General features: G+C 39.1%; 5 protein-coding genes across 10 annotated transcripts in view; 3 read left to right on the top strand and 2 right to left on the bottom strand.

Moving 5' to 3' along the window:
- The first annotated feature begins 34,550 nt into the window (after window positions 1–34,550).
- DARS1 (aspartyl-tRNA synthetase 1) lies at window positions 34,551–76,729 on the top strand. Of its 2 annotated transcripts, XM_049809817.1 has the most exons (16): window positions 34,551–34,703; window positions 36,035–36,092; window positions 42,275–42,367; window positions 47,295–47,397; window positions 55,974–56,076; window positions 57,344–57,424; window positions 57,937–57,996; window positions 66,145–66,256; window positions 68,197–68,331; window positions 69,513–69,660; window positions 70,622–70,768; window positions 71,771–71,813; window positions 72,477–72,557; window positions 73,210–73,321; window positions 74,270–74,341; window positions 76,080–76,729. In XM_049809817.1, the coding sequence occupies exons 1-16, from the start codon at window positions 34,632–34,634 to the stop codon at window positions 76,169–76,171; spliced, it is 1,512 nt and encodes a 503-aa protein (XP_049665774.1). In that variant the 5' UTR covers window positions 34,551–34,631; the 3' UTR covers window positions 76,172–76,729. The 2 variants fall into 2 exon arrangements, with proteins under 2 accessions (XP_049665774.1, XP_049665781.1); XM_049809824.1 differs by lacking the exons at window positions 34,551–34,703; window positions 36,035–36,092; window positions 42,275–42,367; window positions 47,295–47,397 and adding exons at window positions 51,498–51,753; window positions 51,851–51,907.
- Window positions 76,730–80,514: 3,785 nt separating this feature from the next.
- Window positions 80,515–95,384, top strand: MCM6 (minichromosome maintenance complex component 6). Of its 2 annotated transcripts, XR_007507214.1 has the most exons (18): window positions 80,515–80,624; window positions 81,344–81,490; window positions 82,051–82,161; window positions 82,667–82,916; window positions 83,618–83,783; window positions 83,870–84,015; window positions 84,893–85,043; window positions 85,700–85,841; window positions 86,834–86,975; window positions 87,117–87,224; window positions 87,614–87,769; window positions 88,811–88,939; window positions 90,032–90,193; window positions 91,305–91,440; window positions 91,555–91,722; window positions 93,229–93,368; window positions 93,939–94,182; window positions 94,678–95,384. XR_007507214.1 is itself a non-coding variant. In XM_049809773.1 (17 exons), exons 1-17 carry the CDS (start codon window positions 80,515–80,517, stop codon window positions 94,050–94,052), a joined length of 2,478 nt encoding a protein of 825 aa, XP_049665730.1. In that variant the 3' UTR covers window positions 94,053–95,384. The 2 variants fall into 2 exon arrangements, 1 of the variants encoding a protein (XP_049665730.1); XM_049809773.1 differs by having other exon boundaries at window positions 93,939–95,384.
- Window positions 95,385–96,749: 1,365 nt separating this feature from the next.
- On the top strand, window positions 96,750–117,445 carry LCT (lactase). Its single transcript, XM_049809723.1, has 17 exons — window positions 96,750–97,410; window positions 99,317–99,396; window positions 100,655–100,738; window positions 101,702–101,804; window positions 102,443–102,521; window positions 103,309–103,996; window positions 104,385–105,030; window positions 106,333–107,892; window positions 108,229–108,497; window positions 108,952–109,242; window positions 110,352–110,550; window positions 111,295–111,497; window positions 111,876–111,985; window positions 113,903–114,037; window positions 115,124–115,347; window positions 116,253–116,489; window positions 117,237–117,445. Exons 1-17 carry the CDS (start codon window positions 96,750–96,752, stop codon window positions 117,443–117,445), a joined length of 5,778 nt encoding a protein of 1,925 aa, XP_049665680.1.
- A 945-nt stretch (window positions 117,446–118,390) lies between these two features.
- On the bottom strand, window positions 118,391–135,177 carry UBXN4 (UBX domain protein 4). 2 transcript variants are annotated; one of them, XM_049809793.1, is made up of 13 exons: window positions 135,043–135,177; window positions 127,994–128,096; window positions 127,096–127,124; window positions 126,125–126,243; window positions 125,376–125,538; window positions 124,820–124,922; window positions 123,156–123,210; window positions 122,838–123,002; window positions 121,915–122,042; window positions 120,801–120,903; window positions 120,319–120,450; window positions 119,778–119,986; window positions 118,391–119,027 (listed from the first exon to the last, which is right to left on the bottom strand). In XM_049809793.1, the coding sequence occupies exons 1-13, from the start codon at window positions 135,167–135,169 to the stop codon at window positions 118,889–118,891; spliced, it is 1,575 nt and encodes a 524-aa protein (XP_049665750.1). In that variant the 5' UTR covers window positions 135,170–135,177; the 3' UTR covers window positions 118,391–118,888. The 2 variants fall into 2 exon arrangements, with proteins under 2 accessions (XP_049665750.1, XP_049665760.1); XM_049809803.1 differs by having other exon boundaries at window positions 125,424–125,538.
- Window positions 135,178–141,866: 6,689 nt separating this feature from the next.
- The window catches only part of R3HDM1 (R3H domain containing 1), a 90,916-nt gene continuing 88,603 nt past the window's right edge, over window positions 141,867–144,179 (bottom strand). For 2 of the 3 annotated variants that reach the window (XM_049809738.1, XM_049809749.1), the window contains one exon: window positions 141,867–143,344. In XM_049809738.1, the coding sequence (XP_049665695.1) occupies window positions 142,977–143,344 (368 nt within the window). In that variant the 3' untranslated portion in view covers window positions 141,867–142,976. The remainder of the gene's footprint in view (window positions 143,345–144,179) is intronic. The other variant, XM_049809760.1, reaches the window with a different exon arrangement.

Raw genomic sequence — 144,179 nt, 5'->3', positions numbered from 1 at the left:
TATATAACAAAAAATAATTTTGCCTAACACTCCCTAGAAAGCAGAGCCTACTGCCTGTACAAAGATATTTATTTTTCTCAGCTAGATACAAAATGTAGTCTTTTATCAAGATAAGGGAAGGGTCACAGTTGATCTTCTAGTGAAAATGCAGAGCCTTCTCTCCACAATATTTTTTTTCCTCTAGAGATCCCTCAGTAGAGATCCACAGTTTTGATTTATGATTTAAGTTACAACCTTGCCATAGAAAAGGAGTAGTTCATAGGCAAGTATGCAAGGTCATAAATTATGCCCATTCTCACTACTGAAAAGGTATAATCTTCTTCCAAATAAGGCTGCGTATAGCAGTATATCCAAGGAAACTAGAGAAGTAGACATGTGCCAAAAGCATCAAATAGTGTTCTTTGCCTGAGTAGGGCCCATAGTGACATGCATGCAAAAGAACTCTTGCTTTTTCAAAAAGCAATCCTGAATAAAAACTCTTCTCATTCAAGATAGAGGCCTTAAGGAACATCCTGCATGTTAACAAACATCTTCAGATAATGCCTAGTTTGATGCTCATTTCCTACTTATTCACAGACTCTCTTAAATGGAGCTCTTTCACTTCTGCAGCTTAGCCTAAGGAAATCCTGCAAGAACAATGTGTGACTGAAATACACACAGGTTTCCCAAATGGTAGCAAGACCCATTGATGCTGCTTCAGATAGCACCAAGACAGCAAGTTATAATACAAGCTAAACAAGAAAGGGTCTTGTTTGTATAGGATTGATTTGGGTTCAAGCTTTTTTCCTTTCAATTTGTAGTATATTATGTAAAGTGTCCTTCAGTGAAGAAGATATTTAGCTGCCAAACTACATTACCTTTCCTCAAGTATTTCAGTAGACAGAATTTCAAAACCACCTATGCAATTGCTTACTCCCCAAATAAGCATTCCCATTTACTTTTCTTATTAAAGTAGCCTGGAATCTCCTTGCAGATGCTGAAGGTCTGGTAACAGAAAGAGAAGCCTTAAATACTCTATTTCTAAAATCAGATACCATGGCATTAACACAGTTTTATTAATTAAGGTTGATTTATTGCTGTAGAAGATGCCTGGTTTGATGCTCCTGGAGAATATACAATCTGTACACATTTACAGAAAAAATGCATTACTGAGGACATTACAACTTTCCTGGGACTACCTCTGTACACAAGGGAAAATCCTTAGGACCCCTAGATTATGCAGCTTTCCTGCTGAGTTTATCAACGGGGTATAAATGATTCCAGTATAGGGACATCTTTCAATTGTACAATAGATTTAGACCATTAATTTATTTCAAGACATTTAACACTTGATGGATGGCTTTGAACTATTTCCAAGACAGATTACTTTTGGATCTCAAAGAGAAATAGCTCTTTATCCCATTACAAAATTTCTGAGCCAAACAATCTTCCTCCTCTTTCTTTATTTCTATAGCATTATCTAGAGTCTTCTCCAGTCACAGTCTGGTTAAAGCTGTTGCTAGTACTTTTGCTAGTCAGAGCATCCCTAATGAGTTTTTATGCTATTGCTTTCCTTGTTTTCTTATTGCCCTTACTGCAGTTTCCTCAACAAAGAGGGCACACAATATTTTTGTATTCACAGCAGGTATTATGCATCACACAGCACTACATATGGGTTAGTGGATATACCTGATTATCTGTCTTCCCCAGAAGATCATATTGATCAGCCAAGCATCTAGATTACTTTTTCCATTTTATTTGTGAAAACACATTCTTTCTCTGTTCAGATGCTTAAATCCCATGGTTCTAGGAAAGTTGTATTTTGACTGAAAGAAAGACGGGAAACACAGTATGCCTAATATGTACACAAAAGAGACATAGCAAAATAAAATATATTAAATTAAAAAAAAAAAAAAGATTTATGACTTTAACTCTAGCCACAAAGGAATGAAAAATAGTAGTCCATCCAATAACTGATTTCAGGGCTTTTACATACAGGTAAATACTGTTATCAATTCAGATACAATATATAATTTAGAAGTAAAAGCAATGTATGGTGAAGATTATATGCATAAAATGGATCTTATTATAACTTTTTTCACTAAAATCATTAATAATCAAGCTTTTGAGACAGAACAGAATAGTCCAATAGTACCACTTTCCTGCAATCTTAAAAAAGAAAAGGCAGAACTAAGGTACACTATTTCTCTGTAGCAAATCTTATAATACCCAGTCATCCCAGTTACCATACCCTCACTCATCCTCTTAAACAGAAATTAAGAACTTTAGAGTAGAACTTTATTCAAACACCTGCTAAGATCAATGGAGACTCTCACTGGATTGATACGCTTTGGATCAGGACACTAGCGCAGGGTTTTTGCACACTGACTTTCTCCATTCTTTTCTACTGACATCACAGCTACCTAAGTAATTCTGATTAATTTTTGCATCAGATAGTTGGGGCTTTTCAGAAGAGCTACTGCAGTAGGCCCTGTGTGGTTAACTGATGCGCTGAGCAAATGTGATATATTGCAAAGTGAAGTATCAGGCTGGAAAGCTAAAACAATGAGTTACTCAGAAAACAGTTGGAATAAACCATGTTTGTTCTTTGTCTTTTTATACATAAAAATGCTTTTGAGCGTATTTGTTCAAATGTTAAAATGTATGCAACTATAAACTCGACTTCAAAATCCCACATCTCCAGTTACAAGCCAGTTATATTTACAAAAAGCAACACTCGTTTACCCATCAGGCACTTCTAAGCACATCTTTGGATGTTGTTGCTGCTGTTTTTTTATATAGTTGAGCTATTTGTCTTAACTAAAAAAAAGTAGCATCTGTATGTAATTTCCATGCTCACTTGGCACCACTACCTCCTTTTGATGACAGTCTGTACTGTTTCCCTTTCTTCTTCTAGTCACTCCAGCTGCAGGACCCAGATGTCAAACTCAGGAATGTATCTTTTCCCAGCAGTGATATCTGATTCTGTTGTTGGCACCTCTGCTGGTGGCTGTTCTGAAGCTGCCTGTGTGCAGCTTCGTAAGTTTAAACTGCAGACAGTGTTTTTTTATTTATGTGCTAAAACCTTTTCAGTTGCCTTAATTATGGGAACTGCATATTATATATTCATTAAATATACAAACATACAGATTCCATTATTTACTAACTGGTTTCATGGCAACTGTCATGCTTCTGTAACCAGAAACTAGGAGGCAAGAAGAAAGCTTCCAAAAGTGCTAATGAGACATCAAAAGTAGTTGCTTACTTTTAAGAATTGATCCAAATGAAGAAAAGGTAAATATAAAGCAATCAAAGGCTGAATGACAAGAGTAAAGAGTAAGGTAGAAAGGAAAAGGTGAAAAAAGAAATTTATTAAAAAGGAATGAACAGCAAAGAGATGAGGGGAGAATAAAATATGTTAGAACTGTCTAAAACCATTCTGCCACATGTCTCTAAAAAGTGAAGTTCTTTAAAAAAGAACAAAGGGAAAAATTTCTTTCTAATTAATACCTTCCTGTAATTTTCTCTTTTTCTTTCTCCTGGCTTCATGGTTTCCTCTTGGGAACTTTTTGCTGCAGTGTTTGATTCTCCATCACATAGACAAGAGATTTGTCTCTGAGGGACTTTGCTGTAGCTTACTCACATACAGTCACTGACTAGTTTGGAGTACTGAATGAACCAACCAGCTTGCATCCTCCCACAAGCACTGGATAGCACCTGTGTGCTTACTCTGCTGCAGTCCATGTGACAAATTAATTTTCCTGTCTACAGATCCTTTAAAGAAAGCACATTCCTCTCCCCCTGCCTTAATTCTCCTGTGTAAAAAACATGATTTTGAGCCAGCTTCTATCTTACACAAACAAATATTACCAGTTGCTTTACACTGATGCCCATATAGTCACAAGAACAGTTTATGAAGACAAAAGAGTGGCGTATTAACAAACTGCTTAGTCAAGAAACTAACCAGTGTTAGGCTAAAAGAGCTAATTAGCAGGCTAAGAGAAGGGAGGGTAATGATCCATTAATGAGCTAATGGAGTGGTAAGTGGTGAGTAACCCAGTCAGGTAGACAGACAGACTGGAAAGTTCAGATATAAGAAAATATTAACACTTAGCAACATTTGTACTATCTTGAAAACCCACCTGATTTCTATTTCAATAAATCTGTTGGATGTTGAACATTGAAGTGATCAACTGTATGTAATTCACATTTTACAAATTAAAGAACTATGACCAAAAGTTTAAAGATTCAAATAAAAAGAGAGAATTATCTTGAAATCCAGGAATGTAAAATGTTTACCAGGATTCAGCCATTTAATAGATTATATTTATTTTGCTGTTCAGTCTAGCAAGATGCCAACACTATGATTCCTATTCATCACTTATGCATTCCTTATTCATCACCTATGCATCACACTTATATGCATCACAGGTATGGAATGGACTCTATATGAGGAACAAAAATATACAGGAGTCTACAGGATCTAGACAGGTAGACAGAGACACCAATCAGTTTTTGCAGTACGAAGAAGATAAATAGATGAGAGAGTGTACAATTGAAGAAGATAGATGACAGAGTGTACAATCAGGCTGACACAAAACCTAGGAGGCATCAGCTTCAAGACCAACACAAGGAGGGTTGTTGTCCCTAAAAGTTTATAGGGATACAAAAAGTGATATCACAAAATTAATGGAAGAAAATCCAGCATAGACAATTAAATGCAAAGAGGCTATATCTGGCTTAAAAAGTTCCTGCTCTGAAAATCACTGGAGCCTGGGAGAGCATTTTGGGGAAATATCACTATATACTTACTGTCTTCTTATACTCTTTTCTGTACTCTGATGCTGGTCAGTGCCAAGACGACGAGTCACTGATTCAGATGAAGCTTTGGTCTGACCCAGTGAAGTTGTTCTTATGTTCAGTTTTTGGAATTTGAAAAGTCCCACTGAAATCAGCAGGATGTCTACATTCTCTTCACTACAGGTCTGAACACCCAGCATTTTGTAGGAACAATCAAGAGAAAAAGTAACTTACTAGAAGACAGAAAGGTATGGAAAGTGTATTGTACAATATTGTAACTCCAGAAACAGAGAGCTTCATGAAACCAGAGTATTCTTTTAAAGAGCTAAAAAAAAAGTTAGCAACGTAGAGACTGGGTTTGTGAGCTCGGTGAGGGAGGATGAAGCAATTTCGTGAGAAAGCACAGAAAGCAGGAAGACAGTTCTGCTTCAGATTTGGTACTAGATGGAAAGCTAATGCAGCTGAGACTGATGGCAGAACTGCATTCCTGTAGTGAGGCCGTGGCATGATTGCTGCCCTCCTACTTTGGACAATAGGAGTCAGGGGTTTTTTCTTTATTTGGACTGTCCAGATTCAGCAACTGTGTCTCATTTTCAGCACCAATAAGTTCAGCACCTCTAAAAGAAATGTCCAGATATGCACCCTTAATCACCAGCTATTTTTAAAAATGTATTCTCAATGATTTAGGAACATGCAAAAGCCTCAATTACAATAGTTATCACAGCTGAGACTAAAACATAGCTCCAGACTATGCGAGCACACAGTGTCCGTAGCTAACAGCATAGGGATGATGACAGGCAGACTATTCAACAAGACAGGGAACCCAGTATGAAAAGAGCAGTGTGAGAAGACAAATTCCAGTATTTTAGTCCTGAAGGTGAAAACAAAGAACATTAAGAGTACTGGCAAGACCAGAGATACAGAGACAGAAGACCTTTTACCCCAGGAGAAAATGTACTGCAGACTTCAGTCATGACAAGTACATTATACTTACCTTAAAAATATTTTACTTCAGCAGCATGAATATTTCTAATTATTCTTACAGTTCTTCATACAAACAAATTTATGGACATTAGGTGCTGTTTAGAGTTTGTGATCAAAGTGTTAGAAACAATCAGTTACACTTGTAAGTGTGAAAACTGAAAATGTTAGCATACAAATGGAAAAAAGAAAGCATGTCTTTAATTAGCTATTTTGCATACAAAATACCTTATCACAAGTAAGATTAGAGATAGCATACAAAGACAATGCATTTAGAAGTGCTAAGGACATTATCACATTCTTCCATTTACTATCATTTTTTAATACAGCAAGATTTTATAGAAGTGGGAGAAAGCAAAATTAAAAGAAGCTTGCCTATATGTAAGTAAGCAAGCCAACTTGTCTTTGAACTTGGCTTCCAGCACCTCTGCCCCCAGTAAGTGGAATTTGTTTCCTTCTACATCTACTGCCCAATTACTTCTTCAAACTGTTTCTGTAAATACCAGGTGTTTAAAACAGTGGAGGCCTTTTTTGTCTCCATAATACCAGGAGAACATGCTTGACCTAACGACAGCCTTCTACGCACACACAGGCACAAAAGCATAAACTGTACTCTCCATCCTTCAGTTGCTTTCAGCTCCAACATTTTAAAGGAGCTCTGAGAGATGACAACTTCTTGTCTGTTTAAACAAAAACGTGGCATTCAAAGTCTACAGCAGGAAGCAATCCCTCAGCTTTTCAAGATTATACTTTTGGAAGAAACTCAGGCAAAATAATCTTTTGACTTAACTGGCAATAATGATTTACTGTGAACAAAGAAGGAATTTAGAGAGATTTTGCTAGGATAAAAGGTTGAGTAGGAAGTAACATAGCTTAAATTTCTACCATTATTACTGGAAGAAGTAAAAGGTATAATTAATGTTATTATTCATAAAAAGAAGAAATCAACAAGCTTGCAGCTCAAACAGCTCTCCCTGAGAAGGCTGTAAACCCATTTTATTTTCACATTGGGAATCCACAACCAGAATATTAGGAATTTACAGGGATTACTTACAGGGATTACAGGAAGGCAGAACACAGACTGTTCATCTTTAGGAAGATGCATGGCAGAAAAAGCTGGCTAGCTAACCAACTCATGGAGATTCTCTCTATTTTTCAAATTTAGAATATCATCCATAATTATGTGGACCAGAGTCCTTGGCTGAGACTGGGACCTGACTAAACTCCATAGTGAGAACACAGCCCTCTGGGAATATATAGGTCTATCAGATATCCTTCGTAACAGCTGAAAGGAGTCTAGGTCCTACCAGAGAAGAACCAGCATGTGCTAAACCTAAGAACAATTGGCATACAACCTTCAGGTGCAGGTGGAGATGATGTGAAAGCAAGTCTGGAAACTAAGACAAGGTTTCACATGCCTCCTCTAAAAGCTGAAACAAATTCAGGGAGAGAACAGCTTTGGCGAACCCTAGCTTATTGTAATTACCTTGTTTGCGTTGTGCTTTATCTTCCAGATAACCATCAGGCATAGCTGAAAACATGAGAAACTTTTGCCTCAGCAGCTGGAATATGCATAACATGAAACCAGAAGACAGTCTGAGTCTGCCAAAGAAAGAGTGGCTTTTCTTTTAGGTCCTGAAGGGAAGGAGATCACTTTCAAGGTACCCACAAATCCTGGAAGAGGACTCAGAACTGCTCCACAGCTCTCATTTGTAATTCATCAGACTTCAGCAGCACATGTTGTACATTAATGTGCCTAGGATTCTTGAGAGGTAGAGTAGTCAAGGCAACCTGATATTGAACAAGCCAGATTCAACATCAGAACATTTACAGGCAGAGAAGAGGGGATCCCATGCTATTTTTGTATGTTGATGCAAAATGCATCAGTAGTAGTATCTGTTGTTACTATTATAACCCCTGGTAAAAAGGAGAAAAGTATTACAAATTTCAGAAACGTGTATGTAGACTGCTATCCTCAGGAGAGACTTTGTGTCATAAACTGTCCAAATGCCAGAGCCAAGAGAAATGTACACAACTGATGACCTAGACAGTGATTGAAGATAACAGAACATTCTCTTGCTAACACTGTGTGCTTTTTTCCACTACCTAATGAAAAATTTGACTCCTAGAGACTTTGTGTTCATCATGTCCACTGGAAGTGCACAGTTCAAAGTCATATTTATATGCTTGGAATGAAAACTTTCAAGGGAAGGGAATGGTTCCCAAAGCTAAGTAGGTCTTCTGTGACGTGAAAGAATAAGCCTCCACCTTTTGAAGGATAGATCCTAACATTTGGAATTGATTCCAGGCGCATAAGATCTGGTAGAAATAAAATCAAGATGGGTTGTTATGTATACATCATGCTCTGCACTTCAGAGGAGACTGTTACGTATTGACTGTGAGTCTTAATGAGTTAAGAAGTGCAAAATAGACTGTGGAGTTTGTAAAACATTTCGCCTGCCAGCTACCAAGATAAGGACAGAAAATAACTTAGTATTAGATAGTAAATAAGTTAGATTGAACTGCACAGTCCTGTACAAACAGTGATACTGGGCTGCAACAAAGTGAAGAAATTTCGTATGAAATGGATTATAATGTGGAAATAAGATTAAGAAAGAAAAGTGAGTTAACCCTTTGAAATAATGTTGTTATTACCATCATAGAATCATAGAATTGTTTAGGTTGGAAAAGACCTTTAAGATCATTGAGTCCAACCGTCAACCATGCCCACTAAACCATGTCCTGAAGTGCCTTGTCTACATGCTTTTTTAATACCTCCAGGGATGGTGACTCAACCACTTCCCTGGGCAGCCTGTTCCAATTTTTGGAAACCCTTTTTGTGAAGAAATTTTTCCTAATATCCAATCTAAACCTCCCCTAGTACAATTTGAGGCCATTTTCTCTTGTCTGATCACTTATTACTTGGGAGAAGAGACCAACAGCCACCTCGCTACAACCTCCTTTCAGGTAGCTGTAGAGAGTGATAAGGTCTCCCCTCAGCCTCCTTTTCTCCAGACTAAACAACCCTAGTTCTCTCAGCTGCTCCTCATAAGACTTGTGCTCCAGGCCCCTCACCAGCTTGGTCACCCTTCTCTGGACACGGTCCAGCACCTCAATGTCTTTCTTGTAGTGAGGTGCCCAAAACTGAACACAGGACTCGAGGTGCAGCCTCACCAGTGTCCATTACAGGGGAACGATCACTTCCCTGCTCCTGCTGGCCACACTATTTCTGATACAGGCCAGGATGCTGTTGGGCTTATCATCATAATCATCCTGAGCTTGAATTTGACAATTAAAGCATTCAACTAAAGTCTGAGATGGCTCCCTAACCTCTTTTGTTCTTTTGATACCAGAAAATAAATACTGTAAAACTCCTTTTCTCTGATATAAAAGAGAAGACAATCTGTGGCTTCTAGGTTAAATGAGCAGCTACTTTATTTGGAAGGCCTACTGTGAAGGCAACACCTGTGGAGTATACAGATTCAAGCAAATATAGTGGAAAAGCAGGCTATATTTTAAGTATCTTACATGAGATAGTGGAATAAGCCACAACATTTCAGGGTCAGACTATAAATGTATCCTTTCAAAATTCCATAAAGGTATTTTTTAGAATTTGAACTGTCATGGGATTGTGCTAGTAAAATCAGTTTGGCATGGGAAACTCTGAGTGGGTAGACCAAAATGGAGAAGGTAGAAAATGAAGTATTTTAGCACAAAAATACAATTTAAAAAATGGAAACAACCAGAAGTGCCTAAAAGGGAAACATCACTATCATAGCAAACAGAATAGGGACAAAAAAAACCCCAGTACTACTGTTTTTTTCTTTACTTTTTTTATTTTGCTCTTGGAAAAGATTACCCAAGCACTTTTTCCGCTGACAGTCAAGCACGATATAGTTAGACATAGTCAAGTAAATTTGATATGTGAAAATACAATGAAATTTTCTTCCTCTTTCAGCAACTTCTTCCAGCCAATTGAATACCCACATTGAGGAAGGAATACTGCATATTGCTAATATGCACAGATTTCAGGTCTGGGTGTCTATTTCAGTCACTAATTTAGAACTGTGAAGAGATTTACATTTCTCTAACTCCAAAACTGGACCTGTAATGCCACGTAATTCATCATGTCATTTGAGTTTTTGCAGTAGATAGTAAAAGGAGTAATTTTAGCTAAAAGCAGAACCAATAAGCTGATAATTTGTTATTCACAGCTTACAAATTTGTCAGTATACTAGCATTTTACAGAACAGAAATACAAAATTATTATATAAGTAATCATCAGCTGGTCAGTATTCAGCAAATGAAGGAATAAACTTTTTTATTATCAGTATTCAGAATTGAAGTCTTCTTGCAACATCTTTGTGACAATGGCCTTTTGCCAATGTTAGAGAAACAGTTCTTGTTGTTTCACAGTATCTTTAGGACCTAGTGCTGAGTTGCACTTGGCAAAATATACAATTCATAGAGAACTGAGAAAAATGAGTGCTTCTCAGCTTGAGAGAAATCTTAGTGAACATGACAGAATTTATAGTTTTAGCTAAATTAGCAGGTCAAATATAACGAGCTAAAAACATTATGGAAACCACAAACTGATTTATGTTCACTAAGATTTTTGTCTATAGTCTGTTCTCTAGCTGAGACTAAGTCAGGTTTTCTAGACTTTTTTGGCAACGAAAACGTCTGTAGGGCAGATGTCTGGTGGAAAGAGAAACAAAAGCAATGTGATAGAAGTAATCATGCCAGATGTCCAGAGCAAGCAATTATTCAAAATAAACTGAATCGATAGGAGATCCAAATCTTAAGGCACTGGTTACCCTTAGCCACATACACCCTAGTAATACTGACAGAGGTGAGACTGGTATGGATTTTAAAAGCAAAACCTACTATGTCAATCAGTAGCTTTCCTCTCATAAAAAGTATTTTAAAGCAATCCCTCGAAAGGTTGCTATTTTTCAGTGGCAGCTGACCAGAAAATATTTCTGCACAGAATTTTTCAGATTTTTCCTCAAAAGCTCAAACTCTTCTACTTAAGGAAAAAGTAATTTTATGCTCAAAATCCAATATTACGTAAGACAGTGTAGGAAAAAGAAATTAATCTTTCCTTACTGAAAATGCAGTGTTTAGGACTGTCAGTTGGTTTATTGTTTAGCTTAGTTTCTTGATGAGAACAAATGGAAATACAGGAAATTCCATTTAACCACAAGAAAAAAACATTTTTCACTGTGAAGGTGGTAACCAAATGGAACAGACTGCACAGGGAAGTTGTGGCGGTTCCATCCTTGGAGGTATTAAAAACCCAACTGGGCACAGCCCTGGGCAACCTGCTCTAGTTGACCCTGTTTTGAGCAGAGACTTCGGACTAGAAAATCTGCAGAGGTCCCTTTCAGCATCAATCATTCTGTGATTCTGTGAATGTTGAAAATACCAGTGTTTAGGAGTTCTCTTTAATTTCCATTTATTATCAGTTCTTTTTCAACAGCACCAAATATCTAAGTGTCATCTCCATACCTTGTTTGAAATTATGGTAGTTTTGATTTCCAGAGTTTTCTGTTTACTAGTTATGAAGCCATGCTGTTATTTTGATCTTATTATCCTCTAATCCGATTTACTTATACTCTCACAATCCTACCCTCTTCCTTCCTTTCCCTCCTCAAGTTTCCAGAGCACAGAAGTGTTCTAATTTATAATATCTTTAATCTGGAACGATCCCTTTCCTTCCAAATTGCTAAGACAATTTTTTTTTTTCACTAAACTTTTTGTAAAACTTTACTGCACATTTTATCGCAAGCACTTCTCTAAGTTATCCTTTAAAAAAACGCAGTTGCTTACAGAAGTGTATGTTTCACTGTTTAGAATCACAGATGATTAGTATATTTTATACCTTTTATAAAACTGCTGTTGGTAAGGAACTGGTAGTTCATGCATCACCTGATTCAGAAGAATCCAGTTTGTTCAGAAGTAATTTTTTAAACATGCACACAAAAATCTTAGCTGTCCATCCCTGAATATCTATTGTAAACTAAGTATATTCAATATGCAATGTTATGAGTCAATTAAATATACAACCCTTTTATTTTCACAGAAACACTTTTCACAGAAATGCTTAATGAATTAACACTACACAATTCTTACTGTCCTTACTTCCTGCTGATATTAGAAGTACTGAGCTACAAGAGGAATTGTCCTTTCAAATTATCTACTTGCATGCTTACATATTAAACCTTTTTTGCAGGTACAGGTGTGATTATAACATATAAATTTCTGGGTTTGCATATGCAAGTATTCTGTGTGCAAATGCTAGCATTCACAAATGATTACAAGCGCCACTTTGAAAACTAGTTTAGGTATTTGGTTCCTTGTTATGATACATATTGGCAAATCAGACCAATATTTGTCATTCTATGATATGATAATAAAAATTTATAGTATTAGTAATGTGACATCTAATTTATTAGAAAGAGATTTTCAGTGGGATTTTTGCAGTAACAAGTGACCAATGCTAATCATAAGTCTTGTCCTCTGCTTCACAGCAGAATTGTATTCTGTTTTGGTAGGACACTTCACAGGCAAAAAGAGAAGCTTTGTAAGCATCTACATTCATCATTACTAAAAATAAAATGTATACACTAACAAAGGAATTTAATAATCAACACTTGTTTGAGAATCATATTGTTACAGGAAACACTTCAGTAGGACTCCAACCATGTCTTCTTTTGAAATTTTATAAGATATCTTCCTTTGAAAGTATTTCAGAGAAATTTGTTAGGGAAGAAGAAGTATTGATAATACCAAACAATAAACTTTCTACGAAGTTCACATAACTGAGTCTTTAAAAAAATAGAGCATGTACCTTCCATATGATATGACAGTCACTGATATTTTTGGATGATGTTGTAAATGCAATCAAAGCATGTTTAGTTTCATTTTGATTTGTTAGAACTACAAAGGAAGAAGGAAGAAACAGCAATTTGCAAGGAGATTGAAAACAAGGCAATACAAATAGAAAAAAATAGTTACACTTAATGAGATTTGTTTTCATTGGAACTGCTGCTGGGTTTCACTTTCAAACTACAGAGTTATCTACTTTCATTTGATTAGAGACAATGCTATGCAATCTGTCTGAGTTGCTTTGATTCTCTCACCAAATAAAAGAACAAGTGCGTCACACTTAAAGAGAGAAAACATTCAATTTAAGGAAATGAAAGAACAAAGAAAGAACCTAGTTACTTTAAATACAAACGTGAAGACAATTGCATTAAAGATAGCAAATCACAGCCTGGCAAGGATGCTGGTGGAGAAATTCTGTTCTGACACAAACCCACAAGGAATTACTAAAATTCATACAATTACTTTGGAAAAGCATAGCTGTGGTTTTGTTTATACTAAACTCACTATCTCAATAGATTAGGTTTTTTCTTTTTAGTAGTTGCTTCTAAACTTGCCCTTTATTGTAGTTTTCCATCATCACCCTTCAGTCTCCCAGTGACTAATGACTTTTCCATCTCTCCTTGTGCCACAGCAGTGCTTGCCGCCTTTTTTCCTTCAAACTGTTTAACATAATTAAGTAATTTAAATTACCAAAGCAATTATTCCCAAATGGAATACAGCTTGACATTTGCTTCTTCTATTTCATGTCTCTCTCTATCTTGCATTCTCAAAAACTTATCAATTTCTCCAGCTGAAAACTGATATAATAAGATTTTGCCTCTTCCTACAAGCTTTGCCTTGCTTGTACTTCAATACTCTCATGACCATAGCTACAGCACTACTGCTGACTATGGATGTGCTTGTAACATCCATATGTTGCATCATGTTTTTACATCCTTAAACATGCATTCCTTCACCACCTAATTATTACCCATGTCTTAGAAAAACTTTCACCTCCAATTCAAGTCATACATACTACATATTATAAAAGAATAACAGTATTTATACTACAGTTACCTTGCTTTAAATATCTCAGTAAGCAATGACAAAATCTTAAGTACCCCTAGCTGGTTAGCCAGAATGCAAAAACTGTACAGACAGCATGTTCCCACTAGACTTCATGATTTAACACAGCTGCCCATTCAACCTAAATGAGGGAGTCAATTCTTGATCTGAAGAGGTTCCCAGGGTACACTATTATTCTTACCACGTATCTTAGATATGTACAGAAATAAAATTTAAGAACTTACTAGGACTTCAGAACAGGGTTCAAAATACCAGATATTAACTACAATTGGTATTTTCCCTGTGTGAAGACTACAAATTGTGACTTAAAACTGTATCAAGTTATCAAGGGTTCAGCCTTGGAGGATAAATGTTCAGCTGTAGACTACAGAAGCAGAGTCTTCAGGAACATTCTCTAGCAAACACTGTGGCCACAAATTTGGAATATATCTAATGGAATCTGATGGTAATTCAATGCAAGCTGCATCTAAGGATGTCTATCTCAAAGCATACCACTTCTAACTGGGATTGCATGGCATGTGGCACTACTATTGACTCTGCACTCTTTGCATATCAGAGTTCCCTCCCAGAAAGCACAGGAATCGCTTTGTGAAGCAGAATGGAGGCTAACTAGGAAAAAAAAAAAGTTCTTTACACATATGTATTATGTTTCTAGTAGCAGTGGTGCTGCAACTATGATAGTCTGTGTATATACATGATTTAAACTGTATAGGGATGGTTAATATTTTTACTAGACAAAACAATATATTCAGTAGTGCCTTTACTTCAGGCCTAAATAAAAGCTTATACCCCAGAAAGTCCAGCTGTTATTTCACTTAAGTAATTTGCCTAGTAAAAGATTTTACTTCTTCATACAAGCTTTGACTTACTTTATGATCTCTTATTTGCTGTTTCCAACTGTTGTAAATGAACAGAGTTCACGTTAAGTGTGTGGTTACTTTTAATGCACTAAAAGATAGGTTGTTGACTTCATCTTTTATTTCACTTTTGAATACATTATTTTTTACTGTACCTTTTGGTTTTTTAATGCTTGAATACTTCAAGCTCTTTTCTTTGCTACAAAGTAAGCCTACTGTCAGTAGTAACATGTTAATTCAAGTACATGTTTTAACAGGATTCCCAAGCCCTAATAACCATTACTTCCTGCATTCATAATAAAAACAGTGTGAGATTGCTATGTTCTCACATATCAAACAAAACTTCAGGACAGCCCCGCTAAATGATTTGCCAACATACAATTTGATATAGCATTAGCAATTTTCTAAGTCTTTCTCAATTGTCCACTTAGCTGTTTAGTACATACCAGGTTAAATGCTAATCAGCACTACTAAAGTGTTTGATTTAAATCACTTGTTCCATGTTTTGACATAAATTTGGTAATCTTAAAATAAGAGGTTGAATGATACAAAGTATTTTTTTAAACAGTTTGCCAAACCTTAACGTGTTTCTTTACAACAACATATGGTATAGTCATTATTTAAAGGCAGGTTCTCTGCCGTACACATCTTTCACTATAGGATTGAAACTAGGGACCCATCTGCTCATATCTATTAAACTCGCAATACAATTTCAAACATTTGCTGAACTGATGACACTTGCAAATATGGTAGGATTTTTATAACATAGGTGAATAACAGGAACATGATTTCACTTTAACCAAAATCATCTTAAAATGTTGTCAGAGAAAAGAAAAAACGGAATAAACAGCTGCAGTACTGAATCACGTTAAACACAATGACAGGGCTGTGTAATACAGGCTCCATGTTATAAAGCTTTCTTTTTTCCTTTAAACTAAGGAATGTGCAAATGGTAATCACACTAGTGCAACAGAAAAGTACTTTACAGCACACCCAAAAATGTGGAGGTGATCTCTTTTATTGGGGCAACTAGAAATATAAAAAAGAAGTCTTTGAGAAATTTTAATTTGTTTTATCAGAGCTTGTGAGCAGTAAAAAAGAAAATCAAAGGGTTGCCCTGTGTGGTGCCTCTTGGTAAAATAACCAGCTTTGAAGTTATTCTTTGGATAACACAAGACACTGGGTTAAGTAAGGGGCACCTCCTTAGGTTCTACTCCCATTTGACACGGCACTGCCAAACATATGTAAATTTTATACCAAATTAAATGTGAAAACATGTATTGTAATAAACAGCCCTATAAACATTATGTTTGTTCTCTAAACAACCATGCAGCTGAGAAAAAAAAACAGAGTAAAACAGAGGAGAGTAAAATCAAGGAAAACCTATGGGAAAAAAATTACAAAATGAAAGAAAAACTGAACCATTGATCCATCGATATTCTTACGCTGGCCACTCCCCAGTTGGAGTAATATATCACAGTTCAACTTATATCATCAGCTATGACAGCTTAGACAACAAAGGATCTGTACCTATATATAGAATAAATGAAATCAGATTTGTTCTTAATCTGATAGCCATCATATTTTAGCAGTTAATTATGTTCATCTAAAGAAACACATCCCAATTCACGGTAACTAAAATGCTCACTATGACTGAAAATCTGTTCATCTTTTACCTTATATGGTTTGTTTCATGTTAATTCACTGATTTTATTGTCTAACATGAGGAATAAAAAAGTAAAAATAGCAGGGGAAAGAAAAAGAAATAGAAACAAACAGAAGAAAAGATCAACAATAAAATGAGAAAAATACACAGCTCCTTACAGCAGCAGTATCTTGAGTACAGGATTACAAACATACATACAACCTCAGACTTACCTACAGAATTTTTAAATTGAGTATTTTGTACCTTGTACCACAGCTTTCTACAGCACAATTACCTCTCAATAAAAACCTGGATATACTGGAATGGCATCTTCAAAAAAGCTAAGGCCTTGTCTAAACTTGCTCATACAAATAAGATATAATATATGTACAAAGTAGAAAAATTACTTTAAAAGATTCCAAAAATCCAAACCCTCTATGTATGGACATTCTTATTCCAGAATAAAACCATCCAAGAGTGACAGTAGCAAGAAAATCCTTGGAAATTGTTTTAATAGAGTTAACAGTTTGTTTCCTGTATGTGTGAACCTTCTGAAAAAAAAGATCACAGCTCCTCCTACACTGTTCAGATAGCTCAATGAACACTACATATTTTTGTTCATTGTTCATTTGAAGGCACAGAACATTTGCAAAAGGTGTGACTTATTGATGTTGGTATGGTCATTATAGTTTCCTCTCAGTACTTCCATACAACCTCATTACTGGAATTAGCAAACTGTAGCTTTTGCTTGTCATATATTTATTATCACTTGACTCTATTTTATAATCACATTATTATTATTATTATCATTATTATTATATTAATTATATTAAATTAATTGAAAAATTCTGTCTCTTGATAGCAAATAACAGAAAAAATATATTGAAAATTAAGATTTACATTTCTGATAATATTTTGCCACTGGAATATGGTATAGTAGATTAAATACACTGTGGCTTTTCAGTAAAGTAGTCTCAGACAAGACAGCATGAAATTCTTCAAATTAATCTGGGTGATTTTTAAATGCTATGTAGGAATGATACCATGCCAAAATGAAGGCAAGCATAAGAGGGAGTCAATAAAGAAAAAAAATCTAGGTGTCAAATCTTATTTGTGGAATCTATGGAAACCTCATCAAAGTGAATGAGATTTGTATCAAAGGCATTTTTTGTCATGTCTGAGTGAAATTGAGTAAATGTGCTTGGAAATCTATGTCTGCATAAAACTAAATAGCTCAATGTGTGTCTGTATAAGTTAGACTAACAACTGACAACTCAGCCTTCAAATCAAGTACTCAAGCTGGCATTTCAGAGCTTAAAATATGTAACAGGATGATCAGAGAAGCTTTGTAAAAGGTGGAAAATTTCAGAATTGAACATAGGCTCTCAGCTTTGAATGTTGTCTCTAGACATCAAAGAAAAAAAACTACTGATGCATAAAAATATAGAGCAGTAAGTATTGCACCTAATCTACTGCAATAACTTTTCATTCATTTTGATAGTGCATAGGATTATCAAGACGGAGCAGGTCACTGAAGAATCATTTTGTACAATAAAGATCACACCAGAGCAGTAAAAATTTTAGGACACTTTCAGTCCTCAGCCACAGACCCTTCATCTTTTGAAAACATTCTGCTTGTTGAGTGAAGATTTTAATGAAAACAGTATTTCAGAACTTCCTTCCTTTGTGAGTATATGTCCTCACCTTAACCTTATTTTAACATTGTTTTTTGTGTGGGCGTTTATTGTATTGTAGAGTATGGCAAATCTGATAAGAGAAAAGCAAAGACTGAGCCCAGTCTTATTGTATCAGAATGGCTGAAATAATCACATATCCTGGAAAACCTGGGAATTTCTGATCCTACTTTCAGACATAGAATGGATACACAGTTTTTGATTACAGAAAATTCTCTTGCAGTCAAACACAAAGCTAAACTTCAGTTGTATTCTCTGATGAACAATCAACATGGCTCATTTCCTGGGCTTTGGGAGAAAAACTGTTTCTTGCACAACCCAGTGAACTGAGAATAATAGGAATGATATGCTTGATGACAGCAGCAACATAGAATCTAAAAAATACCCCAGAAGACTGCACTTTTGAATTAAAGTATGAATGTCATAGGGACAGCACATAGGATGTTTGATCCCAAAAGATTTTCTTCTTTCAGTGCCCTATAAGCTACAGCTGTAACTGTCACAACCACCCCCTACCTGGATAGTTAATTCTCCCCAGACATTCTGACTTGTTTCTGTAAAGATCACAACAGTTATTAAAAGACAATAAAAAACGTTTCCAAAGGTAACAAAATTATTTCCTTTATCTACATTTTATTTTATTATAGCTTCTTTTCATGCCTCATGATGCAAAAAAGTGTAATTGTCTGGGTTTGTTACCTCATAGGACAGATTTTTTCAGATATAGTAGAAATATTATTCCCAGTTCTTTGGGTATTTTTTGCAAAGAGAGTTTCCCTAATCTTTGCTTTCACCATAAATCATCAAATAGTTATGTAATTGAGAAAAGATACATGCTGCTTCCACCTGAGTCTGTTAGTATCATTCCTGAAATTCAAAAGTGGTTGGCTGCTGTAGAACAGTGGCCTTCACACAACAGGACAGTATGACAGCACATCCCTATTCTTGGAGGGTACATTCAATCCTTAACATCTCATCAGTCTCATGTACAATAACAACCGTCCAATTAATTTTAATATATTAAGCACATTCATACTACTTGCTAGACTCCTATACATAGCTAGAGAAAAAACAAAGAAGATTGAACAACTTAGTGTGAGCAGAGCTCCTGGCAGCATGAACCATAGAAATTTTTCATCTCAGAAAAATAATTCAAACTTTACAATGGATGCATCTGTCTGTAGGGACTTACAGCTCTTCTAGAGTTCTACAACGACCAGTCATATCGACATATATTTTCTTTAACCTTTAAATTTGAAAAAATAATCCTACCATCAATAGATTGCGGTTTGAAAGAGATTCCCTTTACAGGCAATCCTTTTCAAAATTATTCATAATATACTTTCCCGTGCTTCTGGTAACTGTCAAAAAATGTCTTCATATTAGATGGAACATTGGTCTGATTTAATACAGCATTTCCTGTTTGGATATTTAACTAATTTCAGTATTTTCTCCAGGGCTTGAGTTTTCACTAAGAAAGCATACTGCAATAGCCTCCAGTGAAGGCTGTTTCAGTGCTCATTTCCTGAATCTGATCTTGACTTCTGAGAGAATTAACCATTTAGTTCAGTGAGCTGCTAACTCCTAAAGTGGTTAAGATGTCCGCCCTCACAACTATTTACTTTGCAACTCTGACAATAGAATTTAGTTGGAATCATTTGAAAGCTTGTTCCATAAGAGCAAGGACTCCAAATTTCCAGACTGTTAATAACTGAAATTACTGATAAATATTTCTGCATGTAAAAATGAATACTCCATATTTATAAATGAGGGGGGAAAGAGACTTGGACAACAAACAATAAATTTAAGCTCCTTTGGAAACAGCAAGGCTTCTTAGGACTCAGCTCATTAGTTTTCCCTGGGAGACATGCAATTGAAATTCCGTGAGAGTTAAACACTTGACTCCCTTAGGTTCTTTAAAAACCCAGATGAAGTGATATTTAACTAATTCCCACACTAATAGAAATTAGTCATTTGGCACAACGATGAAATCTAGTTGTTGGTCGCTACAATAGATTCGGTCCCCAGCACAGCATTTAATGACGTCATTACCGGAGCTCACATGTCCTGTCCCGCTGGGCTAATAGCAGCCGAGTTTACTGGCCTGAAAGCCCAGTCACCTGGAGTGCGATACAAGGGAAGTGGTTCCACTGGAGGATGCCTCTCGTTACCTGCAGCAAGGCTGTGTACGTGCATTCAGCTTCCCACAAGCACTTTTTGCTTTTCAGAAGCATGCATATTCTACACATCAGAAGTAATATATTCTTTGGGCGTGACCATCCTCGCATGTTCTGTAAAACCAGTGAAATTGGATCCCTCTGTGACGTGTACGAAATAAAATTAGACATCTCTGGAAAGATTTACTCTTGAGCGGCAAGAGTTTTTCTCTCCCCTTTCCTAGTTTGTTTTCCCTCTTTCATTCTTCGTGTCCCGGCTTTGCTGCCAGAAATTTCTGAACTGGTGAGCTCACTCCTCTCCCCCCTCCTCCCTCCTTTCTTCCTTTCTCTCCGTCCCTCTGCCCGCCGGTGGGTTTCAATGGGCTCCTGCAGTTACTCAGGCGGACAGCATTCCGTTGCCGGGCAACTCCCTGAAAAGAAGCACATGCTGCCGCTGCACAGACAGAGCCTGCCCGTCTGCTCCAGTGATGCTGTGGCCTAATTTCTACCTCTCTTGTGTTAGATACAAAAGGGAACATCTCCAGAGTAGAGGGTTTGGGAGTACTGAATTATCCGCACTTTTTTTGTTTGTTTGTTTTTTCCCCGCTCTCCTGATAGGGTGCATCCCCTTCCATCTCAGGGCCCCCAGAAGTCATGCATGTCTAATCTGCATGCATGCGTTCGGGACTGTTCACTGGGCTTTGTAGAATACTGACAATTTTCTGTTAGCTTTTGGCTCAGTTAATAGTACTTATGGAGAGCTGTTAAGCTTTCCTGTAGCTCTCCCATACGGGCAGCTTTGCATGTAAATTCTCAAGGCCATTCATCTTTTCCTACCTGCCTCTATTGCCTGGGTGTTTGTTTTTTTTTTTAAAAAAGGCCTCTTTAGGAATGCGAGCATAGCCTTTCTTATTTTCCCTCCTTTCACTGTGCTTTCCTGAGAACAAAGAACAGTAAACTAAGAAATTCCTTTGGTTTTTCCACAGTCTGAAGAAAGATCACTGCTTTATCCATGGATTTAGTTTTGGACTGCCTAATCTTCTCAAAAGGCAGGCCCATACAGATTCAGATTTTGTGGTTTGAACTCAGCTCTGCAATCACAATCCTTCACTGTCTATTACAGACAGTATTATCATTAGGTAAAAACAGCAGTCAGAATAAGAAGCAAGTTTCCTTAGATTTATTGCTAGCTTTCCTAAATTTATTGTTAGCATGTTTTTAATATGAAGATTGCTTTTGTTAGTTGCCTTTTGTCAGTTCTGGTACCAACTCAGCAGCTCACTGAACCTGCAAGCAAACGTGAACCTCAGAGAGAAGCTGCGCTGCATTCAGCCTGACAGAGTCTAATATTGCTTTGGTGCTTTGGGTATTCCTCCAATCCCCCTCTCACTTCTGGACCACGTCTGAAGTCCCAGTCCTAATCTACAAATCCCTAATTCGGTTAGTGTGCATCTACTTTAAGGGCAGCCAAGAATCTTTATCCACTGATCCCTAGAGTAGGGACTACACTACAAATTTCTGCCAGTATAGCTATGTCAATGCAAACTGTGAAAAATGTATAACCTCCAGCTGACACCACCGCACTAGTAAATGCCTGGTTCAGCCTCGTTTATGCCATCAGGGCAGCACATTTGTCAGCTCAGTTTGTGCCTTCAGAAATGTGCTGTAATTAAACAGGCAAAAACCACAGTGGTATGGAAAAACATGGAAATAGCAGATGCCCTGTAACAGATAAGACCAGGGCCAGTATCTGTGGACCATTACAAGAAAGACTCTGTGAGAGACAGAGATCCAATATCTCTGTAGAAGAAAGGTCCCAGCCCAAATGTTCCAATTCTTCCCTATGGCACAGTACTTATGAGATTGCAGCCACTTTTCCTTCCATTGTCCTTTATGTGTATAGTGCTGTGGTTAAGATTCTGCCTATCTTTTTTGTTATCTTTTGCTTATCTCCTACACAAAGGATCAGAACTGTTCAGCTGTGTGGTAGCCATAGTTCTGCAACACTAAGTGCAAATGGAGTGGTGAAGTCTCATCCTTTTGGAGCAAAAGGATATTTCAGTCCCTGAGAGTTGTGAGGGCTAGGCAATCACCACATTATTTACAAAATGTTTTGAGGCCTTCTAGAAAGAAGGGTGCTATATAGAGGCAGAACAATAGTTAGCACTTGCATGAGTCACACATATACAGCTTTCAGTATTATACAACTCCTCAAACATCCTTCCTTCCCAAACACACTTTGTATAAGATGAAACATGTGGGACTTTTCTCCCTCAAAACCACAACTTAATAGCACTAAAGAAACAACAAAATGTCTTAACATTACATTAAAAATTCACACTCCCATTTGAAGTCAATCTAAAAGGGAAAATAAGGCCCCAGAACTGCTTGTGGCCATAGCAAAGCTAATGAAAAAAAAAATAATTAGGGGATCCCTTGACGAACAGGTAAAGAACTGAAGAATAACAGCACAAGCCAATTCATCATATGGATACCAATTTCTTACACGCTGTCCAGATGCAGTCTATGTGTTTCTCTACATATTTTCAGATCTTGCATCAATTCAAGATGATACTACAGCTTGGCCCACAGCCAGAAAGTGGCAAGTGAAATAATGTTCCAGTACTTGCACTGTGAACACACAGCTGGCTTCAAAGGGAAATGGACTAATCCTACTTCATTTCCCTTCTTCAGTATGTGTTTAAAGAGCTTTGGTGCGCTGAAGGAAATCGACCAGAATTCATTAGTTCCCTTCTGATTCAGCTCATTGCTGTTGGAAAGGGAAACGGGTCGGGATTGCAGGTTCCTACTCAATTTCCTTTTGAAGCAGACTTTAAGCCAATTCTGCTCTCAGTTGTACACACACAAATCTTCACTAATGATGCATATATTTGAATCCAATACCTCTCCAAGCTGGCTAAAACATATAAAGACTATGAAGGGAAGAAGAAATACTAAATAATAATTTTTAAAAAAAGATAATCTATTTGACTTTATACCATTGAGAATTTTTGCCTGAGAGCATTCCTGAGAAACAAACTCAGAAAATCAAGAGAGGAACTTCTAGAAAGAGACAGAGGAGAAAAGAGAGGGGGGAAAACCCAACTGAGACTTGGAAAAGATCACAGTGAAGGAAAAAAAGAAGAATAATTTTATAAATATATCATATACATTTTCTGCTATTTAATGGAAAATTACAGCAAACTAAACCACTGATTGTAATAGCTAAAGCAAATCCTAGGGACCATTTTGATCTTCTTTGGAGGTAGTTTTGGAAACGGAGTCATTAAGCTTAATCACTTGCTCTGGACAGAAAGTTTTTCTTCCTATCAGATCTTTCCATTTCTCTCTTCAGACCTCATGTCATATTTTTATGAGCCTTCCCAAGGTTACTGGAAGCAATAGGATTTCAAATTATTCCAGGCTATCTCCGGTTCAGATTAAGGCCACTGCTTTTGAGACAATAAGCCCAAACCAACACTCTTCCAAAGCAAACCTTCAGTTAACCACCTAAGCAGAAAGTGGCTTGTGACAAACAAAGCAGAACAGAAGAAAGCTACAGGGTTCATGATGGGACCATGGCTTCACTTGAATCAAATACGCACAACATGTAAAAATCACTTTTTGTAACTGTCATGAAGACAAAGAAGTATTATTGCTGTAATGAACTGTCTCTTAAGCTTGAACTGTGATACTTTAAATGGTGAACAGCCTTGTGAATTTGGTTTCCTTACTAATTACAAATCCATGAGATTGAAGCAGTATATTGCACAGAAAACACGTCCTGGAGTTGGAATCGACCAAAAACCCTTTAAAATAGCAACATCGTATCTGAGAAGACATACCTGATTCCAAACCCCTAAGTTTTAGAAAGTTTTATTGTCTGAAGTTGTAGAGGTGTCTGAGGAGCTCTATGTGACAACTTAAAAATTTGATTCCTTACCAGTTAGCTGCAGAAATATAGTACAGACGCAATTTATATCCTGCACTAATAGCTTCTCAGCACAGGAAAATGAAGAACAATTGGAGAGCAAGTAATGGCTCAGTGATTCTGTAGAACACTGTACCACCTGCAGAGTGAGTTAAACCAAGATTATTTTCCTTTGCTATTCAATATCAACCTCAGTTTACAGCTTTAACTTTTGTCACCAGACCATAATTTAAAATGTTATTCAACCTACTCTAGAAAAAGTTATATGACATTTATAACTTATAAAGGCTGAGAACTTCATACAGAAGCACTGGGATAGACACAGCAATAACATAGGTAATCAGTTCTCTTTGCATGCACAACTTATTTTCTCACTTCAAAGACAAAGGCTGAATGTCCTATCCCTCTTTAGTTGTAGTGAATGGATATTGTACAGGAAGAAATCAGTCATTACTTGTAGATAACATCACAAACAAATAAATACATGAAACAAAGGCATTTCACAGCTCAAACATTCAAAGTCAAAACTAGTTTATTAGGCATTTTTCTCATTTTTGTTTTTTAATGTACTTAGTTTCAAAGTACAAGACAGCAGATGATACAAAGGCAATTCTAGCTCAATCAGCTCAGTGAGTATAACTACATTTTTTTTAATCCTTTCTTGTTTGCTGCATTTATGTCTCTGTTATTATTATTCTTGTTTGCTACACTGATTACACAGAAGGTTTTTCTTTTGTATTCCCTTTGCAAAATCTGCATTCTTCCTACTGCTCGGTTTTGCTGTGTCTCATAAAGAACCATTTCCTTTTGTTCATGCTGTGCATTCGTAAGACTTAAACCTCACTTGATGTCACCTCAGAATTCAAATTTCCCTCCAATTTGAGACAAATTATTCTGGATAAAACTATATTCTAAATGTGTCCATGCCCTTAACAAAGATGAGAATTTTGTTTTTACTGTCAGAAGCATTTCAGCTTGCAAAACATATTCCAGCAAAACATTCCCTTGATTCCTAATGTAAAGAGTCATAGGTTGCTTTTCTGAAAATAAAAATGAAGTACAGAATAAGAAATGTAGTTCAATAACTTAACCAACCATGGAGCTAGAGTTACTATAAAATGGGAGTTAGTGTATGCGAGTAGAACTGGGCTCTTGAAGACATAACAGGAAAAGAAAACATCCTTTGATTTGCATCAGAGGTGTCTCTTAGACTTCAGATGGGAGGCAGTGAAGTACTGAGGGAGAGAGATTAAATACTGTGGCAAGAGGTAGAACATAGTGACAGAGGAACATCTACCCCTACTGCGGTTCTTTGACAGGTACCAAATGACCATGTTTGTCTGCAAGCAAGATTTAGTACACTGTGAAGACCAACACAGGCTGCCCAGTGGAGGAACGAAAGGGAAAGGAAAGTAATCAGGGAGACAGGAAATATCACGTCCTCCCACTATGCAGTGCGCATAGTGCAAACGCTTGTGCAGACCACCCTGGACAACAAAGGCACAGTATGTGTTTGAGCAACTCATCCTTCCACTTATGCACAAGTAGGAAAGGAGGGACAGGGATCATGGATGCCACATAACCTTACAGAACCTTGGTAATAGGTACTCTGACAATACATGATGGTTACTTCAAATTACAGACACAGATATACCACCTGTATTCATCAATCTTACCTCCTAGTCCCAAAATCTTTTTTGAACATCACAACCTAAGAAGAGTTAGATTTGATATCTACAAACTTATTCTCACTAAGAGGTTTAACCTATGACTTGTCAATATTATCCCATCTCCTTGATTCTTCAAATATAAAATATCACAAACCACTAGCAATTCCACATTCCCTCTAAACAATACAGCCTCCTAAGAATGAGGTTCAGAATTTTGACATTATGCAAAAAAAACATGTATTTCTCAACTCATTGACAAACATGCTTGCTCTAGCAATTGTGCCCAAACCAAGAAAAATGAGAGGATCTCCTTTAGCAGAAAGCCCAGTAGTTAAACTCTAAGAGAAAAGGGGATATACTAAAATCTTCCTCTTCTGTTCAACCTTGGATTAAGAAGCTGTTTATTTACCAGGGATTTAGGAAGACTACAAATAGAACCCAGCCTATTATTGTGCATTAAAAAGTGAGCTTTCTGTATAAGAATCCCCTCACTTGCTTCACTGTACCAGTTCGAAATATGTGATGTGTAGTTACTGAGAAATATGGAGAAATCAATCCACTACAACTACTAGAAAATGTTGTGTTTAACACTAACCGGTCCAGCTGGCTTCTTTGCTTTCTCAACAGCCTTCGTAGCTTCCTTGAGTTGTTTTCTAAGGTCTTCCTTTGGCTAGTCATGTTTACAGCACTAGGAGAGGAAGAAACAAAGCAGTTGTAAAGCTTGTTACGAAGTAGTTCATGTGCTATTAAAGGTGACCTTCCCACTTCCAGTTCTATTTGTTCTTCTTCCTCCCCGAAGTGGGTCAAATCTTTCAATTTAAAATCTGAGTACTCTTCAACAGTCAGGTCTCTCAGAAAAGCATTAACAGCTAAATCCTGAGCTGTCCTGATCTTCCGAAAAGCTAAGAGCCACAAGCTAAGAAAGCAACAAAGGATCACTCCATAGCAGTTTGAATCTACCAATATATTAGAATACAACACAACTCTAAGCAGCCTTCATACTAGATAAAGAAACTGTTAGTCACAGCAGTGCAGTAAGCATAGTGGTAGTCTCCAAATGCAGAAAATCCAAGATGCACATCTTCTCAGAATGATTCACACTATAGACAGACATGTCTTTGCAAACAGCTGTACCATACTGCTCTTTCTCAATCGTTCATCAGGCTACACTTCAGTGGCAATTGCTAACCCTTATCTATGTTGTCTGTTCATAAGACCATTTCCCATTGTGTTTCAGGTAAGGTCAGCCAGGTTAGATTAAACAAACAGCAGAGTTTTGCTAACCTGGATAACTTTGAAATGGACAGGGGTGCATTTATAGGAGTAGTTCAGTCTGAGGGTGTGGCTTTACATTGAATTTAATTTGGTGTAAATGTAGGTTACCACTGGTAAGTCACTGGTAGAAAAGACTATTGTCCCTGGCTTACTGGTAGATATTCATTAGGGAAAACTTGCAGATCCTCAGATTCTTCATCTACATGATCTTCTCTAATATTTTTTTCTGTAGCTTGATCCTTCAAGTGATAAAACCTTGCACCCAGTTCTTGAATCTAATGCTCAGCTTTGCTAACTCTTCTTCCTCCTCAAGAAAGGCAGCTGAGGTTTTGGCTTTGTGCTAAGTGTCTGTCTTAAATTGACAACCAAAAAAAAAAAGGGCACCCCAGTCTTTATTAGCTGAATAACTACAACAAAGGCAAAACCACTGCAAACCTAGATAATAGATACAGCAAATTGAAAGATGTAAATTTTAAGTATATTTCACAAGGTGTAACTTAGTTTCTTTCTTTTCATATCTTATTTTCCAGTTAGATGAGTTCAAGTCTACAGATCATAGAATCTGGAATGTAACTACAAAAATATGAAAAACTAATAGACAGAGCTTGACAGTCACATAGTTAAATCATATACAGCAGCCAAGCAAAGTTAACAGGAATGTCCTCAACAATCCAAAAAAAAAGGAGTAATCTATCAAGGTCTGAGAAACAGAATCTTCAGAAAAAAACCCCCAACCTGCTGTCAGGTAATGTATTTAGTCATTCTGAATGAACGAATGAACGCCAGTTAAAACAAAAACCTGTTCTCATGTAGATTTGCATTTTCATTTGTAAAAAGGAGATGGGCTATGCCAGGTTAATCACCCTGTTTATCTGTTTCTCTGGTACCCGCTGTGAACCATATGCTCATCATTTTATATCTTAAAGAAACAGCAAACTGTAGAGGGGAAACCCCCACAGTACAACAAAAACCTAAACTAGCAGTTCTGTACGCACTCCCCACAATTTTGAACACCATGAAGTTTATAAATGCCTACAAGTTTTGCTCAACAGACAAGAGGAGAGAGGAAGTACAGCACTGAAAAGTAGCTACAGTTTGCATAGTGTGCTGGTCATACTGGTGTCCCCAGAACAGTACTAGGCTGTAGGTATGCATATCATTTATTCACACTAGTTGCTCAGAGTTGAAAACTGGCATCATATTCTTCCTGTTCCCTCTAAAAGAAACTAGTAAACCACATTTCTAGAACTCAGGATTGCATCACATAAAAACATGACATGTTAGGTTTGCAAAGTGAGGTGTTCAAAATGAAGGCCCAGATCTTACAGGGATGTGATCAACTTGGCACTGTATGTCATCCCACTACCCGAAAATTAGAGGAACTTGAATTTCTAGGTATTTAGACTGTACTGAAAATCTCAGTTCAATTCTGTAGAAACTAAGTAACTTCAACCCCAAATGCTACATTTATCAATCTGTTCTGATCAAATTTATTATTTATACTATTTCTTACTGACATGTGGGAGCCATCCATAAAGGACCACCAATACAGACATTTAAATGATAAAAGCATGCTTTGATTTTTTCCCCAAAATGAAAATTACCATCTTTCTTTTGTCCAAAACTCAGGAAAAATGCCTATAAGCTGAGAACAAATACAAGAAAAAACCTCCCCAAATGAAATGTTAACAATTAAAAGAAACTTAGAAGAAAGAGTACAACCTTTATAACAGAACTTGCTGACTATCTTTGTCAAAATCCCCTATCAAATAAAATTTGATTTTTCTTATGATGGTGAAGGCAAAGGCTAAAGTCATACCTAATTCAAATCACACCACTCTTAGTGAGATGGAATTATCTCAGTTTACAGAAGGAGAGGTTTGAGCCTAACGGTGTTTGCCTGAAGCTCTCCGGTAGAAAAAAGCTTGCGCTATAATGACAGAGTGTGCAGAATGACCCATATTACCTTTTGGCTAAGTACTACTTTTAGAAAGCTTTAGTAGTTTATCATCACTATATGGTAATGATGACTTTTCTCAGACACAAAGAATTATGGTTTTTATCAATGGTTCATGCCAAATCCAAGTCCTTAAAAGAAATCAGCCCAAAGCAGGTGCACAGAGCTGTCAGACCTTGAAATTTGTTTTGAAACCAACCACCTGTTAGTGTAATTGTGTAGCTGTTTTTCCTGGCTTATGGGATTTTAGTTCAGCTGTTGTTCTCATGCTAACGCTTATTTCCTCTAGGAATCAGTCTGTCCATTTACACTAACCTACAAATTTCTATGTGACTATCTTCAGTGTAATTCAATGTATACATGCAGAACGTCTGGTGTAGCACCCTGAATCAGTAGCACACTTTGTTTACAAAATAGCTCATGATTGCTGTAGGAAAATGTCTGAAAAATAGTATTTAGCATCCTCTGTGTCATGTTTAATCATTGAGATGACTCGTCTCGGTTTCTTGCTTGTTTCAGACAGCAACAAAGAACATTTACTCTTAATGGATGATCTCAAAGATCAGATTTACTGTTGGTGCCTGACTCACATCTACTGATAACAAAGCACTGTGCCTGCCACTGAAATAAACTCTGAGTCAGGATTCCCACTAAAACCTTCTGTTTCTAAAGGTTTATAACTTCACCAGAAGCTGATTCTGGGTTAAAGGTTAGCAAAGATACTCTCAGTTCACAGGAACATTTACTCAAAAAAATCTGAAAGAAAAAAATCTGTATAAAAAATATCATCAGAAGGACAATGGCTTAAGATGCTTTTTCTAAATGAGAAATGGCATGTAAGAAACAACAATGCACTCGCGCTTAAGGGGCCAGTCAGAACTGCAGTCCCTTTATTCTCCAGATTGCTGTTTTCAGCACCCTTTGGACATAAGCCACCCCAGAAAAAGAACTGGACACTTGGGTGAGAACAATAGTTGAGCTGTTCATTAAATGTCTCCTGCAAGTCAGTCCCAATCACCCCGCAGCTCCACACTGCCCTCCAGGGAGGGCTATCAACAGAGTTATGATGTTTCCCTCAGTTTACCCCTGACAGGAGATAATTCCTTGGGAATGAACACATAAAGCGAGTAAGAAAAATGGAGCTGACATAAACATGAAAATATTAATAAAATATTTCATGACATAAAAACAGTAAAAGATAAATTATAAAGATTAAATATTCCATGTGCTTTTATTCGTGCACAGATAACTGCTATCCAAATGCCTTTTTCAAGCATCATATAAAGGAAACAATAAACAATTTATGGGTAATAGTTCATAAATATATGCAGTACTGTATGTCCAATGGGCATAGGTATTTCATTGTGTGAGACATGATTACTAGGTTTATACATGATATGAAATGTGAGTTGTTTGCAGCTATTTAAAATCATTTTGGGACACAATAAACTGTTGACAAGATATATCCTATTTAAATGTATTGCCCATCCCTGACTGTAGAGTCTGTTGTCTTGTGTTTATCAGAAGGAACACTTTTAAAATGCATTGAGAAACTCAATTGTTATCATTGTCTTAACTTAAAAAGACTACACCTTTGTATAGAGTTCTGTTAAAAGAAATCCTGCTGCTTATCATAAGCACGTACTTCCCCAAGGTTCCTGTTTTTTTAGAAGTTTTATTAATTGCAAATGTTGTTTACTAGAGGAAAACCGTGATTGAAGCTCTAAAACAAAGAGAATAGCTGTAACTTTAATCCTTTCAATAAGCCTTTGTTTCCCATTGACTAAAAACTTCCTAAAGGAAGTAGAGCTGCGAAAATCCAGGAAGGAATTAGATTTGCCAAATTCTGTTCCTACTTGGATTTAGATGCAAAGGCTTTGTTACTCATTGTACAAATGTTTGAATAAAAAAAGAATGATCAATTACAAAAATGCATTTTTGCCAAGGTTGAAATTTATTAATAGAAGAGCTTTCCCTATCACAGTATGCACACTATGAACTTACATAACTTAAAAAATAAATAATATATTCATGTTTTAGCTGCTGCCACATTTTTTTCAGTGGCGGTTTTTTTTTCTCTTTTTGTTACCTAAGGGGAACTTAGATATTGGCCTGACAATCATACAGGAACCTAGATAAGTAAATAAATATTGAAAGGAAAAATCAAATGCAAACTCTTACTTAAATTAAGCATGTTTTGCAGCATCCAAAATAAGAGAAATCGTCAAAAGCCCTTTTCATGACAAGTAATTGCACACTGGAAAGGGTACTATTGTGGCAATAAAGCTGAATTCCCTGAAGACCTTTCAGAGACACTACCAATTTGTTTTGTATTTTTTTCCACATGTTCCTTTTAACTCTGTACCACTTCATGCTCTCCAGGTTTTAACTAGCCAAACATGCAGAGACTAGTTAAATATATTCTCGCTTATCCATAGGACAGAGGTCCTTTTAAATTCTGATCCTAATATAACTTAAAGGCAATTGCTATTTCCTTCCCACCAACACGGTGTACATTTTAACTGTTCATTTCTTGATCAATAGTACACTGGAAGATTAAAGAATACTCGACCCACCATTTTTTAAAGTGCTGCATAAGGATAGATTATGGAAGGTGCTAACAACTTTCAACTTCTTATGGTTTCAGTGGGAGTGCTGTTTAGCATATTGCGGCACACAGTTCTTAAGTAAAATCAGCACCGTATTTTAACAAAAGTATGTCAAAGGTTTGGCCAAGCTTAGCTGGACCACTGAGTTGGAAAGGCTACACTGTGAGTTCCAGTAGCCAACAGCAGGCAATGAAATGCTGCAGATAACATCATATCCAGCCTGTGTACTGCTAGCTCAAACCATCCAGAAGAGAGGCTGACTGGGCGTGATCTTCAGCCTAAGCAGAACCAAATGGCTCTGGATTCCTAATGAGACATATTTATGACTCTGCTACGGAAACGCCCATATAACATTTGTAACACGAATACACATATGACCAAAGTTTGGAATAGCTTCCATTTAGGATATTACAGGTGCTAATGCCTAAGTTTCAAGGATATATTGGATATCATTATTCACAGTGACTTAAAACTTCCTTGAAGATTTTCCTGCATGTTAATAGAGATACATGGAATGTATCCCCAAAATGACTAAAAAGTGTTTTGATTAGATCAAATTATAACAGGAAAAAGAGAAGAGAAGAGAAGAGAAGAGAAGAGAAGAGAAGAGAAGAGAAGAGAGAAGAAAAAAACCCACAGATTTCTGTGTTCCACTTTTGATCACAACAGTTGACAACCCCCTCCTTCCCTTTAAGATGGAAAAGCCAGTTTTAATTTAAACTACAAACTGTTGACCAGGCCTCAGCTTGGCTTTGCAATTCACTATATGCCTGAGGGATAAATTATTTAGCATTAGCACATGGTATGTCATGTCTTGTTACTTAAGTGGAATATGGCTTCCATCCAGCTGTACCCCCGGGGCCCCCCGATTGGCTGCGGGTGATGTCATTTCCATTTGGTAATCTTCGGCAAAGGCCCAGGGGACTGTTGCTGGCCGCCTGGCAGGTCCCCCAGCCCCTCCGCCTCCCACCCAGGCCCAGCACCAGCTTTGCGCCTACTTATCACTCTAAGGTTCACTGCAGGTACTGCCCCAATTACATGATTCTCAATAACAGTGCAATGAAACAGAAGGTGCAGCAGATGAGCTACATCATCTGCACGTAGTTTTTGGTTTCTTAACGGAAGATTTGTAACAAATTTAGTGAGATGGGTATGGAAAAATAATCTTTTGCTGCGGGCCCAAATTAAATGGAGAATTTTGAGGGGTTTACTTAACCAAATATGAAATAATTTTTGTCAGTATTTCTTCCTAAAATTAATTAATTTTTCTATTTTCAGTGCATTGCGGGATTTTGTTCAAAAAACCTGTTTCTGCACTGCAAGACAAAGGGATTCTGGACAAATGACCTGAGAGCATGAACTCTGGAAAATGCTGCTTCTCAAAGTTTGGCAATGCAATAATCAGCTACAGTGCCCTTTAAATGACCATATTTTGTTTTCATTTAACACCTACATTATATTAAAAGGGTTTTTCCTTCAGGACCACCTTCAGGTTATGTGCCCCAGAGGAAATAATACTCATTAGGCTATTCACTATCGGAAGGCTCCCAGCATAAAAATAAGGGTTGGGTTGTTTTGATTGAATTTTGCAGCAAAGTCAGGGAAATGCCGAGAATTACAGAGCACTGTCGTACAGATGGTACTGTCTACTCCGTGGTGAGGCACAAAATTTGCATCTGTCTGCTAGTTAAGGTTCAGAAGTGGTTCTGCTCAGCCTTGTGTTGTAAGTGACAGGTAACAGAAAAGACACAACTGACATGCGGTAAGAAATTCACGTGATTTGTTACTGTTACATTAGCATTTAAGTACACTACACGAAACCCCACTATCAGAACTTTGTTTCTTTGTGGTGAGGAGGTATGAAAACTGACTGTGATTCTCATTCTCTGTTACTGGATCTTAATTCTCTGCAAGAGTGTTTTGCATGAGAAGAAAGGATTTTGTGTAAGCTATGCAGTCTTATGTTGAAGTGCATAATTCTCTAAGAGAGGCAGAAGGGGAACTTTGCAAGGGGATTCCCACGAGAAGAGATGCTGAACCAATGCAGTACAAAGTGCTGTAAAATAAACAACTGTGGGACAGGAAATGAAGAACTCTAATTGACACCGCAAGAGGGATTAGTTAGTCAAATGTGAAAATTCAAACTTCAGTTTAAATCAGAGCAGCTAACTCCTCATCCTGCACAAAATAAACAACTCTATGGCCATCAGATTCAACAGCTGCTCGCAATTTTGATTTCTGTCATTTGAAAGCTGGCACCTGCAGCAAGCCCCAGCCTCGATACTGTAGCATTGATTTAAGGACCCAGCTGGAGGGAAACACCTGGATTCACACTAATGTTCATTCTCCCTGAACTACCAGACCGACTTTGGGTTTTAGCTAACTAATAATAAACCGTGGGATTAGCAGGGGGACTGGAGACTAAACTGCTACCGAGGCAAGCCAAGTCTGCCGGCGAGACAGAACAAGAGTGCGCTTTGGTTCGGTTAACCAAGCTGAGCCGAGCACGTTAGCTGTTACCTCAGGCCGTAACGTGCCGGACCGCAGAGCAGGGTCAGCGAGGCCCAAACCCACCCGCTGCCCGGCCTCAGAGCCGCGGCCCAGACCAGCACACCTCCGCTACGGCACGGCAGCTTCCGCCTCGGCATCAGAGCGGGGCTGGAGGGGCCGAGCCCTCGCCAGGACGGCGGCACTTTTCATGAAAAACGACCGTTTCGGCTGCTGCTCGCCTTCTGAGGAGAGGAAGGGGCGGCAAATAGCCGCCTCCCTCTGCCGCAGGGCGGGAAGCCGCGGCTCCCTCAGACCTTGAGGCGGCTGCGGCGGGAGGCGCGCGCTGACAGGAGCCCGAGCTCGCCCCCGCCCCGCCCCGCCCCGCCCCGCCCCTGGCGCGCGAGCCGCCCGCCGCCGCCGCCGCCGCCGCCGCCGCCGCCGGGCGCAGCTGCCGAAGCTGGCGGCGCAGCTCTCGCGATAGGCGGGCCGGCCGGCCGGCCGGCGCGAGGAGAGCGTGCGGTGCTCTCGCGAGAGGAGGGCGCGCGGAAGCGGCGTGGCGCGTGGGGCCGAGCCGGGCCGAGCCGAGCCGAGCCTGGGCCGGGCGTTGAGGGGCCGCCCCGGCCGCAGCAGGATGCCGAGCGCCGCCGGCCGCGGCCAGGGCCAGGAGCGCCGCCCGGAGAACGAAGAGTCGTCGTCGGCCGATGTGGGTCTCCGCAGGGAGGGGCCGGGCGCGGCGTCGAGGCCGCCCGACTCGAGAGGGGGAAGGGGAAGGGGAAAAGGGGCAGGGTCCGGCCTAGCGCGGGGTTGGAGCCGCCCGAGGGGCCGGCGCTGAGGGGGCAGGCGGCGGCGGCGTCCCCCTGCGGGGGGTGGGGAGGCCGGGCCCGAGGAGGAGGAGGAGGTGGGGGGGGGTCTGGCCGGGCCCGAGGGCAGAGCTGCCTTTTGCTTTTGCCCTGCCCGACCACCTCCCCCTTTGCCGGGCCCGGTCGGTTCGAGATTCAGCTGAAAAGCTGTGCCCCTGTCCGGTCAGACAGCGTCTCCTGAGCCCCGCTGGATACCCGATCTCCGCCTGTGCGGGTGGAGGAGGCCCTGCTTGAGCGGTGAGAAACGGCACAGCCCTGCCCTGTCCCTGTGCCCTTTCCCCGTTGCATCCCCGACAGAAACGCTGCTCCACCGCAGGCCACTTCTGCAGGGGCACCGGTGGCTCCTGCTGGCCTGGCGGGTGTTTCTGTCTGGTACTTGAAGATCACGGATCGGTGCTGAAAAATCTGTGGGCCAGTATTTCTTCAAGAAGGGGGAAAAAAAAAAAAAAAAGAAGTACTAATAATGAGCATCACTTCATTTTGTTATAAAATCAATTTTGTTTGCTGTTGAAAGGCCGAAAATGCATCAGCAGAAAGGAATTCGGAGTACAGGTGGCTTCCGTAGAATTATGCGTGGGCCACGATTCATCAAAAGCAGAGAAACAAAGACACCCCCCCCCCCCCCCCCAATTAAAGCATTTAGAATGAACTTAGGTTCATATATTGACTAGCATAAAATAAATAAATCAAGGCTTTTTTTATTTGAGAATGAGTGGGCTTAGTTGGGAAACTAGAATTGTGATCTTTTTCATGAAAAGGCCGCAACCCGTTGTGTCCTACCTAACAGATTTTGTTAGCAGTCGGTCAAGCTTGCTTTGGCTGTCATAATGACATGCGATCTGCTGGATTTCTTAGTATGCCTGAATATGGGAAGGAAATACTTAGCAATGGATCTGGTTCTGTAGTACTCAAATATTTTTTCAGGAGTAGGCTCTTTATAGAGGTATTCACACTAACGTGCAGCAAATAACGATCCTAATGTGTGTTTGCTGTTTTTGGATTTTTTTTTCTTAGAGGGCACAATTATCTTCTTTCACTTGTGTATCTCTGAGAGTCTAAAACACAATTTCTTGACTTTATAGCTAATTGTTTTGTATCAACTCAGGTAACTAATGGTTTTGTTAATCTTTTTTGTGTATGCTGCTTTGATATATGTTTCTCACCTCCATTTTAGGATTATGCTAAGGAAAGATATGGAGTGTCATCAATGATACAATCACAAGAGAAACCAGGTCAGTTAAAAAATGAAAAAGGTTCTTTAAAAAGGTGGGGGGGGAGGGCAAAAAAAAAGAAAGAAAAAAGAAGTTATATACTTGATATCTTCAGTACTTGTTTGAGAAATCTTTTACAAAACTTTTTCATTCAAATCCTGCTGCCATTCTTTCCCTTTATTTGAATACATTTGGCACTTGTGAGGCTGTATTTGGAGCGCTGTGTCCAGTTTTGGGCTCTCCAGTGCAAGGATGACATTAACATTTTGGAGCCAGTCCAGTGGAGAGCTATCAGATTGCTCGGGGGACTGGAGCACATGATCTCTGAGGAGAGGCTGAGGGAGCTGGGCTTGTTCAGCCTGGAGAAGAGGAAGATGGGTGGTAATCTTATTGCTGTTTAAAGCTACATAATGGGAGGGTATAGAGAAGATAAAGCCACTGTTGAAGGTGTGTGGTAATTGGACAGGAGGTCATGGGCACAAGTCGCAACGCAGGAAATTCTGATTAGATAGAAGGAAAGAAAATAATGAGTGTGGATATTGGAGCTAGGTCCAGAGAGGTTATGGAATCTCAGTCTTTGCCCTTGCCTGGACCACGCCCTACACAGCTTGTCAGTTTTAGTTTCTGTCCATCACCAGGCTTGACTTTTTTTGGATTAATTTATTTATAATGTACTGAGTCCTGAGATGTCAGTTTTTTTTCTTTGTTTGGAGTAAGTTCTGCTATGGCTTGCTGCAGCATTGCTCTCATCTCTGAGTAGGATATCTGTCTGCTTATGCAGCCTTCATTACTCCTGCATGTGAGCACCAAATCCATTAAGATTATATATTAATATATATGGATTTTATCATTATTCACACCCCTGTGAATTCAGGAAATCCTCATTTTCTACTGATGGGGAGTTGAGATTCAGAAAGACTTGTCAGCTGGAGAACGATCTCCCAGGCCAGCATCCCAAGAAATACTAATCTTCATATTATTCAGTGAATGAAACGGGAACGAGGGAAGGTAATAGTCTGGCTTCTTGTAACTTCTTCATAGTGAAATGTAAAAAAGGAACATCATCTGTGATTGCGTGATTTTTTTCTCCTCTGAATGCTTGCTTTGGTTGAACTCCCTTAGGAAGGGGAATGTAGGGAAGAGGAGGAGCCACAAAAGCAATCATAGGTTGAAACCAAGTGAAGGGGAACATTATGTCAAGAATGTTACGGGACAAGAAAATCTCTAGAGACTGTATTAAGTCGTTATTGAATAAAATACACACTAGCTGTCAAAGAAAGGGAACTGAAGTTGAAATCACATTGTAAGCCCGCCCAACTGCTGGCTACTGTGGTCTCTCTCTTCCTGATGCTGGGTTTTCTACTGATCCATTTCAATATGCTGGTAATAACAACTTGTTTAGCCAGCTTAGCAAAGTGAAAGAAGTTGGCTAGGGGTCTGATGACTGCTGGAAGGGCCAGGAGCAGAGCCATACATAGTTAGGTGTAACCACATAACAATCCATAAATTGGTGTGCAGTCACAACCTAAAAGGTACGATATTAAGAAAAAGGTAACTTCTCCAAGTTAGCATCTGACTGGTTAACCTGCACTGCTGACTGTAGACTGAAAGATTGCCCTGTTGGATCTCCTCTCCCTGCAGTCTTCTGTGATGGCATTTGGCTCACAAGAGTTTCTGCAAGCTGTGTTTCCTCTGCCAGTTTCACACCCCATAGCAAACAACCGTGTGGGAGACCCAAACTGGCAGATTGAGATGGTGGATCAAATCCTGTTCTCATGGAGAAAGTCTACCCTGCCGACTGTCTCATACTCAAAAAGAAACACTCAGAAATACTATGAAAAAAAAATGTTGAGAAGGAAAAAAAAATGTTGAGAAGGAAAAAAAATGTTGAGAAGGAAAATGGCAAAAGCTGCAGGAAATTATATGAACAAGGCTGAGTGCTGTGTTTAGATCTGTTGTCCCCTTGACCCTTGATCCTTGTTTAAAAAAAAAAAGTCTCAGCCAGTGTATGGGCAGGATTGAGTAGGTTTTCCATTGGGCTTAAAATACAACCTACAACACTCCTGCTGTTCTGTTTTTCAGAAGGTTTTTAGGACACCAAAATTTGGTAACAATACAAGCCAAAATGCCTATAATAAAGTTCAAGATCATCCTAGTCCCTTCCTTGAGACTAATGCCCTCCTATTTCAAGATTCAGTAGCTCCTGCCAGGGAGAGCTCTTATCAAAGGACTCATGGGGGAGTGAAGTCATCACTCAGCATCAGTACTGTATACATGCTTTTCCCCAAAGTATTCTGCTTTCATTGAGTGTCTTGGAGGAACTACTGCTTGGGGCAGGGGGTGTCGGGGAAGCAGAAATGCAAGTGTTCCCATCTGTCTACTGTATTAATTTTTTTCTGGAGTCTGTGTGGGTACGTGCCATTTCTAAGTCAGAATAACGAATTGTGGTACAACATGCAGATCCACATACTATCTGGTAACTGGAGCCAACAGACAATACAGACAGCACAGACATGGGTAGGAGCTCAGCTGGATTTCTGCAGCATTGTTGTTTTTAGGCTAGCTGTAGTAGCTGCACTGTCCTGAGGACACTGGCTGGACGTGGGAAGTTAAAAAGCTTAGAATGATCAGAGCAAATTATTCTCCCAAGGGATAGTCTTATTGTCCTTTTGCTGTACTCATAGATTCTTGTTCTTCTGCAGGCAAATTAAAACTCTTTTCACATGTTCATAAAGTTGTTGCATAGATGCTCCACCTTGCTCTACTGATCTCACACACACCTCTGCCTTCATTCTTGGCCCGCTTTGGTCTTCTAATGTTGGCTGCCCTGGCTATCTGATGTTCTCACTTCCTGTTACATCATGTCTTTTAAGTCCTTCCTGCAAGCCTGAGGCTACGATTGCTAGTAAAACTTTGTTTGCCTTTCCCATTTTCTCCCTTCAGCCCCATTACTTTCATCTCCCCTCCCTGGAAGCTGCTTTCATCTTATACTGCTTTTGGCTTTCAGGTTTTTTTATTAAACTTCTCTTTTTCAAATTTATCTAACATTGTAAAGATGCTGGTACTTCACAGAGACAGCAGAAATATTGATCATACTGTTCAAAACTCCATGATGCAAGATAAATGAACTAAGTAAACAGGCTGATGTGACAGGCAGGGAATGGGGGTCTCGGGGTGGAAAAGTGATTTGGTCTTGTATAACCCACACAGCTCTTTGGGTTTTTATCGTCTCCTCCCGTGTTTAGAAGAGGTTAGAGTTCTGAGAGAAAGATAAGGATATTTAGTATGTTGAAAAGAAGAGATTGTGCTATACACAAAAGAAATGAAAAAATACAGTTTCCCCTTAAACATGATTCAAAATGGCATTGAAGGTGAGGTAGCATGAGTATTGAATTGGGGCTGGAAGTGTAATTTCAGACATACGAAGTGTTTTGTTTGAACTTTGTTTAAAATTTTTGATCCCTTGTCTTCACTGCAACTGTAGCATGGTTTAAAACCTTTTATTTTTGCATTACTTAATTGTCTGTAAGCGTTTATGTGGCAAGAAGACAGAAAAATGTAAGTATAGCTTCCATTTGTGAAAGAACAAGTAGGTGGTAGTCTGAAGAGGATGGTGGGAGGCCCTTAAAGGTGAGAGCAAGAAGCTTGATTTTTATCACGGAAGAGATAAAAAGAACTGAAAGGGATTCCAGGTGAAATGATACGTGAGAGTACAAAGGGAAGATTTGAGCTACAATATGTTGGTTGGATGAGAGAAAATGAGTGGCAAGTGATTGCTTACACTAACAAATGCAGACATTATCATGAACTACTGGCATTTTAGAAATGAGAGATGGACAAGACTAGATTGGGGAAGTGTTGAAGGAGGGAAACAGTGACATAACAGTTGTTACATCTAGCTCTTTTCAGGGGAGCACATTGACAGGACTAGAGGCAGTGGGCACAAACAGAAACACAGAAGGTTCCCTCTGAACATGGGGAAACATTTTTTCACTGTGAGGGTGACAGAGCACTGGCACAGGTTGCCCAGGGAGATTGTGGAGTCTCCCTCCATGGAGATATTAAAAAAAGTCAGAATGCGATCTTGGACAACTGGCTCTAGATGGCCCTGCTTCAGCAGGGTGTTGGACCAGATGACCTCCAGAAGTCCATTCCAACCTCAGTCATGCTGTGATTCTGTGATCTGCTGTTGGAAAAAATGACTTTATCGTGTCTCTTTTTGGATATTGTTTTATTATCCTTTTTATGAAAGGTGAAATAGTTTTTAATAATTCATACCATGTACAAATTTTTGTGTTAAAGTTGTCTTGTTTCGTGTTGATGAAACATGAACCGTTATGTATCCAAAAGACTTTTTAAAATATTTATCTAATGCAGATGGTTCCTGAAACACTAAGGATCCATAAAAAGGCTAACACCTCATTCTCTCTTTATGCTTGTGCCTGGAAAATGTTTTAAGTTTCTAACAATACAGTTTTAAGTTGACTGAAGTAATTTTAACTGTCTGAATATCAAACTCATAGAAATACTAAAGCTTATGGCTTGTGCTGGTTGCATGTTTCCTGTAGTACTATACTGATAAAGTTTGATCATCAGAAGTTGCTGGCAAGTGATAACATCTTTATTCCCCTTTCTCCCTTCCCCAGTGCATGCGTGTACATACATACATTATTAATATATTTGAGTCAATTTCCTATCGCATTTCTCTGTGCACTTTCATTCTGTTCTGCTTTTGATGTGTGTCTGTGAAGAAAAAAACTACGTTGCCATGAGAATAAGCTAATAAACATTTTCAACCCCCTAAAATTCCCAGTGCAGAATAATAGGCTTGCAGGGCAAGCTGTGACTGGTATTGAGACAGACGGAAGGAGTCCAGAACAGCAGATGGTAACCTGGGGTAGGCAAACTTTGGAAAAGTTCTGGCACGAAAAGTCTAGAGTGGAAGTGTCTTAGTAAATTTAATGTTATCTTGAAACAAGGGAGAAGCCTGTGATGAAAGGCAGAGAGAGTGAATTTGCTTGTGTTACGTAACATAGAATCATAGACTATCTCGAGTTAGAAGAGACCCATGAGGATGAATATCTCCCTTGAAGATTTTTTTGTCTAATAAGCAGTGTTTTTAACCACATACTAACTGTAAATGAGTAAGTGTAGCTGTTAGAACTGTTGAGGTTCTATGCAATGCTATGTATATCCTCGTAACTGATTTGTAGATACCACAAGAAATAAGCGTTTGAGACCGTGCAAAAATACATTTGGCCAAAAATCTACAGAAAAATGCAATTAACAAGTATATTTCAATAGTGGTATGCAGCCAGCATATTGGCAGTTCATAATGGTTGTATAAAAGTCCTGATTTATTTAAAAATATTTTCCTTGACATTTTTTATTTTTTCCTTTGCTATCCAAAATCTGTCCTTTCCAAACCATGCATTCCTATTCTTATTTAGCTTTCTTGGGTATGTAGAATTTGAAGGGTTCTTTTTGATGAATCCTGGCTCCTACAATGATAGTAGTCCAAGATCAGATTGTCAAGGAGATTCTCTCTTAAAATAAATTTTACTTGTTTTACATAGTAATACTCTTGTTGCTTCAAAATGCTATTGGTTTTATCAAAATAAATCTTCTTTTAATTTCTAATTCACATTTATTCCTGATTTCTTTCTCTATTTTAAGTAAAAATTATTTTACAGTGATATTCACCCTACTTATGTAGATACAGAGAGTCGTCATGTCATCTCTGAGCCTTTATTTTGCTGTGTTCAACATACCAACTTTCACGTTGCACAGGGGAGCAGGGCAGACATCCCTTAGCTAGCAGAAATTCAGACTAACAAGTGCAGGTAGTACAGTGCAGCGCAATGAAGTCCTATCAAAAATAGTGTAGTCATACTGGGTTCTGCCATCCGTGAACTACAGTAAGTCTTGCTTTTGTTTTAGTGCAGTTTGACCCTGCTATATGAGTCAGACAATAAGCTTGAACCAATTTAAAACTACTTGATCAAGTACAATTCACTGAGAAAGGAAATGGGATCTTGTGTGTTTTCAGTATATCTGTTATGCTGGAGATACAAAAAATAATGTTTTGGATTTATTATGAATTGTAGCAATGATGGAAAATGTATTTGGAGTTCAAGGTGAAAAATGTTTTGCTTCAAAAAAAACTAAACCGTTTTAAAATGTGTTTTTTTTCTGTAATTCAGATAGAGTCTTGATTCGAATAAAAGACTTGACAGTGGAGAAGGCTGATGAAGTGGTTTGGGTTCGTGGCAGAATTCATACAAGCAGAGCTAAAGGTGAGATGCCTCCAGGGTTTTTATTTTTATTTCCTCACATTGTTAGTATAACCTGAATGTTTATTTTGGCTTCATGACCTGTTAGTTATGTCTTGCATACAAGAAAACTTCGCCACCTGATTACTCAGTGTTCACTTTGACTGGTTATTTTCTATTTTTTCCACCTCTCTTTTCCCAAGAGGGGAAAAGGAAATCTTGTTTTCAGCTGAGTGGAAATTGGGTATTACTATTGAATTGTAGTAAAAGTGAATTTTGGTTTCATCATATTACTAAATAATGTGTGGACAATTGTAAATAATAGGAATTTTAAAGTACTATAGTCATTCTCCTTTGGGTGTTAACAGCTGTGAGATAAAACAGTTACAAGCTTCTGCTGTAAAATGTACTTTTATTATAAATGTATCAGTTGTCAGAAAGGCCATATTTATTCTGATGCATATGAATATTTTCACTATACCTTTTCTTTGTCAGGATACAAAAATCTGTGTTAAAATTTCAGAATGTTTACTTTCAGTTACCAGTATCTGACTATATCAGTTTGAACTAAAAATAAGAAACATCATCTTTCTCTAACAAGACAAAGGGAAAATCCTTTTATAGGTTCTCAGTAGTGTGGGCTGTCGTGCTTGGCTGTCTGACAGCCATATTTCTTCCCTGGAATCAAGAAGTTCTCTCCGGAGATCAGTTTGCCATATGCAAACTTAAATAGGCTTTGGCCTTTTCAGTTGACATCAGATGCTGACAACTGTTGTACTGGTTTCAGTTATGTTTGGCAGCTCTGTAGTGAGACATAAATACCTTGTCTTCCCCAGAGTTGAAAGAAAAGAGCATAAAGAAATTGTCTTCATGAATGAAAATTAACTGTAGTCTGAGAATTGGAAATAATGCAAATGAGGGGCAAGAATCCAGTACAGAATATTGTCACAGATACCAGATTAATTTCTCTTTTCGAGGCTTCATTTTCTTAAGAAATGTCCCTCTTAGTAAGTGTCTGTACTGCAGTCAGTTAAAATAAGGTACTGCGTGGAAATATATACATATAATGCACATTTTAATTTGTATTAGAATCTTTATATTTAGGAGGTCTTGTGATTTCTGCAGTAGTTCTGTAGTGTGGTCTTACATGGAAGTCTCTATTTTGCTAGTAGAGAAATTGTCAACCCCCAAAACTGTGAAAGCCTTGGTCATTACAGCTTGAAGTTGTTCAGACAGGAGACACTATCTAATTTAAATGTTACTATCAGTATAGAAATAAGAGTATCCTTATGGCTTTTTCTTTTGCAATTGTAGGAAGAATTCAGATTATTAACAGAATTCAGTATATTAAAGACAGGTGTCTGTGCAGACCATTAAAACAATGTGAAGTTCAATGGTGCTTTATTACTGTCTCTGTATTGCATTTATATACAATATCTTGTATGATGTATGCATTTACTTCAGTTAGAGTAACATATATATAACATGGCAATATTAGCTTACAAGAAGCAGTTTGTCATCCTTCACCTTTGACCTCAGGAAACACTATTGTTTTTCATGAAATAACAGTGCGTATTTTCAAAACTCTGTAACACAACCTGAACAATGAAAGCAAAAGGAGTTGATTATGGGCATGAAGTGTCCTCAGTTTATTGATTGTGCTTCTTGTTCCCTCTTGGTCTGACAACACAGAACAATTCTGATGTTCAGGGAATGGTGCTAGGGATTGTCATATACTTGTTTACTTAAGCCTCGGGGGAAAGAATCTTACAAGAAAAGTAAATGTTGAAGAGTAAAAAGTAATATTAGCCTTTCCCACACACATCGTGGTGCTATTCCTACCATTATGGAAATGAAAGTCTTGCGGGAAACAGGAAAATCTTAACAGAAAAATAGCTTTAGTTTTTATCAGAAGCTCGAATTTGACTCCTAAATAACCAACATATCCTTTATTTAACCCTGTCTAGTTATGACCAATAAACCAGAAAAAAAGAATGTGAACAACTGCAGAATCCAGCTGTCTCGTATAGCAAGCCACTCGTGAAGTCTGATGGAAATTAACTGAAGGATGTGTAAAGAATGGGGTGTTGGGAATTTCTGTGGGTTGTACCAAATTAAAGTGCTTGGGGCCCCGTGGTTTTTATCATAGATTGAATAAATATTATTTCTGGCCTTATTTTAAAGCCAGCCTAAGCTACTGATCACGTTTGTCATTGAAGAGCAGTTGGGAAATCAGTCTGGGTTCTGCCAGGCAGCTGGAAATTGCGCAGTATGTTAGAGCTGAACTTTTTATGAATGCAAAGATTTATAAAACATCAAAATAGTATGTCTGAAAACAAGAGTACCACCAAGAGCAATTTAAATACTGGACCAGATTTTATAATAAACCACATAAAGTTTTCTCTTTGCTGGCAGATGTCTGTACCTAGCAATGTATTAATTTATATGACCAAATATTTTTTACTCTTTATACAAATTCCTTCCTTACATCCTTTTCTCTCATAAGGTCTTGTGTCATTTGGTACTTACACCCAAGAAAGGAAATGGATTCCTGTTTCGTTTTATGTGCTTACTTTTGAGGGGATTCTGTGTGGTGTCTTCTCTTGTTTGTTCAGTGACTAAAACTTTTCATCTTTTTAGGCATTCTTGTGGGACACAGTATTGGTTTGTTTTATAGAAACTTAGATTAGTTTACTGTTGGATGTGAGTAAAGTGGGTCTTACACTTTTCACTTAAATACCATGTAAATATTTTGAAACACATGGAGAACATCCCACAACCCCAATTTTTTTCTCGCTCTGATGCTTCCTTTTTTCTGTCTCTTGATCTGGAAAGGCATCTAATCATGAATTAGATTTGATTATGGCTTGTGTTTTTGAGACTTTCTTTTACATGCCTTCAACTCTTTTGGGAAAAGTTCTGTTTCTTCCTACAATCTTTGTAACTGTGATATTTTAACTATTCCTATCACTGAGGTTTGTTTGATCACTTATCTTCTGTGTGATTAGAAATGTTATATTCTACAAAACATCCTCTTTCCTCATGAAACAACTACTGTTACTCATGACAAAAAAGATTTGAGTCCTTTTATAATGCAGATATTGATCAGATTCCTAGTGTTTGGCATTAAGTACAACTGCCAAACTTTTGCTTCTGATTAGTATGATAGCAGGTCCCTCCATTTATTTCACTATCTTCTTAAATATTTACTAGTTGAGTGACATTGAAGCTGTCTTCAGCTGTGTATTTTTTTGTTTGAACACATGATACATCATTGCTGAAACTTCGATCATATTTTGCTAAATTATTTGTGACTGAAATCATGGAAGCAAATACTATTTTCTAGGAAATACTGTATCAAACCACATTGTAAGTAAGAAATATTGAGGTGTCAAAGATGTGAGATACGCCTAGCTTATCCAAAGAAATTTAGCATATTGTGCCCTATGGAAAAATTGTACTTGTTGGATCTAAACCACAGGCATGTATAATACTGAAGGCTCTGTTTAATTTCTGAAGCCTGTACTTTTCTCAGTTAAATCTGTGGCTTAATGTTTGCCTGCAAGAAATACTTACATCCACACCATATTAGCTTCTTTACTTAGATATTGCAGCCTCTGGAATACAGAAATAGTTGTACTCTGTTTTCTGAAAATATGGAATTAATTTTGTTGCATTTCTGAAATCACAATCATAGGACAAGATTAGTTATTTCCAGTAATTATAATTTTTAATATTTTTACTAGTTTTATATGTTTTCTTTTATTTCCATCAGATTCTGTGTCAAATGTTCTGCATTTATCTTCTGATACTGTTTAAATTATCTGCAGCTATTTGTCAGGAATGGTAATCTACATAATTACAAATGAAAATTGCAGTGGGCTTTTTAGTGTCAGTGTTCAAGTTATATATATGTTGATTTTAATGTTTTATAGTCTAAGTCAGCAATAACTGGGAAATAGCTACCTATAACAAAGCTTGTGGCTTCTTCCTTTTCTCAACATTTTGATGGAAATGCTATGAGTCAGAACTTGTAATTAAAATGATGTTGATGCATTTTATCAGATACTGGCATAGCAATGAAATGTTTGTTGTTAATTTCTCTCTCTGAGGAAGAAGCATTTAAAATCACGGTATTTCCTTAAATCTGAGTTAAGGAGTAAATGACTATTAGAGATGTGAGGAAAAATATGAAATTATTGTAACTGTCAGCTAACAGATTAGAACAAGCTTTGTTGACTTGGAAATACCCATTTTAAAAGTCAACAAAGTGCATTATGTTCTTTGTAAATTATTATTAAATTTTTATTAACTAATTTTTCCCTAAGCTGCTCATGAGTAAATTGCTCTTACAGGAATTTTTTACTTGGGTCTTTTAGGTTCTTGTCATTCACCAGAATCAATACTCCTTTTGTTCCCCTTCATTCTGAATGTGTGGTGTATTATAGAATGAACATTGTTGGTTTAGTCCCTGTGGTGCAAAATTAAGCTTATTTCTCTCAGAGCAGCTTTGTAAAGTGGACTCCACAGCTTTAATTTGAGAAGATGAGAAAAAACTTTTAAAATAATGTAGACTTGAAGTAGTTTTGAGCAAAGCAACAAGGAAAAGTACGATTTACTTGTTGCAGTTGAAGAACAATAGATATTTTAAAAAAGTTTTTGTTTTGTCTAGATATTATCTTGAAACGCTTATTGTTATTTTTAGAAAATGTTCATTCATAGCTGTAAGGCAGGATTATTTGATTTATCTCAATGTTCGGTGTGTGTATGTGCAGAGCTGACTAGTTCGATGTAGCTATTTGGGGGTGGGGGGATGGAGAGGGAGGGAGACACAGATACCCACCCTTAAAAGCTCAGTTTAGTATTAAAGTAGTAAAGCATTTTTTCTCATTCACAAAGACCTCGAGTAACTTGTCCTTAATACACCTGCGTTGTTTTCCTTTGTATTCAGGGAAGCAGTGTTTCTTAGTCCTGCGTCAGCAGCAGTTTAATATCCAGGCTCTTGTGGCTGTGGGACAGCATGCAAGCAAGCAGATGGTAAAGTTTGCTGCCAAGTAAGTAAGCAATTATATCCTGTTGTCAGAGTAAACAATGGTGGGAACCAGGACTCCCAGGGGTTGGGACCATTTTCACACATTAACATCAATGCTTCGTTTGTTTTAAAATGTAGTTATTTAAATTGTCAGCTCACTATTGCGTTGAATACATTACACTGACAAAAGATAAAATAGAGAACAGGCTTGAAATTCATTCTGAACTGCTGAAGCAGCATTCTCTCGCCATAGACAACCTACATTTACTTTCAAGCTGGCTAACAAAAAGTCTGGCAAGCTGAGCTTAGTGGGCCACTTCATTTTGTGTGTGGTGTTTGTGTATGTCTGCACATGTTCGGGTTTTTTTTCCACAACATGTGCGGTGTAGTAATACGTTTTATAGCTAGAACTGATGTGAAGAAGTTCCATATTGCAAGTGGCTTACTGAGTTGAAGAAATTAAGAGTAGCTTCTGTCCACTGAATTAATCTTATTTATACCTTATGTTTGGCATTAGAATGTTTAATGAGGGATTTAAGTTAATTTTTAAATATTTGGGGGGAGGGTAATGGTTGGACTTGCCAATGAAACAAGTGTTTGTTGCAGTAATTTAAATTCAGTTACTTGGTTTGTTTTGTTCTTAAAGATAAAAAATTACCCTCCCCTGCTACTTGCCTCAAGATTGTGCTTTTGGGTTGTCCAGTACTAAATATGCTTGCATGACAAAGGTGTTTTTATAGTAGAGCTTTTAATCATGTATATCTGCTTGTCCACAAATAGAAATGAGGATCAATTTGGTGCAATAATATGTTTAACATGTGGCACTTGAGTTGCTTCTGTGTAGTTCTTGGCACTACTCTCATGCTTGGGAAGGGAGCCCCCACTAATTAGCTGCAAAAGTGCTACAGCCTTCAACCTTCAATATGTCAGGGAGAGGAGGGATTCATTATAGTATAGACTTCCAGAAGCCAAGTTAAGAAGGTTAGGATAATGCTTCTGCTGATGAGGTTCAAGGCAACGGGAAAACAGAACCAGCAGTGTTTGTTGTTTGGCGGTGCTTAGTGTTGGCAGTGCCAGTGTGAAGCATGCTGTTTACAGGTGTTTATGAGCCAAAGTGAAGTGTTCTGTTTCTTTGTGAGATAGTTTGTTCTCTCCAGCGCTTAGAATATTTCGAAAGAATTAAGTGTATAATCTCCTTGTTCCCCGATTCATCTCCCTCTAACCTACCAACAGTCTGCTTGTTGCTCTCTCAATGAACTTCTGCTACCGCATGGTGAAATGACTCTTACAGTTGTGATGCTCACTCTCCTCCAGTTCTCTCCAACATCTCTCTTTGTCAGTTTTCTTCGTGGTTCTTTCCTCCACAACCAAATTTCTTATGTTTCATGAGTGGCAGAAGTCAGTGGTTAGGAGCTCATGAGAAGGAAGTTGGTTCTTACTCTTTTCTTCTGTGTGCTGACTCTGCCACTTGTAAGCCTTCCAATGCCTTTTTTTTATAATTCACTAATCTTTTTTTACTTGGTTAGTTTTCTGTCGGGTTAGTGATTTAAACTAGGTCATGGAGGTCCAGAGCTAACAAGGAGTGGTAAATGGTGGAAAAGGGTATCTGGAAAGAGTAGAGGGCAAAGCTCCTTTTTCTTCTGGCAGCAGTGAGCTGTTAAATCAGATGGAGCCTCACCCTTAGGTTCTTTCCAACTCCCTGTCACCTCCCCACTTTTCTTGATGTGACAGACCAGATTTCCTCTGAGTAGCCAGACTCATGATGCTTGTGCTGTGTTCTGACTTTTCATTCAGCTCCTTTTTGTGATAGCATTTGCTAGCTAAATCCTAATACTTCAGCCTCTCTAATTTATAGCATGCACGTTTTACTCATTATTTGTGCTTCTGAAATGCTTACACACTTATCATCATGTTCTTTGAATGACAGAACTTTTTCTGCTACAGCCTTGAGGGTTTGCTTTTGTTTTTTTTAACACCATTAGTGCAATCATCTTCTCATGATTCCTTCCCACCAACAAACCCTTTTTATTAATATCCTGCCATGCTCTCACTTTTTCCAATGTTTTATCATCTTCTACAGTTTTGTCTGATAACTGCCATTAGAGCTGCCTCTTGTTCCCTGACTTGTAAGTGCAGTTGTGGCCACTGTGCTGGTAACACCTGAAGCACAGTGACAGTATGTGCCTTGTCCTCAGTCACTTTCCTGCTAGTTTTCACCTGCTGTGGAATGATGCCATTTTTACTAGCAGATGAGGCTGGTCTTAAATGTCTAAAAATAACTATACCGTTTCTCTGCCTTTCTCAGTGTCTTTTTTCATCATCTCCTCTTGTTTCCTAGACATTAAATGAGGAAATACACATTTATTGAAGAAAACATTTAACTTAAAGACCTCAAATTTCAATTAAATTTAAACTTAACTTTTTTACCTGTAGTACAAAAACTTTATTTTTCATGTGCTACTTTCTCATATTTTGATACCGGGTCCAAAGCTTTCTTTAAAATAGTTTGTGAAATTCTGGATCTTGAATTTTTAATGAGAACTGATTAAATCATGAGCATTTTTGGTACAAATTTTCATAAATAATAAACAAACCAGTTCCTCTTTTAGATATTGGCACATAGAAAACAAGAACTTTCATAACCTTTTGTGGTCTAGCAACATTCATTTACTAATTATCTCCATTGTTGTAAGAATGTGAGTTCTTTTTGGTGAAATATACTTAATACTGGTTTAACTCAGTTTTACAAAGAAATTTCTGTAAGTTTAACTATAAAAAGTTTCTAGTTGAACTTTCAAAAGATACATAGCCAACAACAGAGCCAGTTGAGATACTGGACTGGCAGCTGTGGAGTTGTTATGTCTTTCATAAAAAAACCCTAACAGCCTGGTCCTGCAAGGGATGCTGTATAAGAGAAAGCGTAAGTCTCTTTCACCCAGCGGAGATGCCAAGTGGTGCAATTAGTAATTTATCAACTTGCTTTTTTCCATAAAGGATTGGGTGTGGTCAGTTTTGGTTTTCTTTCTCTTTTTTTTTTATATCAGCATTGGGCCTGCCCTTCCTGCTACCATAGCCATGTGGTATGATCTAGCAGTTGGGAGAGGTGGTTAATAGATTCTAATTTAGCTGCCCAAACAATGTGCTTTCACTCAGGAAGTAAATTGATGGCTCTTTATAGTAGGCCAGAGAATGAAAATCCAGAAAAGAGGTTAAAAAGGGGTGGGTGGGGAAGATGGCTAAACCTGTATGGAAATACTTAACAATGTAGAAAAATATACCTAAGTTCATCAGCTAGATAAATGGGATATTGCAGAAATACTTTCTTTATCCATTTCTGTTTAATTTTTATATCAGTGATCTGGAAGAAAGTGTCAAATTGCAGCTGTTACGTTTGCTGGTGACACAGAAATTGGAGTGGTAAACTAGGGGCTAGGAGCATATAGTAACCAGGGTTCATTTACAGTGATCACTTTGATGCTCTTCAGTGTGAATTTGTACCTTTAAGATCATTAGTTCAGACTTTTGTATGTTCAGGATTAATATGTATGGAAGTAAGTGATGAGAAATGTAAGATCATGATCGATAACTGACTTAACAGGAGTCCATGCAGTTCTCATACCTACTATGCTAGGAGATCTCTTGAGTTTTGAAAAAGAGCAATAAAATGCCATTAATGTAATATATGCCTGTCATTAAACCATTTCTGGAATATTTTGTCCACTTTTGTTGTCTTTGTGTCTGAATATATGTCAAATTGGAAAAGGTTGATAATGAAGCTGCAAGATGAAATGATACGCGGTCAGGCAAATCTGCCTTCCTGTGAGACTAAAGAAAACGCTAATCTATCCAAGAGAAATTAGTAAATAATTTAAATTCCAGTCTGATGGTAACTATGCAAGAAGATTTTCTGCCAGTGGAGGGTTCTTTACTTCGCAGATACAAAGGTATGACAAGATGCAATGAACAGATGGTGAAGCTGGGTAAACTCGGAAGGGAAGTAAAGTGGAATTTTTTTCAGTGAAATGATTAAAAATGTGTAGTGGATTTTGCTACTTAAAATCTTTAAAAGAAGATAGACTTTTTTTCCCCTGGAAGATACCAAGGTTCATCCAGGTGTTAGAACGTTGGTATAGGAAACAGATTATTTTATTTTTAGAACAAAGAGAATAAGAATAGATATTTACCTTGCTTTCATATATACAATGTCAGTTAACTCCCATTTCAGAGGGCTTAACGGGTACTTACTATATTTGTGCAGGTGTTATTACAGTTGCTGTTACTGAGTTGAGTATAAAATGTTTGTACTTTCAACTATTTACAAAACGAACTCATTTTTTCAAAGTAAACTCTATTGCCTTCAGCTTTCACTGACATTCAGGTAAATGATCATTGATTATTGCGTTTTATGACAATTATTTAATATGTTTTAGATTTAATAATGTATTAATATAATAACTTGTGCATTCTGCTTACAGAAAAGTGTTGAAGAAAAAACAAGAAAATGTCCGAACAAGTGTAGATGCTTCCATTAAGTAAAACATTTTCTATTTAAAGTCTATAAATAACCAAGTTTCCTCCAATTCTTCAGACTTTTGATCAAGAAAATGTAGATTGTGATTCACTTAAGGAGGCCTGCGTGGGGTTCTGCTTGCAACATGAAGCTGTTGATGAAAGATGTTGTCATACAGACTGCAGTAATGCAATCCTGTGGTTAAAAGAGAAAGTCTTGGCTAATAGACATGCAGATAATTAAGAGGGACATAAGGCATCTAGTGGACATTTTAGTAATTATAGTCTTGATTTTTTGGAAGGAAAATTACATATAAAGAAGCAGTTTCCTATACAGAGAAATTTTTTTAGCATTGGACTTGAATGAATACTGATACAGCTTCTTTAAGGATTAAACAATAACAAGATGTCATCTGTCCTTAATGCATCATGCATCCTAATTTCATTTCTAGTCCTTTGTAATATCAGTTACAGATGGAAATATTGTTGTCTTTAATGGAAATGGTGATAGCTTCGGCATGCTTTTCTGCTACTTGTTCACTTTTTTTGGTTTGTTTGGGTTTTTTTTGTTACTGAGGGGAATTTTATCAAAAAATCACCTAGATGACTTAGTGCTGCTGCTGCAGAGAACACTTAGCTGTAGTTACTGGCTTTTAATTAAAGCATCTTGTTTCTTGTTGTAACTTGAACTGAAATTACCCTTTCAGTAACATTCTTGGAATTACCTGTTGGGATCAAAGCAGCACCTTCTAGGTTTCTCTAGTTTACATTTGATGCACTAAGTTAGGGACTTAAGATTTTTCCATCACTAGATCTTGCTGAGCACAGTTAAGACAGAACTCAAAACATGAGCTTTTACTTCCATACCAGATGAGATATGTAGTCTAAATGAGCAAAAGCATATTTTCTAATTATCAAATGAAAGTTTAGAGTAGATCATAAATGTTCATAAATACAAAGATGGTCACATGCAGTAGAAAACTTCATAGTGCTTTTGTGTGCCCAGGCAATTATATGCATATTTGGATATAGGGACCTACATAGGTAGGACCTGAGTTGAAATACATCTTAAAATTATGGCAAATTTAATGACTACGGGATGTTACAGTTTTAAAGTGTGTTCCAGACCAAGAAATATACTGGCTTAATTGCAACTCCAGTTTAGAGAGAGAGAAAAAGCATATTTAATCACAAATGCAAAGTTTTAAAGTTCTGTTATGCAAATTTGCAAAGCAATATTACAGCTACAATGATGTAAAAGTCAGTTTCTTCCTTTATTTTTATGCTGATACCATTTTTTATGTCTTGAATTCCGTACATGTTCTGATCAAAGCTCTGTAATGACTTCACTGACAGCAGTTCTCAGCCATGGGATCAGTAATCTGATTATGAATCCATCATACAACACATGTACATTTAACTACTGTTTTCTTTTTCACAGTGCAGATAATTTGCTTCAGTAAGTTTAAAACATTATTTTTATTTGCAATTATTAGAGAGAGGGCTTCTATTCAGCAGATTAGAAACTTCTGCTTTCAATGAAGACGCTGCTATTTGTGTCATTAGTAGTGTTTCCTGGCATTTGCCAAAATGTTGACATGAAAAAGGAAGCAGGAAAAATAGAGGAGAACTGTTAAGGGAAAAAAAAGTTATTGCAACAGTAAAACCTTTATTCTTCTAAACATTCACTTATTTGAAAAGCAGAGGGAATTTATAGTTATGCCTATTTTACATGATATATTCTCTGTGTGTTTCTTATCATCACATTCTCTTGCATCCAAAGCATTGTATTGCTGCCTCAGTCTTTTTAAGGAGTTTTAAACAATCATTTGTAAGTGAGTGTATTTCTAAGCACTTAGTGTCATTTCTCCTTGTCTTTCTTGAATTTGTTGCCTCTGCTTAAATAATGGAGATGAATGGAGGCTCACCCTTAACTAAATGAATTCTGATTTAAAGCCTACTGTCAACCTCTGCTTTGTACAAATTTAGTCATTTGTTCATTATACTGATTTGAGCAACTGTAGCTCTTTTAAAGTGTAAATGTACCAGAAAAACATACTATTCACAAATTTTATGCAGTATGTGGAATTACCTAATGGTTAAGCAAGTCAAGCATATGAAGCAATGTGGTCTGTAGAACTTTTAAAGCAGCTGCCAATGATTTCTACCACCTGAAAGTATTATCATCAAAGAAATAGTGTAATCAACTAAAATGCTCAAATTTGGCTTTTTTTTTAGTTACTTGTAATATATTTATAGTGATGCAGTTCAGATTTGAGAATTTTGATGCTCAAATTTTCCACTGTTACTTTAATATCATCAGATTTTTCAAAACGTTGATCATTTTTATTAAAAAATTCTGTTGGATAACTTAAATTTGAACTCAGCTTTATAACATTAAAAAGTTTGTCCCAGGGTAGACCAAAGATCCATCTGCCTTTTCTTAGGGCTGATATGGCTGCTTCAGGAACAGTAGAAAGCAGGGCAAGCAAGCAGTCATAGTTGGCAACACTTGGTGATTTGTATCTCAGGTGCTTCTGTGTCACACCACTTGGGCTTTATCAGAGAAGAAAGCTAAGTTTCTCTCATCATCTAAAAAGAGAAACTTAATTGTTTAGCTGGGTAAATCCTACTTCAAAAATGTGAGAGAATGACTAATTCCAAACATTTATATTTCTAAAGAGAAACTTCTCAATCCTAATAAGTTTCTCATGTGGTTTTACTGTAGCTGTACAAAAAGACTGTAGGGCTAGAATACCTAGATTTTGTTTGCAGCTCTTAGACTGACTTAGTCCAGGCAGTGCTAGATAAACTGATGCAGATGCAAGTGATTAGGACTATAGTAATGGCAATAGCTTGTACCTGCTTGTACTCTGTCTTACCTCCTTTAACTGGGGGTTACTGCCCCTCGGTAAAACCTCCTGTGCATATAAATATTTATCTCACCACCCTCCAAGTTAGTTGTGTGGGTTTTATGTATCTTGTGAGTTGGGTTTTTTGGAGCATGGAGAGTGGTCTTACTGAAAAAAAAAAAAAAAGCCAACCTTGTAAACTTGAAGCTTGTTAATTGCTCTTTGCTTTACTGAGGTCAGTATGGCCAGCTTGTCCAATGACATCCTTGCTTTCCTCTTATTATTTGCGCTTAAATTGTGGGCCTGCTACTTTCCTGCTTTCTAAGGGCTTATGTGGTCAAGTGATGTACATAAAGTGCTTTCCAGTCTTCTCAAGAAGGCCTGAGAAGTGAAAGATAAAGTTAATTGTAACGGTTATTTTTCATAAAAAGGAAAGAAATATTTTCTGATATTTGGCCTTTGGTAAGCAGGCTAGCAAAGAGACAGAGTGTAAATACAATTCCAGTGGGGGTGAGATTATCTGTAGAAAATTACTAGTTTAAAGTCCAGTACCTTAAATACCTAAATAAAAACTGCTCATACAAATTATTTTCTCACTTATGACTCTTGAGGCTTTTGTTATTGTTTGCTTATAGCACGCATACTTTATATCATGTTTTTGGAAGGCTTTCAAGATGTTACATGGTGTTTTAGAGTGCTATTAGTGACTCTTAGTGGAGAACAATTCAGATGTCCCCTGTCATTGAGAAATGACTTACAAGCATGTTGCGTCTTTCAGTAACAAGTCATGTAGTTTAAACAAGCTCGATCAGTTTTGATTTTCCCCTCTAGATCTGGGACTTCCTTTCAGTTTGTTGTTCTGCTGGTTAAGACACATCTTTCAGATAATTGCATCAGCTGACACGTACAAGAGTGTTTGTGGCCTAGAAAAAGAACTATGCAGTTTGTCAGTTTATGTGTACACATACAAAGAACAAGTGAGCACTAAGCTGAATCATAACTCTTTCCCTCCCAAGTCTTGCATCGTAGTTTGAATTTATTGTGTCTGGGAATATTTTAGTAAAGTCCTTCATTACTCAGTTGTTATGTATATAATAAGTAGCTCTACCTAAGTCCTTAACTCTGTTTTATTGTTCCAGCAGTCCATACAGTACATGAACATTCTAGTGCTCAGTATGGAGTCTGGTGCAGTGTGCAGTGAAATTTAGTAAGGCTTCTATCCTATCTTTATTGACAGCATCAACAAAGAGAGCATTGTGGATGTAGAAGGCGTTGTGAGGAAAGCACATCAGAAAATAGGAGGTTGTACTCAGCAAGATGTTGAGCTTCATGTTCAAAGGGTAAATTTTGAGCAAATGGAGCACTGGTTAATTGTTTGAGAGATTATCTGTCTAGGCTGCCTGTCTACATGCATAAACTTTGTCAGTAAGCAGTCTCATACCAGATAAATAAACTGCTTTAAACTACAAATTTCAGTGTATGATATGTAAAAATGAAACATTTCTGGTTTTAAGAGATGTGATTTTGAGAATTTCCTATTTTTATCTGCCATTTGAATTACAGTACCAAGTAAAATGAAGTATCGCACTAGAATAATTTGTCTGGGAATGCTTGTAATTCTAGGTATTGATTCGTAACTGCAGCAGATACCATAATAAAAAAGTCTGCTTCTTTTTAAGTGCAAGTCAGAAGTTTCTTCTTTATCAGAAAGTTACAATCTTCCCCTTAGTACAATGGAATGGAATATATAACTCTTAGCAAAAGTAAAGCACTGGCTTAACAGTATAGAAGCCCTTGAAATCTAAAATTCCTGTAGCTTGTGCTGTAGGGCTAGAGGAAGTGCAACTTTATAATTTGTTTAAATAGAAAGCATATTTAAACGTTTATGTAATATCCTTTCCTTCTAAAGGTTTTCAACCAAACTGTATGCCTGCAGTACAGCTGAAACACAGTCACTTCAAGAGTAGAGTACAATGGCTATTGTATTTATACCAGTAAGGTAAATTTTAGCTAACAGCATTGGGGAAGATCTGCAGATTTTGAAGAAACATGTTTTAATATATCTGCAGATTATCATATGCTTAATTTTTCTGAAAGAATACCAAATCCTGTAAGGTACCAAAGACTGAAAGGCAAGGCAAGGTGTTTTTCATTCTCCGATTGTATTTTAGGTGTCTCATAAATTTGCAATCTGAAATGGCTCTTTCAGATATAATCAGATGATAAATAAAATAATACATTAACAATGAGAAGAACAGGATGATTTTACTGGAATCAGAACCTAAAATTCTGTGAAATCTAGTAGTTTCAGACCTGACATTCATGCCAATAGGCTTTTGCTTAGGCAGTGTGTACTTGCGCAACTCAATGCTTCCCAGAAGAAAAAAAGATATTTTTAATCTTTCAAAAGGAAAATAAGAACTAAGCACTTCCAGTAGTGTCATGAGAATGCACCCATGTATCTCAAGTATTTGAATAAAATCACAGTCTTACAGCTAACAGCCTATGCAAACACTGTTTCAAGTCTATGCCAGAAATACCCTTTTGTAAATCACACCTTCTTTTGAACTGAGTCTCATGCTATTTCTGTTCATGTCTCAATTTCAGATCTATGTGATCAGTTTAGCTGAACCCCGCCTGCCTTTACAGCTGGATGATGCTGTTCGGCCAGAAGTGGAAGGAGAGGAGGTGAAAACTTTGCATCCTCAAATACTTTTAATTGTCTTTGTAACTGAACAAAAGCGTGAAAGCCAGGCAAATTCCTTAATGCAGTGATTTTGGAGGTTTGTTAGGTTTGCATTTTACTTCCTTTCTGTTATCCAGAACTGCGTTACAAATCTCTATAGCTTTGATGTCTGCTGAACTGCATTAGAAGGTCAAAACCAGAGGATTTGCAGTCTTGTGTGTCTTCTTGATCCTCATAGTTGGGTTCTGCCTGTGACCTCTGGGAGAAGTTACACCTTAAGTTTTGCTATGCTGCTAATTTTCTGTATGTTCTTTGTAGAATGATCTAGAAATTCTACTGAACTTGGAAGTAGCCTTTGGCTTAAGGATGTTTTTCTCCATTGATTTTGTTTTGGTTTCTTTGTTTTGGTTTTGGGGTTTTTTTGGTTTTTTTTTTTTTGTTTGTTTTTTTTTTTGTTTTTTTTTTTTTTTTTGAGGTGCATGTATTCATTATGTATCTTTGCACAACTGTTTAGGATGGAAGAGCTACTGTAAACCAAGATACAAGACTGGACAACAGAGTCATTGATCTGAGGGTAAGGAACATGCTGTGTTGCATACTTGCCTGCAACTGTTTATTCTTCACATTTCTAATCCACAAAGCAATAGAAGTCGTGGATTTGATGGAAGTGTGTTTTTTGCCAAAGGAAAATAACTATTTTTTTATTTGTGAGTGGCATTGTGAAAACACAGGGGTTTTTAATCCTAAATATTCACCTTCCCTGACATTAATCAAAGAATATGTATTAGTAGTTTAAAGGTGAACATTTAGGATTTGGCATGTGGCCATGTACATCTGGGCTTTTTTATTTACAAAAGTCAAAGGTGACTGAATAGGGACAATTCGGAGACAACGTTTCTTCTCAAATGTAGTGTTTGATACACAAAAACTGTAGTAAGAGCTCAGTTTTGAAGTGCAAGATGGAAGTTCTGAATTTAACCTGTAACTGAGGTGCTGTAATGCATGTCTTGCAAGTGAAATTGTACCAGGCCATGATACCGTTCTCATTCTCTTTGTTTCCTCCAGAGCATTCGTATCTTTTTTTTTTTTTTTTTTTTTTTTTTTTTTTTTCTGAAACACCTTTCTTCATCCAGGTCATAGAGACACAGCCCTCTGTGAATTCATATAACTCCCAAATACGTACTCTTTCTGATCAGCAGCAAAAAACTATCTACTAAATCACTTACAGGACTTCTTTTTTAATGAAACAGCAACCAAGACTGAGCGTGTAACTAACTAACCGTTCACACTGACATGAGGTTTTCTGGTATCTTCCCTTATTTGGCTCCCCACAATAAAATTTGAATTAAGTTTTCATTGAATGAAGAGTGTGCTTAGCTCGTTTTTATGATGTATCTAGTACTGCCTTCAAAGCTCTGATAACGGCGGTTTCCTCAGTAAATATGGACCTAGGAAATAAAGCAAAAAGGTCAGTTATTTATTGGAAAATTTGGAAAAATTCTGGCACTGTGATGCTTAAAGCATTTAAATATCTGACCTCCTTATTTCAGCAACTAAAACTACTTGTACAAACTGTTCTACTTGGACCAAAGTTAATTGCTTTTCACTTGACCTTATGTATAATATTGAGCAACTTCAATTTGTGATGACTTTTCAGGATACTCAGTATTTTATCATGTTGGTCTTTTCATGTGTGTCTTAAATTAAGACTTTGATGAAAAGAATTCTATACTAATGGTTGAAAGTGAAAATCATTTAAAGGATCATTGGCTTATGGTAGTGGTAAGGCAGTGCAGTAGATTGAAGGGAGAACTCTGGGATGCTCGAAGTGCAAGTTTTACTTGAACTTCTGGTGATGAAGAAAAATACTCAACAGCACTCCAGAGAAACTTAAGAAAATCCAAATACCTGCATAATAAACTGGAAAGAGCCATGAACCCCAAAGAGAACAGAGAAACAATACCAAGGAAAACAACAGTTCAAAATACTAGCTGAAAATAATGGCATGAAAGTATCCTTGGCTGTAATTCAGATGAGGGTATCTGCCGAGTAAAACCTAAGAACATGTATAGTAATGGAAAAAGAAGGAAGACTGTAATGCCAGAATAATCAACAAGAGATTTAACAAAAAGGGGTGGGCTAAAATTCTTCTGTCCCTGTACACATTCAGTAGTCCAGCAGGACTCTCCCAATACTTCTTATATATCTCTGCCAGTATAGCAGTCAAATATTAGTTGTCAGTATTCTGCCTGGAGGGTACAGCTGCTGAGCTAAGTGAATGCTGCTATAACCTTTTTTAACTTATATGTCCCAATCATTGTCGGTACACCATTTATTCAGCAATGTTTGGCGCCTTGTTTTGAGGTCTGAACCTTAACTCTGCCTTCTATAAAAGCTATTTTTCTCCTTAGCTCCAAGCTGCTGTAGTGTGGTGCTAAACAGCTATTTCATGCTGAACAGGAATTCAGGTTAACTTTTTACGAAATTGATGGAAGGATGAAATGTCAAATCTCAGTACTTCAGTGCCTGATGTCTTGTCCTGTGCATGCACCTGTGGCTGGATGTAATCTGGCCACAGCTTTCCCTTGATTAGGCTTAGGTATCTACCTTGCCTTCCTCCTACGTACAGGCAAAGTTTCTGTCTCTGACTGTGTCACATTCCTCTGTGTGTGTGTCTTCTGTTGCACATTTCATTATTTGTTTCAGAACAAAAGCAGATTATTTTGGAACAGTGTAGAATCATATAATCATTTAGGTTGGAAAAGACCTTTAAGATCCTCAAGTCCAACCATCAACCCAACACCACCATGCCCATTAAACCATGTCCTGAAGTGCCAAGTCTACATGTTTTTTGAACACTTCCAGGGATGGTGACTCAACCACTTCCCTGGGCAGCCTGTTCCAATACCTGACAAGCCTTTCAGTAAAGAAATTTTTTCTAATATCCAATCTAAAGTAGGCTCATGCCTATTCATAAGTTTGCTTTGTTTGTTCTCAGGAGCTTTGCTTGTGCAAAAGAAGATTCTAAATAATTATGTGTTACTTTGACCTGGTTTTTAAATGGAGAGCTGAATAAGCAGAAAAGATATTTAATGGAGAAGGGGGAAATCCCAGTGAGAATACATGTGCTTATATATATGTGCGCATCCTAAGCACTGTATGCAGTGGAATCACTGACAGGGACATGAAGGCAGTTTGTCCTTCAAAATAACTGAACCACCCCCACCCACCCTACCCCCATAGTACTTGGTTTTCAGTGATGTGGTTGCATAGACTGAAGCTGTAGTACAAATGGGATTTCAGAGAACCCCTAGTGTTTCGAATGTTCTGCATAAGTAGACATGTTCTGAGGAGGATTAGAAGGCATGATGTGTTGAAGGCTCAGAGAGATATCTGAAACCATTGTTAGCCACTGGTCTCCCATACCTCTTTATTCTAGGAGAACCAAATCATGGGCAGCAGGGAAGAAATGTTAACAGAACAGTTCTAACAGAGATGCTGTGATGATCTGTTCCTACAAGTGTGGGAGGAAGTCCAACCACAGATATATGTACCATTTCTGGTTTCCTCAGTGCCCCAGTTTTTTAAGGAAGAAGGAGGTCATCAAACATCAAGAATAGAAATATATTTTTTGGAGAAAGAGTTAACAAACGCATAGATCTTGGCCAGGATCAGGTTAAAAAAAGTCCTTGGTATGGAATTTAAATTATTTTTGTCCATTTAAATACAGTCTTTAATGTAGTTAAGTAGTTTAACTAATTTTACGTTGTGATTAACTAATGAGTTCATTGGTTAGGGCCAAATTGTGATAAAGTGGAGCTGTAAAACTCGGTTATTGCATGAGTGAAAGGGACTGAATTTCCAAAAATGGCATCACTCCATCCAGCTGTGATGTATACCAAGGAGAGCTTGATTATGATGCAGTAGGAGTGCAATTAATAAGAAGAAACTACATTAGTGGAGATGTAATATGCAAAGTATTCTACAAAGACTGCAGTACTAACGTTCTTGTGTGCATGTGAAAATAGAGTTAGTGCACTGTATTTTTAAGAATCTTGCAGTTTGGTTGCTGACAAAGTTCTCCCAGAGGTGCCTGGTAGGTTTTTTTGAGGTTAGGGATGCGAAGTATTTAAATGCCAAGATCCCAAGCTATTGCTATAGTTGTTATTGTGATGTGTGGAGGGAAAATGGTGATTATTTAGGGTGGAGGGGTTTTAAAAATCCTTTCCAAGAAATGATGACTGAGGAAGAATGAATCTGTTCCTAATGGGTTAACTCATAACATACAGATCACATACTTGTGGAGTAGAAAAATTGGGGGTGTAGAGATGAGAGATGAGAAGAAGGAAGAAGAGTCCTTGTATAGACCAGATTTTCTTTCACATAACCACAGGTGACTGTGAGGAAGAAACCACTGTTGACCTAAGTATCTATTTTTCATGATAGCTTAATGAAAGTCAAAACAGTCAATTCGAGAGATGTTTGACTTACTGTTCCTTTATTGGAAGAATTAAAAAAGGCAAATTGGAGCACTGATTGTGTTTCTAAATCTTTACTTTTCTGCTGTTCTTAATTTTAACTGAAGTATTCAGTGATGTGTAGACTTTTCATGTCTGTAAAACCCCTACTGAAACCGTACTTCATTAAGATCTGTGGTAGATGAAAAATAATGAAGAAAAGACAAGTGAAACACTGTTTTTTGGGTTTTGCTTCTTAGTTTGTCTTCCTCTGAAGAAAAAATCAATTCAGGTTCATCCAGTTTTAACAATGGACCTGACTGATATCCTTGTTCTGGCTTATTTTTCATGTCCAGCGGGGTTTTTATCTTAACAGTATCTGTCCAAATTTGATTTAAATTATACGCATTTTGCAGTCCTGATGCTATAATTGTGTCTGCTAATGCACAGCTCTTTGAGACCAAAGCACAGTCTTTTTAGGGTCAATATGAGCCAGTTTAAACTGCTCAGGGTAGAGCATAAACATGAAACTGTATCTTTAGTAGTTTATGGATGTCAGACTGTGTTATATGATAATCCAGCTGTACACCGATTTTTGTCAAAATACTTGATAACTTCAAGCTTAATTTCATTGTGTTGAATTCAGTTTGCTCATTGCAAAAGCTGTGTTTTTTCCTGACTGAATTCAAGCTGTAATGAACAAGCAGATGTAGTTTATTTTGGTGTGGGTAGTGATTTGATAGTGAAGACATAACACAGTCGCAGTCATTTAGACAACAAACTTCATGTTCATATCTTCTTCTTCTACTGTAAGTAATACCGAAATCTGAATAAAAATTGACTTTAATCACTTTAAGGTTAAAAAATTGTTATCTAACATATATCCTATTTCCTAGCAAAACCTTCATTTCTCATACATATAGTAGAGGAATTGCGAAATTATTTACATTATTTAGAATAATGTATATTACTTAAAAGAATATAGATTATATTATTTTCCCTTTTTATTTAGCCTACTTATGTATTTAGTGATTGTTCATGGTAGAAGACAGGTAGTTACAGCAGGCAAACAAAAGCAAAACTGAGGTGAGAATGGAACAAATTCTACAGCTGACGTGAGAGTAAAAAGAAAAGTTCGCAACTTTGCACGGCTGTGCCTCAGTCGCACCTCTTTGAGATATGATGATGTAAAGTGTTAACTGCCCTCAATTCTATTGAAACCCATTTGTTGGTCTCTGGCAACTTACACGGCTATTATTCTAACACTGCAGCTTGTGTTGAATGAGACATGATAATTGCTTTTATAATCTTGCTTATGGTGTTAAAATATGTTCTGTTCTGGTATTACTAATATTTTCCTTTGTAGCATTTAAATAATAAACACACAGGTGAGATTAGAGTGAGGTTATGACTGAAACTTGTATTTCAGTACTGTTAGCTAAACATTTTTTTCTGCTGTCTGTAAGAAAGGTTATTATTAAAAATAATGAGTTTTCCTGTAAAATCAATTCTGCACACCAAGTTAAAACATTAACCCTGTTAAGTGCAACAGCATTTAAGTGGCATAAGTTTGCTTCTGCTTATCTCTTGAAGGAATATTTACTGTCTTTGCCATAGTCTCAGTAAGATAGTTTGTCAATACATATGTGGAAGAATTCATATTAGAGTGAACATTACAGGAAAAGAATGCCATGGCAAAATCTTTCTTAAGGCAAAGGTAAAAATCAATTCATTTTGATAGCTGTCTCTGTCTGTAGTTTGCCCTGTTGTACCTAAGTGTGTTAGCTCAAATGGTATCTGTATTACCTACCATTGTACCAAACATGGTAATACACATATCAGCATCCCAGTTAAAGACAGGATAACAGCTTAAATTATTTTCTTCAGATAAATTCACTCTCTTTTTGTCCTGAACATTATACTAGTGCAAAGGATGTAGTTAAATCTAAAAAGTTTTGCTCCATGTGTAGATACAGAATCATCTTTAAAATTTTTGGAAAGTTGTAGTGGCACATAAAACTTTTGAGGTCATCTGTTTGACTCCACTGCACATTGACAGTTGCAGTTCTTTAGGAGCTTATCTCAAATGTCTTGTTGGTCTGTTTAATTCTTACAAGGAGACTGCAGTATCACAAATTCTCAACAGTTATCCCTGTTGGCAGTCTCTGAATGAATGGGCACTGAAACTCAGCTACCTTTGGTAGAAAGAAGAGTGGTCTTGTCAGATCTAATTTCAGGTATGGAGAATTGCTGCTTGTTCTTTCCTTGGTCTGGAGTTAAATAAAAGCTTCAGTGTCCAGATCTATGTATTTGGCTGCTTTCAGAAATGCTATTTTTTAACCATGATTTATCATTATAGATGGGATTAGGAAGACAGGGTCTTTGCTCTGCATCCTCACTAAAGCCAGGACTAGTTACTACCTAATGAACTATTGTTAGTGGAGAACTGTGTTGGTTATTGACTGGCTGTGGTTTTGTGCACACTTCTAGGTCAGACCAAGTAATTGCTTTCACATTGGATTTAGCAACCATTTTTCTTTTTCCTAGGACTGTATGACTTAGGACTGTATTCTTACCTGCTGTGGCATGAAACTGGTGTTGGTTCATCAGAAGGGTAGAGGAGGCATTGTTGCTGTCCTGCTTTAAATGAATGTTAAACATTTTGTCTCTTAGCATTTTTAGAAATTTGTCTAGTTTATCAAAAACTGTATTGGTAAACCCAAATGTGACTGTTTAAGTTGTCATCTCTTGGAAAATGTCTTTCACCTTCTAAGTATGAGATGGTTCAGGAAAAAAAAAATCCCTTTGAAGCATCCCAGTGCTTTGATGCAAGGCTGTTAAATTATGCCCAGAACTCAGGCAAAGTCTTAGCGTATGTCTGATTCTGGGAGAACCATGTGAAAAAGTTTGAGGGTACTTTTGTAACTGTTGCTCAAAACCTCATTTCCTTCATTTTGAAAGTAGTGGGAGTAGCGGCTGTGGTTAATGCTATCAGACAGTGAGAGCTGCTAGCTATTATTTACTAGTCTTAACCACTTACACTCCTGAGATACTATATCGGTCAGCTAAAATTGCAAATAGCTCCAAATTACTGCAGATCTGTTTTTGTTTTTCAGTGAAGTGATATCTTTATCTTGCAGAAATGATGGATGCAGCTTTATTTCAACGTATCTACTGACTGACTGTCTAAATTTGGGTGCTTATATGATTTGTTTTGGTTGGGGGTTTTTTGTTTTGTGGTTTGGTAGGAGTCATGTGAAAAAGCCCACAAGGCTGCTCTTACCCTAACTGAAAAGTTGGGTACCTTTCAGAAAGGAGAAGTAAACAGTGCTATGACGCAGATTGTCGTAAAGAACTGTTCTCTTAGTTGTTTGCAAGAATTCGTTGGGTTTTATATACGCTTCTAAGTTGCTAACTGTCAGCTCTTAAAACACTGCAAGCACAAAATCAGATATGGGTTCAGTGTCGATGTACTGTAGTGTTTTCAGCATTCGCTAAGGGTTATTTTTTTTGCTTCATGCTAAAGCTCAAGAGTGTTACAGGAACATTTAGTGGAGGATTTGCTAAGCAGATAAGTAGCTTGACTGTGGCATGTACATAAACAAACAGAAGATGATAAATTCAGCCAGATCTACTTTTGCTTTCATCTAAATGTACTTTTGGAGTAAATTTTACAGACAGAAGAACTGCAGTTCATATGATCAGGTGTTACGTGGACTGTTTTAAATGCTAGGAGTTTAGACCTTGGTTTGGGGATGTTTTTAGGGCAGTGTTGTATGTGGTTAACACATGGCTGTGTTTTTACATGAAAAATATTGTATTTGGTAGCCTTTAATAGACACAAGCATATCTGCTTTATTTAAGTTATTGAGGGCTTTGCTTTTATCATGCACTGTATATTACTGCAGCTGTTCTAGTTCAGTGTGCTGAAAACTTTTTTTAAATGGGTTTAGTGTTTTTATTCAATTTCTTACTATAAAACCTTTATTTGCAGAAGCACATCTCATAAATCAGTGATTCTTTAAATGTAGAATTGACCATAGTGCCTCCTTTATAACTGAATATGCCATAAATTGAAATAAGGAGTTTCTCTTGTTTCCTTTGCTGTTTCTTTTTGCGTAATAAACAATTACTTTTCTCTGTTTAGGCAAATACAATAATCAAGTGTTCCTAAGAGAAGAGATTCATCCTTCCAGCTGTCCAGAAAAAGTAACAGAGTCAGGAAAAACTAACTTCGGATTCATTATTTTATCTTCTTCTTATAGACGTCCACTAGTCAGGCAATCTTCTGCCTTCAGTCTGGTATTTGTCAGCTTTTCCGAGAAACACTTATTCACAAGGGATTTGTGGAAATTCAGACTCCCAAAATCATTTCAGGTATTGTATATGTGATCCAGCAGCTATAGATCTGCTTCCTTTACAGCTGCTCAGCGTTCCTATCTGCCAAAAATTTAGTAAGTTTTTATTTCAAAAAGATAAAGTTCTATTTCTAATTTAGATGCAACATAGCAAACTTCTAGCAGGTATCAAAGTTGTTCTTTACTCTTCTCCTGACTCTGGATGTTAAAAGAATGACAAGACAAATATTACATATACACCTGATTTATGTACTCTGCAGTGCATGTAAAGTTTTAATTTGGTTAAATACAGATGTCTGATCACATGCATTGTTCTTCAAATCAGTGTTCTCAATGTTGAGCACTGCCAGTTCCATTCCCAGTATCAAAAAAACTAATTTAGAATAAAAGCCACTTCCACCATAAAGAAGTTACAACAAACATATTGTGGTATAAATTAAAATATGATGTCACTTCTTTAGCAATGAGCATATGGCTGAATAGAAGGTGGTAGATCATTTTTCTGAAAGTGTGGCGCAACAGCTTCAGCCCAACTAAAAGTCTAGAAATGTAGATTTTGCTTCTAGTTCTGTTGTTGACCTGCTGTATTGTTTTCAAAAGTCAAATTACTTGATTTACTGGTGGATGTTTTTCTTACATCTTATTGGTGTTCTTTGAGGTTTTGTTGATGTTGCTAAGACATACGGCATGGAAAATGTAGGGCAGAATTTCTATAGTATTCTCATTGTATGTGCATTCGTTATATGTATACATTTTGCCTACTGAATTTTATACTTCTGTCTATATTTTTGAAGACAGCTCTTGATTGAGATTAAAAAAGGGCTTTTTAACAAAATACATGTAATCAACTATTCTTTGAACACGGAAAGTATCACTGAACTATAAGATGACTTTTTTCCTGGAGAGGCAGTTGAAACAGCATGAATTACTAAAGACTCCCAAGTAGTTTATTTACGTAGGACCTGTGAGGAAGTGTGCTATTCTTACTGTGCAGTGTACCACTGAAAGCAAGCAAGCAAGCATCCTATTGTTTGGATGAGATCATATTTTGTAAAAATAACCAAGTTAAGTCGATTTAAATCTCATAGCTAGTCTAAGATTTGAGATTTTTAAAGTTACCTATATTAAAAAATACTCTCTGAAACCATTTCAGTGGGAGTAGTGGTAATGAAAGAAAAGAAACATTAATCTCAGTGGAATGGTTAGTAACAATAATAATTGGTACTTTACCTAGAATTATCTAAACATTAGAACTTTTACAGATTATTAACTAATCTTTCACGCTGGCATGCTTTTGTTAGCAAGTTAGGCAACTATAACTCTCATACCACGCACTGGGAAATGGAAAGGTAAAGTGACTCAGCTAATAGTTTTGGTAGGCAGTTTGCAGTAAAGGATTCAAATACATGTGTTCTTGGTTCCTATTCTCTCAAGGTAACTGTCTACAAAAACTGCCTCAAACTGAGAAAAAGCTTTATACCTTTGGCAGATGTCCTCTGGTAAATCTAGTTTTGGCTCTGAGAGAGATGCCTGCAGTTAGAGAGGATGGTCCTGGCAAAACAGGATATGCGCTTTCATCTCAGCCTCTGCAGTTAACCCGTGGAAGCCTACGTCACTGATAAAGACTGGTTTCCACAGCGGTGTTGGGCTGCAAGTAGATGTGGTGGTACAAGCATGCATTCTCTGCTGTTCTCTCTCTAAGATGACGGACGGGTGGGAATAGTAACATTTTAAACTACCCCAACTAAATTTGCAGATTTGCAAGACTATGTGCGACAGTCCTGAGCTGCAAAACTTCCCTTAGCATTAATGGATGCAAATTATATCTTTTTCCTTTAATATACTTCAAAGAAAAAAATGTCCTGATCTGTAAACGTAAGACCAATAGTCTATAACTCTACCTCTGATTTATTTTTTACATTTTTATTTTAATAATTACTGCAAGGATTTGCTTTTCAGCTGCCAGTGAAGGAGGAGCCAATGTGTTTACTGTATCATACTTCAAAAGCAGTGCCTACCTGGCTCAGTCCCCACAGCTGTACAAGCAGATGTGTATATGTGCTGACTTTGAAAAGGTTTTTTGCGTTGGGCCAGGTAAGAAAAGTGTTGGTTTATCCACAGTATGAAGTGTGCAGTGATGGCTTTTAGCAGCTGTGGTTCAAATAGGATAACACGCACACTGAAAGCTTTGAATGGTTTCACTTAATATAGTTTCACTTACCAAACACAAATTTCAGTTGGGGCGACTAATGAGAGTAAAGTTGATAGAGAAGTTGCTGGAACAAAACTAAAACGCTGAAATAAGCATGGACTACTCTTCTCCAGTGTCTGCTGTTCTGTGAGGAGAAGGAATAGAGTTGCATTGGAAATTGATGATATGATGAAGTTAGTAAAACATGGAACAACGCTGTGGTTACTGAAGCCATAGTTTCCTATTAACCATGCCCAGCAGTTGCCTAGTTGCCTTTAGTTGCCCAGTAGTAAGCAGTTAAAATAGGCAAGCTAGGTTTTATGTGCTTCAGATTGCATATTAACATATACTTATCCCTTGGTTTTGTGTATGTACCAAACAACTTTATTTAGAAAATGCATATGTTTAACTGGGCTGTCAGTAAATAATAAAAAATTAGTAATTTCCAGTCTCGTGCTCTCTTTCTCAAAAGCTGATAGGACATGGCCTCTTTAGATGGTAATACAGCATTTTTTTTCTAAGACTTCAAAGACAGGTTTAAAGATACATAAGCTGGAAATGCTGGAGAACAAGTCAGTAACAGATTGTAAAATAAAAATGCAAGTAATTCAGAAGATCTTAAATTTCTTGTTAATTACTAACAAATCAGCCATGGTTTATAAGAAGATCTGTTTATATTAGACTCATCTATCTGCAAAAACCCCAAACCCACAGAACACACACACATGCACAAGTTGATTTCCTTTGAAAAAGGCAGTTTTCATATATGAATGTTCGTATGTGCCTGGAAACTTGTCTGTTTTTTCCACTTCTGTCTGTTGGTCTGACAAGAGATACTGCCTCTCTACAGGTCTTGTCTGTCTTGTATCTTTGAGCACCATAGCTACAATAATGCTGTCACTGTTGTTATAAATGATGCTCTGAGGCAGCTAGTTTTCTTTTTGTTTTTCAGTGAGAATTGTCATGTCTAAAGACAGCATTGTCTGCCTGATCCAAATGCTGATGTGATTGATTGTCAGTGTTATTTTTCAAAATGGAATGATAATTTCAAGTCAGTTAGAATTTCTGTTGTTTAATTTTACAGTATTTAGAGCTGAGGATTCCAATACACACAGACACCTGACTGAGTTTGTTGGTCTGGATATTGAAATGGCTTTTAACTATCACTATCATGAAGTGGTAGATGAGATTGCAGATACCTTGGTGCAGATATTCAAGGGACTTCAGGAAAGGTAACAAAAGCATTTTCCATTTCATGAGCAACTTTGTTTGTTGGAGATTTCTTGCACTGTGGTATGAAATGGGTAAGCATTTTATCCTCAGCTTGTCAGATAATCATTAGTAATCTGATTTACAACAGAATGTCAAACATTTTTGCTTTGCTCTTAACTATTTCTTTGTTCCTGACTCTTAAAGTTCATTCAAGCCATAGGCCAGTAAACTATTTTGAGCCTGACTTGCATCTCCTAGAGTATGCTAGCTTGCACTAAGAAAACTTGTTTACTGTTGAATGGACTTCCTAACAGAAATCATCCATCATTAATTTAAAACATCCTTCTTTTTGTGCCACTACAGGTAGACTGATTGTTCTATTTTGAAATTAATATTTACTATCTAAGAAAGTTTTTCTGAATCAAATTTATTGTAACAGCCTGCATCTCTGCTATGAAAGCAGCAAAGATGATTTTCCATTATTCACAGTCTAACTCATTAAAAAGCCAGGCCAGAAGTTTAGGAAGTGTTTTTCATTTACTTACAAATTAGACTATCTTGACAGCAGAAATGCAAATCTTTTCATCTGCTAGAAGGAAATTTCTCTTTTGTATTTGAAATAGGATATTACCCAAATCAAAGAAGAACCCAGGTAAATATTAAAAATCAAAGGGATGATTTCTCAATGTCTTCACTGTGAAAATTTGACCTAGTCATTTATTTCTTACAAAAGGAATAGAACAGAAGTATTAGTAAAATATTAACATGTATATCACTGAAGTAGATGCATTAACTTACATGAAACATTTCATTAGGATTGTACAGAATTTGTCCAGAAGTCGCTGTAAAAGTTTTTTATGTTGCAAGAGGGACCTCTTGTGGCAAAATTTTATTGCCATTGCAAAATCATTATTGGATGCAAGAAGAATACATTTCTTGATTGTTTTTTATTTTGCTTCTGTTCTTGTTACTCCTATATAGATTCCAAACTGAAATTCAGACAGTGAACAAACAGTTCCCGTGTGAGCCATTTAAGTTTTTGGAGCCAACTCTGAGGCTGGAATACCGTGAAGCTGTGGCCATGCTTAGAGAGGCTGGTGTTGAAATGGGTGATGAAGAAGATCTGAGGTACTTTGGCAGTACAAAAATGTGTCAGAGCCTTGTGAAAGTGGTAGTCAAGTGCCAGTTTTGTACTGTGCAACTGACAGCCCTCAAGAAGGAACCACAAGCTTTTAGAGAAATAAGCGGTACTCATATCCAGATCTCTTGATAAATACATGGATATGAAAATAGTCCTTTCTTCCAACATAGACTATACATATAAAGTCTGAAATCCAATAGAAAATAACTTACAACATAAAGTGAGAGTAACTTCAACCTTCTAAGGATAAGAAGCATTTGTTTTTCTAACAATTGCAGTCCTTCATGTGAATTGTCACATGTTTTTGAATAGGATTAAACAAAAAGATTCTTCAGTCTTAAGGACTTTTTTTTCAGTAACACCTTCCTATTTCTTCTTTCCAGGAAAATGATTAAGCAGTCATGATTGCATTCCCATTGATTTACTGAAAGATGGGTTTAATTAACTGTATATAAACTTCTCTAATGACACTTAATAAATTAAAACTTTTCTGTCCTTTCCCATATTATATCCATTAGGATAATGTGTGATTTTACAGTTAAACGATCTGCACATTAAAGAAGTTTCAATCATAAGAGTTTGCTAGAGCAAAATAACTTCCTTAGCAACTGCTTATGGTGTTTCTCACTTATTGTGCCTAAGAAGAAATGGCTGCATAAGGTATATGCTGATAGGAAGTAGAGTACACAATTCTTCAGTAATCAGAATCTGATGACTAGGAAGTAGTTACATTAAAAGCAGGAATATCTTAAGATATCAGTTAATTTAAAGGATTTCTAGGACCAATACAAAACATTTAGGAACAAAAATAAATATACTTTATTTCTGAAATTTCTGTCTGCACAATCCAAAACATTCAGAAACAAGTACTGGATTTTCTAAAGGGCAGGGTGCAGCAGATCTGTAGCTTGAAATCTTTTTAGCTTTATGAAGTATATAATAAGGACAAGTTTAAATCACTTAATTTTAATGGTGATAATCTTTTTCAGCACACCTAATGAAAAGCTTCTGGGACGCCTGGTAAAGGAAAAGGTAACAATTATTTTAGAATAAATAGTCACTGAATCTGAAACCTGATGTCATGGAGTCATTGGGTTGGTATAAATGCCTACTTCATGTAAAACAAATTTTTACACTCTGATTGAGAATACAGTATCTCGGAACATGCAGAAGTTGTGAAGAGTTTGTGATCAGCATAAGCATTTTTTAATTGTCTGCATTCCCATTTTGCTGCTGCATTTATTTAATCTACTGACAGTTTTGTCTTTATCATTAATAAGCTGTTTCAAACGATTTTCAATCTTTCATATTTATTTCTATCATCTGTTATACTGAGCACACCAAACAGGATAGAATGTTCCAAAACCAGTTTTGATGATAATAATGGAAAAAACCAAACCAGATTCTAACTAAATCTATAGGAGAACACAAGATCTTTGGGGAAAAAAATGAGTACCTGTTACTACAGCAAGACATTTTACTGCTGAACATTTATAAGTTTATACTAGAAGTAGTTTTGGAAAACTGAACAAAATAATACACCACTTTATTACTTTTTAAGATAATACTGTCAAATTTGGGGAAAGTTATTTAGATCTTTATTTTGTTTCAAGGATGCACTGGTTGTGTCTTCTTGTAATTTGTTCTTTACATCATTTTCTCTTGTACTAACTGTTTCAAATTACCTTCTTTCAGTATGACACGGACTTCTATATTCTTGACAAATATCCTCTTGCTGTGAGGCCTTTTTATACAATGCCAGACCCAGTAAACCCTGTAAGTAAAATTCTTTGTTGTTGTCAATAGGTTGTTTTTTTTTTTTTTTTTTTGTAGTTTAAATTATTCCCTGTAGGGATAACTTGACAAAATAGATAAAGTATATTTATATGATCTGCTGTTATAATTAAAATTCTGATAACAAGATTAGGTCAGTGTTACATGACTTGTAAAGTGTTTACAGTTACAGTTCACTGGTGAAAACATACCAAGAAACAAATCTAGCTAAAACTGGGAGATCTTTGTGAAGAGATCTTCATGGTCAGAGCACTGCTGCCATCACTGAAAAGAGGCAAAAACATTTTTCTACGGCAACAGGCACTTTAACAGAAACAATGCTTTTTTTACATTGTTAGAAATTCCTCAGTTTATTCCTAAATCCAGGGTAAATATCTTTAGAGGATCTTTTGCTGGGATAACTACATGCAAGTGTAATGGTTTTTCAAAGGGCGTGTGGATCAGCTTCAGTTTTTTAAATCAACTCCAGTGTAATGATAGGAGCAAAGGGGCTGTAATTCCCGGGCGGACTCCGAATATATTGCACTCTTAATGCATGACTTTGGATATCATAAGTGAACTTGAGAGGTGCATATTTGCCGCCTAAGGATGGAACAGCTCTAAGTGGGAAATAAACTCATTTTTGTTTTTCCAGAAAAACTCTAACTCTTACGATATGTTCATGAGAGGGGAAGAGATCTTGTCCGGAGCTCAGAGAATTCACGATCCTCAGCTGCTGACAGAAAGAGCCCAGCATCACGGCATTGGTAACAAGTCAAACAACGTGAAGCTGAATTTAAAAGAATATAAATCATGATTGGATTTGTTTCCTTTAGAGGAAGAATTTGGGGTAGAATTTGTTGTATGGCAGTAGTGCTAAAATCACAGTACTGTTTCATTCTTAATGTGAATCCATCTAATTCTGTTTAACCATTTTACTTTAGAGTGGTGGTATTAAGAAACTAGCTAGTTTCCCAGCAACACCTTCATGAAAAGGAATTGTTTCTGAGGACTTTAGAGAGAATGTAATTCAGGAAATAACCTTCAACAGAATGAGAGTAGACAAACAAGTTTCATTTGGTTGTGCCTCTCTGTATTCTCACAAAGTTTTTACAGAGTACTCTAGCAGAGTCTTGGTTGGCTGTCCTTTTTAAATCTTGAACTGAGAGCAAATAAGGAAGAAAAGTCTGTTGGTGAAATTAAAAAAAAAAAAAAAAAGTCTCGGCAGGGACAAGGCCACCAAGTAATAGAAGGGTAAAATAGTAAATAGGTGGAGATCACAAGAGTAAAATGTAGATTAAAATTATGCTTTCAGTGAATGGCAAAGTGAAGTGGTAGGTACACAGTAGCAAAAAAGGATTAGCTCCCACTGTAGCAAGATGGGAAAATAGTTGCTAAAGCTTCGCTTTCTCACTGCAGTTTATTCAAAAAGTCACCATTTTCCGTAAGTTACAATGAACAATTGGGCCTAGCTCTTACTCAAGTCTAGAATTTCTTCCCTGATTAAGTTATTAACAAAATTATAAAACAAAACTGTTACAGTCATAATTTCTAGGTAGTCCTGGGTAATTTATATGTTCAATGAGTAAAAACCCCACTGTTAGTTTGTAAGTTAAATCAGTAAATTTTTTGTTGTGTTTGCAGTCCTCTAGTCACTTTTATGTTTGGCTTGGGGTTCATTAAGCAGGTGAGAAACATATCTTTTTCCTCTCTAGATTTAGAGAAAATAAAGGCTTACATCGATTCCTTTCGTTTTGGTGCACCTCCACATGCAGGTGGTGGAATAGGTGAGTATCTGGGTTTTGGGTTTTTTTTTCTTTTTTTTTTTTTTTTTTTCTGTGTTAGCCTGAGCTTAATTTAAACTGCTCAGTCTCAAGCAGGGTTCAATATAAAATTCAAGCAGCCTTGTTAGATAAATGGGTGGGGCTGTTTATCCTGGAGAATTTAAAGAGATAAGGTAAAATGTAAGGATTATTGTAAAATAAATAGGCAAAATATTAATGGCACAGTCTGGCAAGTTTAAAAAGTAGGTGATCACCAGAAAAAATGCCCATTTATTAGCCAGGCACATCACCTTCAAATTTGACCAATGAGGAAGACTTAAGGAAGCAAGAAAGCACTGTATTATGTATGGATTTATCATAGCCCAGTAATAACAGAAGCCACTAGTCTCAGTGCATTTGATGAAGCTGTTCTGCAGTGAGGAGAGATAAGTGATTGCTCCTGGTTTATTCAGTGATTTGACTGAATGTCACTGATCAGTTTGGCTGATGCTAATTTTTTCAGGAAAGGTATTGAGGCTTCATGTCTTGGGCGTGAGTATTTTACATATTAAAATGAAAAAAAAATAGGGTTTAGGCATCTTAATGGTAACAATTCACAGTTACGTGTATTGCTTTCATAAGCAGGATGAAATCTGTTCATGCATGTGGAAATAGGACACTTTGTAGGTCCTGATCAATAAACAGAATTTCTTTGATTCAGTCTTTCTGCATTTGCCTTACTTTCGTAAAGTATATTTAGTACATTTTCAGCATGTTCTCAGAACAACTTCCTAAGTATGCCTTCAGTAAATGCATTAGATCTGCAATATGCTGTTGAGACAATTGTTTTTAAACACCTGTAAGATGTAAGCATCGATGATGATGTAGTACTTGTGAGCAGAGGAGATGCAGCATTTGCAGATGACCCAAAATCATTTAGGCCAGTCAGAACTGACATCAAGGAAGTTAAAGCTACATCTCTTCTGCAGAGTAAATGCTCTTCATGGCACATCCCAGAGGTCAGGCCAAGTACCAGCCAAACAGGAGATGCTGTGAGAATTAACACTGGTTTCTAGCTGTTTCAGATGGAAACCTTAACACAGGAGCACAGTATGTGAAAACTAGTATGCATCTGGGTTTCATCTCATGTAGCCCCATGGATTAGAAAGTCCTTCCATGTTCCACAGTACACACATAACCTCTGAAATTTCAGAAGGAAAGAACACAACGACTGGTGAAATATTTATTATCATAAAGATCCCAGGAGATAGTTACATGGGTATGTGTTGCTGAATCTACATTTTTGTACTGTAGAGGGTTTGGGATAAAATTTCTCAACTGTAGGTTTTTACTGTAGTTGCTTATGGCACTTAACGTCTCTTACTCCAAATCTGTTATGACTGGTTTGGACTATATTTCTGTTACTGTATACAAGATACAGTTCTCCAGATTACCCACCTCCCATTTCAATTTTCTGTTCTTGAAAGTCCAAAGTGATTCAGAGCAGGGTTGAGTCTCTAGGACCATTGCTTATTGATACATGTTCCAAATAAAGTCTGTATTGTGGCAGAAGGCACTGTATATAAAATCACTAATTTTTGGTACTAGCTCCTTTCTGTACTAGGACACGCTCATGCATACATCTCAGTCTTTGGTCACACTACTATGTGAGGCTGGCTGTAGGTATAGAGTACCTTTAGCTTCCAAAGAGTTTCAAACAAAAGACTGACTATACTGATCGTTTTTTTTCCATTTGTTGTAGGGCTGGAAAGAGTAACCATGCTGTACCTAGGGCTGCATAATGTTCGTCAGACCTCCATGTTCCCACGGGATCCCAAACGACTGACACCCTAACATTAACTGCTTTTGAAAGTTTGAGATGATTTGCCCTGCAAATATGATACGATTGCAAGCATATCCCCTGCTACTGATGAACGTCTATTGATTTGAGCATTATAATATGCAATTAAAAAAAAAACCATCTCGTTTACTAAAGTGCCACAATATTTTTTTTTATCCTTAGCTGTTTATTTAAAAGAAAATTTTTTCACAGATCAAGAGTCTTTGTATTGGCAACTGTGCACATTTTTAATGAAAATGTGATACTTTGAGTTAGTATTCTTAGTGTCACAGTAAACTGAATCATGTTTCTAAACATTTTAGTAAATTATGCAATAAAAATTCTGCATTTTAAACTTATGTCAGCAAGGTTGAATATTCTGAATTACAGAATTGGCTCAAAGCTAAAATAACTGGATGCTTGCAATATGAAAATCAGGAGGAAACCAGCCAATTGTTAATTTACATGAGTGTCAGGTAGAGAAGCAGGTGAGAAGAAGAGTATTCTTAACAAAAAGGCTTTATATGAAATTGTGAAAATAGATTGCAATAAATCTCTCAAAGTAAATTAGATCCAGTATCTCTCTCTGGTTTTTTGCTTTGTATCCTCACAAGATAATCATGAACCAGTAAGGGTTGGGGTTTTTTTAAATGATGCAATAACTGCCTAAAGTTTAAATCTATTTCCTTTGTATCTTCTCCCCCCCCCCCCTTTTTTTTTTAAACTTGTATACAAGCCATAGGCTTGTTCTTTATTTTATATTAGTATTTGAGAATGGATAGAAGGTTACCCACACTCATGGAATACACAAAGGATAATTCTCAGAAAATAAATGGACAGCGAGTTTCAGAGCAGGTAGTATGTTTTCCTGCCTGACCCAGCCTCTAGGATAACAAACAAACAAAACAAATCAGCAAGGATTTCATGTATCTATTGCCAATGAAAGAAAAGCAAATAATGTAAGCCAACCTATTTCAGTTTTTTTATTTATAAATGCTGTGAACATCCCAGCTGTGTACATTTAGAGAAATTGGGTGTTTCTGTAAGTCAGAGTACTTCTAAAATTCTTTCTAGACATCCTTTTTCTCAAATTAATCACTTGAACCTCCTTAATTTGCAGTGATGCGCAAAGCTACTTCTCTTCCTCCTCCTCCCAACCCAAAGGATGTGCCCTGCATTTGGAGAGGAACCAGTGTATTTGAAAATTCTTTTTATGGACTGATAGTTGTTTTTCAAATTTAAAACACTTTAGTAAGTGTGGATGCCAAGGAGCAACATTCCTTACTTGGGCACTGCAATAGAGTTACTCTAATATTCATACATGTTTGTAATTCCTGACTTAATTTTTGCTTAACATTTTACATGATAAAGCTTTCAGGAGGAGGTATGGTTTAGACAGTCTGTGTTGTTGCTACCTTGATTTTTAAATGTCAGAGAAGTCATATATTGGTTATGCTACAAAAAGGTCAGTGAGGCTGTGTATAAATTGTGCAGAATTTCACAAAAGGGCAAATCATCTTTTGCAGCTGCCATTGAACAAGACTTAATTTTAATGTTTTGTGATGAGTTCTCCATTAGAAAACAATCATATTAAAGGTCAGTTAGGTAAAGTACTAGAAATATAAAAGTTAAACTTTGTTTAGAAGTCAGACAATTCAAGGAATAACATACTTTGCAGCTTTGCTTATGAGTCTGTTGTAATTAATTTACCATGGAGTCTTCCCCAAATTATTAACTTTAAAATCTTACAGTGTACCCAGTTGTACTTTACAAAGCTAAGTGGATTATACCATCACAGACTTTAACTACTGATGAATCCAAGTTTCAAAACAGTTGTTTAATCAGCTAAGCCAACTGGAATGAATTTAACTTAAGTAATTATGTTCATAGGAACTGGTAATATATTCCACATTGGAAGTGCATCCTTCCAATAAGGAGCAAAATTACTGACTTATATTTCATGCCAACAAAAAAACCCCAAACAACCAAAAAAAACACCTCTGAGAACTACATTTCTTGCTCCAGATTCAGCAGCAAATACATTCCTGTAACAACTGTGCTTATCCCAATTCTGTTAAGAGTTATTTGAGCTCATGCTGTAGTTTGATTTATTCACAGTAGCTGCACAAGAACAAGAAATCGGATGGAGACTGTGATTCCTTTGTATGCAGAATCCTTTCACGCAGCTTTTCTTAGCTAACTGAAAATAATTATGATCATAAATCAAACTGCAAAATGCATTTGTCCTGAATGTAATCTTAACAGGATACTTTAGTGGGAGCTGTGCATTGTTAGAACTTAGTTTGAAACCTTGCAAATAGTAACTTCAGAACTTTTATGTTGCTTTGAATAGGTAGCAGCTCTGGTTTGGTAGTTTTGGAAGTCAAACTTGTGTAGTCCTTTATTTCTATTAACTTGCAGGAAGTTTAGCATTTTACATGGAGTCTACAATCCTGCTGCTTCTCCACCAGTTAAAATGTTGCGGGTTTTTTTCTTTCATGATATATAAATGGTAATTACAATCATGCAATTTTTTAGACTAAGGAACTATAAAGGATGTTGGTAAGGAATAGCCAGGCTGTCATCTGCTCAAAACAAACACAAAGCTTCACTTTGCTTCTGAAGCTCAACTACAACATTTTCCTGTGAAAACCCATCTGTGTTCACTGAGCTTTCCAAATCTGCCCAGCAGGAAAGAGGACTCGGGCTGTGCTTTTGGAAGCAAAGTGCAGGACTGGTTCCCCACACCTGTTGGGGGTTAACCCTGGGGGGCAGCTCAGCACCACACAGCTGCTTGCTCCCTGCCCAGTGGGAGAGGGGAAGAGGAAAGGAAGGGTAAAAGCAGGTAAACTTTGTGCTTCCACCCCAGGCCAGTTATTTATTGGACACCCCTCCACATGAAAGCAAACTGCAGCCTGTGCTCTGCTGCTAAAGTGATGGAGGAGAAGGCGTTGGCAATATTCATTGTGGCACACCGCTTGGCTGCCTTGGACTCCAAGGTTATCAAGTTAGTTCTACTATTTTCATATTTTCTTTGGATTTAAAAGGCCGTGTAAGCACAGGATAAATTGTAAACAGTCAGGCAGTTTTTCTTGGACTTTGCCACCTCTTTAGCCTTTAGCTGTCTTCAAAAGGAGAAAAAAAAACCCCACCACAAACAACAAAAAAACCCTCAAAAGCTATAATTATGTACTAAAGCACAACAGTCTGCATTAAAGCGATACCAGCTTTCAAAAAAGACTAACCCAGCCAGAACCTCTACTGTGACCTCTGCGGCTAACAGAGTGAACCAGGTATAATAAGATTCAGCTCTGCACAACAAACCAAATTGCCAGGCAGCCTTTACCATTTTGCAATTAAAGACTGTGTTCACAGTACAGCAAGTACACCGTAACATGAACTAACGCTACTGCAGGAAGCTTGGGCTGCTAGCGCTTTTTAAAGGGTTTCCGAACTGAAAAAGAGTCAGCCCTTAGCTACCTTAATTACAGCAAAATTCCCGGTTTAGGCAGAGATTAATGACTTTGCAGGTGGCAGAGCGATTCTAAGCAATCTTTCACAGATACTGAAACAGTTCCCGCTGGCACGCATCATGGGCCACCAGCTGCTCTTCAGTCACGGCTGTCAGCCACGGCATCGCCTGCCACAACTGGCCTTGGACCATCCCGCCCGCCAACGCCACGAACGAGGAGCCAAGCCTCCAGACTAAGGCCTGACCCTCACCTGGCTTAATTTACACCCTTTTCACCAGAGGCAAGTCCCTCAGGCGCAGCCTACCTACTGGGCCTTGGCAGCGAGAAGCTGCCCGAGAGGCTTTTCACGCAGGGAGCGGGGGTTTCCACGGCTCCACGTTTCCCCAGCAGCACCCCGGGTGCACGAGTGGAGTTTTAAACTCCGGTTACTGTCGCTGCTCAGCTCACCGCAGCTAAACACCGTGCTGGACGCCTTCCTCCACCACAGGCTTAAGTCAAGTCCTCCACAGCGTTTACCGGTTCACTGACAACACCAGCACCCCCCACAGCGGTTACAGGAAGCCCAGCGCAAGACTGAGGAAGCGGGATACTGACCGGGCTGCCCGCCTACCTCCGGAATTTACACTCTAAGCCCCCACCCGAGGCAGGAACCCGCCTCCCCCCCCCCCACGGCGGGCACGGCCGAAGGCCGCCCCGCCAGGCGAACTCGCCTTTTGGCGCGAAAACGTCCGCGGGAAGCAGAGGGCGGCGGGGCGGGGCTCTGCGGGACGGCGGCCGCCGATTGGCCGGCGAGGCGGCACGGCGGCGCACGTGGGGTGCGCCGTGGCGCGAACCGCTGTGGGGCCGGGGAGGAGGCGGCGGCGGCGGCGGCGGCGGCGGGCGGGATGGATCTGGCGGTGGCGGTTGGGGACGCGGGTGTGGGGCAGCAGCACCAGCAGCTCCGCGATGAGGTGGCCGAGAAGTGCCAGAAGTTGTTCCAGGACTTCTTAGAGGAGTGAGTGAGAGGGGCCGGGCCTGGGGGGGGGGGGGGTAGGGCGGCCAGGAGGCGGCGGGCCGCAAGCGCCTCACAGAGGGGGCCGCCATTTGGGTGAGATCCTGTCAGGGCCCTGGCCCTCGCGTTTCAGTCAGAAAAGCTCTCCCGTCGCCTGGGCCCGCCGCTGAGGCGCTGCTCTGCCGTGAGGGGCGTAGGAAGGGAGGGCGGTGCAAAATCGTTCCCAAGCAGCTTTCGATGGGGCTTTTGTTAGGTGCATTTGGCCCCTTTTATCAAAGTTTTGTGACAACCACGTTGAAAATCCCTTTTGTGGCTCGGTTGTTACGCCTTAGTACGTCTGACTCCCTACGTTTTGTCTCCCGAGGGACCTTTCAGCAGCAAACAAGGAAACCGTTAACATCACCCTGGGGAACGCAAAATAAAACCCGTTTTGCTGGTGCGCAACGGTTAAACCATGAATGAAATTCTGTGTGGCAAGCCAGCTGTATGAAATGCAGATCCAGTGCATCTGTGCTGGGGTGTTCGTAGAACAGATCTAGCAAGGGAGGTGGAAGGAGAAATATTGTTGGAAAAGATGTTTGCAAGGGACTGTGGGATGCCGTTGTTCTCCTGCATGCTCCTTAGCATGTGCAAACCTTTTCCTCTCTTTCTCTCCTGAATTCAGAAGTATTCAATTGCAGCCTGATATGTAACTGTGAAATGTTTTCCTGAACCACTTCCAGGTTCCAGAACTGCGATGGGGAGGTCAAATACTTGCGTGATGCCGAAGAACTGATTCGGCCAGAGCGGAACACGTTGATCATAAGCTTTGCGGATTTGGAGCAGTTCAATCAGCAGCTCTCTACCACTATTCAGGAGGAATTTTACAGGTAAAGTGTAGAGATTACCTGAAAGCTGAGCAATGCTGCAGTCTCAGGCCCATAATGTCTTACATGTTATGTAAAAAATAAGAGGCTTTCTGTATCCTGGAAACACTTATATTTAAAATTATTTTTTTTTTTTACTGCATCAAAACTTATTTCTTAGTGGCTTCCTCTCTGGAAACCATTAGTTAACTAGGCAATTGCATTTATTCTGGTAAAGAAGTAGATGGTCAGTGCAGGAATACAGAATAAACAATAGAACTTCTTGCTCTGCAAATATTTTATTGAGCCGGTGGCTTATTTTGAGGATCTACTTCTTAATATAAGGATAAAAGTGTCATAAAATGAGACTTTTAAAAGTCCATTTTCAGACAGCAAAGCAAATGGCGTTATTATGCAGTAATCTCATATTTAGCATGTTTAGATTAGCTTTTGCGTGTTCTTACATAATGTGGCAGTAAAAGCCGGAACCTGGAAATGTATGATACAAGCCTTTGATGTGGTCTAAAGTAAAGAAGGTGTTTTCATAGCTTCTATAAAATTTGAACTTATTTTCTGTATTTCAGGGTTTACCCTTACCTCTGCCGAGCAGTAAAGACTTTTGCCAGAGACCATGGAAATGTTCCTTCAAACAAGGACTTTTATGTTGCATTCCAAGATCTACCTACCAGACACAAGTAAGATGATTATTAATTCCAGAAAATTCTGCATTTTTACTACTGGGAAGAAAGCGTCAAAGCATACTGAAAACGTTTTGGTTATGTAGCATGAAATGTACAGTTGACCAATACAATAGTGAAGAAGTTTCCTGATCTTGTGCAGGATATTTTTTGAAACAGTTGTTCATTCGTGAACCAAACTCAGATGCTTACATTCATCATATTCCACAAACAGATGGACCTTCTCTAATTTAAAAAAAATGATTTAGATATGTTGCTTTTGAAGTACCAGAGAAGTAACTTTTGCATTGGTTTGACCTTTGGTATTAATCTAAAAGTTTATGTAAAATCATAAAATGAGAACATTATTCTAGTAACTTTGTTTCCTTTGTCTGTTACAACTATTCTTTAGTCACAGACTGAATGAAACTGTGTTGTGTCATAGTCCTTGGGTAGTACCCTCGGCATAAAAACGTCAACTCCACTGAAGAATTTAATCCATATGAATTTCTGTTTTAAACAGAATTCGGGAGCTGACATCAGCAAAAATTGGCTCACTGATGCGTATCAGTGGACAGGTGGTACGTACCCACCCAGTCCATCCTGAGCTAGTAAGTGGAACTTTCCTGTGCCTCGACTGCCAGACGGTGATTAAAGATGTGGAACAGCAATTTAAATACACGCAGCCAAACATCTGCAGAAACCCAGTCTGTGCCAATAGAAGGAGATTCATGCTGGACACAAACAAATCAAGATTTGTTGATTTCCAAAAGGTACAGTGGTGAGGTTGGGGGATGACAACAATGATGTTCCTGTGGTAGTTGAAGGGTGTTGTTTATACTGCTAAACATTGAAGACAGTTAGCTGTGGTTCTGTCAACATCAAGACAAGACCTCTAGAAAAGGCACTGGAATTTCTGCAAATGGTTTCTTTCTGTCTACAGAAGGCTTATGTTTAAGCATGGGAAATTACGAATAGTATCAGAGCAGTTTTGTGGCATGATGTTTATTGTCTAAGCCAGCCACTGAAAACCCACATATTCAAGCTGTTGTTAGTCTCATGTTGCAGGTACATCATGGGTAGTTGTTTTATATGAGTATGAAAAGAGGTGTCTTTTAGTATCTGCAGTGTTTTGCTCTTCCAGATTGATTCACTCTGCCAAATCCTCAGCACTTCACATCCTGCAGTAATATTTTGTGTCAGTCATGTTAACTGGACTCTTCAAGTTGCTTTTCCTAGCCCTCAGAATTGTCATTGTGGCTTCTGTGTATCCTCTTAAGTTTCCCCAAGGCTCCTTAGATACTGATCAGTGAAGGGATTTTTGGTTGTTTGTCTTATTGTAAGAGGAATTTCATGATCAACATGGATGGCAGCAATCAAATACTACTTACTATATTTATTAGCAGTTTAGCTTTTGAAGCAGTTTCAAATTTGGTGACATCCACTAAGTGATTAATATTCTCTCCCTCCCCAGGTTCGCATTCAGGAGACGCAGGCCGAGCTGCCGCGTGGTAGCATTCCTCGCAGCGTGGAAGTGATCTTGCGTGCAGAAGCAGTGGAGTCTGCTCAGGCAGGTGACAAATGTGACTTCACAGGGTCACTGATTGTCGTGCCTGATGTGTCCCAGCTCTCAACACCAGGTTTGTTGCTACCAGTCATGCCCTCGATGATATGTCCTTCCTGCTTGTTCTGGGAACGGCTGTTCTGACTCCCATCCTAATGGCAGGCGTGCGCGCAGAAACCGGCTCCCGGGTGAGCGGGACAGAGGGCTATGAAACCGAAGGCATCCGAGGACTTCGTGCCCTTGGAGTCAGAGAGCTGTCGTACAAGCTAGTCTTTCTAGCTTGTTACGTTGCACCAACAAATCCACGGGTGAGTCTCGAGAGAAAAGAAATTTAAAGGTATCGATGATTTCTGCTCTTTATGGTTTCACCTCAAATTAGGGAGCGGGAATGGGTAAAGCTTTTCTAAACATGTATGTGTACCACCTTCCTCTGCATTTGACTATCTTTATATTCTGATTGGACTTACATAGCAAGTTTTTTTTCTTGTCTTTGTTGTTCATAGCAGTTTTCACAGATGTGATTATTTACTTGCCAATGTTATCAATTTATTCTAAAGAGCTAACTGGTCCATTTATTTCCATTCAACTTTCATCCATTTCTGCAACATTTCCTTTGACTCCAGGAAATCATATTGCTTCATTTTGTCACAAGGAAAACAGTGATCCTTCCTGTTCCCTCTGGTTTATCACATAACATCTTGGGATGTTATTACAACATAATAAGTAATACTGACTATGGTTTTAGCATTTAATCTATAATTCTGCTAACAGCTTCACCGTCACATAGGATAAAAATAGCATCTGTCAGTTTCTTGGTGTAGGAGTTCCCTGCCGCATTCTAGAGTAAGAAAGACCTTGTAAATTCCAGTTAATGAAGAATGCTTACAAATGCAAATTTTACTTGAAGCCGTACTGGTTTACTCTCTTTAATCTCTGGACAAGCATCTCTCCTGGGTTTTTCCCACTAACTGAAGTTACACTCCATTGCTCTTGCCCCCTAGGAAATTGTCTGTTGGTTTTTAAAAGGTGTAAGGTGATGAGCTTCCTTAGCCTAAGGTCAGTTTTTCTGAATGTGTTCCTCCCATTTAGCTTACAGAGCAATTTTTTGTAACCTCCTGTCTGCAGTGCTCGCATTCAGTAGTGACCATGTTACTAGTTTTATTTTTTTAAATTTTATTTGTTTAGTTTGGTGGAAAGGAGCTCCGAGATGAAGAACAGACTGCAGAAAGCATTAAAAACCAAATGTCTGTGAAAGAGTGGGAAAAGGTTTTTGAAATGAGCCAAGATAAGAACCTTTACCATAATCTGTGCACCAGCCTTTTCCCCACTATCCATGGTAAGAGTCCAGTTGTTGCCTCAGAGAGGGAAGATTTCACTTGTGAAAATATTAATTCTTTTTGCTGTCCGTGTGGTGCCATTTTGGGAAAGCTTGAAAGCCCTATGCCAACTACCACAAACTCTCCCCTCCAGCACTGGTTATGCTAGAAAAGGAGAATCTGTTTCCTGGGTACTTGCTGTGTTTAATCATTAAGGCCTGCAAGACTAGTCAAAATGGTTGGGTTTGCTATTGGTTGATCTACTACTAAACCTCTAGCTGACAGTTGGATATAAGCTCTATCTTATATGGGCTTCCCTCAAAAGATTTAAGGGTTCCAAATATTCGTATGCTGCTGTGTATGTATGTTTGCAGTTGTTTCTGGCTCAGAGCTAGTTTGAGGACTTCTGTTTGTTATGTCTGAAAAGTTTGACTGGCTGAATTTGGTCCGTGTTCTGAGCCTCTGTAGCATAAAGGAATTCATCCGCTTTCTGAATCATTCTTCCATGAAACTGTATCAAGCACATAAATGCAGTTTTAGTAGATGTTTAGCAAATAGGTAAATTCTGAGTGGATGTGCCCAAATGCTCTAAAATTCTAGTGGGCTGAAGGTTTTTTAAATAGGAAAAATGTGGTGTTTTCTTTGGATTTTTAGTCAAGTGTCTTTTCTGGGGCAGGTAATGATGAAGTGAAACGTGGGGTCCTGCTGATGCTTTTTGGAGGAGTTCCTAAGACCACTTCAGAAGGCACTTCATTGCGTGGGGACATCAATGTTTGTGTTGTTGGTGATCCAAGTACAGCCAAGAGTCAATTTCTAAAGTAAGCATCTCATTAAAACTCAGTTTTTAAATATTGTCCAGAGTGACTAGAGCTGTAAATGTGTACTCCGCCTTTTCTATGTTAAACAGAGGAAAAGGAAGTAAAATATTTTAAGAATATTTTCCAGGAATTGTTTGGATGTGTTTGAAGTACTCAAACAGGGCTGAAGCAAAGTCAACAAGCCCCTGTAGTAATAACAAAGAATGAATTAAGATTTTTTTGTTGTTCTTTATGTAGTTACAAAAGTATGAATTTCCATATATTTTCAAAAGACATTGAATATTAAAAATACAAAATTGATTGCACATCTGAAAATATCAGAGATGGATGAAATAATGATTATTTTTTCCCCCCCTTTCTTTAGCTTAGTCTAAATTGGTAGGGCCCAACACTTTGGGCAAATAGACAACTATTAGCTCTGAAAAAGAATTATGAAATAATTATGTTTTATGCTACATCTTCTATTATAATGACTTTTTATTGGAAAGTCTATTTAATATGGTTTTATTTCATCATGCTGTTCATTTACCTCTGCATCGTTCTCCATGAAGCTGAGGTCCTTGCAGAGAGTACGCTGCAACTCTGTAGAGGCACCACAAAAGCTGCCTTAGGCTGCCTGTGGTCAGTCTCGCTGCTTCCTGCTATAAAGCCGTTTGTTCCCTTGTGCTGACATTTACCTGACCTGTAAGGAGCTGTGTTAGCTTGCGAAGTTAGCAGAAAACTTGTGGGAAGAGGTCTGGATTATTTTTTCTCCTGGTGTCATCATGGGTAAATAACAGACCTGTGACAGACTGCAGTTAGATAAGACTTAGTTTCCAAGGCTTGCTCAAACATCGTTAGAGGTGGGAGGGCCTACCTAAACATTAATTGGTTCCTGAAGGAAGCAACAATTCCTGACCTGAGAGGTTGAAAGCAGCACTGCATTTATCTTGTTTCTGCAGGTTTTAATCTGGCTTTTTACCTTTGTTCCTCACTGTTATGTCTCTCCATAGGCATGTGGACGAGTTCAGTCCTCGTGCTGTATACACCAGTGGAAAAGCCTCCAGTGCTGCTGGTCTAACAGCGGCTGTTGTAAAAGATGAAGAGTCTCATGAATTTGTCATTGAAGCTGGAGCACTGATGCTGGCGGATAATGTGAGTCCAGGAACTCGAGAGGTTTCTGCATCCCTGGAATGGTTTTGATTAATGATGAAGAGCCTCACATTGTCTTACTGATGCTTTTTTTCCAAAAGTGGTTGAATTTGGGTGACTTACTTTTTATTCTTCCACTTGCAGGGAGTTTGTTGCATTGATGAATTTGACAAAATGGACTTGCGGGATCAAGTAGCCATTCATGAAGCAATGGAGCAGCAGACTATATCGATTACTAAAGCAGGAGTAAAGGTAGCTCATGCTATTCCTCTGGTTGTGTAGTCTGTAACCTTGAAGTAACCTGACAAGAGGATATAGATTCGTGTGTGTTTGTAGAAGTAAAGAATGTATTTGCACTGTTAAAAACAGGGTGCTGTGAAAAGCAGTTTTAAGGGCTTGTTTCAGTATTGTTGGCAAGAGTGTGACAATGTTAAAATATTGATTCATCAAACTGTCCTGGGGCAGAGACTTGGTTAGAAAGGGCTGGTTAGAAGAGTTCAGGCTCTTTTGGGGAGTGATTGTTGTAATACCTCTGTTGAAACTCCATCTAAAAGATGTTATGCTGCCCCATTGGAATTGCAATGAGTTGGTTTAGCAAGTGGTCACAGATATCATTCTTCTTTCTTTTTATTTATTGTCAGGCTACCCTGAATGCCAGGACCTCCATTTTGGCTGCAGCAAACCCAGTTGGCGGGCGTTATGACAGATCCAAGTCACTGAAACAGAATATAAACCTGTCAGCTCCCATCATGTCTCGCTTTGATCTCTTCTTCATCCTTGTGGATGAATGTAATGAGGTAATTTTAAGGAATTGTAGAATAATTTATGTCAGAAAAGACCTATGGACGTCTAGCCTAAAGCAGATCATTGAGAGCAGGTTGCCAAGACCTTGACCTGGTGAGTTTTGAGTATCTCCAAGGATGGAGATTCTACAGCCTCTCTAGGCCCCTTTGACAAGTCTCATGTGTTTAAAAAATGATAATAACTTTTATATCTAATCAGAGTTTCTCATGGTTCAGTTTGTGTCAGTTGCCTCTTGTCAATCTGTACTTCTAAGGACAATCTGGCTCCATCTCTATACCTGCTGATGAGGCAGTTGCTTTCTTTTTAAGCTGAACAGTCTCAGCTCTTTCAGCCTCATACATCATGTGCTACTGCCCTCTGACCATCTTGGTGGCCCTCTGGAATCTTAGGTGAAGCTGATCTCATGAGAGCGTCTTGCTTCTGCTTTTCTTCTGTCTGCGAAGTTAGAAGCTGGCAGTACAAATTTTAACATGCTCTGCTGAATACAAGGATACTGCCTTTTCATCTTGTAGCGATTTGACCTGCAAACTTAACACCATTAGTCATTTTTACAAATTGCTGGTCACTGAGGCTAAGCAGCTACCACCTGTCTGTGTGGTGTTTGCCTTGGGAACGCATGAGATACAGAGATTAATGCTGGTTCAGCCCTATTCTGTCTACTGTTTTGCTCAGAGTGATTATCTAATTGAAAAGGGACTGATGAAAGAGACAGAGTAGGCTGAAAAGGAAGAAAGCAGTTCCCACGCTGCAAAGTGCTGTTTTCTGCCTGTTCTATGGCTAACTTGTAACCCAGGAGAGTTCCAAGAGTTTATAAATCCTAAAACTGTCTTTTATCCCTTCTCTGCTATGTTTCCTTGTATTAAAAACCTCCAGGGCATTCTCTTGGATCTTCTGGCAGAGAGTCTGGCTTCTGGAAAGACTAGCTCTGCCATGAGGAGTGCAAGTGAGGGAAGGGAGCGGGAAGGAAGAATATAGCTGTTGTTTTGATATTTGGCTGATGTTGTGAAAGTGGTCTGACAGCAATAATATCCCAGGTTACGGATTACGCCATTGCCAGGCGCATAGTGGATCTGCATTCCAGAGTAGAAGAATCTGTCGATCGTGTCTATTCATTAGATGATATCAGAAGGTATCTACTGTTTGCAAGACAGTTTAAACCAAAGGTAATTTTACATTCTTGTATAAGTTGTTCTGTATGAGGAGGTCCAAAGGAATAGTCATTCTGTATCATGCTTTTTTCCAGCAAATACAAAGACAGTTAGTGTAATGTTCTCTCAAGAAAGGAGCCGTAAACTCAGTTGTTATCTAGAAACATAGCATATTTTGGAGGCATGTACTCTTTTTTTGAACTCCAGAAACCCAGTGAGCCCAGCTGAGACTATGTTATAATCAGTAGTCTTAACTGCTTTGGTGGCAGTTCTTAGCCTCTGTCTAGAATGATTGAGGGGTCGTTTCATAGCTTTCTCATACCTCAAAAGCATGGCTTATTCAACACGGCTGCTGCAGAGATTTTTGTATTTTACTGACTTATTGCTTAATCAGGCAATTTGTTTGTTTTTATTTTAAAAGGGTATTGTTCCTCAATATTCCTTTGCTTTCTTTGTGGTAAAATACAGAACATGGGAAACCACTCTTAAGTACAAATTTTTGTGGTCTATCCAAGTGGCAGCTTGACTGGGCTGTGTGTTAGATTTTGTAGAAGTTCTTCTAATGGAGTTCTCAAATGGAAGGAGAGGACACCCTCCCTTACAGTGTTTTGAAAACTCCCATTTCATTTCCATGTGGTGGGGAGTTTGTTTTCCAGCTGGATCTGTGTATGTGCAGATAGACTCAGATTAAAAAGCATGTACACAAAGCTGTAGTTAGTGTTAGTATGTGAAGTGTATGCTTGTGTGTCTTCTTGCATGCAGAATGAAAGGTAAATAAACACAGAACAATCTAGCAGAGACATGCATGAATTTTACCTGGAAGCAAGTCAGTGGAACATAAAAATAGAAATTATCAAAAATTTGCTGTAAAATAATTATGCATTAATGTACTTATACTTACTGTAATATCATTGTTACTGTAATTATTACAATATAAGTATAGCATAATATGATTGTCATTATATTTATGTATAGTATAGTAGTATAGAATATTTCAGAGAAAACCAGCTAGTAGAGAAAAGTCTTGGAACTGCCAATCTAATGCATGAAGCACAAACTTTAATACTTTTAACATGGCAAACTGTCATACTGTCTTATGTCACAAAGATATCTAAGGAGTCTGAGGACTTTATAGTGGAGCAGTATAAAAGACTACGGCAGCGTGATGGCTCTGGAGTGACAAAGTCATCCTGGAGGATCACAGTGCGACAGTTGGAAAGCATGATTCGGCTGTCTGAAGCTATGGCCCGTATGCACTGCTGTGATGAGGTATCAGGTTTTTGATTAAAGTTTGTATAAATGTTTATATAAATGTTGTGGGATTACTGACATTGCTATTTGACTATGGTATTGTATATATTTAAATCCTGTGGGTGAGGAGGAGGGCTTGGATCATATTTTCACTTGTGATGTGGTCATACTTGGTCTGAATTTGTATGCTAGAAATACTGTTTTTAAGGTATATCATGTAAGACAGAGATCAGCTGGTCCCAACTGGACATGCATGTTTTTGCATTACAGTTTTATCAGCACTCTTAGCCTGTTACCTGTCAAATCATGACAAATAGGAAGAAAAATCATCTATTAGTATCAGCTAGGGCTGTTGTCAGTCTTTCCTAATCTTGCATAGTAGCTCTTTTCCATCTGCAATCTAAAAAGCTGAAGTTCATCAGAGTATCTGAACGTCCCTAAGAGTACCCATATTTGTGATCTGAGCTCCACCTCATGTCAACTAATGTTGAAGCGTATACTGTGTTATGGCTACTAACTGCGGTATGACTATCACCCATCTAGTTCCTGCTTTAAAACTCAGCAGGCTTTTTGAAAGGTTGATTAGGGGTTACGTGACATATCCAGTGATAGAAACTTGCTCACTGGTTGTGTAAAAAGGACACCCATTGGGTTCTTTTTAACTAAATTCAGCTTGTAAAGAAACAGATATCTTCTAACTTATAGCTCAGCTAGAGGCGATTTTTCCAGTTTCTGCTCTTCAGTTCTGGAGGAGAGTCTCATTAATTACATTTTTTTTCATATTGTTTCTGTTCAGACACATTTCTGTCATGGTTCTTGCTCCACTGATCTTTCTTCAAAATGTTCCTGGCTTAAGTAAAAATTTTATTGATTCGACATGATCACTAGAGCCTGAAAGATTCATCAGGCTGCTTATTCCCTCCATAACCTTGTGTGAACTCAGAGTACTTGTAGTGGGATATAGTTTGACTTGCAGACTCTTTACTGCTTAGCATTACTTAGGTGAGATGGGTAGAAAGACCCTTTGTCAGAGTCAGGGGTGAGTTTCTGGAGTTACTGGGAAAAAAAAAATTCAACACTAGAAGAGCCACCATGCCTATTTAATATGTCTTTTCCAAATCTTCCTCAGGTTCACCCAAAACATGTGAAAGAAGCTTTCAGGCTTTTAAATAAGTCCATCATTAGGGTTGAGACTCCTGACATCAATTTAGACCAAGATGATGAACAGCAAATGGAGGATCAAGAGGACCAAGATGGCGTCAATGGTAAATTACTTGTAAAGAATTTTTTCAAAGGGGAAAGTACTTCCAGTCTGGTGTGCACCACCACAAACAGTTAAAAGATGTTATAGATTTAAACCTGGGCATGTGTCCAAATAGGTGAGGCAGAAGCTCCAGCTGGGGTCAATGGTCTTGTGAATGGGATCAATGGCCACACTGAGGACATGAACAAGGATGCCGCACCCAAAGCTTCTCTTAGACTGGGCTTCTCTGAATATCGACGAATTTCTAATCTCCTGGTGCTGCATCTCAGGAAAGCAGAAGAAGGTAAGAATTTGTTTATTAAAAAAATGGCAGACCCTGAGTTCAGGGAGCAACTGTTACTACATCTCATGCTGTTGCACTTGGGATTTTCACTCCTGCTGAGACACCAAACTTGTTAGGTCAGGTGTGAACATGTACACATGTGTCTATACTACATCTGATGATACAAACACGACTTCTTGGACTTTCTAGCTCTGGTATCTTAGTCATATGTCAAAACCTGGTAAGTTGAGGAGCATGTCAACAGAGCAGATCCAGAAAAGGATTTGTAGGATATGATGGTTTAACCTAGCTAGAAGAGTCATTAGCAATGAAAACTGTAGCAAGAGCTTTAATGTATGCCAGCAACCACAGCCTAAAGTATATACATAACCAGTATGTGCCAAATGGCTACATCATTTGTTGGGGAGATGAAATAGTTCAGTTGCAATAAGGCTACTTGTCGTGGTTTAACCCCAGCCGGCAACTAAGCACCACACAGCTGCTCACTCACTTCCCACCCCACCCCAGTGGGCTGGGGGAGAAAATCGGGAAATGAAGTAAAACTCGTGGGCTGAGATAAGCACGGTTTAATAGAACAGAAAAGAAGAAACTAATAATGATAATGATAACACTAATAAAATGACAACGGTAATAATAGAAGGATTGGAATGTACAAATGATGCGCAGTCCAATTGCTCACCACCTGCCAATCAACACCCAGCTAGTCCCTGAGCCGCAATCCCCCCACCCCCACTCCCCCCAATTTCTATACTAGATGACATCCCATGGTCTGGAATACACCGTTGGCCAGTTTGGGTCAGCTGCCCTGGCTGTGTCCTGTGCCAACTTCTTGTGCCCCTCCAGCTTCCTCGCTGGCTGGACATGAGAAGCTGACAAATCCTTGACTTTAGACTAAACACTGCTTAGCAACAGCTGAAAACATCAGTGTTATCAACGTTCTTTGCATACTGAACTCAAAACATAGCACTGTACCAGCACCTAGGAAGACAGTTAACTCTATCCCAGCTGAAACCAGGACACTACTCCTGTAATGAAATGCAACAGTTGTCTCATAGCATATACCAATGCTATGAAGTTTTTGGAGGGGTGTGGAGGCTACAATATTTGTTCAAAATGCTGAGTCTGTGTAGAAGGATGACTTCTTTGGCTTTGTGTGACAGTGATTTTCTTTTGCCCTTGTTTAGAGGAAAGTTGTACGAGTCCTTACGACTGCTTTTTCTTGATGCTGAAGGCTGCTGTTATTGCTAGGCTGCTCATTTAATTTGTAAGCCACTTGGATGCAGAGAACTGAAAGCTTCAATTCTCAATCTAAATATCCAATTATCTATGATACAACAGCTCCTGCACAAAACATGATTATTTAAGAAACCTAAGAAAGTCTCATGTTTCTTAAACATCTTAAAAAGCATCTCTTCAGCATTTTAAATGTTAACATGTAAATCCTTTCTCTTACGGTTTGAATGGTATCTTACTGCTGCTGTGTGTATGCAAATTATTTTTTTGCAGAAGAGGACGATTCATCATTGAAGAAGAGTGAACTTATTAATTGGTATCTAAAGGAAATTGAATCTGAAATAGAATCTGAAGAAGAACTAATAAATAAAAAGAAGATCATAGAGAGAGTCATTCACCGGCTTACGCATTATGTATGTATAGGGATGTGTGGATAGTGAAAAAGGGTTTTAACTTATATAGGGCAATGATTCATTTTTAATAGAACACATTCCTAATTTGAGAAATATATTTTGTGCTTCCGTGTTATTGACTAAAATAAATTAGAGATGTGTGTAAGTAAAAGTCCAAAGCGCTATATTATGTCCCTATAGAAGTGTAAGTAATATTTTACTGTATTTCTGTAGTGTTAGTTATACATTAGGATACAGAAATATAAACAACACTTTATTCAATGGATACCTTTAAGTAATGGGGGCACTGGAGCAGTTTGGAGGAAGAAGTATGAAAATATAAAATACTTCTAACTTTTAAAGGTACAAAACCAGTAGACTGAAGTGTTCCCAGAAAGCATACAGCATATAAGAGATTTCCACTGAACATAATTGTTAAGATTAGGAACCTGTTAAAGAGGGAGTTTACAATTAAAAGGATTAAACAATACATCAATAAGAGGTGCTACCAGTATAAAAAGGAGATACCTTTCAAAAAGTAAAGACAAACCTTTCTATTCTTGTTTGAATACAAATTTCTGTCTGTTGCAGGACCACATTCTGATAGAACTGTCCCAGTCGGGACTGAGAGGATCCAGAGAAGAGGAGACTTTTGATGAAGACCCATACCTGGTTGTCAACCCAAATTATCTGCTGGAAGACTAAGGGCTGAGAACTGGATCGTAGAGCTGACTAGCTACATGTTGGAAAATGCATTCTTTTCTTGCAAGGGTTGCTGTATAGCTAACTTCTTAAATTCCGATGAATACTTTACTATGGAATGCGCCAGTGTGTGGTTAGTAATGTATGATTGCTCATTTACACTGAGCATACCTGGAAAGCCTTTAAAGAAAGGCCACACTTATATATTAGTTTCGTTATTAATTTCTGAGTTTCAATGCTGTCATCCAGATGTAGAGGAGAATCAGTCAGTAGCCCTTTTCACCATCAAGCTATATAGGTCCTTCTGTTTTGAATGAGAGGAATTTTGCATTGTTCTTCTATTGTATTTAGTAGACTTTTTATGCTATAGGTTTTTACTGTTTTTCTTATTAACATAAATAAAGATCATTAAATGTCTGGAGATGCCTGGGGATGGATTTGTTGTCACTCATATGTGGGATTGCTATTTTCTATGCCTATGCTTTGAGGCTGAAAACATAGTGATCTAAATGTTTAATGTTTTAAGAAAGGTTATATTTCCTGGATGACAGATGCTGTTTTTTAAGAAATTTTTTTAACTTCCAGTAATGGATAATGAGAAACTCTGATTGCTTCTCTTTCTTTTTAGATGGACTAAAGATGTGTATGCTCCTGTTGCATATGTAAAATAGAAAATTGAAAATAGCCAAGCCCAAAGCAAGACTTTAAGTCAGGAGGTCAGAAACTCCCATCTTGATGAATGTCTTGACTTGTAAGTGAATTGAAAACTGCCATAATTTGTGAGGGATTTTTAAGACTATATTTGTAAACTTGTAGATTTTTCTATGAGAAAATTTTACTTACATTTCTGTTGTTCTCAATTATTTGCTGTATGCTATAGGATTATTAAATAATCTATTAAGAATTAAGGATACCTGGAATATTTGTCTTGTCAACCTGATACTGGCACCTAAGAAACATTTGTAATAGCATGAAAGCTACAAAAGCTATATATTTTAAGTATAAATAGTGTGAAAGAACTGTTTCTGAAGCAGGTCCAGAAACAGAGCTGATTTGTAAGACAGTCTTCCTTTTCCTGTTAGTGTCTCCCAGCTTTGGAGAGATATGCCTGAGTCTAACTAAGCATATCGTTAAAGATAACAGGAATGGAAGGAATTGTAAATATTTGTCACCAACAGCACTACCACATCACTGGGCACTAGCTCACTAAATGCAGTAAATTCTCTCCACTAACTTCTTACATAAACTGCGTCTTGGCAAATGCTACATTTCATGAAAAATTGCTGCCTACCTGCAACAAGTTTCATGTTATTCTGTATTGTTCATTTACTTTCAAAATAAGGACAGGAAGATGTTTGTACTTCATTATGTGTTTTCCCCTCCACCCAAGCTTTGTTTGATAATAAATATTCTTCACATAGGAGAAAGTATTTTTTTTCTGCTTCTCTTTCCCCAGATCTATATGCTTCATAGGCTATGAGGGGTTATCTGAGTTAACACTGCTGTACTGCAAAATAAGCAGCAGGTGGTGCTGTAAAGTTCGTATTCAAACTTGTTATTCAAACATAGGGGAATAAAAAGAAAAGAAGAGTACATGTAGTTGTTCAGAACAGTAAGCACAATGTTTCAGCAAGCTTTGCTGGAAAAAAAAGAAGTCACCTGGAAATCAAACAGGGTCAAAGTATACAAATTACAATCCCTATACAAGGTGTAAGATTGGTTATTTAAGTAACAGCAAATGTTGAGAGACGTTTTCTACTCTAACTTAAAGGTAGTACTGCTTGACAGAGCAATAAGTTGCCCAGACGATTCCAGCTATGCTTTAGACAAAAAGCTAGTTATTAAAGGAAATAAACTGGGAGATTAAACTGACTTTTCAATACAGTTATGTAGAATTTTGTGTTTAGTTGATTTAAACGTTCTGTATTTAGGCAGCAAATGTTCTCATCTCTTCAGTTTTGCTGTATTTGAATGTAGAAAAGTCAAGTTATCTCCTCCCTGCAGCAATTCAGGTAGGCAATCTGTATGCGTCCACCCTGCTGAGAAAGCATGTGTTTTCAAGGCTGAAGGAAGGAGTACTTTGGAAAGCAATAAAATGATATTCAAATTCCTCGATGTTATCGGGCATGAGGACACACATTGTTGCTGTTGCCTGAATTCACATAACAACCACTTTTCCAAGTGGGTAAGGTGCCACATCTCAGATTCCCTTTATGCATCCAAGAATTAGAGTGCAAGCATGCCTCTTGTTGTCCTGCACACCCTGAGCCGTGGTGGCACCCAGCCCCAGGAATGCAGATAACTCTACTCTTGTTATGTTCTGCATCGAGATCTGTGCTGGGGTTCCTGTTAAGCCAAAAAAGGCCAAGAGGAGATGAAAGGCATTGTCTACTTATTTTATCTGCCTCTGAAAAGGAGGCAGTATCAGCAAATGTCAGCTGATGTTCAAGCATAAAGGGGAACCTGAACATCTCAAAATGTTTCTACATGACCTTTCTCCAGCTAATTGCTTGACAGTGGTTTTTGTATTCATCCATTTGTTTGTTCATCTGTTGATTGGAAGTCCTGATTTGTTATCATTCTAGTGTCAGGGAGTTCTGGGAACATTTATTTATCTGTGTAATAGATAGTTTCAGTTAAATATTAGTTATACTGTACTATAAATAGGGTGTAATAACTGTCTCCAAAGCAGGGCCAGAAATGGAGCTGTTTTGTAAGACAGTCATCTTTCTGTTAGTCTCTCCCAGCCTTGGGATAAATGGGGAATTCACTCAGAATTTTATCGCCATTGCTGGACCTCTACCCAGCGAGTTAGTAAATAGATTGCATCTGCAGAACCAAGTCCTACCCAAGGAAGATCAGGGCCCTGCCGTGGCTGAAGCCCACGATTACCTGTGCCAACAAGATCTCGTGGCTCCTGAGCTGTCCCAGTACTTCTCCCACCTTCGTGAGATTGGGGTGACGCATTACAAAGTCTTCCTGCCGTGGGCATGCATTCTGCCGAAGGCGGACGCCAGGAAGCCAGATGAAGCCCAAGTGCAGTGCTACCAGGAGCTGCTCGAGACCCTGGTTGCTGCAGACCTCAGGCCAGTGGTAGTTCTGCATCACCAGCGTGTTCCTGGCGCTGTGGCCATGCAGGCTATGGGTAGGAAAGCCAACACTTTTGCTGACCTTTTTGTGGAATACGCGGAGTTCAGCTTCCGTGTTTTTGGGGACCTGGTTGATGTGTGGCTCACCTTCAGCGACCTGCCGGAGGTCCTGAGAAGCCTGCCTTACGATGACCCCCAGTACCGAGCCCAGGCCTTAGCTGCCGCTCATGAAAGAGCCTACACCGTCTACCATGAGAAATACTCACCAGCAGGTAAAGAGAATGGGGAGAGGGAATTTTTTTTAATACAGCTTTTTCACAAATATTTTGTGATGAGATTAAATGGCAATGGCTATATGCAATCTCTGTGTGAATATGCTGTCAGTGCTCAGAATTATATGGAAATCCTTGAATAACAGATTTTGATAAGTGTTTTATAATTCACTGGTAATCACATTTTACTTGAAACGATAGTCAAAATAGTTGGGGATAATGCATATGTGTATGTGTGCATATTTATATTTAGTTTTTAAGCATCAGGGAAATATTAAATAGCCTGTGGTTAATTTGAGCATTCAGAAACTAGTACTTCAAAAGCAATTATAATACTTTTATATGCTTTTTCTCCAAGGGCTGTTATTCCTGTGCTCTTAATTTAAAGACCAGCAGGTGCCCCTGATGAAATGTGGTCTCATACTGTTTGTATACCAAACCTTAAATGTATTGTATAATAAAAGTGGGAATAAGACTTAGGAAGAATCTTTTGATTCCTGCTCAGTCATCTCATTTTCAAAGCCTTATTCCTTATTTCAAAGTCATTGAAAACAGATTGCATTTGCTACCATTTCAGCTAAGAGAGGAAGATTATGCCATCAGTCAGTGCCTGTGCTGTAATCTCTTATTTGTGATGGGTGCAGGCTTTTTCATTCAGGCATGATCTGTTCCCAAGGAATACAGCTTTGGAGATCCAGATCCAGCTGAAGAATCAGGTCAAATTCAACTATCAGCCTTCCACCCAAAACGTGGAAATCTTTGCAAATGTATTTAAAAAATCCACTTAAAACTGATCATGGTTTAAAATTACATTTCTCAGTTAATCAAAGTGAAATATTTAACTTCAAAAAGTTAAATAAACTAAAATGAAACAAAATATTTACTTTTTTGCATAAAAATTTAATTCTCTCTGTCAGTTACAAATTAAAATTAATCAAATTCAGCCTTATTCTATTTGTTTCTGTGTACCATGACAAAATCATAATAATCAAACTATTTGTGGATAATAATATGCTTTTGTGTACCTCTTCCTGACGGACAGAGGAAAGACTAAAATATTCCTGAAATGTACCTCAAACCATGAAGAAACAAAGCACAATAAGTCTCCTGAGAGATAATAATAGTGTGAGGAAGTCTACAGTGTCCTTTGACTTTAATCATTGCAGACACTGGGATTTTTAAGTAACTAAATCTTAACTCTACCTGTGTTACACAGAGCAAGAGAATTTCACCTCTTCTAAGATGGGTACTCAGGATTTTCTAAGCAGCTGTCCTCATGGGTCTGCCTTCTTTGGGCTTGGAATTTCTCTCTCCCAAGCAGACAATCAGTAGAGCTGGCCGAGTCCTGTTTTTTCAAATTTTTAATTAATTCATTTATTTTTAATTCCTGCATTTGTCAAAACCACTTTGCAGTACAGTTCACTCTTTAGAAGTTGCCCGGCTTCCCTCCCACATAACCTGTCCCCCCAAATTCACGGCATCCCAGCACCTCAGCATCATCCAGCACAGAATGGATTTTAAAAAATAGCCACTGTAGAACCACCACAAAGGCATGAAAATTAAAGATATTACTTATAATTATGCATGGAGTGGAAAGGCACCCACTGGACAGCTGTATTCAGATCCACCTTCCTGCAAGCAACAGTGCTAAGATGTTCATGAGCTGTCATGATAAGACAAGGATTTATTGACAAAGTCTCCTTGAACTCTGCCTTTGAATTTCTACCTTCTTCAACTCTCCATTGAAATCCTACTGGGTATTCTGAACTCAGCTACTTAGGGCACGGTCTGATGTTCCACATCCTCAGAAATTTCCAACTGTTTTTAAAATAACTGCAGTGAACTAAAATTTTTTATTTTTCCTTAACATACTACCAATAGACTGCCTCTTTTTTTTTTTTTCAAGGTGGAAAACTGTCTATTGCTTTAGGAATGGGTCATGCCTTGGATAGCGCATCTTCAGAATTGCTTTCAGTTTCTCTTCAGGTAACACTTTAATAGAAATTATTTCCAAAATTATGTAAATTTGATTTGATTTAATTTGATTTTTATGTACGGGATCAAGTGACTTATTGCAAGTTAAATACAATTTCAGCAAGTTAACCAATTGACCAATTTGGTAAATTTTACTTATTTGATTAGTCTGATCATACGAAGGTCGCTGATTTTAAAAATTACTTCAGCATCCTTTCTTGACAAGTAATCACTGATTAAGATACATAGAGATATTTGCTCTCATAATTGGCAATTTTAGCAATATACATGCTTAAATGACAAGGTGTCTGCAGAAAGTGTACCCATTGTCATTTTCTTTGCAAGTCTACTTAATGCACCACCAAAGAAATAGATACTTTATTTCAAATAACTGCTATTTAAAAAATCTGCTTATAATGTTAAAACACAGACTGAACTGTGCCAAAAGTGATCTAGTTGCATGGGGATGGCACAACACAAGGAGAACATAATTTCTACAAAGACGATAATATCCTTTCTGTAAAGACCAAACTCTCTGTTAGTAGTTGTCTTCTCCTAGAGGATGTTGATGTAGGATAAAGTGAACAAATGACATTGCAGGTTTTTTGCTTGTATTCACAATCTTTCAAAGCTTAGTAATAGGGTAAGTGATGTTGTAGGCATGGCATTTCAAGGATGTAAGCAAGGTGTGGTTTGTAGGGAGAGGAACGATGTATTAGATAAGCTGACTAAACTAGAAGAAAACCTTGGACTGAAAAATAAACTGAAAGCTTATCAGGTTTTTTCCAACTTCATCAGCTGGTTTAATAAAAGAATATGATCTATTCCCTTGAACTGGATGACTTGTAGTGGGCTAACGCTTGTAGTTTGGAATGATAAAGATTTCTGAAGTGGACTTTCCCCAAAGGATTATTGATAAGGCCTACCTGAACCACATAGTTGCAAAGGTTTCTCTGATTAATCGTAGACAGTCTTACTAATTAAAAAATCAACCGTAAATCATTAATATTAAATTCATGACATACTCCTAGAATTTAATTTAGCTGTTTAATTTTTACTTTCTTTAGAAGGAGAGATACAAAATGCATCTTCCCATACAGTATCCAGTTTGTACTCATTGTATTGTCCAGGGCTCCCCTATAGCTGTATGGCTTCTTACTCCAGCAATGTATCTTTATCAAACATTTCACAATTTTATATATTTTTCATGTTATACCTACAAAAAATACATTTTACTCCAGGATGATTCTTTTCCTTTTCTGGTTTCCAGGATTCGGTAGACTTTCTGTCTCTCAGCCTTCAGTACTGTTGTGGAAAGGAAACAGATTTTTACAAGAAATTGAATGAATTCCAGGTAACCTTATGCACAGTGTTAAAGTTATAGCAGCAGACAACAGACCGTAAATAGAAGGGGAATTTCATGTTTCTCGATGCATGTCTAAACAGTTCTGATTTGCTGCAAGAACTCAGACAACAGCTACACTAGGAAACAGCTGCATAATTCTCACTTCTCTGTTGTTATTCTGACTTAAAAACAGGTGTTCAAAAGTGCTGGGAGGGATCATCTTGGTCAATGCTCATTATTGATGCATTGATGGCCTAATTCTTTTGTCCAGGACTGAAAAACCTTCTCTCTCACATCCTAAGTGCTTGATAAGCTGTTAGGCTAATACCTATATACTAAAAGACATTGTTTTATTCTAGCATGGGTTCTGCAATGGTACTACCAAACTTTGCAACTCCTCCTTAGTAGAGGCAGTGCTAGAAATGTTAATGAGGATGAGTTTGTGAAAGGATTAGATCAGCAATGTCAGCAATGCTATAGGCTAGTACCTGATATTAAACCTCTGGAAGTGAATTGCGCTCTTAAAATATGTAAGATGAGAGTCATACAGCAACTGAGTAGCAGAATAAGGAGCTGCCCATGTGACTCATTCTCTTTAGGGTCCCAGCATGCTGCAATTACTCTAAAAATCTGAAGTGGGTCAAACATTTATGGCAACAAATTCTTACGAAGTAAACTTTCAAAAAAGGACATACTTCCTTGTGCCTTTTCAATGAGAAGTCGAACACTGAAAGTTTCTGGGGTTTATGCTTTGATTTGCATTGGGCTTTTTTTGGATCAGAGAAGAATAGTGGGTGGTATTTAATGCTTACTCTGTTGATTTATGAATTTGACTTTGAAGAACTTTATCACCAATTCTCAGTCTTCTAGGTACTTCCTATTCTGTGTTAAAAGCAACAAATGCCAAGAGCATGGTTTTACTAGCTGGCTGATGCTTCTTTTCACACAAGTCTCTGACTTTTGGTTTTGCAGAATGTCTGGAAGGACATAGAGATCTTGGTTTTTAGTCTAAAGTTTCTTGATTGTGGTTCCATGGAAAAGAATCCTTTCATACCAGTAGCTGCCATTGTTGCAGGTGAGTGACATATTTCAAGAAGGAGGAGAGTTTTTAGCTAAGCTCTGCATGGCAAATTATAGAGGATGTTCAAAATTGACCAGTCCAGACTGCTGCTATTAGATGAAATAACTGTATGGTTTGTTTCATAGCCTTCTTGGAAAATTAAGGGTGGATGGTGAGTGTTGAGGGATGGGAAATAGGAAATCTTCCCCAAAGCTTTTCATAATTTTCATCAGCCTGAAGTTGCACCAGGGGAGGTTTAGATTGGATATTAGGAAGAATTTCTTCGCGCAAAGGGTTGTCAAGCACTGGAACAGGCTGCCCAGGTAAGTGGTTGAGTCACCATCCCTGGAGGTATTTAAAAGACGTGTAGATGTGGCACTTACGGAGATGGTTTAGTGGTGGACTTGGCAGTGTTAGGTTGATGGTTGGACTCATCTTAAAGGTCTTTCCCAACCTAAATGATTCTATGATCATTTTTTAACATGAAATTGTAAATATCTAATAAAAACCCAACATATTTGATCTGAGAAAAATAGCTATTAGTTATGAAAAGCATGCTTGTTTCTAAAGGTGTAATTCTATGTAGAAGTAGTGTCAAGCAGTCCATGGCATCTAATTTGTGACTAAGTCCATCACTTACCCTTTGTTTTCAGCTATTAATAAAGAAGAGACACGTACGATTGGGTATGATGTTAATGAGTTCTTGGACTTCTCATCATCTCATGTTTTAAGGTACAGGTTTTGTCCTTTAAATCAGATACTGTAATAAAATGGTGTCCTCTAGAAACCTATGTGCAGGCAGACACAAGGCAGTGTTAGTAGTAAAGTCTGCTGTTAGTTGCTGAGAGGACTGGAAAGGAATGCCTTTCTGCTGAGCCCAGTCTCTTGCTATTACAGACAATCCTCTATCCTGCTATTACAGGCAATGTAATCCTCTTCCACTCGCTCATCCTTGGTTACCCAGATTGCACCTTCAAGCCAATACTAACAAGTACATTTTCCAAGGCTTCTGTTCTTTTCAAAGGCAAAACAGTTAAAAATAAATTAATAAAATAAAATAAAACAGAGACTTTCCTAGGAGAGAAGCCAATTGTGCCTACAGAAATGTAGATATCATTATGCAGAGAGATGCTAAGGATTACAGAAGCAGGATTGATTAGTTTTGGCTTATCCCATGGAAACTCATGAGAGCAGTTGTGGCATGTGAAAATGCTACACACTGCAAGGATTTTGTTTGCACTTTTGACCTAGCTGTAATGAATTATGACAATCTACCTGCAAAGAAATGCATTAGATATATAGCTCTTGAGCTGCTCTGCAGTTACTTCATTGCACTCCACCTGCATCTGCTAGCAGGATGGCAGTAGATTGGACTGATCAGGTGACAAAGGAACCATACCCTAGGTGGCCTATGTCAGCTGAATGGGAAGCAAACGATTCTGCTGTCCTCTGTATTCACAAGTTCTGTGGCATGGGCATCCACCCTGGAGATATTAACTTCTTTTTATTCTATTTCCAGCAAAACAAATACTCTACAGGAGAACCCAGATACTGTTCTGGCCCCTCGCTCATCCTATCAAACAGTTTGGGAAATGTTTGCTAACCAGTCTGAATTGGAGAGGGATTCTTTTCTGCAAGATGTTTTCCCAAGTGGTTTTCTCTGGGGCACATCCACAGGTGCCTTTAACATTGAAGGAGCTTGGGCAGAGGACGGGAAAGGAGAGAGCATCTGGGATCAATTTGGACATGCAGGTCATGTCTACATGAACCAAACAGCAGACGTGGCATGTGACAGCTACTATAAAACCAGCTATGACGTTTACCTACTTAGGGGTCTTCATCCCCAACTGTACAAATTTTCTGTATCCTGGCCTAGAATTTTCCCTGCTGGCACCAATGAGACCATCAACACCAAGGGTGTGGATTATTACAACCAATTAATTAACCGATTGCTAGAGTCTAACATTGAGCCCATGGTGACTTTGTTCCACTGGGACCTCCCACAAGCTCTTCAGGTTCTTGGTGGCTGGCAGAATGACAGTATCATAGATGCTTTTGTAAACTATGCAGACTTCTGCTTTGCTACTTTTGGGGATCGGGTCAAGATCTGGATTACTTTCCATGAGCCTTGGGTTATCAGCTATGCTGGCTATGGCACCGGAGAGCATCCTCCAGGAATCACTGACCCAGGAGTAGCATCTTACAAGGTAGGGACACAGGAATAACTGGGATCCTGCAGCTGCCATTGTTGTGGTTTTTTTCCTCTGATGGTTCTGTACTTTTAACTATGTTCAAGCTTAATGCGGCCTCTGAGACAACTATTTGCTTGTTGGATTTATGATACTTGCAAAAAATGGCATCGTTTTTGGGTGCTAGATGACTTTGTTTTGTTTTTCTATTCTGAAAGCTGGTGTTGATGAATAGCCAGATTCTTCTGCTTAATCCAAAACCTGCTGCACTCTGGCTATGATTAGTTGTTTTGTCAAGGTTTCTTCTTTTGGATGGAGACAACATTCTCACATGGCAATAATCTCAATGCTGAAGAGTTCTTGTGCAAAGCAGTGTGACACATATTTCTCTGCTTTCTGCCCCCAGGTGGCTCACACAATTCTCAAGGCTCATGCCAAAGTCTGGCACCTGTATAATGACAAATACCGCTCTCAGCAACTGGGAAAAGTGGGGCTGGTGCTGAACTCAGATTGGGCTGAACCCAAGACTCCAGCCAACTCTGAGGATGTGAGGGCATCTGAGAGGTACCTGCAGTTCATGCTTGGCTGGTTTGCTCACCCTATATTTGTTAATGGTGATTACCCAGATATACTGAAGGCTCAGATCCAGGAAGTAAACCAGCAGTGCTCCACAACGGTTGCACAGCTGCCTCTGTTTACAGAAGAGGAGAAGTCCTGGGTGAAAGGGACTGCAGACTTTTTTGGTCTTTCCCATTACACTTCCTACCTGGTCAGTGCTGTGACTAATGGGACCTGCACACCAAGCTACGAGAGCATCGGGAACTTCTCCTTGCATGCAGATCCTTCTTGGCCACAGACTGCCTCTTCTTGGATCCACGTGGTCCCTTGGGGATTAAGAAGGCTGCTGAAGTTTGTGTCCCAGGAATATACAGGTACAAAGATCCCAATTTACATAGCAGGAAATGGTATGCCGACAGGAGACGCAGGGGATCTTATTAATGACACTCTGCGAGTGGATTATTTCCGACGGTACATCAATGAGGCTCTAAAAGGTACGGAGAAATTTTAATTTTATGGTTTTTTAATAATGGCAGCTAGTTATTCTATCACTTCCATGGTGGTTAACTTTAAAACATCACCACTTGCATGGTGGTATGAGGTCAGTTGCCTATTGTGTATGTAGTGTGACTTAATATACTTCAGCCTATCTGGTGTCCAGATACAGAACTCTCTGTTCTGTTTAGATATGGGAATAGTTTTTCATGTATACAGATAAATGTAGCCTGGACCCTAACGTCAGTCCCTCTGTGAGAACAGTGTTTTTGTAATTCAGCTTCCCTGAAGATGATTTGCCTGCAGGCAGGCTCCCGCCTACTGAGATCTCATAGAACAGGATTGAATGATGTCTTTACTGATTAAGCAGATCTAACTGACAGCATCTGTACTGTTTCAGGTTAGAATTTTTAGGAAGATATTTATACTTCGGTTGTTTTGAGCAAGGTTCAAGGTATGCTTGTATCTTTGCAAACTGTATAAATTGACATAAAAATAATATTAGTGACAAGTTCTGGACAGGTATAGAGATTTGAGATTTCAAATAGAGATTTGACTGATACTCTCTTGAGATACACAAATCAATACTGTCAGGAAAACTTTATTAAATATAGTATATTAAATAGGTTGGTGATCAGCGTATAGCATTTGATCTTCTTGACCTAGTTCTCAACATACTGATAGAAATGTTAAAAGAGCTACAGAAAACACAATTTAGCATTGCTGTTATGCCTCAGCAGAAGTAAAGAAGATGGACTGCATATGGGAAGTGAACTTTTCTGGAATGGGAGAGATTTAGTGCTTTTTTGTAGGCAATATGAGGAAGGATGCTGGACTTGCCTCTGCTGGTATTTTATGCGCTGTTCTGCTAAAAGAAACTCCCCTGTGCTCAGGGAAGATAGGCAAGCACTAAATACATGTAATGTTTCGGTTTAACTATAGTGTTAAATCTAAAAGTGCACCATATACCTAAATTGATGAATTGTGCTATTGTGCTTGAAAACAAGAACACAAGGAAAGGGATACCAGTGGCACAAGTGTCCTGTACTCAAATATCTCTTGACTAGTACTTCTTTTCTCATGCATTTTTATCACTAAGCATTTGACCATCTCCTGTGCTGACTGGTTTACTTGCCAGATATTCTAATTGTTTGGGGTTTTTTTTTTTTTAGCCTAAAAGACCATTCATAGATGTTTGGCTTATCACACTGTTACCCTCAGTTGTGGTGCTTATGTTGTGCTGTGCTGGGTTCAGAAAATGTTCAAATGAATAACAGTGTCTTGTACTGTTTCTGTGACAGCGGTAAAACTAGACACAGTTGATGTTCGGTCCTATATTGCTCAGTCCCTGGTTGATGGCTTTGAAGGCCCAGTGGGGTACAGCCTAAAATTTGGGCTACATCATGTGAATTTCGAAGACAGCAACAGACCAAGGACTCCCAAGGCATCTGCTTATTTCTATTCCAGTGTTATTGAAAAAAATGGTTTCCCATCCAAAGTCTTGGACAGATCTTCTACACCAGTGGTGTTTGACCTACCGGTGCCATCCAAATTGCCGAATTTACCAGCATCAGAAGTTCCCTCCAAGGCAAAGGTTGTCTGGCAGAAGTTTTCATCTCAAACAGACTTTGAAAGGGACGTGTACTTTTATGGGACATTCCCAGAGGACTTTACATGGGGTGTGTCTTCTTCTGCCTACCAGGTAGAGGGAGGTTGGGATGCAGATGGCAAAGGACCCAGCATTTGGGATAACTTCACCCATGTCCCGGGGAATATAAAGAATAATGATACTGGAGATATAGCTTGTGATAGCTACAACAAGGTGGAGGAAGATATTTACCTGCTGAGAGCCTTAGGGGTAAAGAACTATGGTTTCTCCCTGTCCTGGTCTCGAATTTTCCCCAGCGGAAGGAACAACTCAATAAACAGCCATGGAGTCGACTACTATAACCGTCTCATTGATGGACTGGTAGCAAACAACATCACTCCAATCGTCACTCTGTACCACTGGGACCTGCCACAAGCTCTCCAGGACATTGGTGGCTGGGAGAGCAGTGCGCTGATTGACCTGTTTGATAGTTTTGCGGACTTCTGCTTCCAGACCTTTGGGGACAGGGTGAAGTTCTGGATTACGTTCAATGAACCCCAAGTCATTGCCTGGTTTGGCTATGGTGCTGGGACATTTCCACCCAATGTCAATGACCCTGGCAGTGCTCCCTACAGGGTTGCCCACATTTTACTGAAAGCTCACGCTAGGGTCTACCACACATATGATGACAAATACAGAGCGAGTCAGGGAGGGGTCATTGCTTTGTGTCCCAACATTGACTGGGTTGAGCCGAAGACACCGAGCGACCCCAGGGACATAGAAGCTGCAGACAGGTACCTGCAGTTTTTGGTGGGGTGGTTTACACACCCGATTTTCAAAAATGGGGACTACCCTGATGTCATGAAGTGGAAAGTTGGGAACAGGAGTGAGCTGCAGAACCTGCCATCGTCTCGCCTACCGGTTTTCACAGCGGAGGAGCGTGAATACATCAGGGGCACAGCAGATGTTTTCTGCTTCAACACCTACACCTCCAAAATTGTAACCCATGCAACAACCCGGTTGAGGCCCTTCTCCTACATGTACGACCAGGAAGTTTTAACGAAGGTTGACAGCTCCTGGCCTTCCTCAGCTATTGCTGACCATCGGGCTGCGGCCTGGGGGCTGAGGAGGCTACTGAACTGGATCAAAGAAGAATATGGAAATCCCCCAATATACATAATTGAGAATGGGGTGGGAATAAAGACCAAATCGGATATTGATGACAATAGCAGGATATTTTACTACAAAACATACATTGATGAAGCTTTAAAAGGTACCAGTGTTTGCTTTTGTTCTGTTGGTGGTGTGTGTCTCCTCTCTAGATTTCTGGTTACTTTATTCCTCTGAAGAGTAGTTTTTAAGAGTAATTGATATCAGTCTTTAAATATTCTGAACACAATATAAACATAGTGTTTCTTTTTATCATCTCCTTTGCATGTCTATTTGTACTTGTATCCTCCAACTATGAAGGGTCTCTTAATGATCTTAGTTGACCAGTGCCAGCTTTATGAAGCTAGAAGTGTGTGTGTGCTTGCATGTGAATTCCTAGTGGTTCTTTTAAGGTGTGACTATACCACTGATGCTCTTCCATTTGTTTCTGGTTTTTCAGCTTACAAGTTGGATGGTGTTAACCTGAGAGGATACAACGCTTGGTCTTTTATGGATACCTTTGAATGGTTGAATGGTTACGATCCAAGATTTGGATTGCACCAGGTTGATTTTGACAATCCCAACAGGCCAAGAACCCCAAAGCGCTCTGCTGTGTACTATGCAGAAATCATCCGTAATAATGGTATTCCATTGCCAAAAGAAAATGAATTTTTACACGGAGAGTTTCCAAAGAACTTTTTCTGGAGTGTAGCAACTGCAGCATATCAGGTTAGGAAACCAAGACCGACTCTTAAAGTATTTGTGGACAGTTAATTCATTTTGGATGAGACACTTGCAGCTTTTGTAACATTAGGTTTTACTGTAATTGAGAGTTAGTGTAAAAACTGCTGTAAAAGGGAGGAACTTGGAGATATTTAAGGGCATGGTTATACCGCAGGAATTGAGACAGCAGCACGGGCTTCACAAGAGACGGCCAACATGGAGCAGCAGGTGAACTGAAACAATGCTTGTTCTGTGACATTATACTTTGCTAGTATGTCTTGCCTTGAGGCCCAAGAGGTCTTACTAGTCTGGTACAGCAAAACCATTGCTATTTCTAGTCTTAAGCTGATAAGTCAAAATATGGTGTGCTGTCACAAAGACTTAACAGGCTGAATTCTTTGCTAGGCCAAGACCTAAATTTGGGGTTTACTAACAATTTCCCCCTCATCTTCAATTACAGATTGAGGGAGGATGGAGAGCAGATGGGAAAGGACTTAGCATTTGGGACCAATTTTCTCACACTCCCTTGAAAATCAGCAATGATGACACTGGAGATGTAGCTTGTGACAGCTACCACAAGATTGAGGAGGATGTGGAAATGCTGAAAAGCCTCAAGGTTTCTCACTATCGCTTTTCAATCTCCTGGTCCCGCATTCTTCCAGATGGGACCACCAGCTACATCAATGAAATGGGACTGAACTACTATGAAAGGCTTATCGATGCTCTTCTGGCCGCTAACATTATGCCTCAGGTAACTAAAACCAGTAACTTTCAGGTAACTAAAAAATAGCAGAAACCAAGTCTGATGATCAGACCACATGTGTGTGTTTCCATCCACACCTTTCTTCACAGAGAAATTGTTTTTCATTGTGGTCTGCAAAGAAACACAGTTTTTGCATAACAAAATGAACTGGGAATATAGTGATATGTTAGAAATTACTACCCAGAAAGATCACAGTAACCTTACTGTTGGCTGCTTGCAATTACCTTCTTGTCTCTCATGTGCTTGGAAGTGGACTCCACAAGGACCTACGCAGTGATCTTTCCAGAGCCTGAGGTGAGGCCGACCAACCTGTAGTTCCCGTGATCCTCCTTGCCTTTCTTGGAGATGGGTGTAACATTAGTGTTTTCCCAGGAGTGAGGAAGCTCCACTGATTAGCATGGTTTGTCACATAAAAAGACGGTGACCTCACCACTGCATCAATCAGCTTTTTCAGCACTGTCGAGTGAATCTGACCTGTCCCCATAGACGTGGACACCTGTAGCTTTTTTATGCTTCTACCTGTGGCTTCCCCACTGCTGGCTGTCCCTGTCCTCCCCAAACCATGCTGGCACACGTTGGGAATGCACGTGGCTGCACCAAACGCTGCATACATGTGTACACACACCATACAGGGGGGCAGTGCAGGAATATCTACACAAGCATCGGATCATGCCTGAGCAAACCTGTGCCTTCATGGCATTGCTCTAGACTGGTCCAACAGGTGTACGAGCCCGAATGGATGTTCTATTGGACTGTATTTCATCTCAGAGTCAGTGCAGGCGCAGCAGTTCTTCACTGACAAGTTCTTGCTATCACAAGGTTGTGGTGAGTTTTGGTAAAAGCTTCATCTTCACTATCAGGCAGTCCCTAGAGTTTGAGTCATTTGTCTATGTCCTAAAGAAACTGAAACACTGGCAAAAAGCTATTTTATTTGAGTGCACAAGTGACCACTACAAACTCAAACACCATTAAGGAACAGGTAGCTGCAGATCAAAGCATAGTTTATTTATGTTCATAAATGAGGCTGTGTTACTGCCCTTATTTCCAAAAGTCAGAGTGACTGGTTGAGTCCTTTCTCTTGCTGTCTTTCCCCACAGGTAACTCTCTATCATTGGGACCTCCCACAGGCACTGCAGAACGTCGGTGGGTGGGAGAATGATACTATCATTCAGAGGTTTAAGGAATATGCTGAGGTCCTTTTCCAGAGACTGGGAGATAAAGTGAAATTTTGGATAACCCTCAATGAACCCTACAACACTGCATATTGTGGCTATGGCGTTGGCACAGCTGCTCCGGGTAAGACTGCTCAGGCAGGTAACACATAACCTCAGAGCCCTCATGGCACTGTAGACACAAGTCTGTTTTATGCTGCAGCAGAGTAGATGCTAGGGGCTTTCAAAGGTAGAGCAAGGAAGACAGCATGGTGGGGATAAATGGGGTTTGGACTGCTGTGATGTGGTGAACAGGTCCTTCTTTCACTTTGCCTGTCCCCTCCAAGACCCATCCTCCTTCTTCCACTCCTCTAATCCTCCACTCCTCTAATCCACCCCTCCTCTGCAACCTTGGGATTACACTTGCTGTCTGGAGCAGACCCCATTTCTAGACCAGCTCCGGGGACTGTGGAGAAGGGTTAGGGCTGGAGGAGGGCTAAGCTCATCTGTAGGGTAGAACCAAAGGAAGGAGAGGGATAGGAGCTGGCCTGAACACGCAGCTTTCTGCTGTCCATACTGGCAGCAGCAGCCTGTTGCTGGGGCTGGCAGCCCTGCACAGGCAGAAAGCTGAACCAGCCTGTGTCCCGCTGCAGGGGGAGGAAGGGGCAACGTGGGGTCCTGCACAGCCTGCCCACTGCAGCTGCACCTTCAGCTGTCTCTGCTGAAGCAGTGATTTCAGCCCAGGGCTGGGCCCAAGGACACCAGGTGCTGCACGTTTATTCATAGCAGGCAGTTCTGGGTGTCCTGGGTGTTGTGTTAATCTGGAAAGGAGCCGATGAGAAAGCTGGGAACTGCTGCTCCACTGCCTGTGCTCTCACCGTCTCTGCAGGCATCTCTGTTCGGCCAGGGCGAGCCCCCTACGTGGTGGGGCACAACTTAATAAGGGCCCACGCAGAAGTCTGGCACCTCTACAATGAGACCTACCGGGCAAAACAAGGAGGATTAATCTCTATCGCCATCAACTCTGACTGGGCAGAACCAAGGAACCCCCACAACCAGGAGGACATCGATGCTGCCGGACAATACTTGCAGGTACAGAGACACCTGGTCACAGCTCTCCCTGCTGCCCCAGGGTTTGTTCATGCTGGCACCCTCTCTCTGGGTGCTGGAGATGCCCAGAACCCAGGTCAGCATCTCACTGAAAGAAAAGGATGAGCCAGAGGCATCACTGCGAGAAAATGTATCACCCTTTTTTGGCTGATCAAGTATGCAACAGAAATGAGACAAAATATGGTTGCAGTGATAAAAGCTTATTAAATTTACTGCCATTATATGGGCATCCCTGGGTATCTCCATGTGCCTGTTCACTATAAATTCAGGTACTAGCTATAAAGCAGCAAATGAAGGAGAAATGGTTAAATGCCTTGTTTTGATACATAATTTATCATTCTCCCTTATTTCCTGTCTTAGTTTCTTCTAGGTTGGTTTGCTCATCCCATTTTCAAAAATGGTGATTATAATGAAGTGATGAAAACGAGGATTCGGGAACGCAGTCTGGCTCAAGGTCTGAACCGGTCCCGGTAAGAGCCCAGGCACTTGCTGTGCTGAAACCTGCTTTTCTGATAGAAGTGGTAAATTTCAATGATTTGTTGCAATGTTACTATAAAAATCTTACTGTATCCTCACAGAAAAACTCTAGCGTACGTTTTGCCTGTTCCCAGTCTTCACCTCTCTTGCAAACTAAATTTGCTAATGTAACCTATCTTTGGGGTCGTAAGTTGGCAGCTCAGAGTGACATAGTAAATGTTCTGCATTAAACACAGTGCTTTACCTGACAACCACGGTAAATGTGTTTTAACTTTTCTTAAAACTGTGTACTGAACTCGAGCACTGAGAACTCATTGGTTCCTCTGAATTACATTTCTTATTTTCCATTACCGTTAATTATTCTTAATGTTATTGTGGTAGCAGTGCTCCATCATGAATGTTTTTCCTTTTCTCTCCCTTTCGAGGCACATATAAAGAAAGCACTTTTTCCCCTCTTCACTTTAATAGCAATTTAATGTGGTATATTAGAACTGGGGCTGTTCCTGATCATTCCTCTCTGAAAATGTGAAAGACCACTTGTTTTGAAATGAGGGAGATGGTGGAAGAGGCGGTGTGTGCTCTGCAGCAAAGGCAGGTCTCTTCAGGATTCGAGTTATGCTTTTGTATGTGCCTAAAACACTTGCATTCTTAGGCACTTTTTTTGACATGTTATTTCTTTGGCAATTGCTGCCATTAATAAGAGAGCAAAGTCACGCATGTTGCTTTATGAGATAACTTGCCCAAGCATCTCAATCTGTTGAAGAAGTCCTGTCCTCAGTCTAAGAGTGCAAGCTTTCAAGCACCACCAAATTACCAGGAGCACTGGCTGCGTTTTCAGCAGGGCTTGCCTAGGGACCTAATTCCCAGAAGAACCTTCTCCCTCTTCTGGCTAAGAGACAGCTGAAACCTTGCTCCTTGTTCCAGAGTACCCTGGATGTCCCTGACTCCGTTTCTTACTCTGTGTAGACTGTGTAGGGCTGCAGATCCCAAACGGGGCTGTTCTTCTCTGAGGAGGCTTCCCTTTTGAAGGGAACTGAGCATTTCGGGATTAAATAGTAGAGTCCACACACACACAGAGCCTCGTTCCCAGTTTCTCCTGGGTTTTCCCATGTTCTTCCAGAAGGAACACGGTACCTCCTCTTGTGCTTGTGGTGCTGGTACCAGGGATGACCAGCATTACACATGGAGTGTGTTCAAAGCGTGGATCTCAGGGAGAAAGTGCAGAAGTTTTTATTGTTTCCTGTGTTGAAGCCAGACTTTATGAGACGCCGTTATTAGCCTCTGCCGTGACCTACCAAGAACTACTACTGCCACGCAGAGAAGAGCTCTTCTTGTAGCAGATGCCTGCTCCCCTGCTCCTGTGAAGCACATCTTAGCACAGATGGCTGCCTGCACCTTCAGTGCGTGCAAGCGGTAGTACAGTGTTTTGACGGGGCTTGTGACAGCTCCCCTGAGCAGGGACAGGACCCCCTGGATGTCACTGGCTGCTAGGAGGCACCAATTCATGCTTCCCTCTGTCAGAGCTGGTCATGCTCTTGCAGGATGGTGCGCTGAGACAGGTCACTGGCAAACACCGCAGCTCTGGGTCTTCGTAGGGGTGTGGTGAGTACGTGACAACCAAAATGATTGTCGCTGGTTCCTCCCAATGCGTTCCTCACTAGGCATGCACTGTTTCTTGTCTTATAAAGCAGGATGATGGTCAAACTTCTCGTTTGACCATGAGCAGGACCTCTAGCCATCAGGTGTCTCTCTTCTGGTCAGCGAAAGGTCTGTTCCTCTCTTGGAGAACGTTAGAGCAGGCAGCATGAATTATACAACAGGACTGGGGAGGGGTAGAAGCAAAAGAAGGGGAAATCCTCAGAAGACTTATATTTTGAGCGGTTTATGCTTTTCTCTGTTTTCTATTGCAGACTTCCAGAATTTACTGAAAGTGAAAAGCAAAGAATTAAAGGCACCTATGACTACTTTGGTCTAAATCATTATACTACAGTTTTAACATACAACATAAATTATCCTGCTGGTGTTCAGTCGTATGACTCTGATAGGTAAGACATGAATGTAAATTATTGGTCAAGTAAAATACGCACACCTGGAATCTGGGCCAACTGAGCAGTGTAAACTGATAGGAAATAAAGGCGTGAGACAGGTATTTTAAGCTGTTGCAACCAATACTAGGGAAAATATCCCCAAAGAGTACCTTGTGGTGCTGTTAAAAAGTCCAGCAACAGCCCTTTTTATTTTTTTTTTTTAACAAACCTGATGAATGTTTAAAACAGGACAAAGAAATTAGAGGATCTGCTAAAGGAAGGAATCTGCACTTTTGAGTCTCCCAAAGGTTTGGGATCAGCTGTATACTGTATTATTTACTGTATTACCTGCCCCCAATCTGCAGTTTGAACTGCTAGATTATCCTGGTTTATGGATACTGCTCCATTTGCTGTTGAACAGTTGTTAGTTCCCTCACCACATTGGGTAAATATAAGTTCGAAGCCTAAATAGCTAAATCACTTCATGGTTAAGTATACATAAGGAAGTCAAGATTTTTATTTGGATACCAATTTCTTTCTCCAGCTTCAAAAGGTAAACAATAGGACCTTACTAGTTTTTCTGATGAGAATTAAGGTAGCGGTGGGACCACACATAGAGGTGAACATAGGTTGTTTTCTGAAACATTTCCACAGAGAATATATGAAATTATTATAACTTCCTTTTGCTGCTGCATCCCAGCCCCTGTGGTTTAGCCCCATAGCAGGACACTGGGCTCAGTCTTGCATTCCTGTCCGTAGGTGTAAATGGCAATTTTGTGTGCTCAAGCACTGCATTATATGTATGTTGAACAGTAGAAATGGTGTCAAACTACAAAGATCTGGAGCTAACACCACATCCTCAGCCATAGCTGATTTAAGCATAATACGATCGTAAAGCAAAGTATAAGAAGTGTTTTCTAGAGGCTTGTGAGCACCAGCACCCCCTCAGCCTGCTGTGCTTTCGCCAGCTTGCCCCAATGTCACCGCTGGTTCAGTTTCCTGCATTGCTCAGCACCTTATTTCTCAGCCCTGCAGCAATGGGGTGCCAGGCAGAGCGGCAGGCACTCTGGACTGGTCCCTTGACCACTGTGTCCTCCTCCGCAGGGGTGTGGCTTCAGTAACGGACCGCAGCTGGCTGAACTCCGGTTCCTTATGGCTAAAGGTGACACCCTTTGGTTTCCGAAAGCTCCTGAGATGGATAAAGGAAGAGTACAACAACCCTCCGATTTACGTGACTGAAAATGGGATCTCAGAAAGGGGAGCCTTAGACTTCAACGACACTTGGCGAATGCATTACTATCGAAGCTACGTTAACGAAGCACTGAAAGGTAGGAATGATTATTTAAATCTGATCATCCACATCTCTAGAGAGCAGCAGCATCTTGCCAGAAGACTGACATGTATAAAGCAAGTTGTGAGGAGCTGAAAGACCACTGCCATCACACTTGCCAATTACGCGCTCACCTGGGTTTACTCTGTATCAGCTTCTGAGAGCCTTTGGGCTTAGCAGAAACTGCCCGTGGATAGCCACAGCTTTGCAGGGAAACGGTGAGCTAAAGGAAGAACAAACCCTGGGTTTAGCAGGGTAACTGCAGCTTCCTTGTATAGCTGCATCTGGCAAGAGCAGGTACTACTACCTGACAAATACCTGTTTTGACTTCTGCTGTGTCTAAAAACTGCATCTTTTTAAAAAACAGAAAAAAACCAAACCCCGAAGTGGTTTCAACTGCAGCAGTGTCAGGCAACATCAGGGAAGGGCTTTTTTTCAGTTTGCTTCTCTGAGGTACTGGGAACTGGCAGCCATATGTTCAGAAAGTGGTCATTTACTGCCTTTTAGCAGCAAGGCCCCACATTTGAAACACTGTTTGCATTATCGATGGCTTGTCTTCTCTGTTCTTAAACCTTTGTTTATTGGACAAAACCTTTGATTCTTGGAGCAGAGGAAAGCAGCCTCCAACACTGGCAGGCTGACTGAACTACCCTGGTTGGTCGTTAGCTGTAACTTGGCTGTTGAATTACCCCAAAGCAACTGAGCTAAGGCAACACGCAAGAGAAGTGGGAGCAGGGGAGACGGCAAAAACCAGTGAGGTCAAAGTGGCAATAACCTCATTGCACTCAGCACCCTGCTGCTGTGTAGTGTCGCCGAGCATCTTTGTGCCACTGCTGGCCTAGCGGTGACACCTCCCGTCACCTGGCTGCACAACTAACCTGTTCCCTCTGGTCCTGGTCACAGCCGTTGTGCTCGATGGCGTCGACTTACGAGGCTACACCGCGTGGACGCTGATGGACAACTTCGAGTGGGCAGTGGGCTTTGATGAAAGGTTTGGGCTCTATCACGTGAATTTCACAGACCCTAACTTGCCACGGCGCCCCAAAGCCTCTGCCAGGTATTACTCACAAATCATAAACTGCAACGGGTTTCCAGACCCAGCAATGGGCCCACATCCCTGTCTGGAACTGGAGCCTGAAGGTAAGTGATGCAGCAGAAATCGTGGCTTTATGTGTGTGTGTGTGCATGCATCCAATTCTAATCCTGAAAGATTTCCATAATCTACGGTCTTCAAAGACACCGACGTTTTCTGCAATATTCTTTTTAAGGGCTCCAGAAGTGCACTGATTAATCATCAGTCTTTGTTATGACTGAAGACAGTCATGTGGAATTATGTCACTTCTATATGCAAAACCAGAACAGTGACTAAATTTTGTGCGATAGCATCTTGGTACGTGCCTGCCTCCAAAATGCAGCAAAGTTACTCCATTCTACTTTTCTCTGATTAACAAAACTGCCTAAGACATTTTCCAAACCACACACATTCAGTATTCCCACACCATTTTTTCTAAACAATTTTGAATACTTTATATGAATCAGTGTTTTCGGTAAGCCTTTGGAAACGCTCTTTTGTCACTTACATTTTCTGAACTAGAGGAGTACATGGAACACCAACTGTTGTTAGTGTGGGGTTCTGGAGATGACCATGGCTGCCAGAGAATACTCACCTCTCCTGCAGTGTCAAGAATTGCACTATCAATCAGCCTCAGCTGTGCCTTTACTTTGAGCTAAAATTGTGTCAGGCACTGATCCCACAGAACTACAGCTACTGCCAGAGTACAGAATAGCACTAGTGAAAGCCTTGTAGAGGCAGGAAGCAGCAATGCACCCCCCCTCCCCCCCCCCAGGCTGTGTACTAATACTTTCTTATTGTTTTCCCGTGGACAGTGACACCAACAGACACCACACCAGGACTGGCTGACAGCGTGCGCTTTTTGGGATTAGATTTAACGGCACAAAATGCAGAAATAGCACTGTATGTGCTTTTTGCTCTTTCAGGAGTTGGAGTGTTGGGCTTGGCTCTTTTTGCATACAAGTATGGAAAATTATCCAAAAGATCCCATAAACAGTCACACTTGGAACTTAGTAAACTGTGAAGTCTCCACTTGCTAAAGGGTTTGTTTGTTTTGTTGTTTTTTATTAAAAAAGTCTGTAGCACCTGGAAGAGAAACCGAGTGCTTGTACTACTGCAACTTGGCATCTTGCCTCAGAGGTGGCTCCTCATCATTGTGGTGTTTGCTTACCAACTTTAAAATACAAAATAAAAAAAATTTCCAAGGTAACTGCCTCTTTTCTCCCCACATACTATTGATTTCTTAAAGACAAAAGTAACATTGCTCATTCCTATCTGCATAAGGATTCTGAACTTGACCTTTCATCTGTTCTTGCTTTACCCTGTCCCCTTGGATGATGCAGGTCACTCCAAGTTTATCTGAGAGCAGCCCCTAGAAGCTCTACTGCTTCTCAGTGGGTTTAAGACAAGTTAGTCTGTTCTACTGCAGCTACTGTATGGATTTCCCCCCCCTTCATTTATTTCATATACATTATTTTTTGAATTATGTATCCCAAGTTATTAAAAAAATACCAGAAATGGCCCCAGGTCTATGCCTTCACATTTGAACAGAGTGTGATACTTAATTAAACCTCCTTTAAACAGGAATCAGAAGCAGCACAGAACACCTGTAATATGTAGGTCTCTAATACCAAGATGCACAGTACTGGGTGTGGGGGAGGGATAGTTGATATCCTATGACCCTTCCTCCAAAATAAAAGCTTCCAGGCTCTTGTGTTGCAGGCCCCTGCTAACAACATTTCTACTTTATGTGATAAAGAGACCCACCTTTTTTCTTCCTGTACCATTGCCTGAACCCAGACCACTTCAGATGTGTTTTACCAGATTTTACTATGAACAACGCTCGAGTAAGGTCATTTAAACGGGAGCAAAAAGTTTGCCTGCAGTATTTTAAATTTCACCGTACGATCCTAACTGCTTGCTTCCTTGTGACACAAGTACTTCAGAGGAGCCTCACAAAAGACAACAGTTATGTTTTCTGGAAAATAGTTTATTGAGTGCTTGGGGAATTAAAAACTACAAGGTTTTGCTTGCAGTTGCAGAAGCAAGAAAAAAGTTAAACATAAATTAGTTACCTGATTTGCTAATTATAGTGCTTCTGAAACCCTCATTTTAATCAGTCATCACCTACCATGACCTTTATATTAATATGTGGCCCTTAAATTTATGTAGCAGAATATTTATAGTTTAAAAAGTGCCTTTCTATGGCAGAAGGGTAATGATTATGAAAGCTGAGAGAGATTTTCAGTCTTTTTAACTCTTTGCTTCTAGGCCTCAGCTACACCCACTTGATTTTTCTGACTTAGGTGACTTTATTCCATACTCCACTGCAGGAATAAGAATTAAGCAATTCAGTCAGTGTAAAATAAGCCCCACTTGTCCAGAAGCTTTAGTTGACTCAGATCAAGTAAGGGAAGGAAGGAAAAAAAAAAAAAAGCCAGACAGTGATTAGTGCAGTTACTCAAAACTACATTTGTTGTGTAGAATTTCCATTCCAAGTATTGTTTTCATCTTCTCCATCATCTTGTGTCCTCAGTCTATATATTTTGCCTTCTTTTTTGAAGTCTTCCCCCCGCTTTTCCACTACTCGTTTCCTGACGGCTTGCCTAGGGTACAAATGACAGTGAGGTTTGACAGTTTCCCTGGTAGTAATTACACACGAGAAGTGAATGCAATAAAAGTGCAAATCATGCATCCTTCCTTTTCTTATCCCCAATAACAGTTTTTTTCAGCCCCTTGTTTCCTTGGGAAAGAATACCCAGCTGAAAATTTGTCATTTAGCAGTCAGTCAAACTGACAGAGTCTCATTTCCCCTGGAAAGCACCTGTCATTGAAGCGATACGTGGCCGCTTCACGTGAAATGGCCTAGCGGCTCTCCCAGTACAGGGGAGGCCTCGTTCTCCAGGCAATACAAAACCTTAACTGTCAAAAGCAGACTTCAGTTGCTTGAGTTTCTTGTACAACCACACCATAACAATTTGACATCTAATTTTCAGGATTTTTATCTTCCAAACAATATCAGCTGAAGCAAAGCCCACAGTTGTAGTTGCAGCTGAATTCCCTATTCATAAATGACGGGAAGAGAATGCTTTTTTTACTCTGTACTTGGAAATTGAAGCAAACAATGAGGAGGTTGCTTAATCACACACGTAAAACCTGAGAAATCCTAGTCAGAGCTGCCATGCAGTTTACCACCCACCAGGTTAAGCCTTTTAACAGGATGGAAGGGTGGTGGCCAGAAACTACACAGAGAGGGCAGCAGTTAAAAGACAGATACAGTTCAGTTCCCCACTACAAGATGAAAACAATTCCTGCAAGGGGTTTGAGAAATAGCTGCCTTAAACAGCTTTGATTACCTGCTTTGCTCAATGCTGCTAGATGCGGAAGGATTTGAATGGTCTTGCTGATGAGCTGATCTCACAGTAGACTGTGAGGGAGGTGGACTCGTAAACAGGAAGTTGCTAATAAATCTCCAAACCGCTAAGAGGGGATAAAGTATTGTGCCCAAGAACTTCCACAGATCACCGCCTGAAGCCTGAACAACAGAAGTAGCTGGTCTTCCCGCCTGGTCATGAACACGTAAAGCAAACTTGTCAGATATTAAAGTCATGCACTTCTAGACAGAGTATTTCATCCATAATTTAGAAGCAGCTCAGCAGACACAAGAGAACTCCTTTGGTTACACACTAGACAAATATCTACACCACCATTTATCTGCTTCAGAAAAAGCCCTCCCCCAAATCAGACCTGACAAAAATTAAACTAGTTTTGCAAAGACACAGAAAAGAACAAAATTAAGCCAAGTATTACCATGACCCACTAACAGCAAATATAGAGCTACAGTACTGCTGTTTGCAAAAAAATGTAAAGCAAACAAACCAAAACCCAGCACCCTACCGGCAGCAACACTACTGAAGCACTCGGTGCTAACTCTAGCTCCAGTAATTTCTTTCCATAATCTTCTTTGGTAAACTCCCTTCTGGGAAACATTGTCGCCAGTGAAAAATTGCCATAAGCATTACCAACTGTCTGTGAAAATATAAAGAAAACATTTTGTTTATAACTGTTCACTTTTAAACAACTGCAGATTTGCCAGTTGAGTATACCTTGCCATATTGACCCAAGAGTTCTATATCAAAGTATCAATCATCTTCATATAGAGAAACAAAGGATTTTTCATATCCTACTGTCTCTTAACTAATGACATGGTGCACTAATACAAAGGCAGTTGGTGGCGCTGGAGAAGGCTGCTACCAAAACCCACTTCAAATAAACAAAAAGAAAAGCAGTTGATGACAGTTCCACCATGATCAACAACTAGTTGATGCTACACCAAGTTGTAATCAGCACATAGCTGAGAAAACAAAACACCAATTTACCTGTGCAGCAAACTGCCTTGCTTCTTCCAGCCGTGCTTCAGATGGGAACTGGTTAGTAAAGGAAGATCCATCTGGGAGGCGGAACTGAATCCTGGCTATTGCACTGCAGGACACGTATCGGGGTCAGTCAACACATGAACAGTTACAGACAAATGCTCCTGGGGCTTTAGTTTAGTAGTATTGAAATGTGGGAGAGAGGGACAGTCATCCTACTCATAGCAGTGCAGATGGATTATAAGTTTGGATCCACAGTTGGTAACCACCTGCTTGTATCTCACAATGCATCTGCGAGTCCAAGACCCATCACCATTCAAACAAGATATTTATATTAATCACGCAAAAAAAAGAATAAGTGAATGAAATATAAACCATATTTCGTTTGTGTAGCCTGTATTAGTTTTGTTCTTTTTTCAAGAAGTTGTATTATGAAGGCACAGACAATTAAGCTGGCTTGGCAAATAATTTTATATTCAACTAGCTATGGGCCAGCATTACTGTGTGAGTTTCAACACCAACACAGGCTGTTACTCCCGTGCTTGCCCTCTGTTCAGGGGCAGTACTAGACTCACAGCGGCTCCGTAACTCTACATAAGGTCTCTATAGGCTAAGAGTATTTTTTAAAACACTAGTGTTGGGCAAAGCAGGAGATCCTCTGACACGGACAGCTGATGACCCCAGTCAAGCCTTGCTGAATCCAAGCCAACTGCACACACAGCCAGACAGCTGTGTTGGCACCACACTCCCAGCACAGTTCTGACATTGTCTAGTCATTCTGTCTAGTCATTATCTATCACATTCTCACCTTACCTAGTTCCCCACCATCATATGTGGTATTTAAATCAAAGACCATACAGAAAAAGCTCTTACCTAACTAAAATAACAGACAAGGAAAGGTGGTTAGTGTTCCATGAGGAATGTCAGAAGGTTGAAAGTTATCAGAGAACATAGTATTCATGTAAATGGCTACAAATAAATATTAGAAAACCAACTTTTTATGTCACTGTTAGACATGGCATCAATTAATAGATTAGGATATATATTAAATCTCTTAAAAGTTTAAGTTTCTTTATCTCTCTCCCCCAAAATACACACTTTTCTCTCTACAGGAACTCACCTTCGCTCCTTTTGAGATGCTTCTTTTCTGGCCTCTATTTCAGCCTGTTTAGCCTGAAGAGCTGCAGCTTTTGCAGCTTCTGCTTCTTCCTTCGATTTTGCAAAGCGAGCTGCTCTCTCAGCACGATCCTGTGAAAGGACCAAACACAAACGTTAATTTTTACCATAAATTGTAGCTTAACTTTCATTAAAACGGAGAGCTACGATCTGTACTCAGATTGTCCCCAACCAGGGGACAAGACAGTACAGCTGCAAAGAATTATTCACCGCCAAGCTGCACAATCTCATGTCATTAGCCAAGATGACACTTTCCAATGAGTCGCTTCATGCAAATAGTTGCTAATAGACGATTTGCCCTGCAAGTTTAACACTCCAGTGAAGAGAAAGGGAAAATAAATGAACAAATAAATAAAAAGTCTTATGACAAGTTACATGATTACATTCTAAGTGTTCTAGGCCAAAACCTAACAATAAGGAGGGATTTCAATTGTTACAAACTGCTTATATGTATATATGTACACACATATATACAAATTTGGAAAACAATCCTCACCACCATTTTGAGATCAGTGTTCTTCTGCATGTTCTACAATTAAATATTCCATGTGCTTCTGTTCCAGAACTATACTTGCAATTATTTTTATGTTTAAATGATAATTCTCCACTGGACTCAAGGAATATGACAAAAAAGTTGGTATGTTTGTTCAGAAAGAAAAGATCATGATGAATATGAACGCAGAAGCTTCACTTTATACACAGGAAACACTACATAAACCCCAAGCATATGAACTGTTACAATACCAGGCCACACTAAAATGGACAATCTTTCAACATTTCACTGAATGAGAAAATGTATCCTTTTAGTACACTGGTGGCCCTTGTGAGAGAGAAGCAGCAAGCTGTCTTCCAAAATGAAAAATTTACCATTGCAATCTGTTGTCTTATGCGCTCTCTAGCAGCCTTCTCTTCTGCCTTTTCTCTGTTCCTTTCCTCTAACATACGTTTTGTCAATTCTTCTTCCTGTCGTCTTTTGTACTCCAACATTTCTTTACCAGTTTTTCGCCGTTCAATTTCTTTCTTAATTTCTTTCTGAATAAACAACAGACACAAAAAATTGGACCATGAAATCGCCTTGGACAAGAGTAAGACAAGACTGAAGTACATTTGTTTAAAAAGGAATGAAGCATTTATTCAAATAAGGCTGTAAAAAAAATTGCAAGTGGTTTTGCATTTTTTTGTTACCTGTTCTTCTTCTTTCCTTTTCTCTTCTCGTCTTTCTTCAAGCTTTTTTGTTATTCTAAATTTAAGAATGAAGTGAAAAGTCTTAAAATTGCAGTATCTGTTATCAACATTTTAAAATTTTAATGAAGCATTTGTAAACACTTGCAGAAGACTGGAACACATGAAAATGAACTGTAACACAGTGCTAATACCTACTGTACAGTAATGATTCATTCACATGCGGGTGTACCATCCATAAAAAGATGAGGTGGTGATTCACCACCGAGTTTCTGACTTTTAATGGAGTTCTAACATATTCCTTATGTCATTTTTTCTCAGTAAATGAAGAATCTTACATCTTACTGTTGAATCAACTTGTAATACATACAATAAGCAAATACTATTTATGATCTGTGGTAATAGAAACACTAAAACTCAATCTCCTCTTAGCTATTTAAGCCATCTGGTTTCTTCTGCACATCACTTCCTAAAATGGAAAGCAAATAATATATAGCACTGACATAATGCACATGCATCTGTCTCATCTATCCAGAAAGGTGCCTTAGAATGAGGATTGACTTAAAAAAACATAGCAATTTACAACATATTTTAAGTCTAGGGAAGGGCAGGCATGACCAAACAACTCCAGGAGAAGTCAGACAATCTGAAAAATTTTGCTTGTATAGTAGCTGTTTTGCTTTTTAAAAAAGAAAATGGTAATTACCACAGAGGTTTGCCTCTGTTTTCCCCTGAAAGAAATGTTGCAGATATATGCAAATGTGGTGTAATTTAAGATTAATGCACATTTTTAAAGAGAACTTTGGTATTTATAAGAAAATACTGACTGCATTTTCTTATCAGTAGTAAGAAAAAATTATACTTATTGTCCACCATCTTTTAAAGAAAACTGAAATGAAATGTGAAAAGGTTTTAAAATATATTTTAGCAGTATAAATAATCCTACTTACTAAGTATGTGCTACTGGTTTTAGGTAGCATATTACAAACAGTATCAGTCTTACAGATACTAAACCCCAATTTTATACACTGAATCTCACACTTAAAAACAAACGATTTAATGACTGAACCATGTACTGAACCAGATACTTCTGGTCACCATACTTTTAAATACTAGAACTAGCATTGCTCCTGAGACCTCATTACTGTTCACTGATAAAACAAGAGTCTGCGAAGAGGACTCCTCCGGCTTTTTCAATATGCCTAGACTACAAACAGTCATCAAATAGACAAGAAGAAAAAGAAGCAAGATGTCATCTCTGTACAAAACCTAGCTTAGCACTTCATTACCCCAGTTTAAAGTGCTTTCAGTTCAATATTTTAACTCATTCAAAAACATGCAGCAAACATATTGTCCGTATTCAAATTATATCAAAGGGGAACCTTTATAGTTTTCCAGATTACCCCTTTCTTTTAGAGTATGCGAAAAAAGAGATTCATTTAAAAGCTGTTTTCTAGTATTGTCACATACATCTAAACAAAAGTAAGACCACATAAATGCTTGCCAGATGATAACAGAACGAGCACCAAAATCCTGTAATTAAGTCCATTTGTTAAAAACCCAAACAAACCAACCAACCAAACCAAAAAACCCACAACCAACCACAACAAAACTGCCTCCTGAGAAATAAATACAATACATTAGGAAGTCCACAGAAGAAGACTTACCTTTCTACTTTGAGTGCAAGATCATTCACAGGCTGAGCATCACTCACTTGTTCATTTAAAGAATTAGCTGCCTCCTGGCTTGCTTGACCTGAATTTGCTCCATCTTCAAGTGATTTACAAGAAAGTAATCCATAAGAGAAAAATAAGAGGTGTATTTCTTATAATTAAAAATTATTATGCTCATTGTTAGCCACAATTCACAGTAACTAGGTTATCTTAAGGAGATACAAAGTTCTGCTATTTAGACTCTCCCCTCCACCCCCCATTTGGTTTCAGGTTACTAACCCAGACAAACTTTTTAAATTGAATCCTATATCAAGAAAGCGTGCACAATTTTCATTGTATTACAAACCATAGATTTCTCACTCATTAAAACTGAGCAGAATGAGAAGTTATTCTTCCTTCTAGACTTGCAATCAGCATTCTAAGATACCCAAGTTTTTTCGCAACAAGTCCACTCAATGTATTGCCTTTCACATACCATCACATAACAACTTAAGAAAAGGAAAACTATTTCAAAAGCAAATTAGCTAGTATTTCCTTAAAAAAACATTACCAGCAGAAGGTCTTATTGAGTCAGATGTAACAGACTCGGGAGACTCACAAAACTCTACTGCTCTGGATTGCGTATTTTCTGGAGCATCGTCAGATGGACAGGAAGCACACGGAGCAGATGACTGACTTCCATTTTCCAAAGGCTGCCCTTTTACTGTGTGCATCTAAAAAATTGGGGAAAAAAATGCCCCAAAAACTATGAAACTTTGACTATTTTCCACAGGTTTAAAGGTCAAGACTAAACTATTTTCAGAGAATCAGTCCTACTATCACGTATTGTTTGTTGACTGTGATGCAAGCATACATTTCATATTTTTTTCCTAATTTTAGTCTTACGCTTAAAGTGATAAAACTATCTACATTTATACTATCTTCCAAGTATAATTTTATAAACCCACATTACAAGACAATAGTACAAAACCACGTATGAACTTTACTGAAAGAATAATCGGTATGTCATTCTAGTTCAGAGCTCTTGACATATTTCTTCAATACTGTTAGTGTTACACAGATGATCTAAAACAATCTGTGAAACCAAAAAATAACATAGCACCTTTGGATTCCAGTGCTTTGCAACCTGTTCAATTTGTGTACTGAATTTAAGTTTGCAGATTTTGTTGTTGGAAGGATATAGAACCAGTAATTCATAACTCCCCAAGGCACAGGCTAAAGGCCAGCAACATCTCTTGTCTTGAGCACGTGAGCACACCCAACTCAATCTGAAATATCCAGTCTGTCAGCAAGTGTTACCTGTTTAACTTTACGGATTCTGGTAACAAGCTCTTCAACAGAAACGCTGCCAGCAATTACTTCCAAAGGGATTCCATTGTCTCCTATAAAAAAACTCGATGGAACACACACTACAGGATCTGCACAGCAACAGTTAAGGGCAACAAATGACAGAAGTTTATAAAGTAACTTTAAAAGGAAAAGCATAAGTCCTTCCTACTGAACCTTCTAGCCCAATATTCTATCTCCACCTGGTTGCCAGCAGTCAGTGCCAAGGGAAGAAGAAAAAAAGATGCTGACAAAAATGCTGGAAAACATTACATACAACCGATTAGAATTTCTTCTTTTCTTTGAAATGGTTTAAGCCAAAATATTTTTCTCCAACACACATGCATCCGACAAGCAATTATGCTTTGACTTAAAAGACTTTGGTTTAGTGTGAGACAACATCTATGTAGAAAACAATGAATTCTTTACGGCATTAAGAAAATCCAAGTTAAGGTACTGAATTCCCTTCCCCAGCATCATACAGAATTCCTGAGCTATATGCAGTGATCTACTTAAGGTAGGCAGTTGTTTGCCTAACTTCACACCTGTATATCTGATAAGAACCCAATCCACTACTTGTTCTTCCTTCTCTGTAACTCTGAACTCCACCTAATAATTTAAAGCATTGCTTGTTTGTTTTCTAATGCTGATTAGTAATACCAATGGGTTATTTTGTTTACAAAAAGCTTTGGATAATTTTCTATTTGGAGAATTACATAGGATTAACATCAGAAAACCCCAACTTGTTCACTTTCTCTAAGAATTAACAATAAGTTGGATATATAGATGGTATCTTTTAAGTACAGTTTCTTGCATATCTTTGTGCCATAAGAAGTATTTTTAATAACGTTGCTTGTACATATATTTCTCAAGAACAGTACTAACTTGTAAAGAACAATTTTCTGTAATCATTATGTAGCATCTAAACTGATCTCAAAGGATACAAATTTGAGAAAACTGCAGGCATGCTTCGCTGTTTAAAAGAAAAGATTCGTTTAGGGGGAGCAATCACTTCGCAACAACTTTAGATTAAGTCTTTCATCATAAAAATAACTGCCCTACTACCACACACAAAACTATTTAAATACTTGAGAGAACAGTAAAAGCAAATTTGCATTGCATCTTCTCGTTAACATTTTGCATAAGTGTTGACATGGTGACAATCCCTGGTTATCACAGTTGACTATATAAGATTTAGGGGAACAGTGCTAAGAAGCAATTCAGGAAAAAGACATCTAGTCTACTGAGTGCAAATAATATAGGAAGTCTAATAAAATGTCTATAGACCATTTCAAAATCATACCATTTTTGGAAATGTCAATGCGCTTTCTGCACATGGACTGGAACACTTACACATAAAAATAGTTGAGTAATTTACCCAGGAACTTCAATGCTTCGCTATTCTATGTGTTACAGTAGAGAAAAAACAGATTTTCTCTGCAGCTTTACAGATTTTTATCTTTCTGAATTCATGAGAATTTTTAAATTCGTTATGTAACTTGGCAAATCAAGAACTGCCTCGAGTACTTGCATTTTGATTCCAGCTTTTTTACGTAACTTTTGTGTCTCTTTCTGTTGACAAAAGACAACCTCAAGCATCCTTTTACTAGTACTGAAATACAGTCCGACATACGCAATGGATATTCTGCAGAACACAACAGCAAATTTGGACATTTGGAATTTTCTCAGGCTCTAGTGGCTTCAGGTGTACTGAATTCACTTATGTTCTGGAACCTTGTATTTAGACTACATCCAAATCAGGACGAGTATTTCAAAAGCCTCTTACTCTCCTCATCGTCAACGAAAGACTGTGCAAGAGACAGAATTGGAATGGGATCAAACCTTTTGGTGTCGATTTTAATAGCAACAAAACCATCTGAGGCAGCTTCAGTCACCTTCTCATCTTCCCACCTTGCAGCCATCTCAGTAGATTGTTCATCCTCACCTGTAAGATACAGCACACACGTGATACTAAACACACCACAAATTACTGTCTCTGGTCTTATTTTAGCTATGCTTCAATTGCTTGAAATCACCTTTGAAAGACGCTCTCATGATTATTTTCGAGTCAGTTTATCATTTATTTTTGATAATCTGGAGACAACTCACTCCAGCTGACTTGCCTGGCTAACATACCAAAAACCCAATACACCAAAATTCCTTCCAAGCCAGCAAGCACATAACTTTCACAGTCATTCAACTGCATGGTGAGATGGTCCAAGGGAGCAGAACAGAGTGGACCACACAGATGGAACAGACAGAGGAACTGGTGGTGATGGCCAAGTCCCAAGATCGGCTCGATTGCATCATCTAATTGCACAACCGCAGAAGGATCTCATTTTCACATTACAGTGTATATGCTTATGCTTAAGTATTTTGCTTCAGTATACCCTCATAATATGCAAGGAGATTCCCACAGCACAGAGGAAACGATGGCTTCGCCCTGACATTAAGCTTGACCTAACATGCTAAAACCATCCACCGCTTACCCCTCATTATAAATTTAATTACCTATTGGTACACCAGCTGCTAATAGGTAAAACTGTATTTCCTACTCCTTGGAAATACATAATTCAGCAGACAAGGTTTCATCAGCTTGATGGTGTTAAAAAAAACCACAAACCAAGAAACATTTATTCATGGGATTATTTCTAACTTAGTTTTGTATTCCAGTTCCTGACAGGAACACTAACAGTAGGAGGGGAGGAACAAGAGTAACGGTAGAAGAGGAGCTACTTAAGTAAGGGAAACTGCAAAGGTGCTCTGGGGCTACAGATTCAGAAGTGTTATTCTAATCACATTAAACACATCAATCATGCATTTATCTTCCAAAGTACCGGTTTAGTGAGGATGTGGGTTAATAAGTACGATTCCGATGAATATTAACCATCTTTCAACAAGTAAATCAGCCTGCAACCATTTCTTTATCTTCAATCTGTATTACTTTCTAGCAGCTTGGAAACAACTGTACTCTTGATGAAGAATTTGAGTCACAAGTACAGAAGTATAGTAGTGCATTATTCAGTGACAACAACAAACCATTTGTTTGTTTCATCCCAGTTGCCATTTCCTGCAGTATTTTTTACTTGTTAAAGATCAGGAGTTATACGTGGAATCCCCTGGTGAAGTGCTGCTTCCTTACGGCTATAACTGCCTGGCCACAATGCTTCTCAGAGACATGTATCAAATATATCAATTTTGGAAAAGTGTTTTCCAACCACATGTATTGATTTTTCCCTGGAAGCACTGGAGCCAGTAAGAAAGCATTAATCTCTATTACTATTATTCTACATAAGCAACTAAATATTTAGGACAGTTTATGCAGGAACCTTTCCTCTTCCTTTAAGTGCAGTGCTTCCAACTGTGGTCAATGGATGCAGCTGTTCGGCCAAGAGTGGGTCGGCCTCCTCCCCCATTTCCAAATGCTCAGAGACAGACAGCTGCTTCACCACACACTTTTTCAAAAGAACATGTGCTCATCCGATTAGGCTACTAAAAATATCTAAATACTTGCCTAACACTAACTTTTCCATACAAACAACTGCTGTAGAAAAAGAATGCTGAAAGACACAAACAGGTCAGAGACTGCTCACAGTACAATCTCTGAGAGATGTGACCCATGAATGAAAATGCTGATAACTCACATTTTACAAAGCTCTAAGCCATGAAGCACAGTTTAATATTGTGGCTACCCACAGAAGACTTGCTTATTCTCACACATCTTTTTGTTTTGATAACCCTTTCTCATTTGGGGGTTAAGGTTAATTTATTACAGTTTTGTAGTAGTAATTATATCCTGAAATGAAAACTGCTGGGCCCCAGGAAAAGCATCAGAAAAGTCAAGAGGTCAAGCTGAACAGAACTTGACATAGTTCATAATTCTGCTAAACACCGAGCTATCAAAACCACCTCAGAGTTCTAGTTCCCAAGAGTCTCAGATTCGTTGTTTCTCAAACAAAAGTATCACTTTATTTCACTTAGCGGAGAGACCTGTACACAATTTGCAGTCACGCTTGCTCATCTCCTAAATTTGGTCAGGTAAATTAGATATCTGCATAGCGAAAACGTATCCATCATTTCTCAAGTGATTCAGATAACTGGAAGAGACTCTTTTTCTGCAATGATTTATCTCCTGTAGAAGGAACTTACTCAAAACCAACGCTGGTTGTCAAAGGACTATAATTCCCCATCCCTCAGCACAGTCATCAGGGAAAAGCACTTTCCTTTCGGAAGGAGCGAGATGGGCCCAGCTGACTTCTCAGTGTCCAGCATTTTATAACTACTCAGCAAGAGTAAGGATTGCCCATCCTGGAAATGACAGAAAGCCAGGACATTAAGCTGCTCACCTCCTCCTCCTCTGCATCATTTCACATATTTAACTTAAAAAGTACTTTGATACAGCGTGGCTACAAAACGCTAACAAATAGCTTGTTGATTGCAAATCAGTGCTTTGTAAAAAAATAATCTAAAAATAAAGTTATCAACAAAGGAAGAAGCGTTTCTACAAATGTTACTAAAAAGAAACAAACATTTTAGCTTGAAGTTTTTTCTTTTCTCCCCCCTCTTTTTTTCACTTCTGAAAAGCACTTTTTATGAGTGGCCTGGTATTTTCAGGATCAGAACATGTCTTAACTTTTAGAAAGAATAATCCTAAACACCTCAATCAGGATAGAGAAGGTATCTGCGAGAGTTTCCTATGGAACAATTAACTTTAGATTAATAACTCAAATAATGAGAGGAGTTTTTTAACTCTGCAGACCAGAAAACCATGTACATAACAGCTACCAACAAAATACTAGAGACATTCACCACACCTGTTTCAGCACCAGAAATACTTCTTCCCTGTGCAGCAGCAGAACCTACCAGCAGTTATTTGATGCCACGAAGTAACTCATCTGGTCCCCAAACACAACTTCCTTGCTTTGTGCATATAGAAACCTCTAATCTAATTTAAAATCAGTTTTTTAAGGCAGATGTGCTTCACCTTATGCTCCCTGGAGAGTATGGAGCAACACCTTTTATAGCAACTTCCCGTGAATTCAACAGGATATTTAATATGCTTACACAACTACACAGAATATGCTGTGAAGGTTTTAAAAACTGAACTAAAAAAATGTTAGGATTATAGCTGCAAACAAAAATGTTGAAGAAAAAAAACTGGTTGAACAACATGCAATTGCAGTCACAAACACCACCTCATTGTTAAGATAAACAGCCACATTATGCCTTGCTTGACTGAAAAATATTCTAGAATCAGAAAGAATAATCCAGTTCTTCATTTTCTAGCAGTTGTTTAGAGAAGTGCAGCGAAGAGGGAGAGGGACAGACAAATGGTAGCAGAAACCAAACAGAGGTGGACCTACCAGAATTCAGTAATTTCTGTCAAGGCTGTATCTAATAACTATCCTCCACAGTGACCACCCTACAATTACAGTTAATTTATATTTTCTGTTTCTCTCATGTAATTTTTGTTACTTTGTTAATTTTTTGTCCCCATATACACTATTGGACAAAGCACACAAAACAGAAACACTGAACACTTCTGAAAGCGTGTTTTCCTGCTCAGAAATCTGCTTTCAAATGCCCGTCTATGGGCAAGCGTGTAGCGTGAAGACTCAAAGCTACCATCACCACCCACTGTGCAGTTTTAAACATGGATCTACCCAAACAAACCCAGTCACTGCTAGCATAAAAATAGACTATTCTTTCAGCACTCAGCATCCTTCAAACACACCTGCTTCTGCACATGGTGAGAAAGTATGCTCTTGGGCTTCCCAATTCCCTTTCTCAGCAGGCGTAACAGAACTGCTTTGCGATCAGCTCCATCACAGGTCAGCCACCCCAATCCCACTGTTCCTAGGGTAGACCAGAACTCAGCAGAACTCTTGACGCTTTCACTTTGGAGATATGCTTGCCCAAGTAACACTGCCCCTTTTTTCAGGGGTCATAAGAACAAGCAAAACAAAACAAATAAAATCTTTACAGTATACTACAGTGTCAAAACTCAGTTACATCTCCACAATCAAATCTCCACTCTGCATATCTACACATTCCTGCATCCACCTGGTCAACGTTCACATCTAAAAGAAACGGCCAGTTTTATGTACAAATTCAGTTTTGTAAAAAAAGTTGGAAATAAGTTACAAAGTGTATTTCTCAACCCCTGATATATATGTATCATGTTCAAAATACTCATAAGTACTGAATTACTATTAAAAAAAAAATCTTTGTGGTGGGTTAACTTTGGCTGGATGCCAGATGCCCACCAAAGCTGCTCTGTCATTCCCCTCCTCAACTAGACAGGGGACAAAAACATGATGAAAGGCTCATGGGTCGAGATAAGGACAGGGAGAGTTCACTCACCACTTACTGTCACAGGTAAAACAGACTCGACTTGGGGAAAATTAATTTATTGCCAATCAAATGTCAGAGTAGTATCATGAGAAATAAAACCAAATGTTAAAATACCTTCTGCCCACCCCTCCTTTCTTTCTGGGCTTAACACCACTCCCAATTTTCTCTACCTCCTCCCCGCCAGCAGAGGGGGGAGGGAGAATGGGGGTTGGGGTCAGTTCATCACACGTTGTCTCTGCTGCTCCTTCTTCCTCAGGGGCAGGACTCCTCACTCTTGCCCTGCTCCAGTGTGGGGTCCTTCCCATGGGAGACAGTCCTCCATGAACTTCTCCAACATGAGTCCTTCCCACTGGCTGCAGTTCTTGACGAACTGCTCCAGCGTGGGTCCCTCCCACGGGCTGCAGTCCTTCAGGCACACACTGCTCCAGCGTGGGTCCCCCGTGGGGTCACAAGTCCTGCCAGAAAACCTGCTCCAGCCTGGGCTCTTCTCTCCATGGGGCCACAGGTCCTGCCAGAAGCCTGCTCCAGCACGGGATTCCCATGGGGTCACAGCCTCCTCTGGGCATCCCCCTGCTCTGGCATGGGGTCCTCCCCGGGCTGCAGGTGGAGATATGCTCCACCGTGGAGCTCCCTGGGCTGCAGGGGGACAGCCTGCCTCACCAGGGTCTTCCCCACGGGCTGCAGGGGAATCTCTGCTCCGGCGCCTGGAGCACCTCCTAACCCTCCTTCTTCACTGACCTGGGGGTCTGCAGGGCTGTTTCTCTTACGTGCTCTCACTCCCCTCTCCCAGCTGCTGTTGTGCAGCAGTTCTTCCCGCCTCCTTTTTCCCCTCTTCTTAAATCTCTTATCCCAGAGGTGCTACCACTGTCACTGATGGGCTCGGCCTTGGCCAGCAGTGGGTCTGTCTTGGAGCCGGCTGGCAGTAGCTCTGTTAGACATGGGGAAACTTCTGACACCTTCCCACAGAAGCCACCCCTGCAGCCCCCCAGCTACCAAAACCTAGCCACATAAACCCAATACAAAGCATTTGAAACACCCAAGAAATTTAGCAGGAAACTTTTAAACCTGAGTAGGGAGTTGGGGGGAAGATCAGCCTTTACATAAGTCAAAGCACCTTATGTTTCACAGGTGAAGATGTCAAGTGTTGCAAAACACCTGTGTCAGGAAGTTTCTTGTTGTTTACCACCTGGCTTTTCATTTTTTTTTTTATATAACATGCTAAGATCATGTCATCACAGAGGCAGAGACCTATCAGGTAGGCACTATTGGTAAACACACTGAAGTATGTTTACGGAAAATAAATAAGTAAATCCAATGGTAAAAGGCTTTTACATCATAGCACCCAACTGCCATCATGATTTGTGGGCTTTAAAATGCTGCCTTAAAGCCTGCATACGCTACCCCATCTGCTCCTCCTACACCAACGCAGCATGCTGTGGGCTGAGAAGTTCTTGACTTCTCGCTCTGTTTACTATCCAGTAGAAAATGCTGTTCTCCAAGTATAAGGAGAGTTGTGTCAACAAAGGAACTTAACTGCACTTAAGGAACTTAAAGGAACAAAGGAACTTAACCGCACATCCCCCTTGGGAGTGAACTTCTCCTTGAAGCTAAGCGAATCCCACAGTTCAATAATTCTTAAGGGAAAGACGCTCGTCACACGTTTACCGTGGTTGTTTTTTCATGAGGCATCTGAAAAACTTCAAGCCACAAGCGCTTAAGGCAAGAGTAAAAACAAGAGAAACACCACAGACACAGACAAAAAACACAAGAAGAAAGTGAAAGAGTCCGTCCGATGTCCTCCTTTGTCTTTACCCACCCTAATTTTCCCAGGCATAAAGGCAACGTACCCAAAGGCAATGTGAGTTTCTATAGGTTTCAATTACCATTCAGTTACAGAACAAACACTATAGGGACCTCGGGGGGAAAAAAAAAAAAAAAAAAAAAAAGAGGACACCGTAGACAAACAGCCAAGAAAGTCACAGCAGTAAGGCCCGCACGCCGGCCCACGCAAGGGCATGGCGAAAGGAGAAGCAAAACGCGCCGACAGCTCGTTTCGCTGCCCAAAGCCGCGGCGCGGGCAAGGCCAGGGGCTGACGGCACCACAGCAGGCCCCGCACCGCCGGGCCGGGCAGCGGGGACCCGGCCTGACACAGCAGAAAATCACGGCGCGGCGGGAGGGGGAGGCGGGCGAGCAACAGCTGGCGGAGGCGCCGCCGAGCCTCCGCGGCAAGATCCGCCCGGGGGCGAGCGAGCGGCAACGGCTGACGGGGCTGACTGACGGGGCCGCCGAGCTGACAGGGCCGCCGTACTGGGCCCACCCGACGGGGGAAGAAGGCTGCGGGCGGGCCGGGAACCGCGCTCGCCTCGGGCGCCGCCGCGGAGCCTGGGGCCATCCCGGCCGGCCTCGGGGACGGCTCCCGCAGCCCACAGAGGCCTGCGCTGCCCGAGCGGCGGCGGCGGCGGCCGCTCCCGCTCCCCTCCGGCCCCGGCGGAGAAGGCGGCCGCAGGCGCTGCGTCAGCGCGGGGCCGGGCCGTACCTGAGACGAACACGACGAAGACCGAGCTCCGCTGCTTGGCGGCGGCGATGGCGGCCGGGATGGAGCCGCCGAACCACATCATGGTGCCGCCGGACCCGGGCGCTGCCGACCCGCCGCCGAGGCGCATGCGGCCTCCCGCACCGACGGCCGCCCCCAGCGCGTGCGCCGGCCGGCCGGCCGCGGCCCCGCCCTCTCCTCCGGATTGGCGGCGGCGGCGGCGGCCGCCGGCGGCGCGCGCGCGCCCGCCCGCCCTCGGCCACGCGCCGGGTGGCGGCAGATTCGCCTCGGCCGGCCGCCATTTTGACGCCTCGGTGTCCCGCCGCGGGGCTGCGGCATTGGGCTGTGTCCCGGCGCAAAATGGCTGAGGGAAGGGGAGGGGGGGGGAGCCTGGGGCCGCTTCAGGGGGAAAGGGGCCCACGCAGCTAGGGTGCGTCTCGTGTACCCCAGGGCCTGCGGTGAGGGGCTGTGAGGACACGGTGGCCGCAGTTAGCGCTGGCCCTACCATCCACCTTGGGAAAGTCAAGGGCGTGACAGAGGGCAAAAAGGATGGAGGAGGTACGTGTTTGACAGAAATCCCTGCTAGATGCGTTAAAAGCAGAGAGTGCGGCACGCACGGATCCTCGGTGAGTGGAAGGAGGTGAGGCTGGGACATCCTCCACGTTCCCCAGTGAGCCGGGCTGCCTGAGGGACTGGGACTGGGACTGCGCAGCGCGGCGTTCACAGCACACAGCCTTAGTGGGGGCACAGCCGGCAAAGGCAGACGGTCTCCTTGATGGACGTTTCGCAGTAATGAGGACAGGACGATTTCTTTCAAGTGCTCTGATGGCAACATTTTGGAAAAAAATGCTGCGCTTAAGTTTCATAGAAATACAATTAGGACTGGGACTGCATATTCTGAGTAACTGTTGCTGAGGCAGATACCGTGAAGCATTTGAAGGCCAAAAAGTACAGAGTCTCTCTGCCTGGAAAGCTCTTCGCTGTTGTACTTTGTGTAACCTGGAGTTTAATTAGAAAAGTCACTGGACAATGACGACTAAAAAACCTATACAGCTACAGTGGAAATAGGCAAATCAATGTGAATATACAAAAATTGTTTTATCTCTCTCAAGGTGCAGCATGTGGACAACGTGTCACAGTAATCCTGCTCATTGGGTAAGCTTTGCATACACGTGCTGTGCTTCTGCAAGTTTCTTTAAGAATTAACAGTCAGAACATTACAGCTTTTCTGCTGAGATGGTATTATTTTTTTGTATTTTCATTCTTCATGGTACAAAACGGATTTAGGAACGATGCCAAAGGTTGGATGGTATTAAACTATACATTGTTTGGAGATGAACAAAAAGACATCTCTGTTATGCATGCACATACAGTGGAAGAGGTTAGGTTGTAATGGGTGTTAGCATCTTAAGCTCTGTGAAGAATTTGGATGTGTTGCGCTAATTCTTGTGGCATTTCCAACAACTGTAGTTTGCATTTATTGCATCTCATTTGAAACCTTAAATGGGAAGCCGAGTTGCATAAGAAGGGTGAGTGAAGTGTTAAACACGATATTTTTTGGAAATTATTTTGCAAATACAATACAATTTCCAAAAATTTCTACACCACTTCAAGCAAGGAAGAAATTTTGTTTCCACATAAAAGTAGAAGGGCTTACTAATGACTGGATAGGTAACTTCTTGTGCGGGTGTACAATCTTTTACATCATCAGGAACTATTTTTATTACATTCTCAAATAATTGCAATTTTAAAAGTATAATTCTCTAACTGTAGGGTCACCACCGAGTTGCTGCTGTTCCACGTGTCTCTGCTGCTATAATTAATCTGAGAGGCCCTAGAGCAGGTGTTCCTGGGAGACAGCAGAGGCCTTCAATTGGTAGGCCCAGGCAAAAGGAGGCGTAACTAGTAAGTAGAAAGTTTTATTGGGAAATAAGCTGAATTCTAGCTGATAGAATTCAGTTCCTTGCTGTAGCTGGCTAACTTAGGCAAATTTTATATATGTGTGTGTATTGCATCTATTACTCTTGTGGAAATGTCAACAAGTTTGTTAAAATGAATACAAAAAAACAAATTCAGCAGTCAGTATGGGAAACAACGCAAGACAGTCATTTACATTTTTAAGAGATTAATTTTTTCCACCAAAACCAGCACAGATCTACTTGGATTAAAAAGGAAAATATTTTTATTAGTGAATGACTTTTTTAAATTGCACTGTTGCTTCAATCAATGCTTCATTAACAAATCAAAGTATCAGTTTAAGCCAAATAAAAAGGCAACAAATTTGAGTAAACATGGGGAAAAGCTCTGGTGTATTTCCTAGTATGTATAAATCACTGTGATGATAGACTACCAGAGCACGCTAAATAATGCTCTTTCTTAGAGTAACTAATTTGGAAACCATAAGAAGGGCAAGACAGAGCTGCATATTAATCTCCCTAATTAACCCTCCAAAAGTTAAGATATTAGAAAGAAGCAGAATGCCAGTGTGCCCCCTCAAAAGTTCAAACTGAGGTCCTCTGTAAGTGAAGTGTAATGTGCAATATTTATTTTTTTCTTTTTTCTTTTTTTAAAGTTAGCTGTAAAGTAATTGTGGGAACTCAGATATAACTGGTCACTTAGGGTTGAAGCTAGTCCCTATTGCAGCCAGCTTCTAGCACGCCTTCCACCTCTGTTGCACCTGCATCTGAAAAATTTCACTACTATCAGCATGGTGTATTTTCATCACTCTTTAGTCTAATTCAGATTTTCAGTTAGCTGGGGCATGGGAACTGAATTAAGAATAAACCTCACTGTTAAGCGTTATCCACAGCAGCACAGTTTATTTTTATGATTTATACCAGTTTTAAAAGCATACAACTATCAGCAACATACAGATTTTCCTATACAGCTCTTTGGTTTACAGCACTAGTCTTATCTGACATTCAAGTTTCTCTTTAGAAGTGCAGAACAGTTCATTGCAGTTGCATGCATCCCATATAATGACTAGGCTCGTGTGCTTTACCATTAAGACTGAAAAATGAAAAAAAAAGCAGCAAACACTGAAGTGTTTGTGCCCTGGACCAAATTTTAATGCTTCTTAATCATCTCTTAAGCAAGATCCACTTTCAACCTGACAAATTTTGACAAAATGGCAAACATCGCAAAATGTGAAGTAGTTACAAGCAGGATAAAAAAAACCCCTTGCTAATAAGGAGCTGCCAAACAGAGTCAGGTCCAAACTCCAGCCCAACAAGCCCAAACACACAAGGCAGACATTGAACTAAAAGGAGGCTCATGAACATAATTGCATACATTTTCAAGTCAGCCAAGAGGCAACTTCATTTACATTGGGCCTTGCATCTGAAGTTTTCAGATGTGAATAGTGGCTTTGGTCTCAGGTTTCAGAATAAGAGAACTTAAAGGGACTTAATTTTCAGAATATTTTGGAAATTGGGCCCTTTTAAGGGTTCTGGGCTACATCCGAGAAATAAGGCTTCCAAAATGAAGTCACATTGATATTGTGCACTCTTAAGTTTATGCTTGTTGACATCAATAGCCAAAAATACCCAAACCCAAAACATCTGAAATGTTGATTAGGAGCAGGACATGGAATAGAGGCAGCACGTCAACTTTCATGAAGACTGAGCTGTAGAAACATTGAAGGGATTGAAATAAGTCCTTTTTCATCTGGAAATACATAAAAATTCCAGCTACAGTTATTTTTCATGACCTGTAATATAAAAGTGGTTTGATCAATTTTCTCCAAAACTTCATATAAACATTCTTTGCCTCAGGGCTAAATACAGGAAATTACAGCCCGTATCAATTTTCTAGGGAAAAAATACGTTGTGGAGTTAAATAGATATTTATAAAAGAAGTTTTAATTATGACTCCCTTTCAGACATCCAAACAAGTTGGTACAAGATTAACTCAAAACAATAAACATCTCAAATGTGAAGTTTTAAGGCACAAATGAGTGTCATAGCGTGAGAATGTAACTATTTATGCTACCAGGAGAGGGAAGTGGATTGCATTACTAGATAGGAAAAGTATATAGACCTATTTGAATGGTGCAAGACCAAAAAAATGGTCTTACTGTGAAAAGCATGTTGTGTATCGAAGTACCTTATTTGATTCGTCAGGCTAAACACTTCTTGTGCTTTGACAAAACTGAACTCCCATCTATGTGCCGCTGTCCTGTACCACCTGGATCTTGAAACGTAATGCATGGTCTACAAAAGGCCAGTAGCATTAGGAATAGTTGCAGCTAGAAGCACCTAACCACTGCAGTCTTCAGTATATCTCAGTGCTAGATTTCTTTTTTTGTAGATGTTCTACTCTTCTTTTTATGTAATTTTCTAAGTGTATGTGTGTGAGTGAAAGAAAAGGATTTCAGATTATAATAGGTTAAATTTGCTCAGGGAGGAGTCTCAGGTAAGATGCAAGATGCCTATTACCAACGTTTCACTTTATACCAATCCAGTCTTACTGAAACATGAGGCATGCGAGGCTGTAGTTCGGCAAGCATGTGGAGGCTGTGAGTAAGATTCTCAGGTGTGCTGTTACGATCTACCTGAATCCAGCCTCAAGTCCATGTGGTTTTGAGTGTTCCCAGACTATGGAGCTTAAATTTTCTTTTCTTAATTTTGAGTTATCATCTTCACTGTAATATCAGAAATAACATAGAATCTGTTCACAGTTCAGGGATGCATTTTACGCAGTAATATAACTGTATTAATTAGAAATTAAAATCAAGAAATAGCCTTTAGTGGCGTAGGTAATAGCCAGATTGGTTCAGCTTTTCTGGTTACTCTTCCAGTGCTTTTTCCTCAGCTTTATAAGTTATAAGGCATGTTCCCAACCAAGTGAAATGTATTACATTACTGCGAGTCCTCACTTAATTCCTTTTGCCACTAGTTGCTTTAAAAATGGCTCTAATGTTATATGACAGGAAGCTCAAATACACTTAAGTACTAGAAAATTGCTTGAGAACGCTAGTTTTATGTGTCTGTTTCATGCCATAAAGTGCATTTATTTGCTTTCTAGAATGTGATCCAAATCCATGGAACAAATGTAGCGCCAGGGTTTTTGTACACAGTCCCTAGGCTTGTGTGTTTTAAGGAACCAGAAGGGGCGGAAGTGTAAAAGCCAGGAAGGTACAAATGGTCTTGGTTACATGAGTTAACACCCTGTTCACTTATTGGAGACACTATGAAATCGCACAAAACCAGGAATAAACAAGACTAAAGCAGAAATATTTGAATTCTGTGCCCACTGTAGACATTGGAGCCCTCTGATGCTTCCAAAGTCCTGTTATCCGTGTGGCTCATATCAGCATGTCCAGACCAAAAAAATATAACTGCCCTTGTTTAACACAGAGGAAAACATACGCAGAAAGGATGACCTGGCTGTAGTAACTGTAGGCAAGTATCAGTTTCAGGATTAGAATGGAACTGGCTTATTACATGTTGTATTTTTTTCTTCTAGGGCAATTTGCACTCCAGTTAACAACTTACTTGATAAGAATTAAGTATGTGCTGGGCCTTATTCCTATTCAGTGTATCCCTCCCCTCCTTTTGTTTGGATTGCCTTGTGTTCTCCATGCTTATCTCTCTCATTACGTTTTCTTCTCTAGTTATTATGGGGGAAGTTTATTAAATGAAGCAAGTCACACAGCATCCTTTGGAAATGGTTTGATTTGATGTTAGATTTAGGTTTTGGGTCATTCAGAATAGATGGAAGCTCTCAGCTATTGACTACTCTTCTACACCTATGAAAAATCTTATCCTGGAATGCGTTAGCCACAGGAGGCAGCTGCCTCTCTGGGCTGTGACACCTGTCATTACAGACCTTTAATCGGTTAACTACTTTTACAGGATTAAAACCATAATCTTAAAACGAGCACTGGAATCGGCAAGAGGCAGTGACGGAACTTGTGCGTTAATCATGTTATCTCTGTGCTATTCAGAGGAGGGGAATATTATAATCTGCGTAAGCTCATGTTCTTAATCATCTTTGGTTTTGGGTGCAATAAACTATAACAATCCAACTGGACGAGGAAAAAAAAAATCTATCCCCTCATTCAAGCAGCATATTCAGCCAAGTAGTAGCGTAAGAACGTGAATGCCAAGTACCATCCTTTTAGAAAAGTAGAGAGAGATAATTAGATTGGTCTTTTGGCTAGGGGCTTGAAGCTGAACATTTTCCCCTCTGTTTTAGGGGAACATCTGAGTGTTAAGTTTACCTCTAGTCATGTAAATACCTGTTGCTGCAGCATTTTGCAGAATCAAGTCCCATATACCTGATTTATTAGGCTACCCTATTCCCAGACAGGTCAGTTTTCTTCCAAATACTTTGATGGATCACGTGAAGGATGTAAGAATTGACCATGCATAGGACTGTTCTTGCCACTTCACATGTTTATGTGTGGTTGCTCAGGGATAGGATTTTTTTGTACACAAGATGAAAGTTAATGCTGGTTTAGGCACCTAAATTCTTTACCTCTGTAAAATATGTTCTTAAACATAACCTTTACGTTGAGTTTCCACTTAGGGAAGTTACAAACGCATCTTTTACGAAGTGATAGCCTTAGGAAGGGAACAAGTAGTTGCTCGTCTACACAGTGAATCAGTGCCTGTGCTAAAAATAAAATATCAGCAGCAGTCCCTTATGCTGTCTGATCAATTTCTCTTTTTACTTATATAGGGAAACATGTAAAAATGATGAAGGGCAGGATAACATAAATGCTTCAAGAGGAGGAACAGCAAGAGTGGTTCTTTGAGAAGTTCTAATATTTGTGTTATTTTTAAGTTCTTTTCTCACATTTGAAGGTATCTAAACCATTAATACTTGTTCGTCCAGGTTTCAGAAGACTCCTAGAAGTTTAAACAAGTGCACTGAAAAAGTTTGTGTTTGTAAACATTTATTTTCTTGAACTGAAAAAGGCTTGCATCAGCACACATTGTACAGCCTTGCAAATTACACAAATTGAAAAAGTTTGTTTCATTTATGTGCAATGAATCTTTAATGTCCAGTGAGCATCTGCAAATGATGAAAACTTAAACCATTAAAAAGGTTTCCAGCACTTATCAAACACAATTATCTTAGCGTGAAAAGGAAGAGAAAGAGATCCATACTGGTGGGAACACAATTAAAGTGCAAACATTTTGTCACCTGTGAAGATACATTTTAGTCTCTTCACACTTTTGCTGAAAAGAAGAAATATTAAAATGTGATTCAGTGAAAATTCTTTGTAACCTATTCATATTTCCCTTTAAATAATTATTAAACTTGTTGGATCAGAAGCGAATCCTTCAAGGGTACAACCTACTCATAATTTCTTTTGACATTGCTTGAATGAATCTCGAAAGAAAATGACCATCTAAGGAGTTAGTTACTAAAATTATGTATTTTTTTTTTTCTAATAAAAAAACCACCCAACCAAACACAAGGGACAAAGAACAGGTTAACTTGAAGATTTGGGGTAGTTTGCTAGAAAATGAGTGTAATTCCTTGAAAATGGTTCTCTTTTCCCTTCTACCAATCCTCAGGTTCCTGCCTTGGAATGGACAGCTGTGTGCTGGCTGTGAAAAGGGATTATAAAATACAAATCTGAATATGGATTTTTATGAACGTTTGCTGTACAATAGAACTTTGGATCTGATACAAGAATTCAAAAATATAAAACAAAACTACTATAAAAGTAGGGGGCATTTCAACAGCATTCCTTGTAGAAAGCTGCCTGTCTCAAAGATGATTCCTTGCTATTGTCTGGGATTAACTCTGTATATTTTTTCTTCATCTTGCTGGATCACTGGGTTTAGTCTTCAGTGGCTAATGTCATATGACAAAACATCCCAGGTGTCTCTGTGAAGAGAACAGAAACTCCATAACATCAAGCCAATTGAGGAGAGGAGGACATGGAAGTAGTAAAGGCTGAGTGTCCACTGATGGAACTGCTACTGAGAACTAGCCCTTTCCAGAACATGAAAGTCGTAGTGCTTCTTGCTTGTTCTCAGCCTGAACTTGTTCACTGAGGTACTACTTTGTTTCTTCAATGCATTCTGAGCAGCTGACATTGTAGGGAACGTAGCTAGAACTGTGTAAGTGGAAGCCAAGTCACTAGGTTTGGATGGCTCAGTGTTCACACCACTGTCTCCGCTGCCACAGTAACGACGATGGTGCTGCTGCTGTGTTTGTAGACACTGCGAATCCCTTAGCCACCGAATCTTGGCACCAACTTTTAAAAGTTCTCCAAATAGTTTTTCTGCTTCCATACGAGTTATGCCTTCTGGCAGTTCAGTAATTTCTAGAACTTTTCCCACAACTGAAACAAGAAGAACATTGAATCTAAATTGGTCATTGTCCTTAATGATACAACAAACACAATGGAAAATGAGTTATTTCATACTTCTATCTCCAGTTGGCTGATACCAAATACACAGGCATTCCATTTCTGGTATTCTAGAGAGCCTTTTGCTTTCACATTTAGCACTGCTTACAGCTACAAGCGTACAAACAAAAGCTGAGAATACAAAGAGGGCCCTCGAGAGGAGGAAAAAAATAATAAAATAATCAACACCTTATTTTGCAGCAGGTTTGAGAACTCACTATAGCATCTCACTGGCTTTGCCTGTTAACTCTTCACGCATCACCGTGCTAAAAAACTAGTTCCTCTTCTCTCAAGAAATCCTCTCCAATAAATAGTTAGAAAAAGCTGATATATCTGTAACTGTCTGCAAAGATTTGATAGTAGGTAACACTTGCAACAAAAATTCTTTCCGGTAAAGATACAGAGATAGATGATATCAGATTTTATTTGGATGACATCTTTACTAACTCCAAGGAGCTAATCTGTAGATCTCTTAGTATGTGCTTGCTTCTATTAGAAGGAGAAGGGGGGGGGGGGGGGGGGAGGGGGGAGAAACGGGGACGGGACATGACTAAGAGGGCAGCACAAACTAATTTGTAGTTTATGTTTGATTTCACATTTCATGCAAGTAAAAGGAAGCAGGGGTATATTTATTATAACAATATTTAATGTAACAATATAATAGAACTTATGTCCAGTAAACTGACAAACTTGCTTTTCCTTTTAGTACTGTCCAATCTTGATCTTCTCTGGTCTTTTCTCCAGCCTTCAAAACTACGCTTGTCTCATT

The sequence above is a fragment of the Accipiter gentilis genome, chromosome 1 (genome assembly GCF_929443795.1).
Source record: "Accipiter gentilis chromosome 1, bAccGen1.1, whole genome shotgun sequence".
Lineage (NCBI taxonomy): Eukaryota > Metazoa > Chordata > Aves > Accipitriformes > Accipitridae > Astur > Astur gentilis.
Note: the sequence above shows the minus strand (reverse complement) of the source record. Positions and strands in the feature narration are given on the sequence as shown.

Excerpts from the sequence above, each read along its gene's own strand:
- MCM6 (XM_049809773.1), top strand. The coding sequence starts at position 80,515 with ATGGATCTGGCGGTGGCGGTTGGGGACGCGGGTGTGGGGCAGCAGCAC. Across the intron at positions 80,625-81,343 it reads TTCCAGGACTTCTTAGAGGA|GTTCCAGAACTGCGATGGGG; the intron begins GTGAGTGAGAGG and ends AACCACTTCCAG. Across the intron at positions 87,770-88,810 it reads TTGTGGATGAATGTAATGAG|GTTACGGATTACGCCATTGC; the intron begins GTAATTTTAAGG and ends ATAATATCCCAG.
- DARS1 (XM_049809817.1), top strand. The coding sequence starts at position 34,632 with ATGCCGAGCGCCGCCGGCCGCGGCCAGGGCCAGGAGCGCCGCCCGGAG. Across the intron at positions 70,769-71,770 it reads GGTGATGAAGAAGATCTGAG|CACACCTAATGAAAAGCTTC; the intron begins GTACTTTGGCAG and ends AATCTTTTTCAG. Across the intron at positions 72,558-73,209 it reads TGCCAGACCCAGTAAACCCT|AAAAACTCTAACTCTTACGA; the intron begins GTAAGTAAAATT and ends TTGTTTTTCCAG.
- LCT (XM_049809723.1), top strand. The coding sequence starts at position 96,750 with ATGGAGCTGTTTTGTAAGACAGTCATCTTTCTGTTAGTCTCTCCCAGC. Across the intron at positions 97,411-99,316 it reads TGAGAAATACTCACCAGCAG|GTGGAAAACTGTCTATTGCT; the intron begins GTAAAGAGAATG and ends TTTTTTTTCAAG. Across the intron at positions 109,243-110,351 it reads CCGCTAACATTATGCCTCAG|GTAACTCTCTATCATTGGGA; the intron begins GTAACTAAAACC and ends CTTTCCCCACAG.
- UBXN4 (XM_049809793.1), bottom strand. The coding sequence starts at position 135,169 with ATGCGCCTCGGCGGCGGGTCGGCAGCGCCCGGGTCCGGCGGCACCATG. Across the intron at positions 123,003-123,155 it reads AAAGGAAAGAAGAAGAACAG|AAAGAAATTAAGAAAGAAAT; the intron begins GTAACAAAAAAA and ends TTGTTTATTCAG. Across the intron at positions 122,043-122,837 it reads TAAGACAACAGATTGCAATG|GATCGTGCTGAGAGAGCAGC; the intron begins GTAAATTTTTCA and ends GTCCTTTCACAG.